The sequence below is a fragment of the Lithobates pipiens genome, unplaced genomic scaffold, assembly GCF_037356315.1.
Source record: "Lithobates pipiens isolate NorthernLeopardFrog02 unplaced genomic scaffold, aLitPip1_a1.2 Scaffold_16, whole genome shotgun sequence".
Lineage (NCBI taxonomy): Eukaryota > Metazoa > Chordata > Amphibia > Anura > Ranidae > Lithobates > Lithobates pipiens.
Genome location: NW_027507748.1, coordinates 280,025,913 through 280,170,091, shown reverse-complemented (window position 1 = coordinate 280,170,091; position 144,179 = coordinate 280,025,913). Strand labels below are relative to the sequence as shown.

At 44.6% G+C, this 144,179-nt stretch overlaps 1 protein-coding gene across 2 annotated transcripts; it reads left to right on the top strand.

Annotated features, from left to right (window-relative positions):
• The first annotated feature begins 38,208 nt into the window (after nt 1–38,208).
• PARL (presenilin associated rhomboid like) lies at nt 38,209–109,820 on the top strand. 2 transcript variants are annotated; one of them, XM_077481501.1, is made up of 11 exons: nt 38,209–38,344; nt 46,428–46,555; nt 63,866–64,058; nt 69,550–69,690; nt 71,274–71,322; nt 71,737–71,832; nt 82,333–82,482; nt 90,794–90,864; nt 97,816–97,917; nt 98,526–98,623; nt 109,443–109,820. In XM_077481501.1, the coding sequence occupies exons 2-11, from the start codon at nt 46,494–46,496 to the stop codon at nt 109,546–109,548; spliced, it is 1,068 nt and encodes a 355-aa protein (XP_077337627.1). In that variant the 5' UTR covers nt 38,209–38,344; nt 46,428–46,493; the 3' UTR covers nt 109,549–109,820. The 2 variants fall into 2 exon arrangements, with proteins under 2 accessions (XP_077337627.1, XP_077337628.1); XM_077481502.1 differs by lacking the exon at nt 82,333–82,482.
• Nucleotides 109,821–144,179: the final 34,359 nt, after the last annotated feature.

Genomic DNA, 144,179 nt, shown 5'->3' with positions numbered 1-144,179 from the left:
GACCACATAATTGTCAGGCAATAATAATAATTGAATTATTCAATATTATTAAAGCTATTATTTAAAAAAATATATTTGGCACCAGATATAAATATTATACTCAAGGGGTGGAACAAGAAGGAGAAAAAAAAGGAAGGAGTTACTTACTTACAAATGCCTGCCACCCCAAAGGAAAACCTGGGTGGAGTGCAGATATAAATGGTTAGATATATTAAACCTAAAAATAGGATTTTTATAACAGCTTACCTGTAAAATCCTTTTCTTTTGAGGTACATCACGGGACACAAAGACTCAGTAGTTACTGATGGGTTATAGGGTATCACTAGGTGATTGGACACTGGCACACCCTAGACAGGAAGTTCAATCTGCCATATAACCCCTCCCCTTACTGGAGGTACCTAAGTTTTGTAGCAAAGCAATATAAGTGTATTAGAAGAGGGGAGGGACCGCTGTGTCTTGTGATGTACCTCAAAAGAAAAGGATTTTACAGGTAAGCTGTTATAAAAATCCTATTTTCTTTCTCGTACATCACGGGACACAGAGACTCAGTAATTACTGATGGGATGTCCCAGAGCAATGCTATCTGAGGGGAGGGGAACCACACAACATAGGGTGTAATCAGACCTGAGGACCCTGTACCACTGGCTGCAGTACACTACGCCCAAAGGCGATATCCTCATGCCTTCTCACATCCACCTGATAAAATTTGGTGAATGTATGAACTGATGACCAGGTTGCGGCCTTGCCGATTTGAGCCATGGAGGCCTGGTGATGCACTGCCCACGAAGCACTAATAGCCCTAGTGGAGTGCGCCTTGATCTAAAAAGGCAGAATCTTTTGCTTCAAACCATAAGCTTGAACAATTACTTGTCGAATCCAATTAGCAATGGTAGATTTTGACGCTGCCTGTACTCTATTAGGACCCTCTGGCATTACGAACAAAACATCCATTTTGCGAACCTGAGTAGTCGCTTCCAGATAGGCTTTGACTGCTTTCAGTACATCCAAAGAATTTAGTGACTTCTCTTCCGTAAAGCAGGGATTTGGAAAAAAGGAAGGCAGAACAATGTCTTGGTTTAGATGAAAAGCTGAGACCACCTTCAGTAGAAAACTAGGATGAAGGCATAACACCACTCTATCCTTGTGCATTATCAGATACGGCTCTTTACAAGAGAGGGTCGCTAATTCTTTTTTTTTTTTTTTTTTTTTTTTTTTTTTCTCTCACTCGGTCCCTACCCCGGGCCTTTTCCATTTTTTCCCTCTCTTCTTTGTTTTTTCCCTCTTTCTGCTTTTTCCCTTCTTCTTTACTAACAGTCAAGCAGCTTTAAATAACCTTCAGTTTTTCCAAATTGTATCCACAGTCGCCATTTATATTGATATCTCCCTTCTAAGTTATCCAGTTTATAGATTGTCTCTTCAATATTTCGTGTCCTTTCTAACCTTTCTACCCACTCCTTCATCGAGGGAGGTTCGGGTTTCCTCCATCTACGCGGGATCAGTGCCTTAGCGGAGTTCAGTAGACCAGGAACCAGGGAGTGCCCATACTCTCTCTCTCCTTTTTCCGAGTCGTGGAATAAGCAAACCCATGGGTCTCTTCTAATCCCTTCCCCTGTTATTTCAAAGATAGCTTTTATAATTTTCTCCCAAAATATCTGTATCTTAGGGCACTCCCACCATATATGGGCGAAGGTCCCCACCGCTGAGCAACCTCTCCAGCATGTTGAGGGGGTCTCGCTGCTGATTTTATTTCCTTGCTGTGGAGTTATATACCACCTTGTTAAAAGTTTATATGACATCTCTCTAGTTTGAAGGTCTTTGGCCACCGAGTACGTTCGTCTAATAATCCTGTTTCTATGGAGGTCATTATTCAGCGGTCCCAGTTCATTTTCCCACTTCTCCATATAGGGGGGGTATTTTTGCTCTTCTACCTCTATTAAAATGTCATATATTTTTGAGATCCTTTTTACCAAGCATTGGGGGTTCCCTATCAGCTTCTCCAGAGGTCTAAGTTGCTCCTGTCCTCGTAGTGGTTGTGTTAAAGACTGAATAAAATAATATAATTGTGAATATCTCCACTTATCTAAAGGCTTGTGCCCCCACTTTTCTATTATTTCCTCATATGTGCATACCCTATTCCCTTCCATAACCTCTTGTAATTTAATTTTATCTTTCTTAGCCCATCTGCTATAATATACATATTCCTCTTGCCCTGGTAAAAAAAATTTAGTGTCTAATAATGGCATAAATGGTGAGTTGTGCTCCCACTTGTGTCTCTCATTTATTGTGTCCCATATTCGCAGTGACCCTTTTGTCAATAAATTTGTGCTAATCCCTAATTCTCTATATTTTGCGGGTATCCATATTATCTCCCCTAATTCCCTTCTGCTTAGCTTCATTTCTAATTCCACCCAGTCCTTCCCCTTTTTGTTGTGTGTCCAGTCTGTGATTCGTGAGATTGCTATGGCCTCGTAGTACTTTTTGAAATCGGGCATTGCTAATCCTCCTCTGTCTTTACTTCTTATCAAAGTATTAAGAGCCACCCTCGCCGCTTTTTTTTTCCATATGAATCTTTTAATCATCGTTTTTAATTTATTTAGATATCTCTGTGGTAATAATATGGGGACCATTTGACATGTGTAAGTAAACATTGGTAAAATGAACATTTTAACTGTATTTATTCTCCCTATCCAAGATAAAGCTTTGTATTGGATCCTATCTAAATGCTGTTTAATTTTGTTTAGTAGGGGGATATAATAAGCCTCAAACAAGTCCCCCATCCCTGCCGTAAGCTTTATTCCTAAGTAGGCCAGTTCCCTCCCACTCCATCTAAAAGGGTATTTAGTTTGTAGGATTCTCTGCTCTTCTACTGGTATATTTAAGTTTAGAATTTCGGATTTAGTTGCGTTAACCTTAAAATTGGAGACTTTCCCATATTTTTTTAGTTCTTCCATAGTCGCCGGTATAGAGGTCTCCGGGCTAGAGATATAGAGTAGAAGATCATATGCAAAAGCAGCAACCCGATACTCCCTCTCATCTACCCGTATTCCCTGGATGTTTTGATTCTTCCTAATAGCCGTCAGGAGGGGTTCTAGTGCCAGAATGAATAATATTGGGGAGAGCGGGCAGCCCTGTCTTGTCCCGTTGCACAGTTCAAGGGGGCAGGACAGGGCCCCGTTTATTCTTATTTTAGCTTTAGGCTTAGTGTACAAAGCTTCAATCCACCCTCTCATCCTCTGCCCCAATCCATATCGCTCCAACACTTCGAATAAGAACCCCCAACTAACCCTGTCAAATGCCTTTTCAGCATCTATAGACATGAGTATCGAGGGGGTCTTCTGTCTTATGGTTTCCTGGCTTAGCATAATGGTCTTTAGTACGTTATCCCGACCTTCTCTCCCCTGAATAAAACCAACCTGATCCTGCTGTATCCACTCTGGGACATGGGGTCTTAATCGTTCAGAGATAATTTTTGCAAAGAGTTTGATATCTGAATTTAGCAAGGAAATTGGCCTGTAGCTTTCCACTGCCAGCGGATCCTTTGCCTCTTTCAAGATCAGGACCACATGCGCCAGTAATGTCTCTTCTCGAAATTTTCCATCCCTCCCCACTGCATTAAAATACGCGCATAGTTTTGGGGCCAGCTGTTTTTGAAATTCCTTGTAGTATGAAATCGGGAAACCATCTGGCCCGGGGCAACCTCCCTTAGCTGTATTTTTGATCGCCCATTCGACTTCCACCTTTGATATTGAGGCTTCTAATGCTTCCATTTCCATTTGTTTAGCCCTGGGAATATCTATCCCTTTCAGATAGTCCTTTATTGCATCCCGGCCTCCATTCTCTAAGCTTTCCTGTTGAATATTATATAGGGCTTTGTAATATGTATAGAACGTGTTCACTATATCTTCCGGCATATTTTGTATGCCCCCCGCCTCATTTCTTACTTTTGGGATAAAGGTTCTGCTTTTCTTATCCTTCACCCTCTTAGCCAGCCATTTACCGGCTTTGTTTCCCCATTGATACATCTCTGTTCCCAGAATGTGATAGGCGGCCATCCTGTCCTGTTCTAGGTAGTCTTCTAGTTCTCTCTTTTTTTTAACTAGATCCTGGGTATCGTGTAGTCCCCTTGGTCTGCTACCCAGCTCCAGTGTCTGGATTTCTTCATACAGTAGGGTTTTCCTCCTCTCTCTCTCTCTCTTTTTTCCTGCTCCAATCCCTATTAATACCCCTCTTATTACCACTTTATGCGTTTCCCATAGTATAGGGCTTGAGATTCCCGGTGTATCATTTAATCTGAAAAACTGTTCTATCTCCCTCTCAACCTTACTTACAGAATCCTTATCCTGTAGCAGAGATTCGTTCAATCTCCAGTTCAACCTCGGTCCATGATCCTCTCCTATCTCCAACTTAATCATAACTGGTGCATGATCTGACACAGTTCTAACTTTTATTTCCGCCTTCTTAAGTGCTTTCAGAAATGAGTGTTCCAGGAAGATATAGTCTATTCGAGAGAAGGAACCATGGACCGAGGAGAAGCATGTATAATCCCTATCCTTTGGATGAAGTACTCTCCAGGTATCCTGTAGCTGGAGTGCAGCCAGCGCCCTTAAAAACATTCTCTGCTTATGAACCGATGTCCTTGGGCCTCCCGCTGAAGTGTCAATTTTAGGGTTCACACTCCAGTTAAGATCTCCAGCAAGAATTAATTTCCCCTCTTTAAAATCCTCTATTTTATTCAATAATTTCCTTAGGAATATGTCCGCATTCTCGTTTGGGGCATAAATATTTACAATTGTGCATTTAAGGTTAAACAACATTCCTTTTAAACACAAGTATCGTCCCTCCGGGTCCACCAGTCGCTCCTCTAAATTAAACCTCGTTGTTTTACTGAAACCTATTGCAACCCCTCTGGAGTACGAGGATGGGGAATCCCCATAAATCCATACCGGGAAATCAGTCGAATTCAGTCTGACCCCAGAAGAGCATGTTAGGTGCGTCTCCTGGAGACATGCTATATTTGCATCCATATGCTGCAACTCATCGTTTATTCTATGTCTTTTCATTTTTGTGTTTAAGCCCCTTACATTATAAGTAATAACGTTAACTATCCCCATACCTCTCTTCCAAGGGGGATTCTCCTTCTCTTTTTGGAGCGTCTAGTGAACCCGTTGGTGACCATACCTGCTACCCATATAGAAGGACCGAGTGAGAGCCCATAAAAAACCCCCAAAAAACCAAAACCACCCTCCCTCCCCCCTCCCTCCCCTTGTCCTATAACAAAACGTCTCATGAGACTGGGTAGGACTCCCCTTTTCATGTTAAACCTATGGGACTGGTAGGCCAGTATCAGTGGTCTCCTCTCCCCCATAGTATCCCTGGGGTTCGCCCCCATGTCCGTCCGAAACTCCCCAAGCCTCCCCCCTCTCCTCCCCTCCTCCCTCCTCCTCTTAGTCCCCTGTTCAGATTTATCTCAGCTTCAGGTAATTGGATTCTTTCGTCTCCAATCGCTCGGCCTATCCTGTCTAATAGTCCTTTGGGTCATACTCCTCTCACCCCCTAGAACCTCTTCAGTGTCCCATTCTATCTGTGGAGCAGGATATATCCCTAACTGTTCACAAAATTCTTGTAGATCCTCCGGGAAACGTAGAACCGCAGATCGTCCGTCTTTCTTCCCTATGAGGCACGCCGGAAATCCCCACTGATATGGGATGTCGGCTGTTCTCAATAGTTCCGTTAGCGGTTTCAAACGTCTCCTTCTTCCAAGCGTCTCCCCCGCTAAGTCGGAGTAAATCTGCAATTCCACGTCTCCGTAGATCACCCCTGGCTGTGTTCTAACTTTTCTCATTACCTGCATTTTTTCTGCTACATGGTGAAATCTCGCTATGACATCTCGTGGGGTTTCTGATCTAACTCCAAAAGGTCGTGTCATCCTGTGTATTCTATCTAGCTTCAGTGGGGTTGTAGCTTCTCTATCTAATAAGGGATTGAAAATCTGTTGGGCTATCTCTCCAAGGGCAGATGCGCTAACTGTCTCAGGGAGACCTTTTATTCGTATGTTCTTCCTTCTGCTTCTATTCTCCTGGTCTTCTAATTTATATCTAATTGTTCTATTTCCCCTACGGAGGGTTGTTACCTGCTCTAAGATTCCATCTATTCTGTGCTCCTGGGCCTCTACTTTGTTTTCCACCTCCTCTACTCTCCCCAAGACCAAACCTATGTCCTCCCTTATAGTTGCGATATCTGCCCTTAGAGAGATCTCCATTCTCATGAACATCTCTGAGAGCATCTCCCTAATCTGTGGGGACTGGGCGGATTCCCTTTGTCCATCCAGACTCCTTTCTCCTGCCTCTAGATGTTCTAACCCCTCCCTTCCTTGAACTTCATTCTGGCTGCTATCCCCACTGTGTAAGTTCGCGCTATTTTTTTTTTTAAGTTCAGTTGCCTTAACGACCGGGTTTTTGGTCCCTCTGCTGTCTTCTCCCCTCTGTCTGCTTGGGCCCGGGCGGAGCGGTTTTTCCATCCTGGGGCTAACAGCCTCTTCTTCTGCTCTTATACTAGTGTTCGCGGCCATATATTTTTGAATTCCGACCGGGCTTGCGGCGGGGGTTACTTGTTTATTTGTCTTGCCTGCTTTCCCTCTCATCCTGGCAGACCTATCAAAATTTGATTCCCTTCCTCCTATCAAAAATATCGGCCTAAATCTTTACAGCCCCTTTAGATAGCTCCCCCTCAAAAAACCCACCTACCCCAAAAACAGCAATCACAGTGTTATTATATTATTACTTTTGGTGGTGGTCAGTACCAATTGAATTTTGTCAGCCCAAATGTCCAAAATGACCAAAAAAGAAAAAAAAACAAACAAAAAAAAACCAGAGGGGAGGGGGGGGGGGGTTATTATACAATTATACAATAACCGATGAGTCCTCTATCATGATGTCTCAGGTGTTGTTCAATTTCAGATACCCTGAAAAAGAAAAAAATATTTTTTTTTTTAAAAAGGCCCTTCGATGAAAAAAAAAAATAAAAATAAAAAAGAGAGGAAAGTTTTTTCTTTTCTCTTCTTCCTTCTCCTTTCTGATCCGCTACTTCCTCCTCTCTATATTGGGCTACTAGTATTAATTAGCAGTCTATAGAATATACCCATATTATACACTCTTTAAACCATACAATATGTTTCCCATATCCTCTCCAAAAAAAAAAAAAAACTCAGGAGAGTATAAATCAGCTTGTCAGCAGCAGGGGCTCTTACAGCAACATTTAAACTCCTCCAGCGACTATTGTTGGTAACATAACAGATTTCCTCTTGCAGTTTTTGTATGGGTGATTGTATACAAAAGAAGCTGTCCCCTATAGCCAGGGGGGGAGGATTTCTGGGATTTCTGGGAAAACTCCCTTTAGTTAACAATATTTTTCCCTTTCTCTCCCCTGGTAGTAGATAATTCCTATAATTGAGTTATTTCAACAGTAAGAATGTAGAGCCAGCTCAAGCAGTCATTCCATATATTACTCTGTCAAATCAAGTTATTCCTTAGAGGCAAAAGGAGGTAGGGTAGGATAGGCTCCAATTTACCTAGGGGTATCTCCCCTTATCTAGCATAGCGTCCGTGTCCATGCCTCACACCTCTCACCAATCCAGCAGAAACTCAGCAGAGACTCCCCTTGCTTCCCCCTCCTGCTGCTTGTCTTACCGCTCTGTCGTACGTATAGCACCTTCTGTCAGCCTCTTCTTGTGCTCCGGTGGATTCCAGCAGGGATCCTCGCCTCCGTTTCAGGGGTATGCAGTCCAGATCCCGTCCCGCCGTAGCAGCAACTTAAAGAACTCCACCGCTGTGTTCTTGGGCAGCCCCTCCGCTGGCATGGGCTGCTGCTAAATTTGGCAGGGCCGGTTCCTGGTCCTCGGAGCCGAAAAGTCAGGCCGATTCGGAGCGGCGTCTCGGGAGCGCACGGCCTCAGGCTATGGAGTCATGGGGAGGTGCATGGCGGAGGGAGGTAGAGCAGGGGCCTCGGGAGGCTCGGACGGGCGCTCGGACGGACGGACGCCTGTCTCCTACGTCATAGCTCCGCCCCCTCAGAGGGTCGCTAATTCTGATACTTTTCTGGCAGAAGAAATGGCCACCAGAAAAATGTAGTTCCTTGTCAACAGAGCTAAGGAAATTTGATGTATCGGTTCAAAAGGCTGCTTCTGTAAAGCTGACAGAACCAAATTCAGATCCCAGGGGTTTAGAGGTGCCTTAACTGGAGGATTAAGGCTTGTTACCCATTGTATAAAGCTTCAGACCAAAGAATGCGAAGAAAGTGGACGTTGAAACAAAACTGATAAGGCCGAGCCTTGACCCTTGATGGTACTCAAGGAAAGTTTCATCTCTAACCCCTTTTGCAGAGATTTTAGGATTCTGCTTATGACATATTTTCTGGGGTGCCAACCACTGGATTCACACCAGGAGACATATGCTTTCCAGACTCTGTGATAAATCATTCTGGAAGCTGGCTTTCTTGCATTAATCAAGCTAGAGATCACAGGTCCCAAAAGCCCACGATTCTTCAGAATGTGGGTTTCAATAGCCAAACCGTTAAATTAACGTTTGTAAGGTAGGATGGAATACTGGTCCCTAGGATAGCATGTCTGGATGGGACGGTAGGGTCCAAGGAGAGCCTACCGCCATCTTCACCATTTCTGCAAGCACTTCTGGGCCACGCTGGGGCCACCAGAAGCACCAAATTCTTTTCCTGCCTGATCCTGCAAAGAAGTCGTGGCAGTAGCAGAATAGGAGTGAATGCATAAATCAGAGAGAACTGATGCCACGGAGTTACCAACGCATCTGTCGCTCATGCAAGAGGATCCCTTGTTCTTGACACAAAGTTGTTGATCTTGTTGTTTAACCTGGATGCAAAGAGATCTACATCCGGAACCCCCCATCTCTGCCATATGGCCAAGAAGACGTCGGGGTGAAGAGACCCTGGGACTAACTGCTGGCGACTCAAGTAGTCCGCCTGCCAGTTCTTTACTCCCGGAATGAAAATCTGGTTTACTTCTCCCTGAGCTGCACGACTCTTGGGTGCCTCCTTGGTGATTGATATAAGCCACTGCTGTGGCATTGTAGGACTGAATCCTGACAGGGCAACCCTGCAACGTTAGTGTCCAGGCTTTTAGGGCTAGATACGCTGCACGGATCTCCAGAATGTCGATGGGTAAGGTCCTCTCGGTCTTGGACCATCTCCCTTGGACAGTCGACTGTTCCAGAACTGCCCCCCAACCCGAAAGACTGGCATCTGTTGTTACCACTGTCCAGGTAACTGGTAAAAAGGATTTTTCTTTCTGCGGATTTTTAGGTATCAACCACCAGCTGAGGCTCTGACGCATTGTAGGAGACAGATGCATTGGACAATCTAACGAGTGAACCTTGTTGTTGCAGGCCGACAGGATAGCAGCAGCAGATTGCAGCAGCCTCAAATGAAACTGAGCGTACGAAACTGCTTCGAATGAAGCCACCATCTTCCCCAATAACCTTATACAAAGACGAATAAAAGGACCCTTCTTTACCCTGACTACCTGAATCAGTTCTGTTATAGCACTGATCTTTGCTTGGGGTAGGAATACCCTCTGCTGGGCTGTATCTATGACCAGACCCAAATACTCTAGTCTTCTTACTGGTTTTAAAGAAGACTTCTCTAAGTTGAGGACCCAACCTAGGTAATCCAGGTAGTTGATTGTGGTGACCAAATTTTGGTCCAAGCGGGCTACCGACCGGTCTATCAAGAGCAAGTTGTCTAGGTATGCTATTATTATTATACCTTGGGCCCTTAATCTGGCCAGAAGAGGGCCAAGATCTTTGTAAACACCCGAGGTGCAGTAGGTAGCCCGAAAGGCAGAGCTACAAACTGAAAGTGGCATTTTTATACTTCGAAACGCAGGTATTTTTGATGAGCAGGGAAAATAGGTACATGCAGGTACGCATACTTGATGTCTATTGACGCTAGAAGTTCTCCTCCTTGCAGGATGGAGACTACCGATCGGATCAATTCCAAGGACCATATCTTTAGAAATCGGTTTAGATCTTTGAGATGTAGAATGGGTAGGACATCTCCGTTTGGCTTTGGTACTGTGAAAAGGTTTGAATAAAACCCCATTCCCTGCTCTTGCGTGGGAACTACCATGATAAGTTTTTGTGACAATAGTTGCTCCAACGTTAGAAAGAGAGACTTCTCTTTCTCTGGGTCTCTGGGTACATTTGATCTAGGAGGAAACGAGGAGAAGGGAATTCTTGGAATTCTAGTTTGTAACCTAGAGTTATTGTGGAAATCACCCATTTGTCCTGCCAGGGCCCTGAGAACTTTAGTAGTCTTCCCCCCTGTCACGTCCGGGTAGGGAGGCCGAGATGCTGAGAGGGCTCCCCTTGCGGCCGAGTGCAGTACAACCCTGAAGGTGACACAGGGATGCAGTGCCCACAGTAGCACAGGTTGCCAGGTAGCAGTAGCCGATGATCAGTCTTGGGGCAACTGTGCAAGGAAGTCCAATGGCAGGGTCAAGGCCAGGCCGAGGGTCAACACGGAAGATCAGTCCAGAGGTCAGAACAACAGGTACCAAGCAGAGAGCCGGAGAGCGGAGGTCAAGCCAAGCCGAGGTCGGATACTGGGAGCAGACAGGGAGCGTCAGATGTAAGCCAGAGGTCGGAGCCAGGAGAATCAACAGAAGCAGGTCAAACAAGCCGGGTCGGTGAACGGGAGATCAGACAGCAGGAATCACGGGCACAGGTACTCAGGAGAAGCTGACGATAATCCAGCGATGAGGCTCTGTCAGGTGAACGTTTAAATAGGCAAGGTGGCTGGGTTACGTCGTGTGCGCGCCGTAGCGTTCGTACGCCTATGACGTGTAACGGAATGCGTTCGTCCTACACCGCGTACTCGCACTCGATCAGACGCAGCTTGGGACGTTCGTCTCGGAACCATATAGCGCCTTCTTGTTTGCTGACGCGCGTTAACGCGATCGTACCGCGCGAGGTTACGCCTATTTCCCTGACAGTGCCCCCCCCAAGGGGCAGCCTCCGGATGCCTAAACGAGCCCATTTTTCAGGGTGAAGGTTGCGAAACCTGTGTATGAGCCTAGGGGCGTGTACAAAACTTGCAGGTTCCCAAGAGTTTTCTTCGACAGAATACCCCTTCCACTTAATTAAGAATTGGATTGTCCTACCTCTCCGACGACAGTCCAGGATAGACTCAACTTCGAATTCCGTATCATCACCAACCTGAATCGGAGGCGGGGGCGCTTCTTCTCTTCCTGAAAAAGGACTGACAGTTACATGTTTGAGAAGAGAGACATGAAACACAGGATGGATTCTGAAAGATTTAGGCAAGGTAAGTTCAAATGCCACAGGGTTAATTTCACGTTTGATCTCAAAAGGACCCAGGAACTTGGGTCCCAACTTCCGAGATGGACATGACAATTTCAGATTTGCTGCTGAGAGCCATACTTTATCCCCTATCCTAAAGGTGGGGTTACTCCTCTTCTTCTTGTCATAGTGCCTCTTATATTCCTCCTGGGCTTTCTTCATAGTATCCTGGAGCATTTGATAATTTGCTTGAATGAAGCTTACCCTATCTTGAACAGCTGGGACGGTAGATTCAGGAATGGTATTTGGTAAAAATGAAGGATGGAACCCGTAATTTGCCCAAAAGGGTGATTGGTTGGTAGAGGCGTGCATTGAATTGTTGTATGCGAATTCCGCACAGGGCAGCAAAGAGACCCAATCATCCTGGGAGAAAGAACAGAAGCATCGGAGGTATTGCTCAAGCGTCTGATTGGTTCTTTCCGTTTGGCCATTGCTCTGTGGGTGATAGGCCGAGGACAGACATATCTTAATTGACAGCAGCTTACAGAGTTCCTTCCAAAACCTGGAGGTGAATTGTACCCCTCTATCTGACACAATGCTGTCAGGTACACCATGTAGTCGGACGATCTCTTTTACAAAGATTTTAGCAGTATCCAAGGCAGAGGGGGTCCCTTTCATTGGCAGAAAATGCGCCATCTTGGATAAACGGTCCACCACCACTAAGATGGTAGTATATTCTTCAGAGGGAGGTAATTCTACAATGAAATCCATGGAGATTTCCTTCCAAGGTTTTTCTGGGACTGGTAGCGGCCTTAGCAGGCCCCAGGGTCTGGCGTTCGACCCTTTGTTACGCTGGCAGATTGAACAGGAGTCAACATACTTCTTACAGTCAGATCTTAGGGTAGGCCACCATAAGGACCGCTGCACTAGGTCAATAGTCTTTCGGACCCCAAAGTGGCCGGCTAGTTGATGATCGTGAAAGGTCCTTAACACGAGTAACCTGACTTGCTGCGGAACAAAAATTTTATTCTGATGCCATAGAAGCCCCTCTTGGCTTCTCAGGGAAGAAGCTTCTGTTTCCGTACATTGGCTGGCGGCCTGCACTAATGAAGCTCTTAGATCCGGTTGGATGAGCAGGAAGTTTTGAGGAGACAGGATTGTACTGGGTGGGATTCTCTCTGGGGAATCTGGGAACATTCGGGACAGAGCATCGGCCTTACCATTCTTTGATCCTGGGCGATAAGTTACGTGAAAGTTGAACCTCGAGAAGAATAGAGCCCATCGGGCCTGTCGGGGTCTTAGGCGTTTGGCCGTGCGGAGGTATTCTAGGTTTTTATGATCGGTAAAAACCAGAATGGGGTGAGCGGCACCTTCCAGGAGATATCTCCACTCTTCGAGGGCGGTCTTGATCGCCAGAAGTTCCCGGTCCCCCACATCGTAATTTTTCTCCGGAGCGCTCATCCTTCGTGAGAAAAAAGCTACAGGATGTAGTAGTGCCTTGGGGCCTTGGCGTTGGGATAGAATCGCTCCTGTGGCTACCTCTGAGGCATCAACCTCCAGCACATAGGGTAAGGCGGGATCTGGGTGTTGCAGAATTGGTGCGGTGGTGAAGAGGGTCTTGAGCTGGTCAAAGGCGGACTGAGCTGCTGGGGACCAAAGGAACTTGGTATGCTGGCGAGTGGTCTGAGTAATGGGTGCTACAATAGTGGAAAAGTTTCTTATAAATCTTCGGTAGAAGTTTGCGAAGCCGATGAATCTCTGGACACCCTTCTTATCAGAAGGGGCGGGCCAGTCTAGGATAGACTTCACTTTCTGGGGGTCCATGGCAATTCCGCCTGTGGTGATGATGAGCCCCAAGAACTGGATAGATTCTTTTTCGAAGTCACACTTCTCGGCTTTAACGAATAAGCCATGAGTCCTGAGAATGCATAATACTTTCCTAACGTGTATTCTGTGGAGTTCCAGAGTGGTTGAGAAGATGAGAATGTCGTCAAGATAGGCGACAACGAAGTGGTCTAAATACTCCCGGAAAATGTCGTTAATAAAATGCTGGAAAGTTGCTGGGGCATTGCACAATCCGAAGGGCATGACTAAATATTCGAAATGTCCAAACCTCGTCCTAAATGCCGTTTTCCACTCGTCCCCCTCCCGGATGCGGACAAGGTTATAGGCTCCACGTAGGTCGAGCTTGGTAAAAATACGTGAAGTATGGAACCTCTGAAGAAGTTCGGGGATGAGCGGGAGTGGATAACGGTTCTTCAGGGTGACATTGTTTAATTCCCTATAGTCTACACATGGTCTTAAAGTTTTGTCCTTCTTTTCTACGAAGAAGATGCCTGCACCGGCAGGGGACGAAGAAGGACGAATGAATCCCTTGGCCAGGTTCTCGTCTATATACTGTCTTAGGGCCCCAAGCTCGGTTTCGGAAAGAGGAAATATAGGGCCAAAGGGAATGGGAGCCCCTGGTAATAACTCGATGGGGCAGTCATAAGGGCGATGTGGTGGTAGGACATCTGCTTTCTTCTTGTCGAATACATCTCTGAATTCCTGGTAGGCAGCTGGTATGTTGGGGGCTGGACTGGGTATGGGTTGAACGGTCAGGCAACTGGACAAGTCCTTAGATTCGGGATCCAGACAATATTGTTGGCAGTAGGCGGAAGTAAAGGATATCTCCTTCTTAGGCCAATCAATCCGAGGGTTGTGTGCCTGCAGCCATGGGATTCCTAGGATAACGGGAAACATAGGAGAGCATAGGACATCAAACTTAAGGAACTCCCGATGACCCGAGTCTGTGGTCGTTAGAATGGGTCTTGTTTCCCTAGTGACATGGCCAGAGCTAGGTAGGGAGCCATCGGCCAGACGGACAGTCAGTCTTTGTTTCTTGAGGAGAAGTGGGAGAGCGAGATTCTTGGCTAAGGTTAAGTCCAGAAAACAGCTACAGGCCCCAGAATCGAGTATTGCCTGTAAGTGAACTTCCCGACCTGCCACCATCAATGTGACAGGAAGGGTGATATGGGCCGAGGCGGGCTTCGTTACTTGGAGGTGAAGTGGAGGATAGAGGATTGGTTTGCTTGGTCTTGTGGGACAATTGTTTATCAGATGTCCTGGCTCTCCACAGTAGAAGCAAAGGTGTGCCTGTCGGCGGTAAAGTCTTTCCTCAGAGGTTAAGGGGGAACGAAGCAGGCCTTTCGGAGCGGGGGTTGCCGAGGGGCAGACCAAAGGTGGCGCCAGGATAGGAGAAAGGGTCCGAGCGCGTTCAGACTGGCGTTCCCGTAGACGCCTATCCAGCCGAATGGTAAGTCGGGTAAGATCCTCAAGTGTGGGGGGAACCTCTACTCTGGCTAGTTCATCCTTGAGGACTTCAGACAACCCCATCCGGTATTGATATTTCAGAGCTGCCTCATTCCAGCCAGAATCTGCAGACCATGTCTGGAACTCCACTGTGTAGTCCTCCGCAGGCCGCTCACCTTGACGCAGGGAATACAAGGTTGCTTCGGCTGTTGCTGTCCGAAAGGGGTCGTCGTATAGGTGAGCCATGGCTTGAAAAAACTGGTCCAACGTACTGACGAAGGAGCTGCGTTGTTCTAGTAGGCCGTGGGCCCACGTCTGGGGATCGTCCCTTAGCAGGGAGATGGTGAACCCCACTTTGGTTACTTCGGAAGCAAAAGTCTGGGGTTGTAAGGAAAAGTATAAATAACATGAGTGCCGGAAAGATCTAAATTTCCTTCGGTCCCCCTGAAAATACTCTGGTGCAGGGACTCGTGGCTCCGGCGGGGTTGTAGTTATGGTGATAGCACCTTGGCAGGAGGAGTGCTGCAGATGTTCTTCCAGCCGGAGGTACTTTTCTTGGAGTCCCTTAATTGCTGGAGTAAGAGCCATAACTTCCTGTAGGATGGCCTCCATCGGGGAGTCGCCTCTGTCGGCCTCGGACATGGCTGGATTATACTGTCACGTCCGGGTAGGGAGGCCGAGATGCTGAGAGGGCTCCCCTTGCGGCCGAGTGCAGTACAACCCTGAAGGTGACACAGGGATGCAGTGCCCACAGTAGCACAGGTTGCCAGGTAGCAGTAGCCGATGATCAGTCTTGGGGCAACTGTGCAAGGAAGTCCAATGGCAGGGTCAAGGCCAGGCCGAGGGTCAACACGGAAGATCAGTCCAGAGGTCAGAACAACAGGTACCAAGCAGAGAGCCGGAGAGCGGAGGTCAAGCCAAGCCGAGGTCGGATACTGGGAGCAGACAGGGAGCGTCAGATGTAAGCCAGAGGTCGGAGCCAGGAGAATCAACAGAAGCAGGTCAAACAAGCCGGGTCGGTGAACGGGAGATCAGACAGCAGGAATCACGGGCACAGGTACTCAGGAGAAGCTGACGATAATCCAGCGATGAGGCTCTGTCAGGTGAACGTTTAAATAGGCAAGGTGGCTGGGTTACGTCGTGTGCGCGCCGTAGCGTTCGTACGCCTATGACGTGTAACGGAATGCGTTCGTCCTACACCGCGTACTCGCACTCGATCAGACGCAGCTTGGGACGTTCGTCTCGGAACCATATAGCGCCTTCTTGTTTGCTGACGCGCGTTAACGCGATCGTACCGCGCGAGGTTACGCCTATTTCCCTGACACCCCCACTCGAGCGAGCGGGGGCGTCCGTTCATAAGAAGGCCTTAGCGTTTTGTTTTGAAGACCTTCTCCCCCAGGACTTCTTTTGTCCAAGGGGTTGACTCTGAGTTTTAACCTTTGAGCCTGACGAAGGAGGCCGTCGTGACTGCCTGGAGGGTGATGACCCTGGCACTGGAGAAAGAGCCGTTTAAAGGAGGCACCTTTACTCATTTTCTTAACTGGTAAAAGGGTGCTTTTCCCACTAGAGATCCTTTGGATATAATTGTCCAAATCCTCTACAAACAGTCTTGCACCATGAAAGGGAAATCCCACCAGGAGTTTCTTACATGGTGATTCAGCTGACCAATTTTTCAACCATAAGATTCTACGCATATGTACCAACCCAAGCGTAAGGTGAGAGGTCTGAAGGATAGAATCTCTGAGAGCATCAACAGCAAAACACAAAGCCGCTGGTAGGTTGGCCAACCCCCGAGCTTGCTGTTCAGATAAAGCTTTAAGCACCTGTTTAACCCCCTAGCGGTAATCCCGAGTCTGGCTCGGGTTAAGAATTTACTGATAGAAGCGGTAACCCCGAGCCAGACTCTGGGTCGCATCACTAGATGCAGTGGAGGACACAGGGAGAGTTACTTACCTTGTCCCCTGGATCCAGCGATGTCCCCCGCGCTGTGTGATCGAGCTGTCCTCCGCTCGATTCACAGCGCCGAATGCCGCCAAGCTCCGTTCCCTGCGACGTTACGGCGCACGGGAGCGGAGAGCGGCAGCAAATTCAAAAAAGTAAAAAGACACAAAACACACACAGCACTGTAATCTTACAGATTACAGTACTGTATTAAAAATCACACCCCCCCCTTTGTCCCTAGTGGTCTGTGAAGTCCCCTGCATGCACTTTTATATTATAAATACTGTTTTTTCTGCCTGAAATTTGGAGATTGTGCATAGCAACCAAAACATGTCCCTTTTTCAGTGTTTTTGTATTTGATTACATTATTGAATAATTTTTATTATTCTTTATTATATTATAAACTTTATCATACCCGGGATGTCTGCTAGACTCTGGTTTGAACAGATTTAAGAGCGTTATTCCTAAGAATTATAGGACTACAAAATAAAACGCCAAATTTCCATGCAAAATAATTGTACCGCTTTCAGCACCTAAAACCGGACTGAATCATACCGCCAGGGAGGTTAACATGGTCTCTCAAATATTGACTCCAATTGCTGCCACTGCAGGTTGAGCTACTGAACCTCCCAAGGAGAAAACATTTTTTTAATAGGAATTCCAATTTTTTATCAGTTGGATCCCTAAGCATCTGAGCGTTGTCAACAGGACAAGTCAGGCTTTTATTTATGGAGGGAGGATATGGTGGCGTCAACCACCGGTATACCCCACATCTTAGTAAATGTTTCCTCCATAGGATAAAGTGTAGAAAACTTTTTAGGAGGAAAAAAATGTTTATCTGGATGATCCCACTCAGAATAGATAAGCTTTTCCAATAAACCATGAACAGGAATGACATGTGCAGTTTGAGGAGGCTTCAGTGAACCCAAAGAAGAAGTGGGTTCTGTAACTGACTCGGGTACGGTTAACTTTAAATGTGGAGCGGACCAATCCAGCAAGAATTTGCACCAACATCTTCTCATCCTGAGAAGCTGAAGAGGGCCCTTCTCCACTAGATTCCTCAGAAGTGGAATCATCAGTCTCCTCCTGATCCTCTCCTTTATCCAAGAGTTCCTCACTCTAAGGGTCCTGTGTGACAGAGGGGGTCCTAGTGCGGTTTCTTCCACTGAGTGATATATATATATATATATATATATATATATAGTCTCAATCACACATATGAGCATATTTATATATGCTCATATGCATTCATCTAGGCGTGAAATCAGATGATACCTATATTAAAAGACGATGGCAATCTCAATCCATTCATTGATACTTCCTGGCGAGAGACCATCCAGGCTGTAGATCCAGTATGTTTCTCTTGCACACAGTTTTGTAAAACGTTCAGCTGCAGGGATCAGGGAATCTGCTCAATGACCCATACTCGAAGTCCCTTGGTGGATTCATGGTGAGCCTCTACAAAATGTTGGGGGACGCTGTGTGGGTCCTCACTTCCCTCAATGAAACGTCTATGCTCGTCAAACCTCTGCCTCAAAGGTCGAATGGTTTGGCCCACATAGATCAGGCCACAGGGGCAAGTGAGACCATAAACCCAAAAATTGGATGAGCAGTTGTAGAATTATTTTAGATAGTATGTTTTACCTTTTGTGCAAAAAGACTTTTGACCATGTACAAATTTACAAGTTTACAAATTTACAAGTTTACAAATTTACAAGTTTTGCACAGTGCTTTACGACATTGGTACATGCCCACCAATGGTATAAGTACCAGCGTGGGTGGTGAGGTAATGGTAGATTGAAATTTGCTGGGAGCAATTTTATTTTTCAGATTAGGGACTTTGCGATATGTAACCCTGGGTCATACAGGGAGGATGGTTTTAAGGTGCGGATCTTGTAGCAGGATATTTCAATGGTTGGATCATATATTCTCCATCTTTTTATATTGGGAATGAAATGTAGTAATAAATCTGGTGGAATGATCCCCAGGTTTGGGGGCAGGTTTGGGAGGTTTGCCTTTCAAATAAGTTCCACAGGCTTGGTCCACTAGAGCCCGAGGATACTCTTTATTAAGAAATTTTTTTTTAAGGTTCACACTGAGTTCTACAGAATTGGTAGAGTTGCCACCTGTCCGCGATTCACCTGGACAGTCCAGGTTTTGAATCATGTGTCTGGGTTTCAATCCGCCTAAAACCCGGACACATTCAGACAAGAATGTGGCTCGGAACAGGGCCTGACAGAAGAGTGAGAGGGCGCTATTTCTACATTACTATTCTTTTTGGAGTGCCCAATGGTGCCCCAGGTCTGTTACAATCCTACAGTGTATACTAAAAAAAATTTTTTCCCATGTGCTGCTAAAGTGTTCGGGTTTGGCTTGAAGAAAAAGCGGTAACCCTAGTAATCGGTCTCTTTTGTGCAGTTCTGTCTTAATTGACAAAATCCAAAATCCATTTTGGGCAACTCTTATAATGTAAATAGGAGTTGCCAGCAGTTTGACATTGGTTTTCAGCACAGATGGTATCACCATTATGGCCTAACTCTAGGTCCAGGAAGGCCAGATAGGTAGGATCTGACACAAATGTAAAAGATAAGCCAATAGTGTTGCTGTTGCAATACTCAACAAATTGGCTGATAAGGTTGGCAGTACCATCCCAAATAACAATTATATCGTCTATGTATCTCCCAAAAAAGACGATATGGGCTAAAAAAGGATTGTTTTGAAGGATATGGTTGGATTCTCAAAAACCCATGGCCAGTTTCACGTATGAGGGGGCAAAGTTTGCCCCCATTGCAATGCCCTGTTGCTGCAGATAGTAATCTCCACTGAAGCTGAAATAATTATATGTCAAGCAAAAATTAGTTGCTTAAAAAATAAATGCTGCCTGTCGTGGGTTAATTGATGCATCCTGGGCCAGAAAGTGTTCCAGGGCTATTAAACCAAAGCTGTGAGGGATGGAGGTGTAGAGAGAATTAACATCCAGTGAGAGCCACATATAGGGAGACAAAATTTCTAACAGATGTGTACCATCCCTAATATATGATTGTATTTGGTGTACTATTGGCTGAAGGTATTGATCTATGTATAGACTAAAACCTGTAGTCACACTGTCTATCGCAGCAACAATGGGTCTACCTGGAGGATTATCTAAATCCTTGTGGATCTTAGGAAGATGGCAGAAATATGGTATCTGATAGAAGGCCCTATGCAGGAAGGAACTTTTAGTTTTGGGGGTTAATACCATCTTTGAATGCAGTGGAAATTAATAGATCAGCTTCCTTGTCAAAGTCAGCTGTGGGATCCCTATTTAACTTGACATAGGTAGTGTTATCTCAGAGTAGTCGATTTGCTTCTTCCACATAATCAGACTTAAGGATTAAGGATTACAATCCCTCCACCCTTATCTGTGGATTTTATGACAATGTCCTGCTCCTGCATGAATAGATCAAGAGCTTTTATTTATGATGGAGAGAGATTGTTAGATTTTTTGGTGGTGGACTAGCAGAGCTTGAAAAGATCCAAATAAACTACACCTATAAAAGCTTTCTAGATAAGGGCCCTTGGCATGTGCTGGATAACAGATGGATTTGGGTCTGAGAGATGAGTGAACAATAGGGGGTGAAGTGGCCAAGTGTTGTGTGAAAAGTCTCAAAGACTCATCCTCAATGGATAAGATATCCAGGGTGTCGATGAGATCGATATTGAAATTAAACTGGTCTATTGAGGGGTGGGGAAGCGCATATGGGCTTATCTGGAGGATTATTTTTATCCTTTTCTAGTTTTAGATGGTAGTATCTTTTTAGGGTGAGATTACTTACAGTATCTCACAAAAGTGAGTACACCCCTCACATTTTTGTAAATATTTCAGTATATCTTTTCATGTGACATTGAAGAAATTACACTTTGCTACAATGTAAAGTAGTGTACAGCTTGTATAACAATGTAAATTTGCTGTCCCCTCAAAACAACTCAACACATAACCATTAATGTCTAAACCACTGGCAACAAAAGTGAGTAACCTAAGTGAAAATTTCCAAATTGGGTCCAAAGTGTCAATATTTTGTGTGGCCACCATTATTTTCCAGCACTGCCTTAACCCTCTTGGGCATGGAGTTCACCAGAGCTTCACAGGTTGCAACTGGAGTCCTCTTTCACTCTTCCATGACGACATCATGGAGCTGATGGATGTTAGAGACCTTGCGCTCCTCCACCTTCCATTTGAGGCTGCCCCACAGATGCTCAATAGGGTTTAGGTCTGGAGACATGCTTGGCCAGTTCATTACCTTTACCCTCAGCTTATTTAGCAAGGCAGTGGTTGTCTTGGAGGTGTGTTTGAGGTCTTATGTTGGAATACTGCCCTGTGGCCCAGTCTCAGAAGAGAGGGGATCATGCTCTGCTTCAGTATGTCACAGTACATGTTGGCATTCATGGTTCCCTCAATGAACACACTTGTTTTTGTACTCCTCACCTGGCCACCGCCACACATGCGTGACACCATCTGAACCAAATAGGTTTATCCTGGGCTCATCAGACCACAGGACATAGTTCCAGTAATCCATGTCTTTAGTCTGCTTGTCTTCAGTGAACTGTTTGCTGGCTTTCTTGTGTATTATCTTTATAAGAGGCTTCTTTCTGGGACGACAGACATGCAGACCAATTTGATGCAGTGTGCTGTGTATGGTCTTAGCATTGACAGGCTGATCCCCCCCCCCCCCCCCACCCTTCAACCTCTGAAGCAATGCTGGCAGTGCTCATACATCTTTTTCACAAAGACAACCCCTGGATGTGATGCTGAACATGTGCACTCAACTTCTTTGGTCGATCATGGCAAGGCCTGTTCTGAGTAGAACCTGTCCTGCTAAACAGCTGAATGGTCTTGGCCACCGTGCTGCAGCTCAGTTTCAGGGTCTTGGCAAACTTCTTATAGCCTAGGAAATCTTTAGGTAGAGCAACAACTCTTTTTTTCAGATCCTCAGAGAGTTCTTTGCCATGAGGTGCCCTGTTGAACCTCCAGTGACCTGTATGAGAGAGTGAGAACAATAACACCAAATTTAAAGAACCTGCTTCCCATTCACGGCTGAGACCTTGTAACACTAATGAGTCACATGACATTGGGGAGGGAAAATTTTCTCTTAGGGGTGTACTCACTTTTGTTACCAGCGGTTTAGACATTAATCACTGTGTGTTGAGTTATTTTGAGGGTACAGCAAATTTACACTGTTATATAAGCTGTACACTCACTACTTTACATTGTAGCAAAGTGTAACTTCTTCAGTGTTATCACATGAAAAGATATCATAAAATATTTACAAAAATGTGAGGGGTGTACTCACTTTTGTGAGATACCGTATATATTGGTTCAGATCTTTAAAAAGAAGAAAAGGATTAGGTTTGTTGATTGGGGCAAAATGTAAACCACGACTCAGAAAACAGGTGTCCGCAGAGGAAAGTATGTGTGATGAGAGGTTAAATATTTTAATTGTTTTCTGTATTTCTGGGTATTGGGATTGTTTTCTAGTTCGTCCTCCTCTACAGCCTCTCCTGTGAGTTTTCTTTTTCCGGAGGAGGGTGCTGGAGGAGGACTGTGCACTAAAAAAAGAGGGATCTATATTAGGAGTAAAGATGGAACCTATAGTTGGGGCAGAATTAACTATGGAGTTTGGTACCATTGAATTATGATCCATATACTCCTCTGGCTCAACTGGTGTGATGTCTGCTGAATCAGTTGGTATGGAGGAAGAAGAAGGAAAGGTGGATGAGCAGCTGTGTTGAGTCTAATGGACGGGCTCTCACAGGAGCAGCTGACTTATCAGAACAACCAGAATTAGAAGTGGTATTAGTACTGGGTAGACCAGACTGGGATAGGAAAGAAGATACAAGCTGAATAGAGCTGAGTCTGAAAGTATGATTCTGTTTAGTCCCAGTGTTGTCAGCCAGGTTAGGCCTATTGTAAAACATATTCAGAGCGGAGAATAAATCACCGTTCTTGTTAGTCTTGTAATTATTTTTATTTTTTGCATGGTTGGTGTTTTTATTTTTATTTTGGGTGTTGGTATTGTTATTTTTTTGATTGCAGGGGACTGAATTTAGTCTATCTTGTCTCTGATGTCTGTCAGAGGTGGTTAGACTAAAGGGATGCAAACCCATTAGTGGGGGAGGGTGGCATAGGAAGGCAAAATGATTTTTGGGTAAGGGGCTGTAGGGTGTGATCAGGAACTGGGGGTATCCAAGATGTTGGACTCTTGCTTTGATACAAAGCGAGTTTCCCCATAGAAATCAATGGAAACAAATATAATTTGTTCGGCATTGACTTCTATTGCATGCAATACCGCATCTGGCCAGAGGTGGGGTGGCGCGGGAGAGGCTCGGAAATACTCGGAGATCGTTTGGCTGCACTCAGGCTCGGAAACACTTGGGAACGGAGTATTTATGAGTGTTTCCGAGTATTTATGAGTGTTTCAGAGTATTTCCGAGCAGCTTCAAGTGTCACCAGCCCCCCCGCACCTCTGGTTAAATGTGGTACTGCACACCGCAGAGGTTTGAATCCTGCTAGTTTTGAAAGACAACACTCGCAAATCGAGTCAGGATTTAAAAAAAATAATGCTTGTATTGCGAAATGCTCATTAACCGTGTTACCCGCAATCCGAGGTTCCACTGTACACAGTTGTTCTCATAAGTTCACATAACCTGGAAGAATTTATGATTTCTTGGATATTTTTCAGAGAATATGAATGATAAAAAAAAACTTTTTTTCACTCATGGTTAGTGTTTGGCTGAAGCAATTTAGGGCCGGTTCACACAGCGAGGCGATGCGAGGCGACACGGCTCGCCTCGCCTCGCTCCCGCAAGTCGCCCCCGTTCTGTACAATGGAACCGTTCTGAGAGGAGCGACTCGAGTCGCTCTGACTCAGAAAAAAGGTTCCTGTACTACTTCTGGGCGACTTCGGGGGCGACTTGCATTGACTTCTATACAGAAGTCCTCTGCAAGTCGCCGCTGAGGTCCCCGCAGGTCGCGGCGAGGCAAGTCGGAGACGCCTCGCCGCGCCTCGCTGTGTGAACCGGCCCTTATTGTCAATCAACTATGTTTACTATTTTTAAATCATAATGATAACTGAAACTACCCAATTGACTCTGATCAAAAGTTTACATACCCTGATGATTTTGGCCTGATAACATGCACACAAGTTGACATAAAGGGGTTTGAATGGCTATTAAAGGTAACCATCCTCACCTGTGATCTGCTTTCTTCTAGTGTGTGTGTATAAAAGGTCAGTGAGTTTCTGGTCTCCTGACAGATCCTTGCATCTTTCATCCAGTGCTGCACTGACGTTTCTGGATTCTGAGTCATAGGCAAAGCAAAAGAATTGTCAAAGGATCTGTGGGAAAAGGTAGTTGAACTATTTAACCGCTTCCCGACCATCTTACACAGATATATTGCGGCAGAAGGGCAAGTGCAGGCAGAATCACGTACCTGTACATTGCCCTTTAAGAGGCAGGTTGCATGCACGCCAGGGGCTTCGTGAGCTCGATTGCGGGTCCTGCAGACTCGATGTCAGTGGGGATACCCGCGATCGTCTCACGGAGAGGAAGAACGGGGAAATGCTAATGTAAACAAGTATTTCCCCATTTTGCCTAGTGACACTGTCACTGATCACTGCTCCCTGTAATTGGGAGCGGTGATCACTGTTGTGTCAAACACAGCCCCTCCCCCCAGTTAGAATCACTCCTTAGGACACACTTAACCCCTAAAATGCCAACTAGTGGTTAACCCCTTCACTGCCAGTCACATCTACACAGTAATCAATGAATTTTTAATTGCACTGATCGCTGTATAAATGTGAATGGTCCCAAAATCGCGCCAGAAGTGTCCGATATGTCTGCCATAATGTCTCAGTCACGATACAAATCGATGATCACCGCCATTACTATTAAAAAAAATTATTAATAAAAATGCCATAAAACTATCCCCTATTTTGTAAACGCTATAAATTTTGCGCAAACCAATCAATAAACGCTTATTGCAATTTTTCTTTTACCAAAAATATGTAGAAGAATACGTATCGGCCTAAACTGAGGAAAAAACATTTTTTTATATATTTTTGGGGGATATTTTTTACAGCAAAAAGTTAAAAATAATGATTTGTTTTCAAAATTTTCGCTATTTTTCTGTTTATATTGCATAAATAAAAACCGCAAAGGTGATCAAATACCACCAAAAGAAAGTTCTATTTGTGGGAAAAAAAGGACGTCAATTTTGTTTGGGAGCCACACTGCATGACGGCGCAATTGTCAGTTAAAGCGACGTAGTGCCGAATTCGCAAAAAACACCCTGGTCTTTGACCAGCCAAATGGTCCGGGGCTTAAGTGGTTAAAACAGGAAAAAGATATAAAAAACTAGCCAAGGAATTGAGAATGCCACTCAGCAGTGTTGAAACACTAATCAAGAAGTGGAAAATTAGTGGTTCTGTTGAAACCAAACCACAAACAGGTAGACCAACTAAAATTTCAGCCACAACTGCCAGGAAAATTGTTTGGGATGCAATGAAAAATCCACAAATAACTTCAGGTGAAATACAGGACTCTCTGAAACATGTGGTGTGGCTGTTTCAAGATGCACAATAAGCCCTTGTACACACGGTCGGAGAATCCATTGGAATGTGTCCTATCGGACAGTGTTGTCGGATAATCCGACTGTGTGTGGTATGCATTGGACTGATTCCGTCAGAATATCCGTCGGACCCAATTTTCCAACATGTTGGAAATATTTCCCGACCAACTGGTTCGATCGGACATACTCCGATCATGTGTAGAGAATTTTGATCGAACCAAGTGCCACGCATGCTCAGATCAAATTCCTACATCAAAGCTATTGGCTACTAGCCTGAACATCTGAAAGATTGGATTTTTCGACAACTTAGTCTGACCGTGTGTATGCAACAGTTTCAGACAAGATCCGACGGACAAAATCCGACGGATTTGGTTGTGGAAATCTCCGTCCGTGTGTACAGGGGCTAAGGAGGCACTTGAAGAAAGATGGGCTGCATGGTTGAGTCGCCATAAGAAAGGCATTACTGTGCAAATGCCACAAAGTATCCCGCTTACAATACGTAATCAAAATTGCACCCCATCGTAGCGAATGGTCATGATTGGAAATAATTCTTTTTTTAGATGATATGCAAATCTATGCGTTTTTGGGTTGCCTGCACCTGTTAAAAATGGACACGTGACTCAAAAATGCACCAAAAACACAATTTTACCGCAATTTTGGAGTAATTTCCATTTATTTCAATAGGAAATTCATGTTTTTTAAAACCACAAAAGAGACTGTGGTATTGATTAGCTTCTGCACATTCACAGTTCAGATGAAATTTACAGCAACCGGCCTGGGCAATGGTAATGCGACTCCTGTCCAAATGCGCAGATGGCCTGGACATTCAAACAGCCAAAGAGACAGAACTTGGAAGGAAGACCAGGTGAAGACGGATGAGCCAGGACCAGTGGGAACAGTAAAACTGCAGCGCTGGATGGCTCTGTTTCACAGGTAAGGGCCCATTCACACCAGATACTGTGCGTTTACTGCGTGTTTTTGCATGTGCAGTGACGTGCATTTGACATGCAGTTTTTACTTGTATTTGATGTGCATTTTTCCTAAGCTTGCATTTCCTTTGAGGTCACTTATGTCCTCTTTCTTCTTTGGGTTTTTATGTGCACTGCATTGCAGTGCATTTTGTGCATTTACCTGCATTTGCAGTGCAGGAAAATGTCCATAAGATAACCTAGATTTTGGACTGTCTACATATTTGGAGTGCAGTCAAAAATGGATCTCTCTGCATCTGGTGTGAATGGGCCCGAAGGCTGTCATAATTGTCTAGTTAGTAGTGCATACTAGCACATTATGGCATAAACCAGCATAAATAAACATTTTTGTTGCAGTCATGCATCATGGTACCTATGCTTTAATGCTTTGGTGTACTGTTTCCCTAGTGAGTGGCTGCAGGACTTTATACGGTTGTAATAAATGTCTTGCATTGGCCAAATACAATGCCGAGCCCCCCCTCCCCCCTTTGTTATTTTCATGTCAATAATTACTGGTAGCTGAGGCTCTTGGGGTGTTCCCATTTAGATCTTTCCTGCCAAACACTGCTTCATCATTGGTCTTTACTTGAGTATAGGACCCATTGTTGGTACGTTATTAGTGTACTTACCTTGCGATATCTATCTTTTATCACCATCTACTATGGCTTATGATTCACATGGATCCTTTGTCTGGCTTGGGGATGCTCCTATCAACTTATTCCTCACCTTAATATATTTCATCTATGGGCACTCTATCGATAACTGACAGACTACCAATTGTAAATTCATATGAGAATTATTGTATCCTGTCCTTAGTTGGCCTCTGCTCCACCGCGCTCTGCTCCCCGTATCCACCCCCAGGGGGTCACCCCAATAGAGAGTGTCTCAGTTTTTGCCGTCTTTGCTGTCAAGGGTTGATTTCGGGTGAGTCAATGAGATTTTTTGTAATACTCCAGATGTTAATATTTGTAAAAACAATAAATGTTTTGTTATTGTGATGTAAATTGAATATGTAACATATTTGATGTATTGTTTAAAGAAATTTTTTACAAATTATCTAATAAATGTTAATTTAAATTCTACTATTTATGATTATTCCACTTGGGTACTGTAATAGTCCCTCTCATTTTGCTCACAGGTAATTTTTGGAGTAAAACCCTTCATGAGCTTCCTGTCCTGTCTATGGTGCCTATATGAACTTTTTATCATTTTTTTTTCACACAAATAAAACTTTCTTTTGGTGGTACTTAAACACCACTGGGTCTTTATTTTTTTGCTAAACAAATGAAAAACACGTTTTCTTAGTTTCTGTTATAAAATTTTGCAAGTAAGTAATTTTTCTTCTTCACTGATGTGTGCTTATGAGGCGGTACTGATGAGGTGTCACTGATAAGCTGCACTGATAATCAGTGCAAACAATGCACTGACAAGCCTTGCCAGTTATCAGCAATTCTTTCCTCACACAGACACAACGTATAAGGAAAGGACTGCTCATAACCAGCAAGTCTATTTACATGTGACCATCTGTGATTGGACACAGCTGATCACATGGTAAAGGGCCGCTGTGATTGGCCTTTTACTGCAATATGTGATCAGCTGTGTCCAACAGACACAGCTTTCACAGAGTGCACCCAATGTACGCCCCCAGGGGAAAGCAGAAGGCCCGCCCATTCAGGGGGAACACCAATGGATGCTATCCTAGAACTGAACAACTGCACTGTAGCTGTCTTTCAGATACAACGTGGGCGGGAAGTAATTAATTCAGCGCTAATTCGCATCAGTGCGTTGATCTGCATTTTAGCAAAGCTGTAAAATGCATGTCAACACAAGGACACCTAAAAACAATTTTTTATGTGTCCTGTTCACAAAACAAATGCTGCATTGACATTAAAATGCAGCATGTATGCATTTTATTGCAATGTACGTCAGCACAATGCAACTTAAGTATAGGTAAAAAGAGTTTGCGTTGTGATTTATTGTGTCCCTTAACCGCTAGCCGACAAACCGCTGCAGTTGTACTGCAGCAGCATGGTTCGGCTGCGCGAATCGCCGTTATGCTACGTTGTGCCTCCCCGCTCACTCCTCGAGCTGATGCGAGTGCCCGGCGGTCACTCGGGGCACACAGAGAACCGGCAGCTGTGTGTGTAAACACAAAGTTTCCGGTTCTCTGAGCAGTGAACTGACAGATCGCCTGTTCATACAGAGTATGAATAGTGATCTGTTAGTTTCCCTGTACAGTCCCATCCCCTCTTCAGTTAGAACACTCCCTAGGATACATATTACCCCTTCACTGTCCCCTAGTGTTAACCCCTTCACTGCCAGTGACATTTTTACAGTAATCAATGCAATTTTAATCGCACTGATCGCTGTATTAATGCCAATGGTCCCAAAAATGTGTCAAAATTGTCTGACGTATCTGCCATAATGTCGCAGCCACGATAAAAATTGATGATCGCCGACATTACTAGTAAAAAAAAAAAAAAATTCATAAAAATGCCATAAAACTATCCCCTATTTTGTAGATGCTATAACTTTTGTGCAAACCAATCAATAAACGCTTGTTGTGATTTTTTTTTTTTTTTTACCAAAAATATGTAGAAGAATACGTATCGGTCTAAACTGAGGAAAAAAAATGATTTTTTTTATATATTTTTGGGGGATATTTATTATAGCAAAAAGTTAAAAGTAATGTGTTTTTTTCAAAATTTATGCTCTTTTTTTGTTTATAGCCCAAAAAATAAAAACCGCAGGGGTTATAAAATACCACCAAAAGAAAGCTCTATTTGTGGGAAAAAAAAGGACGTCAACTTTGTTTGGGAGCCACGTTGCACGACTACACAATTGTCAGTTAAAGCGATGCAGTACCGAATCGCAAAAAGTGGTCTGGTCTTTGGCTAGCCAAATGGTCTTAAGCAGTCTAAGCAGTGGTTCCCAACCTCATTCCGCAAGTACCCTCAATGAACCATGTTTTGGGAACTTCACTGAGATAAAATAGCTCTTATCAATACCATGTCATTGATATTTATTTATAGCAGGAGTGTAATGTAAAGAAAAACCTGAAAACATGGATCATTGGGGGTACTTGAGGACTGAGGTTGAGAACCACTGCCTTAAAGCACCCATATCAGTGGCCATCTTGGAGAGTGGAGAGTGAGGAGGAATGTCTGTAGAGCGGGTGCTTTCTAGTCAGCATGTATTGATGGTGATGAATTTGTTGCCCATGTTTGGGCACATAAAATAAAATCTGGAACCATCTACAAATAAGTGTGTGTCACAATCTGATAAAGGCTCATCTTTTTCTGATGTGACAAAGGCCCTTTCTACCTCCATCAGAGCCATACAATCATAAGAAAAACTCTCTGATTATACATCAGTACCATTTGTTGCATCTTCCTCATCAATTATAGGAAGAAGAGTAGCCGGATTTAAAGTAACACACCGTTTGATTGTTAAAGAGGAGGGCCGGTTTAAAAAAAAAAAATTTAAAGTCAGCAGCTGCAAACACTGTAGCTGCTGACTTTTAATAAGCACATTTACCTGACCAGGGCGCCCGCGATTTCGGCCGCCCGAGGCTGACCTGTCCCTCGGTCTCGGGTCCCGGCATCGCCATTTTGACTAAGGGAAACAGGCAGTGGAGCCTTGTGGCTTCACTGCCCGTTTCCTACTGCGCATGCGTGAGTCGCATAGCGCTTTGTGAATTGGGCGCGCTGTGTTCTGGGACACACAGTTCCTAGAACACAGCGTGACCCATTACCCAGAAGACGCCACACGGAGGAGAGAAGAAAGAAGATCTCTGCGGAGGAGGAAGAGGCAGATTAGGATGATGTGCCTAGCAACAGGCATTTCTGGTAAGTAAAAAAAAAATTCTTTTTTTCATTTTTTTTTTCCAGATTTTTTTTAAATTTTTAATGGAATTTTTTAATTCAGGGTGGCCCTCCACTTTAAATTCGATGGAGCAAAAAGAGCAGACTGGTACTTGTCAAATCTACTGACAGACACATGTCTGGTATTTACTTGATTCATGATTTCCTGTACTGCATGTGGCACATACAGGATCAGAGCAGAATCTACTACAAGCTCAGTTACTTTGTCTAGCAGCAAAATGCAGGCTGCTATGGCTCGCATACAACTGGGGGAGCCTTTAATGACAGGGTCTAATGAGGCTGATACATACATCACAGGCCTCTGTTTGTCTCCATGTAGCTGGGTGAGTACACCTGCAGCAAATCCATTGACTTCATGACAGAACAACGAGAAAGTCTTAGTATAGTCAGGAAGTCCAATGGCGGGATCTTCATACAAAATTTTAATAAGCTCCTTCATCATAAGCCTTCTCAATCTGCAATTCATTGTCCCATGTGAGGTTGAAAGGGTTTCTAGTGGTAGCCTCATATAGAGGAGCCATAAGTTCTGATGCATTTGGAATCCAGTCCCTACAATATCCCACTAACCCCAGGAAGGCACGCAGTTGCCGTACATTTCTTGGCTTTTCAAATTTTTGTAGAGTTTTAACTCTATCTGGGGTTAGGTGATGGATTCCATGTGAAATGCAGTGACCCAGGAAGATCACTTTCTCTTAGCAGTATTGTAGCTTATCTTTGCTAACTTTGTTGTTACTGTTATAGAGAAACGTGAGAAGGCTTACTGTTTGTCTGCTACAAATGTCGTTTGTATCAGAACAAATAAGCAAATCACCTATGTACTGAAGCAAGACTGTGTTTGGGTGTGAGGGGGACCATTGGTCCAATACTTGCTTTAACGCAGTATTATATTCAGAGGGGCTACTCACACAGCCCTGGGGCAGTCTTGTCCATGCTAATTTTTGGGCATCATTGGTAAAAGAAAAAAGGTGCCAGCAATCTGGGTGCAGGGGCACCAAAAAGAAAGCATTTGCAAGATCAATCACTGTAAAGCAGGTGCTGGAGGCAGATATTCCACTTAGTAAAGTGTGGGGATTGGGCACGATCGGGGTATCTGCCTCAATTATATTGTTAATGGCTCGCAAATCATGCACCATGCGGTATGTCACCTGCCCGCCCTTCTTGTCTGGCTTCTTTGCAATTGGGAACAGGGGTGTATTGACTTGGGACTTAATTGGTACAACAACCCCTGCGGCTTTCAGTTGAGTGATTTGATCCTTTATCCCCTCAATCTGAGCAATACTCAGTGGGTACTGTTTATTCTGTGGGAGATGGGCTCCTGGTTTAATTTTTATCATGACTGGGGTGCAATCCAGCAGACCTACACCATATTTGCTGGTGGCCCATAATTCAGCAGGAATCCCTTTCAATTCTGGTGGAAATGGCAGAGTGGAGTCTTGAATTAAAAATACTCCACACGCAGTATTTAAAACTTCTCCTGACAGACTACTGACCACTTGGACTCCTGTAGGAGTGTAGTCTATGTTTGCTAAAATTTGATTCAAAATGTCAGCTCCCAAAAGATTGGTAGGAACTGTGTCTGAAACTAACACTTTAGTGACAATTTCTGTTTGCTGTCCCAGCCTGAGTTTAAGTGGCTTGGGCTCAACCAAATCAGCAGATGTCCCGGTTAGGCCAACACCAGAGATAACATTTGTAGATAATAATCCTGGAGGTAAGGCCTCTATATTTAAAACACTTCGGCTTGCACCAGTATCTATTAAACAGGTTAATTCTGTTTCTCCTCCAGGATAGGGGAGTTCTTGTAAAAATACTTTTACTCTGGCCTCGGGACCATTGTCTCCCCTATTTAACATGATTGATACTGGCATGCCATTTTCCTATGCCTGATCCACTGCTTTTGGCAGAGAAATGGGATCAGCATGAGGTGCCTCTAAGCTCTTTTCCAGTCTACGGTCAGGAAGATGGCAGAATTTGGCTATGTGTCCTTCCCCATCACAATTGTAGCATATGATTGGTCCCCGATTGCCACAATTTCTGAAATTGCCTTTGCCTCTTCCTCTACCTCTCTGCTTCCCCACATACATAACCTTGGGTTTGCTGTCTTTTTGGTTAATCCTGTTTTCTATGGATAACAGGATAGGCAGGACGTCTCGAATAGACATATTGCCTGCCTCAGGCCTTGCTGTGAACAACTTTTCTTTCAACTGGGGTATTAAACCATCAAGAAACCTTTGTTTCACCAGTTGTGTAGATGAACTTGCAGTTTCTCCCACCTTCTCTTCCTCTATTTTAATGCCTGCTTCCTTAGCCATATCACTTAACCTCCTCCAATAAGCCTGTGATGCCTCCTCTTTCCCTTGCTTAGCATTCATAAATTCAGCATGTCTGGTTTGTCCATATATTTGGGGCAATTTTTCCTTCAATTTCTCACAAACCTCCCGTCCACTAACCATCTTACCTAGATTTTTGACATCTACACCACATTCTTTATGTATATAGTCAGACATGTTGCTTCCCACTGCTTTAATAAGAAGCTGATGAATGTCAGTAGCAGAAGCCTCATATGCTTCCTGTGCAGCGCTAAGTTTGTTTGCTCATTGTAAAACCCTGATATCGGAGGATTTGCTGGGGAGCTATAAACAAACTCCAGACGCACAGGGAGATCGGATTACCACTACATACGGTGTTCGAGAAGGGAAGGAGGACGTACGGAATTGTCGTAACCTATGTCGATCGCTTCCGAAGGATCTACATTTATCTATACGTTTAGTATCATAACGGAACGGATTACACGCAAAAGAACCCCGCAGAGGGCTGTCTGCTCGCGCTAACGACTCCATTGACTGGGAGTCCACCCATTGTGGTAAGGGTCAAACTTTTTTCAACTTTGGATTTGTAAGAAGATTACACTGAATTCGTAAAAAGGATTGGTTTCTCTATTTATTGGCTTTTCGTGGAAACAAAGAGTCCTTTATTATTATAAAAAGATTCCTTTCTTCTTCATTGAACTTTACACAGGATTTTTTGATTTTTATCTCAATAATTTGTATTGGACTTTTTATTTTCATTTTTTCATGTGACTTTAGCGCAACTTTATATATAATTTGTTTGAGTTTCTTCATATCTGGATATTAGATGGTTGTAGTTGCAGCTTTTAGGTTTACCCCAGGCACGATATTCTTCTTTTGTTTTATATTGTTTGCAAACCTAATTGGATTCTTTCTAGGATCTCCCAATCCCTCTAATATGGATCTCATATCTTGGGGACTAAAAGGTACATGCCATTTAATTTGAGACTTACTGTCAACAGCATTACCTTCAAAAACGAATTGGGTTCTGTCAGGTCACCTAGAGCCCAGGTGACAGATGCACACCGTAGGGCTTAGGAGTGCACCGCAAGGTTGTGGACCCTATGGCTGACTGCTGCGGACAGGGATCAAGGTGATAGGAAGGCAGGGCCGCCAGAACACCAAGATGGATCCCACCGGGGTTAGAGCGTAAGATTCCCTGGGGCGCGAAGTCTAAGAGCCAGCAGGTGTTCACCAGAGCCTCGAGTGGTAAGGATGGACTTGGCTGCAACTGGCTCCAGGTCGCGACCCCCAGGGTCCCCCAGCTCACACCCACAGTAGGCAACAGGAGGATAGGGATGGTGAGAAACAAAGCCAAGGTCGGGGCCACAAGCAGACAAGAATAGTCGGAGACACGCCAAAAGGTCAGGATCACAGGCAAACAGGGATAGTCAGGACACGCCAAAGTCGGTAACGGAAAACAGTAGAAGAGCACACGGCAGGTAACAGGAAGCTAACACAAAAAGGTTGATCAGCAGGATTGGCTAGCAGTGCACAGGTTAATATAGAGTAGTCTGATAGGAGCTAGGGTGGAGCCATGCCAGAGGATGGATTATAAAAGCAGTCAGGTGAGGCTCGGCTGGTCTCTAGAAATGAACACATGGAGACAGGTAAGCAGATGAACTCTATTGCATAACCATGACAGGTTCTGACAGGATAAACTGCAACAGATTGCTCTGTGACCGGGGCAGAAGGGGTGGCATCTCCCTTCTTTCTCTCTTCATCTTGCTGCCACAATTTGGAAATTATGGTTTGCTCCGGAAGTTCAGACTCTATCGCTCTTTCTCTGGGAAAAAGCTTAAGTTCAGAGAGATCTAGTTTTGCATATGTGCCTTTGGATTTATGCCAATCATCTGTTTCTAGGATACAAGCCAAATCCCTCTTTGTAGGTTGATATGGGGCTGTTAAACCTCTGCTCTCTACTATATTGCCCAGCTCATCTTTTGTGTGTTCCATGTAATCTAATTCTTTTGCGCGTGGACCCCTTAAAGCCAAACTGGCAGCCACATAAGGTGGGGGGTCCTCCTCTATAGAGTCTTCTGGCCAAAACGTAGTAAATTTGTGCAGTACTTTTATTAAACATCTCCATCAAGCCAGTTTGATTTGCTACTTTAGCTTCTGTCTCCCATATGCAAGCTCTTCTCCACGTTCCTTCACTGTACAGTAGTGGGCCATAATCGTGCAGAAAAGTTTGCCATACTTGTAAATCAAAAGTCCCTTCAGATTTTAAAGGTTTAGCTGTTCCCTTTGTCCATTGTACCCATTTATCTAGGGGCTCAGTATAGGCGAAACCGTGCCTTCGGTTCATATATTCTCTAGCGCTCATCTTGCTCTGGGCATTTTCTGAAGGCCTCTCTCCCTTCATTCCCTTACTTAAAGGGGTTGTAAAGGTTTGTTTTTTATTTTCTAAATAGGTTCCTTTAAGCTAGTGCATTGTTGGTTCACTTACCTTTTCCTTCGATTTCCCTTATAAATGTTTTTTTTCTTTGTTTTCTTTGTCTGAATTTCTCACTTCCTGTTCCTCCTCAGTAAGCTGTTCAGTAAGCTGTTCTAGCTGACTAACCACCAGCTCGGATGATGGTGAAAAGTTTACTGAGGAGAAACAGGAAGTGAGATATTCAGATAAAGAAAAAAAACATTTAGAAGGGAAATCGAAGAAAAAGGTAAGTGAACCAACAATGCACTAGCTTAGAGGAACCTATGTAGAAAATAAAAAAGGAACCTTTACAACCCCTTTAATTTAATGCCCATAATGACTGGCCAGTCTTCTCTATCTGTGCCTATACACTCTTGCCTCTAAAACAAATAGTACAGCAAATCTGCAGATTTACAAGAAAAGTCTCCACTTATCTACGTGGATAGAAGAGGTTTATGACAATAGACAAAACACTCATTAAGAGACCCTCCTCGTCTCTTCTCTTCTCTGTGAGTTTTATCTGACCCTACCATGCGCCTCTGACCCAGGTCGCCCACAAGGAGTCAACACAGGGAACTGCAGAGGATTCTCCCTATCCACACACAGTCCAAACCCGTGAAGGGGGACACAAACACATCCACACACACACGTTACCCAACCAGAAAGGTCCGAGAGTGGTCTGGTTTCCTTGAGAACCAACAGATAGGATACATAGTAAAGGCAGAAATATAGCAAGCTTAAAGACAGCTTACCTAGCCGGCATTTAGATGTCTGCGTTCCCGATGATCCCGATCAAAGCGCGGTTCCTTCTGGAAACTCTGCCAAACTCCTGGCTGGCTCGCCAAATTGTTATGACTGATTTCTGATTGGGACCCTAATGCTGCGTACACACGATCAAACAATCGGGTGGAAAAGTCCGGCAAACTCAAGTCCGCCGGACAATCCCCCCGTGTGTAGCCTCCGGCAGACTTTTTTTACCCGAAAGTATGGCGAACTTACAAAGTAGTTTTGCACTCCAATCTTCCCGCTGGACTTGCGTTTGCCAGTCTGCTGTACTTTTGAAATGAACGGACTTTTCCCGCCCGGAAATTTCGAGCGCGTCTCCAGGTAGATGGGGCCCGCGAAGGAGACATTGCTGGCCCCGCCACCTGGTATGGACTTAAAGGGGAATCCCAACACCGAAAAAAATCGGCGTGGGGGTCCCCCCCAGGTCCACATCAGACCCTTGTCCGAGCAGGCTACCTGGGCGGCCAGGAAAGGGGGGGACGAGCGAGCCGTACTAGGCCGCTTGCCCTCAACATGGGGGGCGCCTTGGGGAAGGGGGGGCCACGCGGCCCCCCCACTCCAAAGCACCTTGTCCATATTGATGAGGACAAGGGCCTCTTCTTGACGACCCCGGCCGTTGGTTGTCGGGGTCTGCGGGCGGGGGGCTTATCAGAATCCGGGAGCCCCCTTTAATAAGGGGGCCCCCAGATACTGGCCCCCCACCCTATGTGAATGAGTATGGGGTACAATGTACCCCTACCCATTCACCTGTGAAAAAAAGTACAAAAAAAAACAACACAGGGTTAAAATAGTTTATTGCACAGCTCCGGGGGTCTTCCGTCTTCGGGAGTATTCTCGCCGGACTCCTCCGCTATCTTCTGCTAGCTCTTTTACTAGCGGAGGAGCCCGGCTTTCTTCCTCGCCGCCGGCCTCTTCTTCCGACTTCGGGGGTCTTGTCCCCCTCTTTGGTTCTTCTGCCGGGCCACCGCGCCTTCTTATAGCTCTTTTACAGGCGGTGGCCCGGTCTTCTGTTGCCGCCGTCGCCACCATCTTCTGTTCTTCTCTTCAGATGTTGCCTCGTCGCTCCCTCCGCTCACAATGACAGGGACTGGGCGCGTGGCGACTTATATAGGGACATCACCGGATGATGTCCCCGCCCAGTATGATGTCACAGTCCCAGCATCTTCTGGGACTGTGACATCATAATAGGCTGGGACATCATCCGGTGATGTCCCTATATAAGTCGCTGCGCGCCCGACTTTCCTCCGCGTGTGTGGACGAGTCCATTCATTTTAAAAGTACGGCGGATAGTACGGCGGACTTAGTACGCCGTATTAGTCCGCTGAAAAAGTGCCATGTGTGGGCAAGTAGCCCGTTCGGAAAGTCTGATGGACAGTCCGGCGGGAAGTCCGCCGGATAGTCGGCTACGTGTGTACGCGGCATAAAACAAAGTTAATACTGCAGCCGCAGGAACAGATTCACAGGACAAAATCACTGTGTTTAAAATGTCCGTTCAGTGTCAAAATTTATTATTACATGTTATTTTATATATAAGAAAGGGGTGGTGTGAGATGTTATTAAAAGCTAACAAATAGAAATATATTATTAAAAGCTAGCGAATAGAACAATTGCAAAAGTAAAACATTGAGAAGGGAGGGGGGAGTAGAGAGTGTTTAGTAGGAGATGTTTCTGTGTATTAGGTGAAGGTTACAGAACACATTTAAGCAGCGAGGACAAAATGGAGTCTCTTGTGCTTAAATGAACAGTACAGTGAATGTCCATGTCAGTACCCCATGGCCATCCACGTGTGCAAATGATGCCCAATCTGTGCCAGTCAGTGCCCACAAATGGGCACTGACTGGCACATCATGTAGCAAAATAAAACAGTGATGCCCAGCAATGCCACCCACCAGTGTCAGGGGTGCCACACATCAGTGTCCAGCAGAACCACCTATCAGTGCCCATCTGTGCCACCTATCAGTGCCACTCATAAGTACCCATTTATGCCACCCATAAGTACCCATCAGTGCTGCCTATGAGGGCCCATCAGTGCCACCTATGAGTGCCCATCAGTGCTACATACCAGTGCCACCTATCAGTGCCCGTCAGTGCCACCTCATCGGTGCCCATCAGTGCCGCCTTATCTGTGCCTCTCATTGAAGAAGAAAACGTACTTATTTACTAAAAATTTTAACAGAAAAATTTTTTCTGGCTTTTTTTATTTGTTGCGCAAAAAAAAAAATCGCAGAGGTGATCAAATACCACCAAAAGAAAACTCTATTTTGTGGTAATAAAATGATAAAAAAAAAATTGTTTGGGTAGTGTAGCATGACCGCGCAATTAAATATGGTGATTGTGGCTCCTGCGCTAATAGGAGTATTAAATAAAATGATTAAGTAAAGCAAATGCTGCACACACCGTATGAGCCAAACCAAATCTCATATAAAGTGCATAAATGATAAATATAAATGGCGCTGCGCTTCTGCTGTGAGAGTGAAAGTTTAGAGGGATCTAAAAAATCACCTCTAATATAAATTTGAATATGGTACCAAAATTACATAATACCTATAATAACACACGGTGGCCATTTTGGAGAAGACCAAAAACAATGCTTGGCTATGGAATGTCTTCAACCCCGGAGGCGGCCATTTTCCGTGTGCCGATATTTATGCCGGAGAGCTTGTGATTGGCAGAGAGAGGCGGAAAGGGAAAAGGGGAAAGGGGAAGAGGAAACTCAAGTGAAAGAGAGGAGACTGACTGCTGGAGCCAAGGTGGAAATTTGTATTCCCTTCTTGCAGAGAGGTAAAAGAGGGCTTGGCTGGAGTACTTCCAGTCCTGATGGTGACAGTTGATTTCTAGGGGAGGAGAGGAACTACAAGCCCCAGCCTGTCCATAGCTGACTGGTGCCTCATTGCATTTCCTAGAAGAGATACTCTGCAGGGTCCCTAGAGTGGGTGACTATCTGTGAATAGTCTGCTGCTTCACCTTGAGGGGCTGATCCAGAGCAATGTAGTGTGAGTGCTGATAGAAAGGAACTCTATATAGACTTTACTAGACACAGAGGCCATGGGGTGTCTATTATGACTGCCTGCCAAGTGTGCCCAAGGAGGGGCCCATTTCTTATGTTGATTACAATTCCACCCCAAAAGGACAGCTTATCTAAGCTGGCATGCTGTTCATATTAGTATTTGAAATTATTCTACCATACATTCCAAGTTTATTATTTAATGATTTTTTTTTGTCTCAAAGTTGCAGCTTATTAAATCTTTATTGAAAAAAAAAGTCTTTTTTTTTTTTTTCAATTCTACATCTATTAATTCTTCTGCACTTGTTGTTTTTAACTTTGGATAGTAAAACTTTTTTCTGCCAGTATATACCTTATACAGCCCACTTCCTGTTTTTTGTCTGGTCATTAGCCTAGGCTTATGACATCATGCACAGCTCTTTCCCTATCTCATGATAGTTTGCCAGGGAGGGGGGTAAGTCCATAAGAGGACCAATGAGAGCTGCAGAGCTGGAGGTGTGAGAACAGGAAGTGAACAGGCAGCAGCTTCAGCTGCCCACAGTTAAATCGAGCGCAGCCAGACTCAGGGGAAGGAGATTTCTGCAGCATATTTGGCAAGTACAGAATCGCAGTGTATATATAAAGTAATATGCAAAGTGGTTGGAGGGAAGCGTCAGAATGGCAAAGATGTTTTTATTACAGATTATGTAAGCAGACTGCAGTCCCTATTTAAGGTGTGTTTGGAAAGTGTCAACAGTTAAGGTGGGTGACCCTCTGGAGAACTGTGTGTGTGTGTTATATATATATATATATATATATAGGGTGCACCGAATGTTTTTATTTTTTTATTTTTTCTTTATTTATTTTTTTGGTGCCGATACCGAAAATGAAAAATACACTAGGTCGAAAACCAATACCAAAAGTGACTGTTTTAAAAAATATATTTTTATACAGGAGATGGTCAGAGACTGGGGACATGGTACAGGAGATCAATGCAGCCTCACCAGTGTCCATCAAATGCAGCCTACTAGTCAGTTGTAGCAGCCTGCCTATGCCCTTCATGCAGCCTCACCAGTGTCTGTGCCCATCAGATGCAGCAGCCTGTCTGTTCCCATCATGCAGCCTCTCCTGTGTCTATATGTAACAGCCTGCCAGTGCCCATGCCATGAAGCCTCACCAATGCCTGTGCCCATCAGATGTAGCAGCCCACCAGTGCCCATGTTGTGCAGCCCGCCTGTTACGTACAGCTTGAACCTACCAGTGCCTGGTAATGCATGTCGCGCTGTGTGGATCTGAATCGCCGTGCAGCCAGTTTCATCCCGGCACGCCCCTCAGAGTCTCCCCTTCCTCCTCTTCTCACTCCTGTCCTACACAGCCTCCCCAGTGCCTGGTAATGCATGTTGCACTGTGTGGATCTGAATCGCCGTGCAACCGATGTAACAATGTCCCGCCTCTTGTGATAGACAGCACTCTGATCCAATGCTAGGAATCGTTGTGCCGTGTGTCATAGGAGGCAGGACATTGTTACATTGGCTGCACAGCGATTCAGATCCACACAGCGTGACGTGCATTACCAGGCACTGGTAGGCTGTGTTTGACAGGAGTGGGAGGGGAGACTCTGAGGGGTGTGCCGGGATGAAACATGTGCGGCACCCGGTGGGATGGTGCCTCCCCTTTTTTCAGCGGCATTATCGGCAACATTTCTCTTTATATATACACACAGACATGTTTTAGAACACCCCTATTTTTCTAGATCTGATTAAAATTTACACTGTTTAAAGAGGAAGTAAACCCTGATGGGTTTTACTTCCTCTTTTGCTTGCCGCAAAGCCTGCAAATGAAAAGCATAATGGGCCACTTACCTGCAAAAGAATCCACTGCTGTCCCCAGTGTAGGCAGCATCCATCTTCTGGCCCTTCTTCCTTCCAGGCCGCGGACTCCGGCATGGTCATTCGCTGTAGCCGTGTGATGTCACTCCATTGCATTCGCGATTAACTGCGCAGGCTAGGGAAGCAACGGCACTTAGTTTAGTTTCTTCCCCACGCATGCGCACGCTTAGGCGATATTTCCACTACCTATAGGTAAGCCTAGAATAAGGCTTACCTATAGGTAGAAGTCCAAAAAGTGGGTTTACAACCACTTTAACCAGTTCCAGTCCAAACCAATTCTAACATTTCTCATATATATATTATATTTTTTTTTTTTTTCTGCATTTCTTTGCTAGAAAACTACTTGGAACCCCAAACATTTTTATATTAAACAGAGGCCCTAATAAATAAATTATTAGGTGTTCGTATAATTTTTGCATAGCATAGCATTTTTGCATAGCATTTTTCAAATGCAAATACACTTTAAAGTGGATGTTAACCCTCTCCTATACCCAGTGAAGTGAACAGCCTCAGATGAAACAAATCTTCCTACATACAGTATCTCACATAAGTGAGTACACCCCTCACATTTTGGTAAATATTTTATTCTATCTTCATGTGACAATGCTGATAAAATTACACTTTTCTATAATGTAAAGTAGTGAGTGTACAGCTTGTATAACAGTGTAAATTTGCTGTCCCCTCAAAATAACTCAACACACAGCCATTACTATCTAAACCGCTGGCAACAAAAGTGAGTACACCCCTAAGTGTCCAAGTTGGGCCCAATTTGCCATTTTCCCTCTCCGGTGTCATGTGACCCCCTTAGTGTTACAAGGTCTCAGGTGTGAATGGAGAGCAGGTGTGTTAAATTTGGCGTTATCGCTCTCACTCTCTCATACTGGTCACTGGAAGTTCATGGCAAATTATTCTCTGAGGATCTGAAAAAAGAATTGTTGCTCTACATAAAGATGGCCTGGGCTATAAGAAGATTGCCAAGACCCTGAAACTGAGCTGCAGCATGGTGGCCAAGACCATACAGCAGTTTAACAGGACAGGTTCCACTCAGAACAGGCCTTGTTATGGTCGACCAAAGAAGTGAAATGCACATGCTCAGCATCATAGCCAGAGGTTTTCTTTGGAAAATAGACATATGAGTGCTGCCAGCATTGCTGCAGAGTTTGAAGGGGTGGGAGGTCAGCTTGTCAGTGCTCAGACTATACGCCGCACGCTGCATCAAATTTGTCTGCATGGCTCTCGTCCCAGAAGGAAGCCTCTTCTAAAGATGATGCACAAGAAAGCATGCAAACAGTTTGCTGAAGAAAAGCAAACTAAGGATATGGATTACTGGAACCATGTCCTGTGGTCTGATGAGACATGATAAACTTATTTGGTTCAGCTGATGTCAAGCGTGTGTGGCGGCAACCAGGGGAGGAGCACAAAGACAAGTGTGTCTTGTCTACAGTCAAGCATAGTGATCGAATTGTCATGGTCTGGGGCTGCATTAGTGCTGTCGGCACTGGGGAGCTACAGTTCATTGAGGGGACCCTGTATGCCACATGTACTGTGACATACTGAAGTAGAGCATGATCCCCTACCTTTGGAAACTGGGTCGCAGGGCAGTATTCCAAAATAATGACCCCAAACACACCAACAAGACCACTGCCTTGCTAAAGAAGCTGAGGATAAAGCTGATGGACTGGCCAAGCATGTCTCCAGACATAAACCCTATTGAGCATCTGTGGGGCATCCTCAAATGGAAGGTGGAGGAGCGCAAGGTCTCTAACATCCACCAGATCCGTGATGTCATCATGGAGGAGTGGAAGAGGACTCCAGTGGCAACCTGTGAAGCTCTAGTGAACTCCCATGCCCAAGAGGGTTAAGGCAGTGCTAGAAAATAATGGTGGTCACACAATATCACAACCTTGGGCCCAATTTGGACATTTTCACTTAGGGGTGTACTCACTTTTGTTGCAAGCGCTTTAGACATTAATGGCTGTGTGAGTTATTTTGAGGGGGCAGAAAATATACAAACTGTATACTCACATAGTTACATAGTTACATAGTAAGGTTGAATAAAGACACCAGTCCATCCAGTTCAACCTGAGTGAGTGTCTACAATTGTCCCTATCTAGGGATGCACGGAAATTTCGGCCGCCGAAACATATCGGCCGAAAATGCCCTTTTCCGCAATTTGCCGAAAGGAAAAAACGGCCGATAATTGAGCCGAAAATGGGGCGGGGCCTGGGGGCGGAACTGGGGGGGTGTATAGCGCAGGAGAGCCGCCGCCGTCTGGTTGAATAGAGCGCCGGGAACATCACAGCTTTAATTTCAATAGCTGTGTGTTCCCCGTCGCGCGCCGTCACACACAGCCCCTCCCCCTTGTCCGGGGAACTTTGATAGACAGATCAAGTGCCTGGACAAGGGGGAGGGGCTGTGTGTGACGGCGCGCGACGGGGAACACACAGCTATTGAAATTAAAGCTGTGATGTTCCCGGCGCTCTATTCAACCAGACGGCTCTCTTCACTGCACAGGGGCATCGCTGGCTGCATCACTGGCTGCATCACTGGGGGGGGGGCCATAGCTGGCTGCATCGCTGGGGGGGCATCGCTGGCTGTATCGCTGGGGGGGGCATCGCTGGCTGTATCGCTGGGGGGGGCATCGCTGGCTGTATCGCTGGGGGGGGGCATCGCTGGCTGTATCGCGGGGGGGGCATCGCTGGCTGTATCGCCGGGGGGGGCATCGCTGGCTGTATCGCTGGGGGGGGGCATCGCTGGCTGTATCGCTGGGGGGGGGCATCGCTGGCTGTATCGCTGGGGGGGGGGGGCATCGCTGGCTGTATCGCTGGGGGGGGGGGCATCGCTGGCTGTATCGCGGGGGGGGGGGCATCGCTGGCTGTATCGCGGGGGGGGGGCATCGCTGGCTGTATCGCTGGGGGGGGGGCGCATCGCTGGCTGTATCGCTGGGGGGGGGGCGCATCGCTGGCTGTATCGCTGGGGGGGGGCGCATCGCTGGCTGTATCGCTGGGGGGGGCGCATCGCTGGCTGTATCGCTGGGGGGGGGCGCATCGCTGGCTGTATCGCTGGGGGGGGGCGCATCGCTGGCTGTATCGCTGGGGGGGGGGCGCATCGCTGGCTGTATCGCTGGGGGGGGGGGCGCATCGCTGGCTGTATCGCTGGGGGGGGGGGGCGCATCGCTGGCTGTATCGCTGGGGGGGGGGGGCGCATCGCTGGCTGTATCGCTGGGGGGGGGGGCGCATCGCTGGCTGTATCGCTGGGGGGGGGGGCGCATCGCTGGCTGTATCGCTGGGGGGGGGGCGCATCGCTGGCTGTATCGCTGGGGGGGGGGCGCATCGCTGGCTGTATCGCTGGGGGGGGGGCGCATCGCTGGCTGTATCGCTGGGGGGGGGGGCGCATCGCTGGCTGTATCGCTGGGGGGGGGGGGCGCATCGCTGGCTGTATCGCTGGGGGGGGCATCGCTGGAGGGGCATCGCTGGCTGCATCGCTGGGGAGGCATCGCTGGCTGCATCGCTGGGGAGGCATCGCTGGCTGCATCGCTGGGGGGGCATCGCTGGCTGCATCATTGGGGGCAACACTGGCTGCACTTATCTCTTTTATCATGTCGCCAGTCTCTGACCACCTCCTGTACCATGTCGCCAGTCTCTGACCACCTCCTGTACCATGACCCCAGTCTCTGACCACCTTCTGTATAAAAATTTTTTTTTTAAACGGTCATTTTCGGTATCGGTGCTGTTACGGTTTTGGTTTTCGGCCTAGTGTATTTTTCATTTTCGGTATCGGTTTCGGCACCAAAAAACCCGTTCGGTACCCTGTACATTGCACACTCACATTGGTCCCTACCCTCAAGGAGCCCACAATCCAAGGTGCCCATTCATATACTAGGGCCAATTTTGGACAGAAGCCAATTAACCTACCTGCATGTCTTTGGTTTGTGGGAGGAAACCAGAGTACCCGGAGGAAACCCACGCAGGCACAGGGAGAACATGCAAACTCCAGGCAGGTAGTGTCATGGTTGGCATTTGAACCATTGATCCTTTTTACTGCTAGGTGAGAGTGCTACCCACTACACCACTGTGCCGCCTTAGCCACTCACTACTTTACATTGTAGCAAAGTGTAATTTCTTGTGTTGACACATGAAAAGATATAATAAAATATTTACTAAAATGTGAGGGGTGTACTCACTTTTGTGAGATACTATAAGTTTTTTACACTTTAATGCACAAAAACACAATATAATGGCCAATTGTTTGGTAAAAAAAAATAAAAGATGATATGCAGAGTAAATGGATACAAGAACATGTCATGCTTAAAAATTGTGCATACGTACGTGTACCTAAAAAATCACAAAAGGTGACACTTTAAAAGACTTTACAGGTTACCAGTTTACACGGTTTTCAGAATTACACAGGAGGTCAGGTGCTATAATTATTGTTCTGACTGTGATGTCTGCAACAATACCTCACGTGTGTGCTGCGATCGCCGTTTACATGTGTGCGGAACCTACATACTCGTGAGCACGGGGAGATTTCATTTTTTAAAAAAAAAATTTTTTTTTTTTAAGTTAACTTTATTGCTAAAACCTAAAAAATGCATAGGTGTGACTCTAGGGTAAAGGAGTAATGTATGCACAAATATTGATTTCATTGTATTTTAAGGGACAGCACAACACATTTTATGCCAGGGCTCGACAAAACCCGGGCTCCAGGTCGCATTGGCGACTAGAAATAGCGACCTCGCGCCTGGGGCAGCACAGCTGGGGGTATCCTGTCTCTGTGGACCCCCCCAGCGTGATCGCGTCGGGCCCTTCCGCCGACGGCCGAAAATTTAGGCCACGGCTTTGAGGCCTTCTGCGGTCCTATGATTCCTTATGGAATCTGGCGCCCTCTTGTGGTCGCCGTTGGTATGACAAACCAGCAATGTTAATGAAGCTTCCTCTGCCTGTTTTATATTACCTGCCTCTTCTTCCCTTTATTTAGAACCCCCTAAACATTATATATATTTTTTATTCTAACACCCTAGAGAATAAAATGGTGGTTGTTGCAATACTGTCTGTCACACCGTATTTGTGCAGCGGACTTACAAGCGCACTTTTGTTGGGAAAAATAATTTAGTTAATAAAAAATAAGACAACAGTAAAGTTAGCCCAATTATTTTTTATATTGTGAAAGATAATGTTACGCCGAGTAAATTGATACCCAACATGTCACGCTTCAAAATTGCACCCGCTCATGGAATGGCGACAAACTTTTACCCTTTAAAATCTCCATAGGCGACGTTTAAAAAAATTCTACAGGTTGCACGTTTTGAGTTAGAGGAGGTTTGGGGCTAGAATTATTGCTCTCGCTCTACCGATCACGGCGCTACCTCCTATGTGTGGTTCGAACACCGATTTTATATGCGGGCAGGACAGGGCGCGTTTAAAAATTATAATTTTTTCTGCTTATTTTAACTTTTTTTTTTTTTCCACTGTTCTTTTAAAAAAAATGTTGTGTCACTTTTATTCTTATTACAAGGAATGTAAAAATCCCTTGTAATAGAAAAAGCATGACAGGTCCTCTTAAATATGAGATCTGGGGTCAGAGAGACCTCACATCTCATATTTACACTAAAATGCAATTGAAAAAAAAATTGTCATTTGAAAAAAATAAATTAAAATGTCCCTCTAAGAGCTATGGGCAATGACTTGGAGACGGGGGGGGGGGGGGGGGAGGGGGGGCGGCGACGGCGCTGCTATCTTCCCCTCACTCGTCTCCATGTCAGGCCAGGGACAGGTCCGAATCGCCGTCACGGACCTGGCTCCTAACTTTTTAAGATGGCTCCTAGATTCCAAGCAAATTTGTCAACCCCTGTTTTATGCATGCATGTCTCTGTCTTCTCTATCTCTCGCACATGCGTTTAATAATTAGTTGTCCTTAATATGGGTGGGTTTGGCTGCTTGTATATTTTTATTTATATGAAAGAATCTAATTGTCCGCGTTATTTTTTTTATAGGTGCACAAGATGTATACCAGAAACATTATCTGAATTTATGCTTCAGTTTTCACACAGAAGACCACAATGACTTCCGCTTGTTGGATCCTGAAAGCCTGTACAAGGAGAAATTGGTGTCATGGACGAAGGTCTGCATTTATGTTTTATGTGCTTTTGTAGGTCATCAACAATGCATTACTTGAAATTCATCTTTAACCCAAACCCTTTTTTTTTTTTTTTTTTTTAAGTTATGGATAGTGTGGATGGTTAGGACCGCTCCAGGCTTTTACTGGTGTGGTTTCCCCTCTTTGGGAAATTAAATTCACTCTTTTTTGACCATTTTTCTCAGTGACTGTGTTCAAAATCAAAACGTTACATTGGATACTCGAACAGGAGGGGAAGAGCAATCTTCTAGAGGGGTTACCTATTTTGGTGAGAACTAATTGGGGATTTACACTCACTTCAGATGCTTTTCCTCTAACTTTCTGGTCCATGTCTAATATATAAATAAATATTGGCCAGCTGATCTTCTGGGACCTGAGTCCCAGAATATTACTGCCCCAGGGAAGAGTCCCCTAGGTGGCCGAAGATAGGAAGTAGGACAAGAAGTCCCACAAAAAAAAGGCTACACACTGCCCCACCCCCCCCCCCCCCACCAAAAAAAACTGATGTGCTAAATGTGGCATGTCAGGGGGCGAGGAGTGCTTAAAGCGGAAGTTCCACTTTTAGGTGGAACTCTGTTTTAAGTGTGTGTGTGTCTTATCTGGCGTCATAACGAGACCACCTGATTGGACCAGGCCATCGACTTGGAGAGGTATTTAACCAGTTGCCGACCGCCGCACGACGATGTACAGAATGGCACGGGCAGGCATATTGGCTTACTTGTCTGCCCACGGTAGGGGGCCCCAATCAGGCCCCCCCACAGTGCCTGCGGCGGTCAGAATCTGCTCAGGAACGATCAGAGATCCCTTCCCTCCCTTCCCGATATGAAACCCACCTGGTCAGAATGAACCAGTGCATTCATCAGGACCTTCATTCTACTTGCCAGGACCTTGGCAAAAAGTTTTGTATCAGCATTGAGTAGAGATATGGGCCTATAGTTAGTGTTGAAATTTTTTTTTTTAAAGCATGTCAAGTAAAAACAATAAACAGTAACCATCATGAGGCAAATGCAGACAGGAACAGTAACAGAGGTACAATTACGGGAGACCGGCTAATGACAATCGGCCACAGCCGGTCCCTGACGGGAAGCTTGGAGAGTAGAGAAGACGGCCTGTGTTCCGATCCCTGAGGTCACAGTAGTGAGAAACACCCATGGGTTACTACATGAGGCAGTTTTTAGACAATAACATAAAAAAGAAAAGATAGAAAGGAAGAGAGAAGAGAAAGGAGCAAAGTAAAGAGGAGCAAGGCAGTATAGGGGAAAGCTAAATAGCAAGAGGAGAGGAGGAAAAAGGGGGAGGAAGGGGGGGAGGGGGAAGGAATATGGGTGGGAGGGGGGGTAGGGTAAGGGAGAGCCCACAGCGTCCTCATGTGTTTAAGATTTGGTTCATTAAAGCGTCAGAAGAAGAGAAGCGGAGCCAGATCGACCATTGAGAAATAAATTTGGCGTAAGTGTCATTGTCCAGTGCCAACATCTCCTCCATTCTCATGGTGTCATTCATAATCGATACCCACCGTGACAATGGGGGAGTGGTCGTCGTCTTCCAATAAGCAGGTATCAGTTGCCTAGCGGAGGACATAAAGAAACGGAGCAATCTTTGTCTCTGCGATTTAATAGACCCTGGCAGAATAGAGAGTAATGCAATTTTTGGAGAGATAGGAACCGGGGTATCAGCCAAGAGATTATAACATTCAAAAACCTGTGTCCAGAAGGGGCGGATCCTCTCACAGTCCCACCAGACATGCATGTAAGTTCCGACTGAAGCTTCACAGCGCCAGCAGGTGGCCGGGGTAGACGGGAAAATCCTGTGTAAAGTAGCAGGGTCCCTGTACCACCTGGATAATAGTTTGTAGTTCTTTTCTTGGGAGTAGCAGGAGATTGTTGACTTATGTGTGAAATGAAAAGAGGTATGCCATTCCGGCACAGAGATGTCCTCACCCAAATCCGCAGACCACAGCCTGGTGTAATGTGGGAGTTGATCATGTGCTAAAGTCTGTAGCAGGTTTTATAAGGAGGACAGTAAGTGTTTGGAAGTTTCTGTAAGCGAACACAGTTCCTCGAAATTGGTAAGCTGGCGATGTATCTGGGAGGAGGAGTGTAGTCGTTTGGCAAATGCGGACACATGTAGGGCCGTGAGCCAATCTTCGGAGTCTGTCACGGAGACCGGGGTCCCCTGAGAGGGGGGCACAAAGGTACGGGCCTGCGGCTATTGTGTGCGCTTAAAAGGTCCTAGGGAGGCTGCCCCTGCACTCTGTGGCAAAGCAGGATGGTCAAAGAGGGATGTCAAGGGGCCCGGGTCCGAGGAGAGAGTGGAGTTTAGTCCCGTCCTGTACCACATCGTCAGGGAGGCCAAAGTCAGAGGGGACAAGGAGGTCATACGAGAGTAGTCCAGGTTATAACCCCATGGAAGGGCTCGGAGATCTACAGGAGAAAGGTCCTGTTCAACAGACACCGAGGCCTTGCAGGAAGGGCGAGAGAACCACTCAATGATGCGAGTCATATGAGCGGCCTTATGGTAAGTCTCAAAGTCAGGGAGGCCTGTTCCTCCTAAAGTCTTCGGGATCGTTAGTAGTTTAAATTTAACCCTGGGGAGGCCCCTGTTCCATAAGAATCTGATTGCCAGCGAGCGTAGGGAGATAAAAAATGATTTGGGGACGTGGATGGGTATTGTTTGAGATAAATACAGGAACTTGGGTAGAGTGTCCATCTTCAGGATATTAATCCGTCCGAACCAGGGCAAGGGAGATCCCCCCCACTCCTCGAGGTCCTTCCGTATACGGTTAAGCAAAGGGATATAATTCAGAGAAAACAAATCAGCTAGGTTGGAGGGTATAACAACCCCTAGGTACAAGATCCCCCTAGCCTGCCATTTAAATGAGAAGTTGGATTGCAGAAGGGACAGCGTGGAGGGGGTAAGGGATATGTTGAGGGCTTCCGTCTTAGAGATGTTGAGCTTAAAGTTACTATAGACACCAAAGCGTTGAAATTCACTAAGTAGGGATGGTATGGAGATGTGTGGATTCTGAATATACACTAGAAGGATATCAGCATACAGGGAAAGCTTGTGATGGGCAGACGGAGTTTGAATACCAAGAATGGAGGGGTTTTGTCGTATGGCACAAGCTAAATGCTCAATGATGATGACAAAGAGGAGGGGGGACAGGGGGCAGCCCTGCCGAGTACCGTTGGCAATGTCAAAGGGAGCCGATGTTGTACCGTTGACCAGGACCGTAGCTGAGGGTCGGGAGTATAGGGACATTACTTTTGATATGAAGGGAGCTCCGAGGCCAAGTTGTTCTAGGGACAGCTGTAGAAACCTCCAACTGACCCTATCGAAGGCCTTTTCGGCGTCGAAGGATAAGAGGCAAGCTCTCAGACCTTTACGTTGGATCAGGGATATGAGATGTATCGTCTTGGTGGTGTTGTCCCTTGCCTCCCTGCCAGGGACAAACCCCACCTGATCATTATGAATAATCTTAGGCAATAGGGGGGACAGACGGGTGGCTAGGACTTTTGCGAATAGCTTGATATCTATGTTGAGCAGGGAGATGGGCCGATAGCTGCTGCATTGGGACGGGTCTTTGCCCGGTTTAGGGATAATAGAAATGTTAGCAGACAAAGATTCCTTTGACGGGAGGTTAGAACTGTCCACCGAGTTAAAGGCTTTCGTCAGAAGGGGAGCAAGCTGGGGGGGCAAAAGTTTTGTAGAACCGGGGTGTAAAGCCGTCAGCGCCCGGGCATTTCCCCACTTTAAGGACTTTAATAGCCTGTAAAAAGTCAAAGGTAGTCAGGGGCTCGTCTAAGGTCGCTGCGTCCACAGCGTCAACAGTGGGTAGAGCGGTCTCTAGGATATAAGCCTGCGTGGGGTCAGAAGATGGAGGGGACCTAACTGGGGGGGTTGCATGCGGGAGGTTATAGAGCTGGGAGTAGTATTGCCTGAAGGATGCAGATATCCCAGAGGTGTTAAACGTTTTCGTTTGGTCTGGTCGAACAAGGAAGGGGATAGAATGTCGCGGGGGTCTAGGACGGATGACCCTAGCCAGGTGCTTACCACATTTGTTTGCCAGAGAGTAGAAGTGGTTCCGCGCTTTATCCCTGGCGATCAGGGAGTGCGCATCTAGGAGTTGGAGTAGGTCTCTGCGGGCATTGGAAAGCTGAACAAAAACAGCAGGGTCCAAGTCCTTTTTGTGGAGGGGTTCGAGGTCCGCAATGATAGTAAGGAGTCTGCGTATGTCATGGGCTCGGGCCTTTTTAAGGCGAGAACCATGTTGTATAAGGGTACCCCGGAGCACACATTTGAGAGTGTCCCACTGGTTCATAGGGGAGGTAGTGTCAGCGGAATGGTCACCTACAAAGTCCTGAATGGCCTTAGAGACATCCGCCATACACACGGTGTCCCGCAGCAGATTGTCGTTAAGTCTCCAGCTCGCTCCCCGACGGATAGCAGGGGGGCGAACCAGAGTCAGGTAGACGGGGGCATGGTCGGACCATAGAAGATTACCGATCGAAGTGTGGAGAGGAGTGTCAAGTAGGGATTGTGATATGAGAAAGTGGTCCAATCTACTATAGGAGTCGTGTGCAACGGAAAAGTAGCTGTAATCCCTTTCCGTTGGATGCTGGATTCTCCAGGCATCCACCAGATGGGATGAATGTAGAAGTGATTTAATGCGTGCCAAAGTGGAACGAGGAACAGAAGATTTACCCGAGGATGTGTCTGCGGACGGGGAGAGGGCAACGTTTAGATCACCTCCAATAATGAAAGTTGTCCCTCCAAAGGAGGACAGTCTGGTGAGGACCGAGGAGAGGAACCGAGCCTGGCCCACGTTCGGCACATAGATGTTAGCCACTGTGAAAAGAAAATCATTTAGCTTCAGTTTCAGGAAAATATAGCGACCTGAGTTATCTATTAGAGAGTCTAGGACCTCCGGGTTGAAAGATTTATGAAAGGCAACAGACACCCCCTTAGACTTGGCCTGAGGATTAACACTATGAAACCATTGTGAGTAATATCTATTGCGTAGGGCTGGGATAGCTCCCGCGCGAAAGTGCGTTTCTTGAAGCAGCAGGATTTGCGCACGCTTCTTGTGAAAATGGTAGAGTGTCTGGCTCCGCTTCTCAGGCGTGTTGAAACCCCTACAATTAAAGGAAGCAAAGGTTATGGAACCGTCACTAGCCATGGGGGGGTCGTAGGGAGGAGCTGAGAATCAATATGAAAGGCGGTACCATGAGCAAACCTTGGGGGGTGTGGGAGAGGGAAAAGAGGTCGGGCCAGGGGGGCAAGGGGAGGGGCAGAGGGTGGGAGGGTACAAGCAGAGGGAAGATAGAGGGAGGAAAAAAGGCAGGAAAAGAGAGAAAAAACAGCAGAACAACCTCGTATAGGGAGCAGTGAGAAATAAAGGCAGGGTTACCCGTTCCCAATAAAATAAACAGGGGTATACATAAGACAACACCTGTAAACATCAGTCGTGGGAAACAGGCCCATGAGGTCTGGGAGAAAACAACATTTAGTAGAACAAAAACAAAAAAGGCCACTGGGTGGCTCCAAAAGGGAAGCAGCATACAGGAAAAAAGCCTGTCAGATAGGCACAAGTCGGTGCACCCCACAGCGATCATAGGAACACCGTGGGGCGCACAGCACAAAAAAAAAAGAAAAAACAAAAAGGGGGAGGGCGAGGAGCTGAATCACCAAGCCGGGCAGCTCCCCGCACCCCGGCCCCACGGGTAAACCGGAGTCAGTTGCGACCTGTAAAGTGAACCAAATAACATATTAACATAAAGTATTCTAGCGGTCATCCATAAATGCATTTGTAAACCGGCATGAAATAGAAACAACTAGAGGAGACATATTAACAACTGGAAAGCATGGTAAGGGCAACCCAGGGGGGTACAAAAAACCTGTAAACAAAAGGGTTAATCAACAGTAAAGCTATTCGACCCGCTAGGGTCCAGGCACATCATAGGGGAGGGCCCCAGAAGCGAAAAAAGATAACTGGTCCAGATGGGCCCGCAGGCACGAATCAGCCGTTAGGATCCTGAGGCAACGGAGAACGAGGGGTGCGCCTGCGACCTTGTTTCTGCCACTGCGGAGTGTAGGGAAGACCAGGTGTGGTCGGAGCAAACGGCCAATCGGGCAGCGCAACTTGAGGCAGTTCAAGTGTACTGAGGAATGTAGGCAGGTCCCCTAATGTACGGAATATGGCGGTTTTACCCGCGTGATGCACTCGAAGGTGGAACGGAAAGCGCCACTGGTATTTAATTTGTCTTGCCTGAAGGAGCTGCGTGAGAGGCCTCAGGGATTTCCGCATCGCCAAGGTTTGGCGGGAGAGATCAGGAAGGAGCATGATAGGCGTGTCGTTGAATAGGATCGACTGTTGTGTGCTGGCGGCCCTCATAATGTCCTCCTTTACTTTGTAAAAATGGATACGACAAAGAGTGTCACGGACAAAGGAGGGGTCAGGGGTGCGAGGACCCGATGTACGGTGCACCCGGTCCAATTCGATCGGGTCATCTTTGGGTCGTTGGAGTATCTGGTTGAAGATGGCCGTAACCGCAGCGGGTAGATTCTTGGGTTCAACTGATTCAGGTATCCCCCGTATGCGTATGTTGTTGCGGCGACTGCGGTTTTCGAGGTCATCCTGCTGATATGAGAGTTGTTGAAGCAGGACAGTGTGGGCATTTAGGATCTGGTCGTGTGACTGTATAACGTCTCGCAGGCCCTCAACCGTGTTGTCCACATCATCAAAGCGTACCCCCACATCTTTTCTCAGGTCCGAAATCTCCTTCCGATACGTTTCCTCAATCCGATGCACACAGCGTTCAAAGTCATCTTTAGTGGGAAGGGACCTCAAGTAGCTGTGCAGGGATCTGATTTGCGATTCCATGTCCCACCCATCCCCCGATCCCAATGAGGCATTCGAGCGGCTTCTGGTAAGCCTGGGGGAGAGGGCAATGTCCTCGGGGTGTGAGAGTGAACTGTGGGAACGTACTTGAGGCTGCAGGGTTGGTTCAGAGCGTGCTGGTGACGGAGGAGCCGGCGGCTCTTTAGGTGCTGGGCGGTGCTGTGAAGACAACCATCCATGGCCGAAGTAGTCATCCAAATCCCCTCCTGGGTGACGGCTACTGCCGCCCCTGTGCGCCTTGGGCTTGCCTTTCCCCATGGAGCTGGGTATGGTCCGGTTTACAATCAAAAAATGAATCCCGTGGGGCCGGGGGAGCTAGGAGCCGAGTGCGGCCCGACTCACCGATCCATACGTCTGGCCAGGCCCTTACAGAAGAAAGAACAGGTCAGTTAGTTAGGAGGGACTTGCATACGATGAGACGTGATTATATAGGCATGCGACAATGCGAGGTAGCATCCACAGCAGTAATTCTGAGAGGTATACTGGCTTGCGATCTGAGCGGGTGGAAAGTTCATCTAAGTAGGAGCAAAAGAAATTCGTCAATCCCCTGTTGCAGTAGAATAAACAAATATGCGGTGAAAGCCAGAACAGGTCCGCAAGCAGGGGGAACAGGAGACCGCAGGGGGTACTTGAGGCAGGATGCTTGTTACAGCGAGCCAGTGAAGCAAGTTAAAGGGAGCAGTTCAATATGGATGCAGAGCCACAGGGAAATGGCATGCGAAGCAAGTCTCCAGGAGGGGGGGGGATGTGGGGGGGCAGCCAGGCCAGCGCAGGGAGGCAGATTGCAGCCGCTGTCGTAGACCGGAGCGGCCTCGGAACGAATCCCCGGGCCGCAGCTGCAGGAAACTCCGGGGATTCTCAGGCCTTAGTAGGCCGCACTAGGCCGGAGCTGGCCACGGGCTCCCTGGGGTCCGCAGGAGCCCGAAAACGCCTCAGATGGGTCCTGGGCGAAGGGGGAGATGACGATGGGGGTCTGATGGTAGCCCCTTACCTCTCCCTCCGGTACAGCGGCGTTGTTCTTCGGCGGTCCGGCAGGCCCAAGATGGCGGCGGCCGGCGGGGACTCAAGAGGCGGGTCCGGGCGGCCAGGAGCCTCAGCGCCGATGGATACAGGGCCCGGAGCGCGTGGAAGCACAGCCCGGTCTCGGCCGGGCGATCCAGGAGGCACAATCTGCCAGGGAGGCAGAGGATGGCGGCGGATAGCTCCGTGGACGATCGGAGCTCCTCAATCATGCGTCCGCTGCCATTCGCGTCAGGCCACGCCCCCCATGGGCCTATAGTTAGAACACATCGTCTCGTCCTTCCCCTCCTTCCGGATAACCGTTATAGATGCAGACACTGCCTCCTTGCTCATTTCGTACTCTACCCCAAGTCCATTCATATAACTACATAAATGCGGGATTAATATTTTCTTAAATTTCTTAAAATAGTATATAGTAAACCCGTCTGGGCCTGGACTTTTTCCTGAGGCTGAATCCATGAGTGCCTTATTTAATTCCTCCTCTGAAATAGGTCTATCTAACAGTTCCATTTCCAGCTCAGTAATTTTTGTTAGCTGAGCCTTTTCCAGGTACTCCTCCATTTTTAATTCCTTTTCCTCTGCTTTTAGTCCTACGGGCTAATCTACTGCATACACTTTCTCGTAATAATTTTTAAATATTTCAGCTATCTCTTTTGTTCTATAGGCCATATCCCCTTTACCTGTCTGGATTCTTTCTATATAATTTCTAGATTTTTTCTTTTGTAATCTTCTTGCTAGATATTTAGTGGGTTTGTTCTCTCCATAATACCTATCCTTGGCTATTTGATTGAACGTTTTTTGAGTTTCCTGTTCCATCAGGGTTTTTAATTCATCCCGTTTAGTTATTAATTTTTGAAGGATTGTTTTATCTTGATTCAGGTATTTTTTATGTTGCTGTTCTACTCTATATATTTCCTCCAATAGGGTTTTAATTTTTTCCGATCTCTCTCTTTTTTTTTTCCTAACTCCCAATGATATCAGGATCCCCCTAATGTAGGCTTTATGGGCCTCCCATATATTTTGCCTTGATATATTCTCAGTATCGTTTATCGCAAAATATTTTTCTAATTCTTTACCAACCCTTTCTTCCCCTTCTACATCCTGAATTAATCCTTCGTTTAAACGCCAAGTAAAAGGTTTCCATTCCTCTCTCCTTAATAACAACTTCATCTTAACCGGGGAATGATCAGAAAGTGTAGCTACCTCTATCCTGGTCTCTTCTACTATTTCCAAAATTCTATGATCTACAAAAATGTAATCGATCCGGGAGTACGTCCCGTGTACAGGGGAATAAAACGTGAAATCTTTCTCATTTGGATGCTGGGCTCTCCATGCATCTACTAATTGGCATGCATGCAATTTTTGTTTAATCCTTTTTAATTGCACCTTACTAGTCCCCTGTACACCGGACGTACTATCCAATCCCGGATCGATACAAAAATTCAGGTCCCCCATCAAGATCACTGGTCCTCTCCCAAAGTCTGTCAACTTCCCCAAAAGATCCACCAAATACTTTGTAGAGTCGCGGTTGGGGGCATATATATTGACCAGGGTACATTCCACTTCTCCCAACTTGCCTTTTAGGGCAAGATACCTTCCCTCCGGGTCTACTAACCTATCTTCTAAATTAAACTGTATCTTCTTAGCAAACCCTATTGCTACTCCCCTTCCTCTGCTTGTTATCACGTCTCCATAGTACCATACTGGAAAATCCTTTGAATATAACTTAATATTTGCCTCATGGGAGAAATGGGTTTCCTGTAGAAAGATCAGGCCTTTTTACGTTTATATCTCAAAAAATAAAAATCGCAGAGAGCTCTATTTGTGGGGAAAAAAAAGGATGCAAATTTTAGTTTGGGTACAACATTGCATAACCGCGCAATTACCAGTTAAAGTGGTTGTAAACCCTTACAAACCCTTACAAACCACTTTGACCTACAGGTAAGCCTAGATTAAGGCTTACCTGTAGGTCCAAGCAATATCTCCTAAACCTATTCTCAGTGACGGAGCTGTCACGCGTGTCGGCTCCTGTGCGCATGCGCGGCAGTGACGTCATCGCAGCTTCGCTGAAAGACAGCGGTGGAGCTGCGAGACCCCACCAACAAGATGGATGCGGCGGACTACAGGGGACAGCGGCGACTTCGCTGTCTCCTGTGTCAGGTAAGTGACACATAATGGGCTACTATGCGATGCATAGTAGTCCATTATGCTTTGCCTTTGCAGGGAATGAAGGAGGAAGTAAACTCATCAGGGTTTACTTCCTCTTTAAAGCAGCGCAGTTGCAAATTGTAAAAAGTCCTCTGGTCATTGACCAACCAAATGATCTGGGGCTGAAGTAGTTAAGACTGTGTAAATAGGCAGGATCCTGTGCAGCCAAGCTAGGCAATTTGTTGCGACCTGTAAAGTGAACCAAATAACATATTAACATAAAGTATTCTAGCGGTCATCCATAAATGCAACTGGTCCGTTAAAAAAACAAAAACAAAAAAAAAAACGCACCTCCCTGTGAAACACAGCAAGAACACATCAATAACGCATGTGTTACATTTGAGTCACATGACCTATTGCAGAATAAATTGCAGAAAAATCTGGTGCGTTTTCGGTGCCATTGTCTGCACCTTTTTTCTTTATCTGCAAAATGCCAAAAACACAATTTTTGAATCTCAATTTTAAATTTGTCCTTCAGATATGAGGGGATCTGGTGATATGAAAATATTTCTGAAGGTAGTTTTAGCATAGATTAATAGTATTCTGAAGTGTTACTCTAGTTTATCACCAGATAAGAAATCACCAATGCGTAACAATCCCTTATTCTCCCACAATCGGAAAAACTGTGGAGAGATTCTTGGTAGAAACTGAGTTGTTAAACAGGGGAGACAATGGTGTGTGTGGCAAGCAGAGTTTCTTCCTCATCCGATGCCTGTCCCAAATGGCTAATGAAAATGAGAGCTTAGGACGTAGTACGGTGGGACGCAGCCTACTAGGGATCCATATGAAGGCAAAAATCGAGCACCCAGAGAATGAAAGTGCCTCCATATCAACCTAGTGTGGAGTCAGACCTTCAACCCTGGTAGTGCTAATTGAGCTATTTATGCCGCATAGTGGCAGGGGGTAAAATTGGGAACTCCTTGGCCTTGGTAGGTTTTAGGGCTGTAAATTGTTAGCTTATTGATTCTAGGAGGTTTATTCCCCCCCAGATACAAAATAAAAATACTTTTTGTGCAGAAATCTCAGTAAATATTGCTTAGGTATAGTAATAGGAAGCTTTCTAAAAAGATATAATTCTTCTCGAACCAGGAGAGGTTTGTTCGTTTCTAGTCCATCTACTGTGCCTTGCGAAAGTATTCGGCCCCCTTGAACTTTTCAACCTTTTGCCACATTTCAGGCTTCAAACATAAAGATATAAAATTTTAATTTTTTTTGAAGAATCACCAACAAGTGGGACACAATTGTGAAGTGGAACGAAATCTATTGGATAATTTAAACTTTTTTAGCAAATAAACTAAAAAGTGGTGCATGCAAAATTATTCGGCCCCTTTACTTTCAGTGCAGCAAACTCACTCCAGAGGTTCAGCGAGGATCTCTGAATGATCCAATGTTGTCCTAAATGACTGATGGTGATAAATAGAATCCACCTGTGTGTAATCAAGTCTCTGTATAAATGCACCTGCTCTGTGATAGTCTCAGGGTTCTGTTGAAAGCGCAGAGAGCATCATGAAGACCAAGGAACACACCAGGCAGGTCCTTAATACTGTTGTGGAGAAGTTTAAAGCCGGATTGGGATACAAAAAGATTTCCCAAGCTTTAAACATCCCAAGGAGCACTGTGCAAGCGATCATTTTGAAATGGAAGGAGTATCAGACCACTGCAAATCTACCAAATCTACCAAGACCTGGCCGTCCCTCTAAACTTTCAGCTCAGACAAGGAGAAGACTGATCAGAGATGCAGCCAAGAGGCCCATGATCACTCTGGAGGAACTGCAGAGAACTACAGCTGAGGTGGGAGAGTCTGTCCATAGGACAACAATCAGTCGTACACTGCACAAATCTGGCCTTTATGGAAGAGTGGCAAGAAGAAAGCCATTTCTCAAAGATATCCATAAAAAGTCTTGTCTAAAGTTTGCCACAAGCCACCTGGGAGACACACCAAACATGTGGAAGAAGGTGCTCTGGTCAGATGAAACCAAAATCAAACTTTTTGCCCACAATGCAAAACGATATGTTTGGCGTAAAAGCAACACAGCTCATCACCCTCAACACACCATCCCCACTGTCAAACATGGTGATGGCAGCATAATGGTTTGGGCCTGCTTTTCTTCAGCAGGGACAGAGAAGATGGTTAAAATTGAGGGGAAGATGGATGCAGCCAAATACAGGACCATTCTGGATGAAAACCTGTTGGGGTCTGCAAAAGACCTGAAACTGGGACGGAGATTTATCTTCCAACAAGACAATGATCCCAAACATACAGCAAAATCTACAAAGGAATGGTTCACAAATAAACGTATCCAGGTGTTAGAATGGCCAAGTCAAAGTCCAGACCTGAATCCAATCGAGAATCTGTGGAAAGAGCTGAAAACTGCTGTTCACAAACGCTCTCCATCCAACCTCACTGAGCTCGAGCTGTTTTGCAAGGAAGAATGGGCAAGAATTTCAGTCTCTCGATGTGCAAAACTGATAGAGACATACCCCAAGCGACTTGCAGCTGTAATCGCAGCAAAAGGTGGCTCTACAAAGTATTAACGCAAGGGGGCCGAATAATTTTGCACGCCCCACTTTTCATTTTTTTATTAGTTAAAAAAGTTTCAAAAATCCAATAGATTTCGTTCCACTTCACAATTGTGTCCCACTTGTTGGTGATTCTTCACAAAAAAAAGCCTGAAATGTGGCAAAAGGTTGAAAAGTTCAAGGGGGCGAATACTTTCGCAAGGCACTGTATCTATAGCCTTTGACAGTTTTCTAAACATTGGTGGACAATTTGAAGAGTAAAGTGTATGCAATGAAGAGGTTAATTGAATCCCCAAATAATAGATAGTGACAGGTCCATTGAAATTCAAAGTTGTAGTGAAGTAAAGCAACTGAGTATTCGGGTAGATTTCGATTAAGGGCAATGTATTTGTTCATGTTTACTTTTAGTCCCAATAACAGCAAAAAATAACAGCAAAAAAGTGGTAGAGTAAAGTTAGGTAGTGTTGCATGGATAAAGTTATATACATTAAGACATCATTTGTAAACGGTGCACATTTATGTTCATGATGTCCACAGTATATGCAACTCATCTAGGGGGGAGCACAGATGGTGATGGCTAAAGGTCCCATTGTGCTTTGTTGTATGTTTATGGGCTCAGACTTCAAGCCACTAAGGGAGATTTTGCTGTGGGAGAGTTAAATAACGCATGCAGCATGCATAGTAAGCGTCAAAACCCATAGTTTCTAAAACCAAGAACATGTAATCCTAGGACAGGCTATCAAAAGCGTTATGGAGATCCAAAGATGACAACATCACTTGTCTGGTCAAGGGGGAGTCCAAAATGCGTGGACTGCCCAAATAAGATTCAGTGATCTGCGTATTTGGGCCAACGTTTGTCGATACCCGAGAAATCCAGATTAATCTTTGTGGATATAATGTTCCAGGAAAGAGTTTGTCATCATGCCAATGAGAATTTTGAAGGTCACATATATTCAAAGAAATTGGTTGGTAATTTGATTCTTCAGAGGGGTCTTTTTGTGGTTTTGAAATTACACTAATGTATGCCCAGTTTTCTTCTTGCTGGGAAAGTGCACCATCCTGCAGATGGTTAAAATATAGGGCTAGATGGGGCATCAGAAGGTCTGCAAATTTCTTGTAATATCCATTAGGGAGCTTGTCAGGACCTGGGGATTTGTTGGGTTTGTGTCTTTTGTAACTCTGGAGATTTCACCGCTCGTGAGGGGCTTGTCCATTAAGTTCAGCATGTTGTGTGGAGAGAGTCTGGAGTTGAGACTTGTGTTTGTGTTTGTTTTTTTTTTTTTTTATTAAAAAATATAAATACATTTTGAAGCTACGCTGAAAAGTCAGCCAATTTAAAGAATGTAGTATGAATTTTATGATAGTGTCTCGTTGCTCAGTTTAAAGCAGGGGTCTTCAAACTACAGCCCTCCAGTTGTTGAGGAACTACAATTCCCGTCATGTCTGTGAATGTCAGAGTTTTACAATGCCTCATGGGATGTGTAGTTCTGCAACAACTGGAGGGCCGTAGTTTGAGGATCCCTGGTTTAAAGCATGAGTTTGTGATCGAGGATTAAAGGAGTTGTAAGCCCTTGTGTTCATTGGCTCCCACTGCTGTCAATCAAATCCAATGATGTGGGGGGCGGGGCCGAGTCCAGCATTCGTGTCATTGGAAGTTTTGAATTGTGTGTGTGTTTTATGCCGAGCAACTAAAGCCCCATACACATGGGTCGAATGTCGGGCTGCAGCGGCCAGTTCAATAGAACCAGCTGACATTTGGCCCATGTGTACTGCAGCCGGTCCATTGCTCATGCTCCTGGGTTTGATGACCGGCTCCCCATCAGTGCTCTCAGTCAATGGCTGAGAGCGCTGAGTAGAGTTTTCTGGCGAGATTGCAGTCCCCCGTCAGAACAGATCCCCCCCTCAAATCTACAACGACGGCATTTCCGCATGCACTTACAGTGCACAGTGGATTTGCCTTTAGTAAATAAACCCCAACAGCTTTTATGGAGTTGACTTTAGAAACTTTGTCAAAAAAATGCCAAGCTCTTGTTTAGGAGCTGCCAGTGTACCTGAAGCTTAACCCCTTCCCGCCGAGCGTACGCAGATGTGCGTACTCGGCTTCCGGGGGGTATACAGAGATGATGCCCGCACCTGCAGGCATCATCTCGGTACCGTTTTTTACAGCGGGCGATTGGCTATCCAGCCATAACAACCGAAGCGGCTAAAAGCCGCTCGGCTGTTATGCCGGAGGAGCGGGAGGGGATGTCCCCCCCCCTCCCGCCGATGTTACTGGTGCTCCCGTTCAATTGGGAGCACCGATTCAAGATCCGATGCCTTCTGCTGCTGGGGAGGAACTGGAACGAAGCCGTACTCTGCTTCGTTCCAGTCTCCTAATAGTAAACACGGAAGCGACGTCATGACGTCACTTCCCATTTCCTCGGCTGGCAATGGCGCGGGTTTTAAAAAAATATACAGTATTCAGAATCGCCGTTTTCGGCGATCTGAATCCTTTGAAGTGTAAAGGAGGGATTGGGGGTCTTTTAGACCCCCGATCCCTCCATAAAGAGTACCTGTCACCACCTATTACTGTCACAAGGGATGTTTCCTTGTGACAGCAATAAAAGTGATCAAATTTAAAAAAATAAAATAAAAACAATTTATTCATTTTAAAATAAATAAAAAAAATGTAACGCGCCCCGCGAGCTCGCGAAGCAAAGAAAACGCATACGGAAGTCGCGCCCGCATATGTAAACGGTGTTCAAATCACACATGTGAGGTATCGCCACGATCGTCAGAGCGAGAGCAATAATTCTAGCACTAGATTTTTAGGTACTGTACTTTGTCGGCATTCCACAAGTGCGTGCAATTATAAAGTGTGACATGTTTGGTATCTATTTTACTCGGCGTAATATTATCTTTCACATTATGCAAAAAAATTGGGCTAATTTTACTGTTTCATTTTTTTTTTTATTCATGAAAGTGTCCCTTTTCCCAAAAAGTTGCATTTAAAACGCCACTGCGCAAATACCGTGTGACATAAAATATTGCAACAATCGCCGTTTTATTCTCTAGAGTCTCTGCTAAAAAATATATATATATATATATATATATATATATATATATATATATATATATATATATATATATATATATGTATATGTTTGGGGGTTCCAAGTAATTTTCTAGCAAAAAATATGGATTTTAACTTGTAAACACCAAATGCCAAAAATAGGCTTAGTTATGAAAGGGTTAAAAGCGAAGGGATAACCCCTGTGCTACCACTTAGTAAATAAAGAAAATAAATCCTAAAGTTCAAAGAACAAAGCAATGGTTGCTTCAACACCTAAAGTGTTTCCACAGTGATCAGTGTATAATGCTCCTAAATCTTTGTCATATTTATTTTGCTCCAAGATGTACCAAATATGGCAGGCACCCAGAGGCTTTCTTGCATACATTACAATCTATAACTTGACTAAAGTTTTAAATGGAGGGAAAATGGTTTATATGTAAAAATATTAGGTTAGATTGGTTAGAGTAGGGCCCCTTTCACATGGAGTAGACTCCGTAAAGCGCATCTGCTTGCTCAGCAGATGATCTCCCTGCTGATCCCCACTGAGCAGGCAAGTGACAGTTCCGTGTCCACTCCACTATTCAGAGCGGACACCCCCCCGCTGTTTTCTTTGGGGCGGTTGGATGGATACAGACCCACTGTCCATTTCCATCTGGCTGTCATCCGATCAGATCAGATTGATCAGATGCCAGCGGGTGTCCGCTCCATAGAGAACAATGGATGGGTACAATCTGGTTTGCCTGAAAAACAGATGGGCAGACGTGAGTTTTGGCTTGACAGTCGTTTTAATAATGTAATAAAACTGAACTTACAGTATGTCTTTTATTGAAACCTTGCTGACAGGAAGGCTCTTATTGCAGAGGAGGCTGTGTATGTCTTTGTAATAAAAGCTGTTGTATGTATTGCTATAATGTTAACGCTTTTTTTTTTTTTCTTTAACCTTTCTTTAACTTTATTGCTATCACAAGGGGGCTAACAAGCCTCTTTGTGATAACATGAGCAGTTGACATGTCTCCTTTATGGTGACATCAGGAGTCTGTTGGACCCTTATTGTCTCCCCTGCCCTCTACAACAGCTAATCTGAGACAGATTGTGCTTGATTGGCTGATTCCCTTGCTACAGTCCCCGGGTATGATAGCTCTGAATCTGGAAGTGACGTAATACGTGTCACTTTTGGGTTCGTTATTCGCGAGGGGTATCACAGAATATATGTTGCCCAATCTTCTGCTGTCAATGTTGCAGCACTTTACCATGGCCTAACACTTCCCAGAGGGGGTGGGAGAGCCTCAAAACCACCAGGTGTTGCTATTAGGGATGTGGGTCATTTTCACCCTCATAAAACTGATTGGTCAGCTGTAGTGCTGCCTAGCTCACTTTTTAACCTGGAAGCTCGTCACCAAAAATGTATATCAATTGATTAAAATTACCAAGCTTTCTTTACTCCTTTTTGAATAACAGGATTTTTTTTAAACGTACCTTGGTAGATAAGGGGTGAATGAAAACAGAGCTGCGTTGCTATATGTTTTTCATATTTACTGGTTCAGCTTTAAAAATAGTTGAGTGCTGTGCCATCTTAACTGTTAACTTCTTTCTACAGTTTTCTAATTGAACAAAGAAATGGATTCAGACGTGCACCACCAAAGAAACCAGAACAGATTGAAACAGAGCTAAAGAAGAGCCATGATACTCCAAGTCAAAGTAGTTTTACTCCTCCGATTGCAGAACCAATTCACCCAGCTCGTATCCATATAGCGAAGCAACTTTACAAACCTTTTCTATTTACTGTTGGGGTACGTATTTTAATTGATGTTTTACTTTATATTGCTATAGAACTAGATGTACCATTAAAAGCAATATTTTGTAGGGGAATTTGGTCACGGTTGTCCCCTCTTTTATGAAGCACCGCCGGCATGCGGGGTTGTATTGGAGTACTTCTCTCAGCTCTCGTGGATGGGAAGAGAGGAGAGCAGGCGGTCGAATCATCAGAGTGTGAGGAACATCACTAGCGACTTTCATTTCAATAGAGTGTTCCCCACACTCCCTGTCACACACAGCTCTACCCCCCCCCCCTCCCGGGACTTTGATAGACAGTATACCTGTTCAATACAGGGACGAGTGACATGTATCACAGCTCCCTGGCCAGGGGATAGGGCTGTATGTGACCCCGAGCGGCGGGAACACACTACTAATTGAAATGAAAGCTGTTCCTGCAGTGTTCCTTGGCACTCGATTCATCCTACCGGCAATCCTCTTCCTCTCCTATGTTCCATGCATTGGTGGACACGGGTGGGTTGCATTGGTGGACACGGACGAGGCTGCATTGATGAGCATGGATAAAGTTGTTAATATTTATTTTTATGACTTAATTCTGCATAAAACATCTAAGTGTCATTTCATGAGAATTTATGGGGAGTGTGTTTAGGGGCAGGGTAGGAGTTGGGTGGGTCAACTAGTGGGGAGAGTAACCCTTGAGGCCTGGCTAGTAGCTCAGGACTTGAAATTTTGAGCCCTCTTTTAGTGTGTTATAGAAGAATGGTTTTAAAGTAGAATTCTGGTGAAATACCCAGCTAATCTTAAAAATGCTCCCTACTCCCTCCTAAGACATATACTGACTAACCATGTTAGGCAAGTATACCGATCTTTCTATTTTCAGGCCACTCCAGTCATGTGATCCAGCTTCCCTGTGTCGGCCAGTGGCAGGAGAAAGGAGAGAGCGCGGACAACAGATAGTAAGGCTAGTAGTAAGTCTCTGGCAACCATTGTCAAGTGCTCTCTTCTCACCCCTGTAGACAGTGCTGACTGATACGGGAGATCATGTGACCGGATCGCTCTGAGATAGATATGTATACTGATCTTTCACACATCTTTTACAGAGGTTAGTCGGAGTAGGTGTTACGAGGGGGAGGAAACCATTTTAAGATTAGTTAGGTATTTTCCAGGACTCCACTTTAAACTAGCCAAACTAGCTGGGATAATACAGAAAACCTGTGGACTTAGTGATCCTATAAAGTCCCAGGGTAATCAAAACTGTCATGACCAGACCAAATTGTTAAGCACTAGTTTACTCAACAAAAACTTTGTAACTCGCTGCTGAAAGTGTGTCTGTTTCTGAACTTTGCATTGGATGAGTCATAGTTCTGTGTACAGTAAGTAAATTGAAAAATAACAGACATTGCAGAAAAAGGCACAGACTGAGATTTGCATGCATGCCACCAAGACATAAGAAATCGAAAGGGTTTTTTTGTTTTGTTTTTTTAATAGATGCAAAAAAATAAATCAGAATATATTCAAGAAAATTTGAACATTTTATTAAGTGTTTGGTGACAGGTTTATTTTTTATTTTTGCGTGTGTTAATGCATTCTGAGCCCAAGCTCAATACGTACGGTAAAGAAAAACCAAGTGATCTACCCTGTAATAAAACTTGCCAGCAAAAATCTATGCAAAGGCTCTCGAGTATAAGGCCCCTTTCACACATGCGGACTGTATGTCCATATTTCATCCAGCCGTTTGCAGATGAAATACGGAGATACATGCATTCCTATGTGATAGCGGGTGTCTGCGGATGAACATCCGCAGACACACGATATCGTCCGTCTCCGCAATGGTCCGATTCTGCAGACTGAGGAAAATCCTATTTTTCTATCCGTCTGCAGAGCGGATCAGATGAACACGGACAGACGGTCCGTATTCATCCGATCCCTCATAGAGGAGAGCGGAGAGCTGACAGGGCGGTCCCTGTCATCTGTCGGCTCAGTGGGGATAAACAGTTCGATCCCCCGCTGAGCAAGCGGATCATCACGGGGTGGATCATTACGGATCTGTCCCATGTGAAAGGGACCTAACAGTGCCCAGTGGTAGAACCCCCAGGAAAGAAGTACCAGACAAGCTACTGGGAAAGAACCTGCAAAAGGTAGTCTGTGTTAATGATTCACCTGGGGCAAATCCTACAGGAATACCAGCTGCTGATGTAGCAAACGATAAAAGCAATGGTCTGTGCTGTACAGAGACACATCATAGCTATGTGAAATGTCAAAGGAATGATCCAGGAAACCTAAGGAACTGTGGCAAAAAATTCAATCAACTACCATTCAAATAGCACTCGAGCACATACTATACGAAATTCAAAGAAAAGATGCAAGTGGCTGTCGGATGATGATGTCAGAATAGCCAAGCAAAAAAGGCAGGATGCAATGAGACAATTAAGTTTACGGCCTCCAGAAATGCAGAGAGCTGAAGGAGAACAAAGGCATTGCATCATCAAACGCTAGCCATGGAAAGAACTGTCTAGCCATCAAATGTATAAAGGACACATAGTGATGATAAACAGAAGCGCTATAGGCCATTCTTAGAAAAGTCACATGCAAAAAGCCAACTGCAAAAAAAGATGGCCCCAGGGATGGACGCCACCCCTATGGATTTGCTGGGGCCTGTCCCTCCCAAAACCTTCACAGCCTTTTATCAGTAAATCCAGGAAACCGCGTGGCCATGGAATCGTAAACTATCTGTGCTCATCCCACTCCCAAAAAAAGGGCAGCTCCAAAGACTAATAGTAACCCTAATTCTAGAAATAATCATACAACAATGTCTGGCACTGACCATTCAAAGGTAATTACGGCATGTTCAAGCCATGTTGCATCAAGGCAGTGGCACCCGGGAACATATTGCAAATCTGTTCTGGATCATGGGGAAAAATATCAGGAATGTTCATAAAAAAAAGTGCAGCTCCAATTCCAAAAATGTTGAGACAAAAAAAAATCCAATTCCCAAAGTGTGTGTGTGTGTGTATGTATGTATATATATCCAGAACTGATGTGCAGCAGTCTTTCAACTTTTTTTTATTTTTTAGTCAAGGCAACCTTTTAAAATCCTGCACAATCTCAAGCCACCCCATTCTAAAATGTCAAACATTAAACCAATATTTTTTTTTTTTTTCATAGCACAGCAACATCCTTTGCTACAATGTATAGTAGTGAGTGTACAGCTTGGATAAGGCCCCTTTCACACAAACTGATGCTCCATGCAGGTCTATGGAGCAAGAGATGTCGGTGGTTATCATGTCCATTGACATCTGATTGGATAAAATCAGACGTATGGTGATACGTTCGCATCTGTCCTATCGGACCGTATGAGATCTGATGAAAACAGACATTCTGTCAGTTTTCGTCTGATCCCTTCATTGGATTCAGTGGCGCTCTGACAGGCCCCTCTCCGCTCAGTGAGCAGAGACAGACCTGTCATCCGCTGGCTCAGCGGAGATCAGTGGAGAGATCTCCTGCTAAGCTGGCAGACTCTGCTGGATCTGCCTCGTGGGAATGAGGCCTAACAGTGTAATTTGCTGTCCCCTCAAAATAACAACACACAGCCACTAATGTCCAAACCACTGGCAAAAAAAGTGAGTATACCCCCAAGTGAAAATGTCCAAATTGGGCCTAATTAGCCATTTTCCCTCCCCGGTGTCATGAGACTCGTTAGTGTTGCAAGGTCTCAGGTGTGTTAAATTTGGTGTTATTACTCTCACTCGCTCATACTGTTCACTGGAAGTTCAACATGGCAAAACCATGTGAGATACTGTGTGTGTGTGTGTGTGTGTATATTTATAATATTTTGTGACAGTACAGTTCCCTGTCCTTTTAATTGTTGCCCATGGCTCTCAAATAGGCAGGTTGAGGGGCTCCATGGGTATTTAAGGTGGAGGAATCTGTTTGTTTTATCCGTTTCCTTAAAAGTTTGTAAAATCCCGTTGGGGACCTGGAGTCTGTAGATTCCATAGAGTTATGGGTGGGACGGAATCTCCAATCCTGGGACCGGGTTTTGGGAACAGCCAGGAGTCCGGCTGGTTGAGCAGGTGGGTCCTGGGCTCATAGCAGAGTCAGGATTAGGGTTTTGGGCTCCACACTCCCAAGGAGTCCAGAGAGTGCAGGTGGGCACTAGTAGAAGCCAGAGACCCAAGTCTGAGGATCAGTGAGGTGCTGCTTTCTAGATAGACGCTGTGTGCGTCCAAGGAGACAGATGAGAGCCTGAAGTGGAAGGCCTGAGTGAGCCTTAAGAGCCGGATGGATTGGCATTTTTAATTTGTTATTGTTTTTGGGAGAAGAACCCCTGTGTGGGCATCCAATTGCATAATGTATGAACTTTCCTTTATTTTGTTCCTTTTAATAAAAGTGGGCTATCATGCCCTTAAACTAAAGGTCCTGTTTGCTGGGAACTCGCTGAAAAGGCATCTACCACTGAGCTAGACATCCCCCCAATATAAATATAAATATATATATCAGTTCATCCTGAAAGCATTAGAGTAAGCAAGTGTTTTGTCTCCCAGCACTGGGAGAAATATGATTTTTCAGGGTGAGTCCTCTCTATTCTTTCGACAAATGGTAGAATGATAGCTAATACAGTTATATGCAAACATGACAGCTGAGCACAACACAGCTAGACAACCAGTCAACTAGCTATAATCGTCTATTACTACACTGTACCAATGACACACTGAAGGAACAGGTCACATAACACAATTCCTGCAGCAACAAAGCTATCTTGTTTGACAATTGTGCATAGACCTTTGCTAATGATCACTGCTTATCTTGCTGTTTTTGAAGGATTCCCCCAAAATCTTGCATTACTTCTGTATACATGTGCACCATTCAGTTATAGATCCACACTGTTTAATTGGATTTGAGTTTGGTTGTTTTAAATACATTTCAAATATAAGAACACTTTCATGGTTTAAAAAAAGTTTCCTTAATAGTGTTTGTTTTTTAGTTTATTTTCTTAAAAAAAAAAAAAAAAGGTTTTTATACGTGCCTCCTCTGTGCCCCCTGTAATAAGCAGCAGCTTATTACAGGGGGCACCCAAGCCGTGTCAGAGCTCAGTGTATCCAGTCAGACACAGAGCCCCGACCTGGCCCGCCCCCTCTCTCCCTTGATTGGCTGACTGACTTTGACAGTCGTAGGAGACAGTGGCACCACTGCTCTGTCTCAGCCAATCAGGAGGAGTGTCCTGGATGGCTGAGGGGATCTTGGACATAGAATGCATTAAGATAAACCTTCTGCCTTTACAACTCCTTTTAATGCACCTTGTACAAACAGTGTGCTGTGAGAGAAGTACAAGCAAAGACTGAAGTATAGCTTATGTCTGTAAAAGTAAATGTAAATTTCTTAAAAATAAATAATAATTGAAAAAAAATATTATAAGGAGAGGACTGCAATTGTTTGGGTGTTTGATTTAAGTTTCTGTTGTAATTTATGTATATAATTTTACACATTATGCTGAATACAACTGATCAGTTTTCAGGTTGCTCTTTTGGAATTGCAGCCATTTGGCAGTATGAATCCTTGAAAAGCCGTATGAGCAATTACTTTGAAGATATTCGAGCAGATTGGCTAGAAAAGATGAGGCCTCCAAAACATGGGAACTTTAGGAAACAGGTAAAGTGGATCCCTCTCTAAAGAGCAACTAGGCCTTCTCTTTAAATAATACTTTTATGCATTTCTGTGGTTAGTGTTTTGCCCCATGAGTCTATCAAGTGAAGACAAGAAGTTTAGTTTTATATCTTTCGACTGTTGGGCGGTGTGCGCTTATTCCCCTTTTTACTGTTTAGAGACAGAGCTGTTTGAACTGTATGTGTTGGCCACAGTGAAGGCCATATTTTATTGGTTGACTTGACAGGAGATCTATGGTTATTTTAAGATGAGGCTGAATAATCCAATTTTGGTGAAGAGTTTAAAGGTGGTCATGTGTGAATCCTAACTGTTGAATTGGGGAGGAATATCGGTAAAATTTAGGTGTTGGGTGAGAATCGATGGATCTGCTCAAACCAAGGCTGTATATGTTCTTGCATTAGATGGACCCCTATTTTATGTTTTGCTATTGCTTTATTAAAGCATTTAATAGTTGGGTAAACGGAGTATAATAAATGACCCTGCCAAATTAAGTCTGGTTAAATAAAGGTTTGACCCTCACATAAGGGTGGGTTAAGGGTTTATATGATTTTGATAGCTTCTGAGCATAGGAATTTGCAATAGTAGCTAGTTGCTAGTGATAAGGATTGTTTTGAGACTTGTTGAGAAATGGTGGGAGTGTATCCATTTTCAGCATAATCTTTCGGAACTAGAGTGGAAGTCTATGCTAGTTGAAATAGGTTTGCAAAGATGCATTGAGTTGAATCTCTAAACTTTTTAGTGCAAGTAGCTTCCACAAGTATTCTTGGATTTAGGTTCCTAGGTAAGATTTCTGCCCTGGACTTCCATTTAAAAATGAGGATCTTTTAACCTGAGTGGGGGGGCGAGCAGTAAGACATTTGGGTCATTTAGATTCTATTTGTAGCAGGCGGGTTATTGGTGTAGAGAGACTTACTAATAGAGTTTCTAGATTAAGAGGTTATTTTAGAAAGCAATGGCCAGATGCACCATTGTTAAAATGTGTATGGGGTGGGGTGCATCCCTGCCAAGTCTAATTTTTATGGAAGGATAGGTGGCTGCTGATGCCTGTTGTAAATGCTCACGTTGTTGTAAAATGATTTGTCCCAACTCTGCAGCTGCCAATTTTGTTGGACAGCTTTATCTGTTACAGGAGGTGAGAAAAATAATGTCTAATGACAGGGTCAAACGGTAGGAAAACTGTTACAGGTGGTCTCAGAAAAAAAAAACTGCTGGTAATGCTGTCATATATGCTTTTTTCTAATTTACCCATTGTTACACTGTAATTCAAATTACAGTATATGTATTGGTGTAAAATAAAATGCTTGTTTACTTGTGCGATGTTTAAATTTCAGTGAATAAATCAAAAGAGCTTGCAAAAGACCTAGTATTTCAGATGTTTTGTTTAATGTGCTTTCATAAATAAGCTGGAACTGTAATTAAACTGACTTTTATATGTAAGCCAACCTTATATTACCTACTATACATTGAATTTTATAGATATACATTTATATACTTTAATTGTTTTGCATTGTTTATATATCATTGTTTGATAAATGGTGCTTCAGTGGATTGTGCACATGTTTCCTTAGGTGAATGAATGGTGGAACAGTCTTAGCGAGGGACAGAGGACTGTATCAGGTAAGCACCAACCTTTGTGGAACAAGTAGGTTGTGAATGATTAGCAGACTGTACCTCAGTCCCTATACTGATCTTTTAAGTGGTAGTTTTTTTTTTCTTTTTTTTTTGTTTATAGCGCAAAAAATAAACACAGTGGGGATCTAATACCACAATAAGAAAGCTTTATTTGTGGGGAGACATAAATTTCATTTATGCACAATGTTGCATGACCATGCAATTGTCAGTTAAAGTAACGCAATACTGTATCACAAAAAATGGCCTGGTCACGAAGGGGGACATGGACCTCCATCTTCCAGAGGTCAAGTGGTTAATACCCAGCTCTGCCAAAACAAAGTAGTGTGTAAATTTAAAAATCATAACTTTCAAACTTTTTTCCACTGGCAGGCCTTTCATTTTCTTTGCAACTCTCTTTAGGTATTATTGCTGCTAATGTATTGGTATTTTGCCTTTGGAGAGTTCCTTCCATGCAGCGAACAATGATCCGATACTTCACATCCAACCCTGCATCTAGTAAGTGTTTTTTCTTGTTTAGTAGAAAATGTATACAGTCATTAACAAGTATCTTCACACATAGAAATTAGTGAATTTTTCACCTTTGGACAGGCAAACAATAAAGATTCATTCAAACAGTGCCTACAAATAAAGGTATGTACTGTTAAATTTGTTGAAAAAGTCAGCAATTTCCAGGTCGATTTTATCCAACTTGCCTCCCAAATTTGAAAACCATGCTCATACAACTATATATGAATCACTAAACCCAATGTGTGTGTGTGTGTGTGTGTGTGTGTGTGTATATATATATATATATATATATATATATATATATATATATATATATATATATACACACACATATACACCCCTCACATTTTTGAAAATATTTTTATTATATCTTTTCATGTGACAACACTGAAGAAATTACACTTTGCTATAATGTAAAGTAGTGAGTGTACAGCTTGTATAACAGTGTAAATTTGCTGTCCCCTCAAAATAACTCAACACACAGCCATTAATGTCGAAACCACTGGCAACAAAAGTGAGTACACCCCTAAGTGAAAATGCCCAAATTGGGCCCAAAGTGTCAATATTTTGTGTGGCCACCATTATTTTCCAGTGCTGCCTTAACCCTCTTGGGCATGGAGTTCACCAGAGCTTCACATGTTGCCACTGGAGTCCTCTTCCACTCCTCCATGATGACATCAGAGCTGGTGGATGTTGGAGACCTTGTGATCCTCCACCTTTGGATGCCCCACAAATGCTCAATAGGGTTTAGGTCTGGAGAAGTGCCTGGCCAGTCCATCACCTTTACCCTCAGCTTCTTTAGCAAGGCAGTGGTCATCTTGGAGGTGTGCTTGGGGTTGTTATGTTGGAATACTGCCCTGCGGCCCAGTCTCCGAAGGGAGGGGATCATGCTTTGCTTCAGTATGTCACAGTACATATTGGCATTCATAGTTCCCTCAATGAACTGTAGCTCCCCAATGCCGGCAGCACTTATGCAGCCCCAGACCATGACACTCCCACCACCATGCTTGACTGTAGGCAAGACACACTTGTCTTGGAACTCCTTATCTGCTTGCCACCACACACGCTTGACTCCATCTGAACCAAATAAGTTTATCTTGGTCTCATCAGACCACAGGACATGGTTCCAATAATCCAAGTCCTTAGTATGTTTGTCTTCAGCAAATTGTTTACGGGACAATTCATTTTTTTTTTTTTAAATCCTCAGTTATATACCGTGAGATGCCATGTTGAACTTTCAGTGACCATTATGAGAGAGTGAGAGCAATAACATCAAATTTAACAGACCTGCTCCCTATTCACACCAGAGACCTTGTAACACTAACGAGTCAGTATGACACTGGGTAGGAAAAATGGCGAATTGGGCCCAATTTGGACATTCTCACTTAGGGGTGTACTCACTTTTGTTGCCACCGGTTTAGACATTAATGGCTGTGTGTTGAGTTATTTTGAAGGGACAGCAAATTTACGCTGTTACACAAGCTGTACACTCACTACTTTATATTGCAGCAAAGTATAATTTCTTCAGTGTTGTCACATGAAAATATATAAAATATCTCCAAAAATGTGAGGGGTGTCCTCACTTTTGTGAAATTATGTATGTGTATTCTAGCAGAAAGTAAAGATTTTATTTTTTTCAAAATTGACGCTTTTTTTTTTTTTTTTTTTTTGTTAATAGCGCAAAAAATACAAACCACATTCAAATAGCACCAAAAAAAGCGCTATTTGTGTGTATGTGGGGGGGGGGGGGGGGGAGTACATTCATTTTGTTTGGGTACAATGTCGCATGGCCACGCAATTGTCAGTTAAAGTGACAAAGTGCTATATCGCAAAAAATGGCCTGTTCGTTAAGGGGTTAAATCCTTCTGGCGTGAAGTGGTTAAAGTACAGTGGATATAAAAGTTTAAGTCCTTTCAGAACTTCTTCTTTCTTCTTTCTCCTTCTTTCTTCCTTCTTCCTTCTTCCTTCTTCTTCCTCTCCCCTTCCTTTTCATGTGACCTATAAACTGTACAACTCAGTTGAACAACAAACTGAATTCTTTTAGGTGGAGGGAAGTAAAAATAAACTACGGTTGCATAAGTGTGCACACCCTAAACTAAAACTCTGTTGAAGCACATTTTGATTTTATTACAGCTAGGGCTGAAACAACTAATCGATTATAGAATTAATCGATTACTATTTTCATAATTGATTAATCGGCCAGTAACATAATGGGGTTTAAAATAACTAAAATGAGCCCTTTATAGTACAAAAATATAATCACTACTGTAAATATTACTTTCACTGTTCGACAGTAAAAAAATGAACCCCTTCCAGTAGTGATTATCTGCTTTTTTGACTATAAAGGGCTAATTTTACTCTTTTTAACCCATTTATGTTACTAAACATCTTAGGCCTGGTTCACGTCTATGTTTGTTGGTGCTTTTTGTAGAAATGCACTACAGTTCATTTACATGGTTTCCTATGAGACACGTTCATATATGTGCTTTTTTCAGCTGCTGCATATTTGGAAAGGGTCAGGGACTTTTAACGCAAAACTATGCTTTTTTGGTTCAATATACTTCAATGTAGAAGCTGCAGAATTGTAATGCGTTTTTGCAGCAATTTGTGTTTTTTAATCTGCACAAAAAAAATGCAAAGAACGCAAATTGCAGTAAAATCACATGTTCAAAAAGCACTGCAGAAACAGATCAAAAGCAAAAACGGCATAGGCGTGTGTACCGAGCCTTATGCTGGCCTCACGGATCAATTTTCAGATGAGAATATTCAGATGAAATATCTTCGTACATTCGCTGAAGGAAAGAATTCTATTTCCAAATTTTCCCGTCATTGTGTTTGAAAATGACCGTCAATTTGGCCCACTTTTTTCCTTTTTTTTTTTTTACGGTTATTAACCAATTAATCGAAACAATAATCGGCCAACTAATCGATTATGAAAATAATCGATAGTTGCAGCCCTAATTACAGCACTCAGTCTTTTTGGATATGAGTCTATCAGCATGGCACATCTAGACTTGGCAATATTTGCCCACTCTCTTTGCCAAAACACTACAAATCTGTCAGATTGCGAGGGCATCTCTTGTGAACAGCCCTCTTCAGATCACCCCACAGATTTTCATTCGGATTCAGGTCTGGGCTCTGGCTGGGCCATTACAAAACTTGAATATTCTTCTGGTGAAGCCATTCCTTTTGTTGGTTTGGATGTATGTTTTGGGTCGTTGTCATGCTGAAAGATGAAGTTCCTCTTCATGTTCAGCTTTCTAGTAGAATCCTGAAGGTTTTGTGCCAATATTGACTGGTATTTGGAACTGTTCATAATTTTTTTCTACTTAACTAAAGCCCCTGTGCCAGCTGAAGAAATACATCTCCAATGCATGATGCTGCCACCACCATGCTTCACTGAGGGGATGGCGTTCTGGTGATGTGCAGTGTTTTTGCGCCAAACATATCTTTTGAAATTATGGCCAAAAAGTTCAACTTTGGTTTCATCAGAGCGTAACACATTTTCCCACATATTTTGGGAGACTTCAGATGTGTTTTTGCAAAATTTAGCTGGGCTAAGATGGTTTTTTCTTCATAAGAAAAGGGTTCCGTCCATCAGGGTTTTGCCACTCTACCCCATAGCCGAGACATATGAGAAATATGGGAGATTGTCGCATGTACCACACAGCCAGTACTTGCCAGATATTCCTGCAGCTCCTTTAATAGTTTTCGTCATATCCATTTTGGAGGGGTGTCCAGTTCTTGGTAATGCCTGCCTGATTCCTTCATTCTCCCCCCCCCCCCTTTTTTTTAAGGGGGGAGGTACCTGTTTTTGACAGATACCCTGTCCCCACTTCCGTCGGACCACGGCGAGGTATTCAGAAGTACGCCCCCCCCTTCCAACATCGCTGGATTCCAGGACAGGTAAGTGTCCTAATATATAAAAAAAAATCAGCAGCTTCAGTATGTGTAGCTGCTGACTTTTCATTTTTGGAGGGGGAGGCCAGAACACGGCTTTAACAATGAGATCCCTCTGATCCTTTGGACTCGCTGCGGACCATGACTTTTGCTGTAGGATACGACTAAGAAAATATCAGGAAAGACCTACTAGAACAGCTGAACTTTATTTGGGGTTAATCAGAGGCACTTTCAATGATGGTAGGTGTGTACTGACTCCTATTTAAGGAGTTTGAATGTGATTGCTTAATTCTGAACACCGCTACATCCCCAGTTATAAGAGGGTGTGCACACTTGTGCAGCCACTTTTAGTTTATTATTTTTGCCCCCCTCCCCCTAAGACCCCTTTTCATGCTGGACATCGTTAGCGCTAGCCGCTAGTTTTTGTGGCACATTACCGTCATCCTAGCAGTGCTGGGGTTAAAAGTGCCCCACTAGCGGCCGAAGAAAGGGTTAAATGTGCCGCTGCCGAATCGCTTTGCAGGTACTTCAACAGCGGTGCCCCATTCATTTTTAGGGGCAGGGGCGGTGAAGGAGCAGTGTATACACCGCTCCAAAGATGCTGCTTGCAGGACTTTTTTTTTTTTTTTTATATATAAACGTCCTGCCAATGTGAAAGCACTTTCACATTGGGGTGGCAGGGGAGGCATTTTTCAGGCACCGTGTGAAAGGGGTCTAAAGAATTTGTTTTTTTTTGTTTTTTTTCCCCCAATTGAGTTGTACATTTTATAGGTCACATTAAAGGTGGAAAAAGTTCTGAAGTGATTTGTCGTATTTTTTTAAATATTGGAAACCTGCCATTTTAACATGGGTGTGTAGACTTTTTATATCCACTGTAGATGCCAAGATACTGGCTAAGATTCTAGCATTGTACCTGAAACCTGTCCTAAGAAAAAAAATGTACACTGCATCTTCCAACTTAATCATCCTTTCTAAAATTACAAAATGCTTGGTTTTTCTACTAGCCCTAGACTTAAAAAAGACCATTGACTCTTATGAACCCTACCTCACATTCCCCCTAAAATGCGCTGGGTGTTAGGTACTTCCTTTTTGGAAGCGGATATGTGCCTTATGATGGTACCAGGGTGTGTTTTCAATATTTTGGCTTTTGCTCTCCCTCTTTCAGTATTGGCAAAGGCACTGGACAAGGCAGTCCACTGTTTACACTGCATTTTGGCTTGACTTGGTTACAGACCTAAGCTATGGTTATTACACTCAATTTAAAACCTATTTACATCTTTTTTTGTAATAAACAATACACGAACAATAAAGGAGCCATAACGGGGGGCCTACCTTTCTGATGCACATAATGGGAAACTTCAATTAAAGATGAGCAAAATGTTATCTTATTCAAACAGCAGATTAGTGCCGTCCTCTGTGCAGAGCAGCTGGCAAATGCATGTGCATCCACCTCAGAGCTGAGGGGAAAAAGCACAGAGACGCCACTATAAGTGCAGTATAGCAATGCGTTTTTAATTAACAAATTGTGCATATATAATGTATATATCTCACACTCACAAAAGTAGAATTAAAATAGGCATGTCAAGCGTGGGTGAGCAGAACGTCCGGGAGGGAGTCCATCCGTGGCTGTAAGCTGGTGAAGCGGAGCGGGTTACACCTGTGGTTACCGACGTTTCCTGGACCTCGAGCACACAGGAAGCCAGGGGTTGACGACACTTCCAGTTAGACGGTGGACCAATAGGCCAATTGGTCCACAGTCTAACTGGAAGTGTCGTAATCCCCAGGCTTCCTGTGTGCTCGAGGTCCAGGAAACGTCAGTAAACACTGGTGCATCCCGCTCCGCTTCACCAGCTTACAGCCACGGATGGACTCCCTCCCGGACGTTCTGCTCACCCACGCTTGACATGCCTATTTTAATTCTACTCTTGTGAGTGTGTGTGTGTATATATATATATATATATATATATATATATATATATATATATATATATATATATATATATATATATATATATATTTATATTATTATTGCACCGTATTTATTGGCGTATAACACACTCCCCCCCCCCCTAATACGGTGTGTGTGTGTGTGTGTGTGTATATGTATATATGTATGTATGTATATATATATCAATTTGTTCATTAAAAACTCATTGCTATAATGCACTTAGAGTGGCGCCTCTGTGCTTTTTCCCTCAGCCTTCCCAAGAGTTGCTTCTCATCTTCACTGGGCTGCCTTCAAGGTGCTACATTATGGACTTATTACAGTCATTTATTTTCAATTATTTTTCTTAAAGTTCTGATTACTTTTAGGTGTTTATCAGTTTGGTGGATCGACTCTGAGGCTGGTGCAAGTGCCAACTTTTCTCCATCTCAGAGCTGCGTGGAGGCAGCCTATAGAAGTGGATGCACTGGCACAGTGACACAATTGCATGTCAAATACTGATGCGGGCAGGAACGGCTGCATGGATCCATCCATACATCGGCTCTGCATTGGGATTCATGCACACGCCACATTTTGACATGTGATTGCATGCAGCTCCCAGGTGGATGCACGTACACACATGCCAGCAGCTCTGCATAATCTGCTGTCTGAATGAGCCCTTAGGAGAACATCCGTATCCTGCAGTGTATCAACTTGGAATGCCACACTTTGGACATATCTCTTATCCCATAAGGTCCTTTCCCAACAGCAGGCCTCCTGCCTCTCCCATTGAGAACCCACCAATATACTACAGTGCCTTGAAAAAGTATTCATACCCCTTGAAATTTTCAACATTTTGTCCTGTTGCAACCATAAACGTAAATGTATTTTTAGGGATTTTATGTGATCGACCAACAAAAAGTGGCACATTATGAAGTGGAAGGAAAATAATAAATGTATTTTTTTATTTTATTTTATTTTTTTTCATATAAATAATGTGAAAAGTGTGGTGTACATTTCTATTCAGCCCCCTTTTTACCCTGATACCCATAACTAAAATCTAGTTGAACCAGTTGCTTTCAGTCACCTAATTAGTAAATGGAGTCCACGTGTGTGTAATTTAATCTCAGTATCAATATAGCTGTTCAGTGAAGGCCTCAGAGGTTTGTTGGAGAACCTTAGTGAACAATCCACATCATGAAGGCCAAGGAACACACCAGACATGTCAGGGATAAAGTTGTGGCGAATTTTAAATCGAGGTTAGGTATACAAAAAATATTCCAAGCTTTGAACATCTCACTGAGCACTGTTAGATCCATCATCTGAAAATGGTAGGTTAGCAGTTGTGCCATACTCTTTCCAAGACATGGCTGATCACCTAAATTTGACAGTCAGAGCAAGAAGAGCATTAATCAGAGAAGCAGCCGAGAGGCCAAGGTAACTCTGGAGGAGCTGCACAGCTCAGGTGGGAGAATCTGTCCACAGGACAACAATTAGTCATGCACTCCACAAATCTGGCCTTTATGGAAGAGTGGCAAGAAGAAATCCATTATTCAAATAAAGCCAAAAGAGGTCCCATTTGCAATTTGAGAGAAGCCATGGGGGGGGGGGGGGGGGCGACGACACAGTAAACATGTGGAAGAAGGGACTTTGGTCATACAAGACCAAAATTAAACTTTTTAGCCCAAAAGCAAAACGCTATGAGTGGCAAAAAACTAACACTGCACATCACCCTGAACACACCATGCCCACCATGAAACATGGCGACGGCAGCATCATGTCGCGGGGATGCTTTTCTTCAGCAGGTACAGTGAAGGGTCAGAGTTGATGGGAAGATGACTGGAGCCAAATACAGGGCAATCTTAAAAAAAACTAAAAAAAAAAAAAACTGTTAGTCTGCAAAAGACTTGAGATTGGGGCTGAGGTTCACCTTCCAGCTGGACAATGACCCTAAACATGCAACCAGAGCTACAAATGGTATGGTTTAGCTCAAAAGCATATTCATGTGTTTAGAATGGCCCAGTCAAAGTACATACCTAAATCCAATTGAGAATCTGTGGCAAGACTTAAAAATTGCTGTTCACAGATGCTCTCCATCCAATCTGACAGAGCTTGAGCTATTAGAATGGGCAAAAATGTTACTCTCTAGATGTGTAAATTTGGTAGAGACATTCCCAAAAAGACTTGCCGCTGTAATACAGTATTGACTCTGGGTCTGAATACAAATGCATGCCACGCTTTTCAGATATTATCCTTTTTTTTTTTTTTGGAAAACCATTTATCTTTTCTCTTCTACTTCACAATTATGTGCCACTTTGTGTTGGTCTATCACATAAAATCACAATAAAATACATTTACGTTTATGGTTGTAACATGACAAAATGTGGAAAAGTTCAAGGAGTGTATATATACTTTTTCAAGGCACTGTATATCTATCTGGGGTTTTACATCACCTGTCCATATATCATACATCAGCCAACTACCTTGCTCTCCTACAACAACTCTACCTACTTACCGAATTGTGGAAAAATATGACATTTCCTAACACCAAAACACATATAACCCAGTTTTCGTCTAGATGCTGTGGTAGCCTCTTGACTTCACATGAACTGTTACACAGCTGCACAGATTGCACCACTTTTGGCTTACCATACTGCAACCAGCTTTCCCCTCTGGTCCCTTTAGAAGACTTTGAGACTGATAACTTTGCCAATCCTGTAATATGCCATTTTTTACAAGTGTGGGGTAACATGAAATATTTGGGTAAGCTGATGTCCCCCACACCTTATTGCCACCCTGTTTTGCAGTCCCATGTTTCCCCTGGGCTTTACAGATGTGTCTTTCTACTGCTGAGTGTCAAGGGGTCTTTTAAAAATATCTACAATCTAGTGACACTTGAAGGAGCCCTAATGCCGCGTACACACGATCAAATTGCCTGGCGTACTTAGTCCGCCGAAACGCATTTCACCGGACAATTCGAACGTGTGTGGGCTTCAGCTGACTTTCTCAGCGTAAAGTCCGGCGGACTTAGAAAGTATTTTTGCAGTCCGCCGGACTTGGGTTTCAGCGGACAATACGTTCGTCATCAGTATGCTAGTCCTAGGCGGACTAAGAATGACGCATGCGCAGAAGCAAGTACGAAAAGGAAACTATTGGCTACTGGCTATTGAACTTCCTTTTTCTAGGCCCGTCGTACGTGCTGTACGTCATCGCGCTAGCAAATGCCGGACTTTCTGTGTGGCCAAGTCCGTTCGTTAGAAAGTCCACTGGACTATCCGCCGGATTGTTTGCTGGACTAAGTACGTCGGACAATTTGATCATGTGTACACGGCATTAGCTTCTCTTCCCTGTAAGGCTGCAATGATGCCCCAGTGTTGGGGGATACCTACAATTCAAAAATGTTGTTTCTGTTAATATCTCCTTTTCTGCAAACCCTGTCCATGTTGAAGACTCCTTTTTCCAGAAGCATCATCTCCACCATCTATCATTTGCTACTAGACGGAAAGGCCCATTATCCCCTCCCATATGTTGGGTGTTAATAGTAAAACTGACCTTGGAAACTGTTGGAGCAGGAAGACTGGAGACAGTCTAGTAGACTACAGCTCATTTTTATATCAACGCTTTACCAGTAGAATCCATATTTATATTATGCGCTGGTATATGGTCCCAGTTTGGTTGGCAAAGTTTGATCCTACTGCTTTCAGCCCATGTCAAACCCCAGACAATCTTTCAGATATAGTGGGAATACCCCAAAATCAGGAAATATTGGACCAATGTATACCACTTGGGCACAGCCACAACCCTCCGCCCCCCCCCAAAAAAAAACAGGAGGTCTTATCCTGAAACCCACACTGTATAAATTCACAATTTTGCCTTGTAACCTTTCCTTTCATGAGAGCCGAACAGGTCCTCCACCACCAGGATTGTGCAGGCGAAACAAAAGATTACCTATTTTTTTTTTTCCACTGAATTAAAAAAAATGGCTATTATCCTAAATGATTCGATGCATAAATTTGAATGCGTTTGAACTCCCTGGGATGGAACACTAGCTTTCTGAGTTTGACCACTCATTGCTGAACCTATGATAAATTTGTTCTCTTCTGGAACTTTCAGGAAGGGCTCAATCCTTTTTGTGAGTGTAGGAAGGGGAAAATTGGGGGTAATGAGTAATTTGGTGTATAAAAATACCTAGTGAAGGGCTGTCTTGCCTGCAAGATTGTGCCATTTTGTATTCACGAAAGAATAAATAAAATCATTTTGTAATGGCAGTTTTGTATTCCCAGAAGTTTTAGGATTGAAATATACAGTTGTTTAAAAGGAAGAACACCCCATAGAAACAGACATTTTCACCATATTTATTTAAATAATTAACTGTAGAATAACCGGTAGAAAAAAACATGCAGCAAAAGTTAGGCTGTCTTGTTGGTCGTTACTTGGTAACACATTAGGAATAAATCATAGCCTCCAGATTTTTCTTCTAGCCAAAAAGTGTCTTGTCCATGTCCCATGACAGATACTATACCTTTTTATTGCCCTGTTCCTGCAGTTGAGCTCTTCCTTTTTGTTTTGTTTTTTTTGTTTTTTCTTTGCCTTTTTAGAGGTTTGATTTCTATATTGAACTGTTTGTGCTGTCCATGTTGTTGATTTCAGTCTATTTTCTACAGAGTCCATGTGCTTGCCAATGACTTTATCAACATTTAGCCACTTCTCATTTTTCCATTTGGCTGCAAATATGTATGTCCTGTGGACATTTTCCTCCAGTATTGTCTCCATTCTGGGTCAAGAACAATTTTTGGCTGTCTATGTGTCAGCAGGTAAGAGTCCATGTGTGTGTCCCTTCAACGTGCATGTGTGTGTGTGTGTGCGGTTTGTTAATGTGAACTGAAATTGGAGCTGCGCAATTCTGGCCAATCTCGGCTCTTGATCTCATGATTTTTTTTCTTAGAATAAAAAGATCACGATTCTCTTGGCGTAAAATCTTTCACATTTTACAAAAAAAATATTTTAACTTGAAACCAACTAATGTCAGAAAAAGGTTTAGTGTTTAAGTGGCTAAACTTCCCTCATTTACACACCAAAGTGTATTCCTTTGAATTGTTACAATGTTTATGCTTAAGTTCCACTGCTAAAGAATGCTGTGATTCTTGGCGGATGGGCCATGTGTTTTTTTTTTTTTTTCTCTACATTCTCTGCATAGAAAGAATCGGGAAATACTTTGTCAAGATCACAACAGAGAAAAAATTGTGATAACGATTCTTAATGATCGTGCAGCTCTAACTGAAATGGTAAAAGTTTTTTGTGGTCCTCAAAATTCTAAATGCTGTAGGGGTGGGGTGCAAGCTGATGTACTTCTCATCTAGGCAACTGAAAAAGTGAAAGGAGGTACCTATCGAAAAAGGCAACCGGATATGTTGGGGAAGGTCTTCTTAAGTCTTGACAAGTTTTTGTTTGAAGAAGCCTGTTTTGGCTCGGATTTGAAAAGCTGACTGAACAAATGCTTTTAATTCCTTCATGCTGGAAAACTGATTCTTAATGAAAACACATTCATGAATGCACCAATAATCGTTTAGAAAGAGCACATAAATACCACCAGGAGCATCTTTATTTGTAGGCAGGCATCCTGTCAACTGGTAAATATTCATGTGCCTGACTGGAACTATGCGGGCCCATTTACCCTATGGCATTACGGTAACGCGTACTTTACCACAGCATCATATAATATATACCCAATTTCAGAGCGGCACTCACGTGACTGGCCACCTCTCCCCTCTTGATCTGACAGCACGGGAGGGACCGAGATTCCCTGCCCGACGTTAGTCGGGGAGAGAAGAGAGAAGCAGCCGGTCACGCGAGCGACTCTGTGAAATCGGGTATAGCCGGAACTGAAAAAAAAAAAAAAATGAAACACAGAGACTGGGGCACATGGCATTAGCAAACATATATGACACCGTAAATGTTCTTGCAGGAGGGAAGGGGGTGGGCACTGTCATGAGAAAACAGGCAGGGAGGGGAGGGGGGAGAGAGCACAGACAGGAGGAGGACAGAGCTGCGGATGACGGAGGCATGTAAGAGGCAGAGAGAGGGAAATACCAGGCAGGAGAAACCAGGTATTTCAGGTGTTACAGGGGGGGCAAATTACACAGCACAAGCACTGTGCTGTACAGTATAACATGCTTTCAAGGAACAGCATTAATTATTTATTTCTCTTACATTCACTGACTGACACAGTTCCTTTATTCATGACCATTGGGTTGTTACGCCACCTTCAGGAAAGGACTAGAATTTTCTAGTTCTGCCCAAGGGCCGATCCCTTCAGTAACAACCCTCCAGCCTGCTTCCTGCAGCCTCAGTTTTTTTTCTGCCTAGTGAAGGAGAAAGGACCTAGGAACCCTGCGGGCCCATCGGTTTGTGGATTTTTTCTGCAGAAGTTTGCTTTTTGCGCAAGATTAAAGATCCTGTGATCTGCTATCAACAGCCGGCTGGGTGACAGGCTGAATAATCTAATCCTTGTAGTCTACCCAGACTGATTTCCTTGGCTACAAGATAGAGTTCCTCTCTTGGCTAACATAAAGATGTTTCCTTCCAGCATCCCGGCTCACATGGGGGCAGTATGGGACCTGCTTAAAGCTCAGAGTGATAGTTTCTGTTCCGGTGTTGGAAAGGTTCCAGGGGTTCTACTCCAATCTGTTTGTAGTCCCCGAAGAAGGAAAGGGTACGTCCAATCTTGGACCTAAAAGTCTCAATTGCTTTGTACAGAGGCTCAGTGTGGAATCGGTTCACTCACCCAGGATGCGTACCTGCACATACCCATATGCTTCAGGCATCAGAGTGAGTACTGTTGTTCAGGGGGTCCGACTTGTAGTTTCTCTGGTGTGTCCACCGTTACCCCGTGGGATCCAAACCTGGTGTTATCGGCGCTTCAGAAACCGCCGTTTGAAGAATATCAGAGGAATTCCCTTGTTGACTCTTTCTCAGAAAAGGGGTCTTTCTAGTGGCCTTACATTGGCCAGGAGGGTTTTGGGACTGGCGGCCTTGTCTTGCAGGTCACCCTATATGGTTAACCATAAGGATAAGGTGGTGTTGTGTTCGCAACCTTCCTTTCTGCCGAAGGTGGTTTCAGCGTTCCACATCAGTGATGATATTATATTACCATCTCGGTGTCCTAAACCGACACATCCTAAGAGGTGGCCCTTTATTCTCTGCACGTGATCAGGGCTTTAAGGATATATTTGTCTGCTACGGCTCCCCTTCGGGAGTTAGATCTCTGTTCGTTTTGGTAGCTTGCCCGAAAAAGAGGTATGGAGGTCTAGTCGGTCCCCATTTCCGGATGGGTTAGACAGATGTGGTACAGACCTACACCTTGAAGGGGCAGGTGCCACCCTTTCCTACCATGGCCCATTCCACCAGGACAAAGGGGCCTCTCGGGCTTCCGACATCGATTGTCAGTCGCTCTGGTGTGTAAGGCGGCGATTTAGTCGTCCGTTTACACTTTTACCAAATTCTACAGAGTGGATATAAGCGCCTCGTCTGATGCCTGCTTGGTCGCAAGTTTGCGGGCGGCCATGTAATGTTGTAATTCTGCACTGCTATTTCTGTTTTAAAGAAAATACAGTTACTTTTGAGTATAAAGCACTGTTGCATTGTTACCACAAGTTCTGATTCGGTCAGATAAGGTGGCGACTCCCTTGTTAGGGAGCATTTCTGTTTGTGGGTGAAGTTCTTTTATGCTGTTTCCCACCCCTCGTTATGATACTGCTTGGGGACGTCCCAATGGTCAAGAATAAAGGAGCTGTGTCAGTGAACGTAAGAGAAAATAGGATTTTTGTACTCACCGTAAAATCCTTTTCTCTGTAGTTCACTGACTGACACAGCACCCTCCCCTCCTATTGTTTTACGTTATACTGCTTGTTGACGTACTGAGGCTGCAGGAAGCAGGCTGGAGGGTTGTTACTGAAGGGGGACCGCCCCTTGGGGGAACTAGAAAGTTCTGTTTTTTTGTACATGTTAACATGTTCTGCCTAGTCCTCTCCTGAAGGGGGCGTAACAACCCAATGGTCAAGAATAAAGGAGCTGTGCCAGTCAGTGAAAGGATTTTACGGTGAGTACAAAAATTCTATTTTTTTGGTGGGTAAGAAACACTTTAACTAGCAACGTGACAGCGTCCTAGTCAAAGCGCCAAATCTGACAACTTTGTAACAGCCACAAAGCACACTTCTTTTTACTGGAAATTTGTATCTATTTTAAATTGTTGCTGTAAATGATTGCAGTGGTTTTTGAGGAAAGCACTAATGTACCATGTGCTCATTAACCGCTGCATTAGATAGTATTATGAACTACTGAGGCTGGTCATTGAGTTGCTATCTCCAAATGCCGCAAATAAGTCAATCGCGTGACTAAACTACAAATAACAGGGAGTAGTCAGTAGCTGCTGCAAATAGTTTGTGTTAAGACTGAATATATAATAATAGTCTTCTAGAAATCCTTTTTATATTCTTACTAGGTGGAATTAATAATTGGGTAAAGGGGAACTGCACTAAAAAGGTGTGTGTTTCAGTGCCTTGAAAAAGTATTCATACCCCTTGAAATTTTGTCATGTTACAAACAGAAATGTAAGTGTATTTTATGTGATTGACCAACACAAAGTGGCACATAATTGCCAAGTAGAAGAAAAATGATAAATGTTTTTCAAAATTATTTTTATTTTTTTTACAAATACGTGTGGCATATCAATACTTTGTAGAACCACCTTTCGCTGCAATTACAGCTGCAAGTCTTGTTGTGTGTGTGTGTGTGTGTGTGTGTGTGTTTTTTTTTTTTTATTTTTTTTTTTGGGGGTGGGGGAGGGGGTCTCTACCAGCTTTGCACATCTAGACATCTAGAGTGACGTTTTTGCCCATTCTTTGCAAAATAGCTTATGCTCTGTCAGATTGGATGGAGAGCTTCTGTGAAAAGCAATTTTCAAGTTTTGCGACCGATTCACAATTGGATTTAGGTCTGGACTTTGATTGGGCCATTCTAACACACAAATAGGCTTTGATCAAAACCATTCCATTGTAGCTCTGGCTGTGTGTTTCGGGTCGTTGTCCTGCTGGAAGTTGAACTTCCGCCCCAGTCAAGTCTTTTGCAGACTTTTCTTCAAAGATAGCCCTTTATTTAGCTCCATCCATCTTCTCATTAACTCTGTCCCTGCTGAACAAAAGTATCCCCACATGATGATGCCATGATGATGATCATGTTTTAACATGACAAAATGTGGAATATTTCTAGGGTTATGAATACTGTATATTACAGCTATGCTGGCCGTAGATGGATTTAAATTTGCTGCTGAGCCATGTGTGATTGCTTCTGCTCTACAGAAGTCGAGCTAACACTTGACTTCTGTCAAATGGGCTTTTTTGGAAGAAATTTTCTCAATCAGCAGTTGCATCCAATAGGCTGCATATGTTCTGACAGAGGAGAATGCCTGCTGTCAGACTACAATGTCTCAGCAGGGAGAATTGTTTGATCCATCTATGGCCAGCCATATCAATTTGTTTTCTTGGTTGCTTGCTGCCAGAATAAAATTGCATTTTATAACGTGCCTGTTAACCATCACCCATATGTAAACGTAGGCCCAGGGAACTTTGCAGCACATAGCTTAAAAAAAAAAAGTAAGTTAAGACCAGGTGTTGAAAGACGGTTTATTAGTATATTGTATAATTTGTGTAGCACTAACCCCCGAAGGAGCTGCTGGTTAGATTTGGGCTTACCGTTGCCTTCTGTTCTCCTCGTTTCACGTCTAGGGGTGTCCCGTGGTAGATGGCCAGTAACTCGAGAGACTGACAACAGATCCACTTGAATGGATTTTATTTGCAAAACGTAGACAATGAACAGTCTCTTAAATTGGCATCAGAGGGTTGGAAAGGAAATTCAGGTACTCTTAGTGTCAGTCAAAATGCTGAAGAACTTGCTTACTTTGACTGCATCCAGAGAATAGCCATTCGCAACTGGATGTTCACTCAAGTTGGACAGTCCTTCTCTCACAAGGCCTAGCAGCCAACAAGGTGATTACTCAGGGACAAGTCTCTGCCACAGACGTTGTAGAACATAAAAGATAATGTCTCTGCCACAGACGTTGTTGTAGAACACGTAGGGAAACTAAACTTGAAGAACACTTGTAGGATACCTGGATCTTTCAGCCAGCTTGGCGATATCCACGAGACCGGATTCTCTTGGGTACTTCAGCCCTTCCAGGCTCTTACTAAGAAACCAACCCGTACGTGGTCTTGTTCTGAAGAGTCCTCCCCTGGAATGCTTGAAGTCACTGGGTCTTTCCCAAACCAGAGACGGTACCCAACCACCTCAGAATCCTCCTTTTAGTTTCCTTGCCTTGGGCTAGCCAGCCCCGAGACATCAAAATTGGGTGGATCCGTACCCCAAGCCATAGCCTTCCTGGGGGCTGGTCAGGAGGACCAGGACCATGAAGTCAGTACATCATTCTGGACCGGAACCCCGAACCACGTGACGTCCGCATCTTAAATACCCTCTCCCAGAAAGCACAGCAAGAGTGCCACTCCCACTGGGCGAGCTCCGAGAGAGAGTAACTTAAGCACCTAACCAGACCATAGTTCCATGCCTGCCAGAAGAGACAGTGCTCCATGTTGCCAGGCTGAACATCTCACAGTCCAGTCACACTGATGCCGAAGTCTAATTTAGACAATTGTACCCAAACCAAACTGCAGTTCAGGCATAACTTTAACTTTGAAAACCGCATAGTGCATGCTCTTCAGGAGCCGCCGCTACATGTGCCTATAAAAAGTGTCAACCCCCTTTGTCGTGGAACATTAAACTTACTGTACGTTTTAAGGTATTGTTTTTTGCACTAATCAACAGGAACATACTCTTAAATGTTTGTTGAACCAGATCTCTGCATAATGATGTAAAGCAAAATTTTGGACAGATATTGTACATTCATTTATTGATGTATTCATTAATACATCAATACATATGTTTAACTGTAACCACTGTAAAGTACCTGAATTTGACTTGGCATCCGCTTCTTGCATTCCACTGTACAAGACTTGCAAAGGGAGAAGCCAATCATCTTTGCTGCGTTGTTCATGCTCTAACAAGGAACATGCTGATGGCATACTGTAGGTGTTAAAGAGGAAGAAACCCTGATGGGTTTTACGTCCCCCCCCCCTTGCAAAATAAGAGAACAATAGGCTAGTATGCATCACATACTAGCCCATTATGTGGCACTTGCCTGCAAACTAAGCCCGAGCCGTCCCTGCTGGTGGCCGCATCCGTCTTCGCCCCTCTTCCTTCCGAGAATGTCCGTCGTCAGATGGCGTCAGTCATAGCACTTGCTAGTGAAGAAATGTCACGGCATATTTACAGTACCTAAAGGTAACCCTATAAGGCTTACCTATAGGTACAAGTTGCACAGAGGGGGTTTACAACCACTTTAACTGCAAGAAAAAAAAACACATACAAACCAGGTAGAGCTGTAAAAAGAAAAGGAAACCTTTGGCAGGTAAAGTAGCTTCCATTTATGTATTTTATCTGTGTAGCTAGCAGTTTGCCTGGAATTCAGCTTTATATTGGTTACAGTGAAAAGACACAAAGTAACAGCATAGGTTTACATCCTCCTTTTTATGTTTTAGATAAAAAATTACAGCTTTGAGTCCAAGTGGATGGGTATCGGTTAGCTTTGCCCTTCCAGATGCCGCAATATTTCTGTATTCATTATTAAAATGCTTAAAATGCAGCTGTGGAGTTTACATGGCGATTGTGAGCGAACAACCTTTTGTAAGTCCAGCCATAAATTCTCTATTGGATTGAGATCCAGATGACTGACATAATCATTCCAGAACATTTAACACTGGTTTAAGCCCAACCATGGGCAAAAAAAATACCTTTGCAGTGGAGCCTTTCCAGGCTGCTTGTTAAGTCTAGGAGGTACAGGAAGAGGCTGCATAACTTAACTGACTCCCCTGCTCTGGCTCTTTTACTCTTCACCCCAAAGTTTAGTCTGTGGGCATTGTCTCGGCATCATCATATAACTAATATACCTAAATTTTTAGTTTTGTCATACTATGAATCCTATGGAGACTGTTTAAAAAAAATAAAACTGGGCGTCGTTTATACCACTAAAGCTTGCCATACGTGGATTGAAATTCTGCTGGCTGAATTTCGATACATGTATCGGCAGGCTGGTCGTACAGAAGTCAAACTACCAATCCAGTTCAGGCCAGCCTGAGGATGCTCTCAGTTTCATTAGCACCACTGGCTTTAGCCGGCAGCCCCAGTCAGTGTATTCTAACGGCAGGGAAGTCTACACGTTGTCAGAATACAATAGCTCAGTGGGCAGGATTCCCCCATCCAGCTAGAGGAAGTAAACCCTGATGGGTTTTACTTCCTCTTTATCCCCCTGCATAGTAAAAGCACAATGGGCTAGTATGCATCGCATGCTAGCCCATTATGTGGCACTTGCCTGCAAACGAAGCCTGCGATGTCCCCACTGGAGGCCACATCAATCTTCACCCCTCTTCCTTCTGGGGCCGCTGACTCCGGCTCTGTGACTGGCTGGAGCCCGCATGTGCGTGAGCCACCAATCACAGCACACGCTGGGGAAGAAACGCGGAGTGCAGTTTCTTCACTGCGCATGCGCCGATGACATCAGCACACTACAAGGCAAATAGCTCCTAAACGGCACATGTTTAGGAGATATTTTCAGTACATGTAGGTAAGCCTTATTATAGGCTTACCTATATGTAAAAATTGGTCAGGGGATTTACAACCACTTTAAGTCTATAAAAATTCTCTGTTTTGTCAGCTGATAACAGGAGTTAGTGAAGTGGATTTCTAGCAGATGAACTGGTATTTTTCTCTATTTGCAGGATTTTGTAAAGGGATAACACATGGGGAAATGTGCCTGTATTGCAGAGATGTACTGCTTTTTCTGGCTTTTTCTGTTTTTTTTATTTATTTTTTATTTTTTTCTACCCTGACGTAAACTTTATTGTTCTTTTTTTAAAAAAAAGTCTTCTCCTGTTTACTTAACAAAAATAGGATTACAGATTTCTGACATGGTAGCAGTACATATCATTACATGGCTTCACTGATTTTCCTTTGACCTTGCAGGTGTTATAGCTTCATTTGCAAGCTATGTCTCTAAAGTAGCAACAGGACGCTTTGGCCCATCCCTTGGAGCTGTATGTATTTTATTTTTATTTATTGTAATATTATGCATTTTCCTTAATCATGTTTTTAGAAACCTAAATAGGCGTATGTATTAAAAGCCTGCTTCCCTTTTAATTTAATTAACCATTTGGACTGCAGAAACAACAGTTGAAAGTTTTTGTAGGCGATTAGCAACTGTCCTAATTTTGTTGGTACAATTTACATGTGAAAAGCTCTTTAGTAAAAAAAAAAAAAAATGCTGTCTTATCATCAATATGAGATTTGTTTAGATGAAGTAAGATATTCTTGTGAATTCAAGTTCGATGTGTAAGGGCTCAGGCAAAATATAATTTTCCTAAGTGTACAGTACAAGACACAGCATAGTTTTAAGCTGGGTTATAATATGCAGCTACCTCCAGGTGATTGGACATTGGCAAAACATAATATTCTGTTCAGCCTTGAAGGAAGCAAGTCTAAATATCTCCTTGATGGAAAAACATGGCCAAGCAATCTCTGCTGTTCACATCCCAGGAGAGGTCAATTGGAAGATGGATTTCTTCAGTTATCACCAGGACAAAGGGCAATGGTCCATCCATCCCAACATAGTCCATCTCTTATATTAAAAATGAAACACCCAGACATGCTGGTCTCCATGTTAAACAAGAAGTTAACCCTATTTGTGGCCATGACCAAGGATCCTCTAGCGCTAGCATTGGATGACCTGCTAATCTCCTAGTTAAGACTAATATGCATTTCCTCCAGTGTGGTTTAAGGATACAAACCCTGGCTTTTCCCAAACAAGTCAGACCTGCTGTCCCAAGGCCTCCTAAATCATCCTGCATCTCACTCATTGGCTTTAATGGCAAGGCTGTACTTGGACAGGGGTATATCTGGCTCTCATTCCCGCATTACTCAAGGCCAGGAAAGCTACATTGAGAAAGCTTTACTACCGTACCTGAAAATTCCTTTTTTTGTCTGGTGTGAATGCAGGCATTTTAACCCCAGACACTATTGAATACCTTGCATTTTTGCGTTTCTGCTGTCAGAACTTGACAAAAACGTATCTCTATCTCTTAGTACTCCTAAAGGACAATACAATCATATAAACATCAAAATTAATTAACCTAAAAATGAATCAACCAAAGTCCACTCTTAGCCCCTGTACACACGGTCGGAGATTTCGACAACCAAATCCGTTGGATTTTGTCCGTCGGATCTTGTTAGAAACTGTTGCATACACACGGTCGGACTAAGTTGTCGAAAAATCCGATCATTCAGAACGTGATGACGTACTTTCGTTACGATGGGACTACGTTCAGGCTAGTAGCCAATAGCTTTAATGTAGGAATTTGATCTGAGCATGTGTGGCACTTGGTCCGATCAAAATTCTCTACACATGATCAGAGTATGTCCGATCGAACCAGTTGGTCGGAAAATATTTCCAACAAGTTGGAAAATTGGGTCCGACGGATATTTCGACGGAATCAGTCCGATGCATACCACACACAGTTGGATTATCCGACAACACAGTCCGATAGGACACATTCCGACGGATTCTCCGACCGTGTGTACAAGGGCTTAGTGTGTCTCTGGAGGAAATCTTCTACTCTGACAATTTTTCCTTCACCACATGCAAATCTAGTGAAACATGCTCTTCACACTCAATAGTACTCCACCGATTATATGTGGGGACACTCAACAGAAATCTTTTGGGGTAGCAGGACCCTCTCCACTTAGTAGGGATGAGCTTCGAGTTCGAGTCGAACTCATGTTCTACTCGAACATTGCCTGTTCGCCTGTTCAGCGAACAGTGAACAATTTGGGCTGTTCGCAGCAAATTCGAAAAGCAGGAACACCCTATACAAGTCTATGGGAGAAATCTAAAGTGCTCATTTTAAAGGGTAATATGCAGGTTACTGTCCTAAAAAGTGTTTGGGGACCTGGGTCCTGCCCCAGGGGACATGGATCAATGCAAAAAAAGTTTTAAAAACGGCAGTTTTTTCAGGAGCAGTGATTTTAATAATGATTAAAGTGAAACAATAAAAGTGTAATATTCCTTTAAATTTCGTAGCTGGGGGGTATCTATAGTATGCCTGTGAAGGGGCGCATGTTTCTGGTGCTTAGAACTGTCCCTGCACAAAGTGTCATTTGTGCAGGAAAAAAAGTCTTTTAAAATCACTTGCGGCTAAATTGTCGGGTCTCCGTAATACAGAGAACACTCAATGAGTGTTCTCTGTATTAGCCGACAATTCATTCATTCATTGATTAAAAAAAAAAAAAAAGCGTGGGTGTTCCCCTAAATTCAATTACCAGGCCCTTCAGGTCTGACATGGATATTAAGGGGAACCCCGTGTCAAATTTAAAAAAAAAATTGACGTGGGGGTCCCCCCAAATATCCATACCAGACCCTTCAGGTCTGATATGGATATTAAGGGGAACCCCGCATCAAATTTTTTTAAAAAATTGACGTGGGGGTCCCCCTAAAAATCCATATCAGACCCTTTATCCGAGCACCCAACCTGGCAGGCCGCAGGAAAAGAGGGGGGGACGAGAGAGCGGCCCCCCCTCAATCCTGAACCGTACCAGGCCACATACCCTCAACATTGGGAGGATGCTTTGGGGGTCTGTGACCCCTCAAAGCACCTTGTCCCCATGTTAAGGACAAGGGCCTCATCCTCACAACCCTGGCCGTTGGTTGTGAGGGTCTGCGGGCGGGGGGCTTATCAGAATCTGAAAGAAAGAAAGAAAGAAACAAAGAAAGTGTCAAAATGGTTAAATAAGACAAACACACTTTTGAAAAATTCCTTTATTAAAAATGAAAAAAATAAAAAAAAGATTCCAGCGGTGCTAATCCACTCTTGCTATCCAGCGACGGATCTCTCTTATTTTTTTTATTTTTAATAAAGGAATTTTTCAAAAGTGTGTTTGTCTTATTTAACCATTTTGACACTTTCTTTGTGAAATGGTAGGGGTACTTTTGTACCCCCTTACCATTTCAAACGGGGGGCGGGATCTGGGGGTCCCCTTGTTAAAGGGGGCTTCCAGATTCTGATAAGCCCCCCGCCCGCAGACCCTCGCAACCAACAGCCAGGGTTGTGAGGATGAGGCCCTTGTCCTTATCAACATGGGGACAAGGTGCTTTGAGGGGTCACAGACCCCCAAAGCATCCTCCCAATGTTGAGGGTATGTGGCCTGGTACGGTTCAGGAGGGAGGGGGGCCGCTCTCTCGTCCCCCCCTCTTTTCCTGCGGCCTGCCAGGTTGCGTGCTCGGATAAAGGGTCTGATATGGATTTTTAGGGGGACCCCCACGTCAATTTTTTTTTTAAATTTGATGTGGGGTTCCCCTTAATATCCATATCAGACCTGAAGGGTTAATTTGACACGGGGTTCCCCTTAATATCCATGTCAGACCTGAAGGGCCTGGTAATTGAATTTAGGGGAACCCCCACGCTTTTTTTTTTTTTTTTTAATCAATGAATGAATGAATTGTCGGCTAATACAGAGAACACTCATTGAGTGTTCTCTGTATTACGGAGACCCGACAATTAACCGCAAGTGATTTTAAAAGACTTTTTTTCCTGCACAAATGACACTTTGTGCAGGGACAGTTCTAAGCACCAGAAACATGCGCCCCTTCACAGGCATACTATAGATACCCCCCAGGTACGATATTTAAAGGAATATTACACTTTTATTGTTTCACTTCAATCATTATTAAAATCACTGCTCCTGAAAAAACGGCCGTTTTTAAAACTTTTTTTGCATTGATCCATGTCCCCTGGGGCAGGACCCAGGTCCCCAAACACTTTTTAGGACAGTAACCTGCATATTACCCTTTAAAATGAGCACTTTAGATTGTGAACGTTCGAGTCCCATAGACTTTAATAGGGTTCTAAAGTTCACACGAAGTTTAGGTCTGTTCACAGGTTCTGGTGCGAACCGAACAGGGGGGTGTTCGACTCATCCCTACTTACAAGGTAATCTCATAATGTGCTATGTTAAACTTGCCTTAAAAAAAAAAAAAAAACCCTCTTCCAGTGCTGAGATGTCAGCTGCAAATGCTCCCATCTTCACTCGTCTTGCTTCGGGGTTCACGGACTCCGGCTCTTTGACTGGCCGGAGCTGCGATGACTTCACTGTTTACGGCACAGAGCTCTGAAAGAATAGTGGCCGTTCCTTCAGAGTGCATGCGCCGGTGATGTCACTGGCTGCATGTACAGTAAATATCTCCTAAACTGTGCCTGTTTAGGAGATATTTACACTACCTATACGTAAGCCATATTAAAAGCTTGCCTATAGGTAAAAGTTAGTGATGGAAGTTTACTTCCACTTTTTAAGCTATCACCTTATCACCAAGTTTATTTACAGTTTAGGGGGTTTGCACCAAAAAAAAATGGCGGTAGCTTATCAATAGCACTATTAATAAATTTAAATATAGGGGGTGTAATTTTTAACTATTAACTAAAGGACAGGTTTCATTTTTGTCCATCCTATTCCAAAAGCCTTTGGCTTTACTCTCCCCTATAAAAACTTTTATTCAAGGTGTTTTGCATCACAGATTTCCATTACAGCACCTTGTGCTTCCTTAGGATCTCAGTCTGGTCCTGCAAATATCACCCCTTGACCCTCTCCTGTAAGGTGCCCTTCCTAATCCTGCACAAAGATCCTGTGGTCTTGCATCCGAAATATATCAGCTTAGGGGAAAAAAGGCGTAAGCCTTCCACCTTAATAAAGACAGGGAGGTTGATTTACTAAAGGCATATATACTGTGCACTTCAAGTGCATTTGCCCTAGATCTGAGAGGAAGCACTGAAATGAGGGAAAGCTCTGCTGATTTCTATCATCCAATCGTGTACAAGCAATGATGCTGTTTTTTCCTTGCATGTGATTGAGTCTTATTTGCAAAATGAAGCTTTACCTCATTTACTAAGCTCTGGAGCACGCGTGCTTGCAGTGCACAGTATACCTTGCCTTTAGTAAATCAAACCCATTGCATTACCTTCCTTGTGCCCTGCTCCCAAGCATCCCAATGAGATTGTTCTCCTTTCTTTGGACATTGTCAAGGTTATCATTGTCTATCTGAAAGAAGCCACCTGTGGGTGCAGTTTTTGACCACAAGAATTTCATAGTGGCACTCTGAGTTGGGACTTTGACCCCCTTTTCTGTTTTGTTTGGCCTGTTGGCACAGTTGTTTTTTTTGTCTTGTTGCCCGCATCTGTGGGGCAATGAATATCTAGTCTGTGTCCTGTACTGCACAATTATGATAAAAGGATATCCGACTTGCATTTAAATTCTCTTTATGTTGCAGTACAGGCCACAAGCCACCCCCTCCCCTCTGTTCCTGTGTTGCATTGCTTGCTGAAAAAAACTGATTTTTCACCTGAAGGCAGAAGCCTGTAACCTGGGCTTTATAAATATTCAGTCTGTGTCCTGTAGGATCCAGAATTTAAAGGCAAGCCAAAATTTCTTTAACCACTTTGCTATGCAGGACAAAATATATCTCTCTATCTATAGCTATATATAGATAGTATAAGCATCTCACATGCCACTGCCTAGTTCTCTGGTATAGGTGCACGGATTCCATTTCCTTTTATCTACATTGTTCTTCTGTTATGGCATGATTATTGTGTTCTTTGACATGCTAAATGTTTTTTGTCATTCGCTATAATTTCTCTACTTTGATGGAAAATTGCTACTGACTTGTAAGGCCCCTTTCAGACGCACAATCCGTTCAGGTCCACCTGTCAGTTTTTTTTTTGTTTTTTTTTTTTTTTTTTTTTAGGCAGACCTCAACGAACACTCCATATAGGTCTATGGAGGGACAGATGTCAGCGGTGACATGTCCGCTGACATCCGACTCGCTCCGATCTGAAAAAGTGTGAAGGAGGAAAAACCTATTTTTCCATCCGTCATCGGATCGGGTGACAACGGACTCTATGGTCCGTCGCCATCCGATCCACCATAGGGGAGAGCGGCGCTCTGACAGGTCCGTCCCTGCAGAGACAGACCTGTCATCTTCCTGCTCAGTGGGGATCGACGGAACGATCCCACACTGAGCAGAGCGGGCTCTGTGCACGGACACATCCGTGTAAAGGAGCCCTATAAGTCAATTATTAAAAGCGGAGATAAACTAAAACAAAAAATCTGATGCAAATAGATAAGGCTGGAGCATGCTACGGCTTATAGTATATGAAAAGCGCTCAGACATTAGTGAAACATGCCGTCAAAACCCCCCCCCCAAAAAACAGCTTTACATTTCTTGTTTAGTTTAACCCTCTTTAAAAAAAAAAACAAAAAAAACATAGCAAAGATGTTTGTTCTTAAAGAGTCTCTTATGCATTTAATTAAGGTCATGCAGATTACACTTCATTGTAGATATTAGGAAGTACACCTCTCTTGGTGCTCCTGTTACACGTTTCCGTGAAGCTCATTGCCGATCAGTAGAAAATATACTGAAAGGTAAACTGCTCTCCACTTAGCTGATGTGTTTGCTAGCACCTGTGTCTTTATCTACATTTGCACAATAAAAAGGAAGGGTAGGGTAGGAAAAATGAGAAACAGATGGCTGGGTTCAGCAGCTGTCCCTATACGGTCTGTGTTAGATATCTCCAGCTGCACATAGAGGGGTGTCAGAACCCCTGGGGATTTGGGGCTACAGATGCAGCTGGTGCCTTTCATCTCCTTCAGGGTTGTCCCTTCCAGTAAATACATAATTATGTCTGTCTATTAATGAAGGAACAAAATAAGGGGTAGAAAAGGAATATATGTATCATTTATACTTCTAATTTATAAATCTGTTAAAGATTTTCAAATCTTTAATGACCATTGATTTCATGCCTGCAATGGATTGCTTAGATATTTTTATTTCATGACAAAAAAGTTAGTAAAAAATGTAGGTGCTTTTTGCATCTTTTTATTACACATTTTAGTAAGTTAAATGACATATTTGTATGAAAATGTTTATTCTTATTGCCCCCCTCCAGTCTGGTGCAATCATGACAGTTCTAGCTGCGGTGTGTACAAAGATGCCTGAAGCCAGACTAGCCATTATCTTCCTTCCAATGTTCACATTTACTGCTGGAAACGTATGTACCATTTTTTATTTTTTATCTTTATTTTTTTCGCTTTTTAAGTTTTAATCATTTTGAACTGGCTTTATTTTATACTTTCAACCAGAAGAGAAAAGGGGCTATTCTGAGTTTATACAGTGCATCTATTATAACTGTGGGTGATATCTTAAAGTGAAAGGTGCATGCTTACTCATGCTGACAGTACATGGAGGGACTGAATAGTATTAAATAGTAAGTGCTGTTGAGTTCTATTTTCTATTGTGAATAAAATATGGGGTTGAGATTTGAAAATCATCGCATTTTGTTTTTTAGTAGCTTTTACACCTTATCCCAACTTTTTTCATAATATATATTTTACAAAACTGAATCTGATATGCCACCTGCTCATTGCTGCACAACTTTTGCCTGAAATCTTCCAAACTATAGCAGATGTCATAAGTGATCCATTTTCTCAAATACGGAAGAAATGTACTACTGTACTAGATTGCTTTTCTAAATGCATGTTTTTTTTGTTTTGTTTTTTTGTGGGGGGGTAAAGCTGTACATGGGACATACTGTATCTGTTACAAGCGGGAATCTTTTTTTATTCAAATGTTTTTGGCTGTTTTCTTTTTTTTTTTCAGGCTCTCAAGGCTATCCTTGCCTTAGATGCAGTTGGTCTTTGTTTGGGCTGGAAGTATTTTGACCATGCAGCACATCTTGGTGGAGCTCTGTTTGGAATGTGAGTAGTTAACCCCCCCCCCCCCCCCCCCCCCCCCCCCGTACCTTGACATTTGTTTTGGTTCTTGAATCCTACAATGTTTACTTGTAACTAGTAAATTAAAAACTACTGCCCAGTGTGTTTTAGGTTTATGCCAAACCTGTTTAAGATTCAGCTGCTCGCTGTTCCTCTGGGCTAAAGTGACTTGAGGACTGATTTCAGTATTTCATACTGCTCATCTGACCATTGTTGCTTTGTAGATAGTAGGATATAGATGTGAGCTTCCATGCTTTTGGTTCTTTTTTTTTCTGCATTTGCTAAACACTTTTATGTCAAGTTTTTAAAAGCAAACTTCATAAACATTTAACAAGAACTATTTAACCACTTTCAGACCGGACCATTTTGCTGGTAAATGACCAGAGGTCTTTTTACACTTTGGCACTGCGCTGCTTTAACTGGTAATTGCGCGGTCATGCAATGTTGTACCCAAACAAAATTTGCGTCCTTTTCTTCCCACAAATAGAGCTTTCTTTTGATGGTATTTGATTGCCTCTGCGATTTTTATTTTTTGCGATATAAACGTAAAAAGACCGCAAATTTTGAAAAAAAATGATATTTTCTACTTTTTGTTATTAGAAAAATCCAATAAACTCAATTTTAGTCATACATTTAGGACAAAATGTATTCAGCCACATGTCTTTGGTAAAAAAAAAGTCAATAATTGTATATTTATTGGTTTGCGCAAAAGTTGTCACATCTACAAACTAAGGTACGTTTTCTGGAATTTACGCAGCTTTTAGTTTACGACTGCCTATCTCATTTCTTGAGGTGCTAAAATGACAGGGCAGTACAAAACCCCCCCAAATGACCCCATTTTGGAAAGTAGACCCCCTAAGGAAATTGATAAGAGGCATGTTGAGCCCATTGAATATTTTATTTTTTTGCCTCAAGCGATTGAATAATGACAAAAAAAAAATTTTTTTTTTTTTTTTACACAAAGTTGTCACTAAATGATATATTGCTCACACATGCTATGGGCGTATGTGAAATGACACCCCAAAATAAATTCTGCTGCTTCTCCTGAGTACGGGGATACCACATATGTGGGACTTTTTGGGAGCCTAGCCGCGTACAGGGCCCCGAAAACCAAGCACCGCCTTCAGGCTTTCTAAGGGCGTAAATTTTTGATTTCACGCCTCACTACCTATTACAGTTTTGAAGGCCATAAAATGCCAAGATGGCACAAAACCCCCACAAATGACCCCATTTTAGAAAGTAGACACCCCAAGCTATTTGCTGAGAGGCATGTTGAGTCCATGGAATATTTTATATTTTGCCACAAGTTGCGGGAAAATTACAAACTTTTTTTTTTTTTTTTTTTTTTTCACAAAGTTGTCACTAAATGATATATTGCTCATGCATGCCATGGGCATATGTGAAATGACACCCCAAAATAAATTCTGCTGCTTCTCCTGAGTACGGGGATACCACATATGTGGGACTTTTTGGGAGCCTAGCCGCGTACGGGGCCCCGAAAACCAAGCACCGCCTTCAGGCTTTCTAAGGGCGTAATTTTTTGAGTTCACTTCTCACTACCTATTACAGTTTTGAAGGCCATAAAATGCCAAGATGGCACAAAACCCCCACAAATGACCCCATTTTAGAAAGTAGACACCCCAAGCTATTTGCTGAGAGGCATGTTGAGTCCATGGAATATTTTATATTTTGCCACAAGTTGCGGGAAAATTACAAACTTTTTTTTTTTTTCACAAAGTTGTCACTAAATGATATATTGCTCACGCATGCCATGGGCATATGTGAAATGACACCCCAAAATAAATTCTGCTGCTTCTCCTGAGTACGGGGATACCACATATGTGGGACTTTTTGGGAGCCTAGCCGCGTACGGGGCCCCAAAAACCAAGCACCGCCTTCAGGCTTTCTAAGGGCGTTACAGTTTTGAAGGCCATAAAATGCCAAGATGGCACAAACCCCCCCCCCAAATGACCCCATTTTAGAAAGTAGACACCCCTAAATTTAGGGGTACACTAGTGAGACTAGGTAATAAATGGCGGGTGCCCTGAAACTATAAAAAAATAACTAACCAACCAGCGTCACCTGTAACAGTTATATGGTGATCACTGGTGAAAGGGTTAACTAGGGGGCAATCAGGGGGCTTTATGCGGTAGTATATGGGGGTCCCTGGCGCTATAAAAAGCTGCGGCGAACCTAAATACCTACCTGCCTAACTAGCGTCACCTGTGACACTAATACAGCGATCAGAAAAACGATCGCTTATTAGGCTGGGTTCACACTGGAGCGATGCGGGAACGCCACGAATGCGCGGCGGGTTCCCGCATCGCATGCCTCCCGGCGGCAGTTCACACTGCCCTATGCGAACTGCTGGGAGTGTCAGTGAAATGTTAATGACACCCCCAGATCAGTTCGCATATCGCAGTGCGATCTGCAAACTTGGATCGCATGGTGTGAACACCCATGCGATCCGATTCTGCTGCGGACCAAAAAAAGGGTCCCGTGCGAGTTTGCGGCGGGTGCGGCGGGTGCGGAGCGAATTCAGCCATACTATCTGTATAGCTGAACTCGAATCGCACAGAGATCGGATGTGATTTGCACTGCAGTGCGGTGCGAATCACATCCGTTCTCATAAACCGCTGCAATGTGAACCCAGCCTTAGTGACACTGGCGACGGGGGGTGATCACGGGGTTAAACCTTTATTGGGGGGGTTAGGGGGGTACCTTAGAACTAAAGGGGGCTAACCCTAACTGCCCTAACAGTTATTAGTCACAAATGACACCTGCCGGGTGATCAGGGGGTTAAACCTTTATTAGGTAATAAATGGCGGGTGCCCTGAAACTATAAAAAAATAACTAACCAACCAGCGTCACCTGTAACAGTTATATGGTGATCACTGGTGAAAGGGTTAACTAGGGGGCAATCAGGGGGCTTTATGCGGTAGTATATGGGGGTCCCTAGCGCTATAAAAAGCTGCGGCGAACCTAAATACCTACCTGCCTAACTAGCGTCACCTGTGACACTAATACGGCGATCAGAAAAATGATCGCTTATTAGGCTGGGTTCACACTGGAGCGATGCGGAAACGCCGCGAATCCGCGGCGGGTTCCCGCATCGCATGCCTCCCGGCGGCAGTTCACACTGCCCTATGCGAACTGCTGGGAGTGTCAGTGAAATGTTACTGACACCCCCAGATCAGTTCGCATATCGCAGTGCGATCTGCAAACTCGGATCGCATGGTGTGAACACCCATGCGATCCGATTCTGCTGCGGGCCAAAAAAAGGGTCCCGTGCGAATTTGCGGCGGGTGCGGCGGGTGTGGCGGGTGCGGCGGGTGCGGCGAATGGCTGAACTCGAATCGCACAGAGATCGGATGTGATTTGCACTGCAGTGCGGTGCGAATCACATTCGTTCTCATAAACCGCTGCAATGTGAACCCAGCCTTAGTGACACTGGCGACGGGGGGTGATCACGGGGTTAAACCTTTATTGGGGGGGTTAGGGGGGTACATTAGAACTAAAGGGGGCTAACCCTAACTGCCCTAACAGTTATTACAGTCACAAATGACACCAATGCAAAAAAAAAAAAAAAAAAAAAAAAAATGACATTGGTGTCACTGTGACTGGGGGGCAGGGGTAATTGGGGGGGTGATCGGGGGGTAAAGGGGGGGTGTGAGTGTGCCTGGCATGTTCTACTGTGTGTGGGATGTGTTGGTGCAACTCACTGATCCGCTCTCCTCCGTGTCGGAACGAAAAATACCGACACGGAGGAGAGAATACATCACTTCCTCTCCTGTGTTTACATTACAGGAGAGGAAGTGATGTCACCGGGGATTTCCATTCGTCGGGAGCGATCGCGAGGGGGTGGCCATGAATGAATGGCCGTCCCCTCGTCCGGGATCGCTCCCGAACGAAAACCGACCGCCGCAGGCACCGGGCGGGGGCCCGATCGGGCCCCCGACCCGCGGGAGGCAAATCACGTACATCTACGTGCTTATGCCTGCCCGTGCCATTCTGCCGACGTACATCGGCGTGAGGCGGTCGGCAAGTGGTTAATTAAGTTATTAAAGCAGGTATCTTAAGATTATTAGATACTGACAAATGAGCTGCAGGGGCATCCCCTTTTTATAACCCCTATTGCTCCTAGCTAGTCTATAGTTTTTTGATAGTGTCCTTAGGTGCTGCTTCGAGAAACCTACCGGTGGCACTGGCAGGCATTGGCAGGTGGCACTGGTTATCACATGGCACTGATTTCCAGTGGCAGGTGGCACTGATAGTTGGCAGTTGCACTGGTTGGCATTGGCAGGTGGCACTATTGGCACTGATTGGCGGTGGCATTGATTGGCAGTGGCACTATTGGCACTGGCAGGTGGCACTATTGGCACTGGCAGGTGTCACTGATATGTACAGTAAAATGATAGTTGAAGAGAATAAGGAGTTAATTAGGGATGATTGGGGTAAACTAAGTTAATAAGGGGTTAAACAGAGGAACAGTTTAAAAAAAAATGTATTTTGTCAGGTTGCTTTAACGGACCTCATTTGCAGATTTGCAGTTTTTATCTTTTGATCTGCAGATGATTGAACAGAATGATACAAAAAGTAACAATATGCTACTTTGTATCTTTGCATAGATCTTATCTGAGCATACAGTAATGCCTAGCTTTGAATAATCAAAGCTAACAATTGTATACTGGGAAGGAGGGTCCGAAAAGCAGGGCAGTGAGACTCGACGTGCTACACACCTCCTGTATATTATGGTGAAGTATTTTTGGACCTGTGTAGCACACCCATAGTCTGCAACTAGTTAAAACAAGTTTGTAAAGGTCTAGTTAATTTGTATCGCATCACTTGTGTTCAGCGGTGGCCTTACTCCAGCAGGGGGACTTACTTGGGTCAATAGACATCAGGGACACATATCTTCATGTGACGTGTGTTTTTTTTTTTTTCTGTGCATCAAATATTCTTAGTTTTTTGTGGTGGAGGACCTGCCTTTTCAGTTAGCCACAGCTCCTCAGGTATTCCTGAAAGTGTGTTCTCCAGTGCTGGGCATGGTAAAGGTTCAAGGAGTGTGCATACTGGGTTATCTGGAAGACCCGTTGCTCTGAATATTTGCTGCATCGGGTAAGGCAGAACTCATGATTTGTAAGCTGGAAAATCTTAGATGGATTCTCTATATGGAGAAATCGGGCCCTGTGCTGGCTCCAGAGTTTGGAGTACCTGGGTCTAACCCTGGATATGGTTTAGTTGAAGGGGCTTTATTTTGCCTCCGTAAAGGGGCTTTTCGCTAAGAAATCAGGTCACCTTCAGTCAAGGACGTTTTCATGCGTACAGTTTGATTTCAGGCCATTACAGAGGCATATCTAGTCAGAAATAAACAGATACTCGAAGGTTAGGTACATGAAACAAAGTGCTTGTCTCCCAAGTGAAAACCGATAGTAAGTTAATGGGAAAGAATATCGGATCATACGTGTATATAAATAAAAGTTCATATAAAAGCATATATCAAAGTGTCCATAAATGCTTCCTTTGACAAGAATATATATAGTGCAATATATAGTGGTTCTGTACACACAGAAAATAAAGTGCTGGTGCTGGTTAACTAAATTCTGTACTGCTAATGCTGTACTAAAGTGCTGCTAGTGGTGGATGACCCGTGCGATCCTTCATGCTGATTAGATATATGGGTGTCCCCTTACCTTACTGCTGTAAGGTAACAGCATAAAAATGTGTCTTTTGGGTCCTTGGTGACCGTCCCAGCGTAGTAGCCCAGGTTCCTGTTGGTATAGGTGTCCTGCCTACAGTCAGCGTTGGCGTCCCCTTTAAGAATGACCTTAAGGTATCTGGGATGAATGTGTCTCGCCTGTGTACCATAGGTGGAGATTAAGAACAGGAGGGATGCCCCATAGTGTAGTATATTACAGCATATTTATTGATTAAAATAAAGAGAGACAGGTACTCGCATCAACCTAAAAACAATCAGGCAATGTAAAAACGAGCAGCTAGCTTTATCGGTATCACAGTCCCTAGCTGGTCATCTACCACTAGCAGCACTTTACAGAATTTGGTTAACCAGAACTAGCACTTTATTTTCTTGTCAAAGGAAGCATTTATGGACACTTTGATATATGCTTTTATATTAACTTTTTATTTATATACATGTATGATCTGATATTCTTTCTTATTAACTTATTATCGGTTTTCACCTGGGAGATAAGCACTTTGTTTCTCGTACCTAAGACTGGTAATTGTTAGCACCTGTTTTGCACATCTAGCTTGAGTTTATCATTTGTTTACTATTAGCCCACATTTGGCCTTTTTTGGCATTTTTTTGCCTTCTGACCTCAACGCTTTTTTGTACTGATTAATTTGGGCTTTCATCCATTCATTAAAGTGGAAATAAACCAAAAACAAAAATGTATTGTATTACAGCTTACTAATCATTAGATGTGTCTGCATCACCCCCCCCCCCCCCTCCCCCCAGTGATCTGGCCAGTAATGCCCCACCTGTATTAGTGCAATGTAACTCTGGAGACATGAGCACATAAGGCACAGCAGCATTGTCAGTCTGGGGGGAGGGTAGTATTAAATGTATTAGCAGATTTAGAACCTCTTGCAAATTGAAGCCAAACTCCAGTTCATACTTTATAAACAGTTACAGTAGAGTTGTTTTCCTTTTGGGATAAAGATTTTGCAGGAAGAAATAAAAGCTGATCATTTTATTAACCATTGCCTGTGTTAGGTGATTTGTTTCATCCATGTAAACTGATACATTCTGCTGGAGAGTTTGTGCTATGAAAAACAGCAGACTTACTGGCTGAATTACCAGATGACAATAGAAAGCCTAAAAAGCAAACCAATACAGCCATCGCATCTAAGAATTGGTAAGCTGCAATATAAGAAATTTTTGCTTTTAGGTTTAATACCACTTTAACCAGTTGCCGACCGCCGCACGCCGATGTACGTCGGTACAATGGCACGGGCAGGCATAAGGACATACATGTACGTCCCTTGCCTCCCGCGGGTCGGGGGCCCGATCGGGCCCCCGCCCGGTGCCTGCGGCGGTCGGTATTCGTTCAGGAGCGATCCCGGACGAGGGGACGGCCATTCATTCATGGCCACCCCCTCGCGATCGCTCCCGACGAATAGAAATCCCCGGTGACATCACTTCCTCTCCTGTAATGTAAACACAGGAGAGGAAGTGATGTATTCTCTCCTCCGTGTCGGTATTTTTCGTTCCGACACGGAGGAGAGCGGATCAGTAAGTTGCACCAACACTCTACACACACAGTAGAACATGCCAGGCACACTCACACCCCCTCTTTACCCCCCGATCACCCCCCCAATTACCCCTGCCCCCCAGTCACAGTGACACCAATGTCATTTTTTTTTTTTTTTTTTTTTTTTTTTTTGCATTGGTGTCATTTGTGACTGTAATAACTGTTAGGGCAGTTAGAGTTAGCCCCCTTTAGTTCTAATGTACCCCCCTAACCCCCCCAATAAAGGTTTAACCCCGTGATCACCCCCCGTCGCCAGTGTCACTAAGGCTGGGTTCACATTGCAGCGGTTTATGAGAACGAATGTGATTCGCACCGCACTGCAGTGCAAATCACATCCGATCTCTGTGCGATTCGAGTTCAGCCATTCGCCGCACCCGCCACACCCGCCGCACCCGCCGCAAATTCGCACGGGACCCTTTTTTTGGCCCGCAGCAGAATCGGATCGCATGGGTGTTCACACCATGCGATCCGAGTTTGCAGATCGCACTGCGATATGCGAACTGATCTGGGGGTGTCAGTAACATTTCACTGACACTCCCAGCAGTTCGCATAGGGCAGTGTGAACTGCCACCGGGAGGCATGCGATGCGGGAACCCGCCGCGGATTCGCGGCGTTTCCGCATTGCTCCAGTGTGAACCCAGCCTAATAAGCGATCATTTTTCTGATCGCCGTATTAGTGTCACAGGTGACGCTAGTTAGGCAGGTAGGTATTTAGGTTCGCCGCAGCTTTTTATAGCGCCAGGGACCCCCATATACTACCGCATAAAGCCCCCTGATTGCCCCCTAGTTAACCCTTTCACCTGTGATCACCATATAACTGTTACAGGTGACGCTGGTTGGTTAGTTATTTTTTTATAGTTTCAGGGCACCCGCCATTTATTACCTAATAAAGGTTTAACCCCCTGATCACCCGGCGGGTGTCATTTGTGACTAATAACTGTTAGGGCAGTTAGGGTTAGCCCCCTTTAGTTCTAAGGTACCCCCCTAACCCCCCCCAATAAAGGTTTAACCCCGTGATCACCCCCCGTCGCCAGTGTCACTAAGGCTGGGTTCACATTGCAGCGGTTTATGAGAACGGATGTGATTCGCACCGCACTGCAGTGCAAATCACATCCGATCTCTGTGCGATTCGAGTTCAGCCATTCGCCGCACCCGCCGCACCCGCCGCAAATTCGCACGGGACCCTTTTTTTGGCCCGCAGCAGAATCGGATCGCATGGGTGTTCACACCATGCGATCCGAGTTTGCAGATCGCACTGCGATATGCGAACTGATCTGGGGGTGTCAGTAACATTTCACTGACACTCCCAGCAGTTCGCATAGGGCAGTGTGAACTGCCGCCGGGAGGCATGCGATGCGGGAACCCGCCGCGCATTCGTGGCGTTCCCGCATCGCTCCAGTGTGAACCCAGCCTAATAAGCGATCGTTTTTCTGATCGCTGTATTAGTGTCACAGGTGACGCTAGTTAGGCAGGTAGGTATTTAGGTTCGCTGCAGCTTTTTATAGCGCCAGGGACCCCCATATACTACCGCATAAAGCCCCCTAATTGCCCCCTAGTTAACCCTTTCACCATTGATCACCATATAACTGTTACAGGTGACGCTGGTTGGTTAGTTATTTTTTTATAGTTTCAGGGCACCCGCCATTTATTACCTAGTCTCACTAGTGTACCCCTAAATTTAGGGGTGTCTACTTTCCAAAATGGGGTCATTTGGGGGGGGTTTGTGCCATCTTGGCATTTTATGGCCTTCAAAACTGTAACGCCCTTAGAAAGCCTGAAGGCGGTGCTTGGTTTTCGGGGCCCCGTACGCGGCTAGGCTCCCAAAAAGTCCCACATATGTGGTATCCCCATACTCAGGAGAAGCAGCAGAATTTATTTTGGGGTGTCATTTCACATATGCCCATGGCATGCGTGAGCAATATATCATTTAGTGACAACTTTGTGAAAAAAAAAAAAAAAGAAAAAGTTTGTAATTTTCCCGCAACTTGTGGCAAAATATAAAATATTCCATGGACTCAACATGCCTCTCAGCAAATAGCTTGGGGTGTCTACTTTCTAAAATGGGGTCATTTGTGGGGGTTTTGTGCCATCTTGGCATTTTATGGCCTTCAAAACTGTAATAGGTAGTGAGAAGTGAACTCAAAAATTTACGCCCTTAGAAAGCCTGAAGGCGGTGCTTGGTTTTCGGGGCCCCGTACGCGGCTAGGCTCCCAAAAAGTCCCACATATGTGGTATCCCCGTACTCAGGAGAAGCAGCAGAATTTATTTTGGGGTGTCATTTCACATATGCCCATGGCATGCATGAGCAATATATCATTTAGTGACAACTTTGTTAAAAAAAAAAAAAAAAAAAAAAAGTTTGTAATTTTCCCGCAACTTGTGGCAAAATATAAAATATTCCATGAACTCAACATGCCTCTCAGCAAATAGCTTGGGGTGTCTACTTTCTAAAATGGGGTCATTTGTGGGGGTTTTGTGCCATCTTGGCATTTTATGGCCTTCAAAACTGTAATAGGTAGTGAGAAGTGAACTCAAAAATTTACGCCCTTAGAAAGCCTGAAGGCGGTGCTTGGTTTTCGGGGCCCCGTACGCGGCTAGGCTCCCAAAAAGTCCCACATATGTGGTATCCCCATACTCAGGAGAAGCAGCAGAATTTATTTTGGGGTGTCATTTCACATACGCCCATAGCATGTGTGAGCAATATATCATTTAGTGACAACTTTGTGTAAAAAAAAAAAAAAATTTTTTTTTTTGTCATTATTCAATCGCTTGAGGCAAAAAAATAAAATATTCAATGAGCTCAACATGCCTCTTATCAATTTCCTTAGGGGGTCTACTTTCCAAAATGGGGTCATTTGGGGGGGTTTTGTACTGCCCTGCCATTTTAGCACCTCAAGAAATGAGATAGGCAGTCGTAAACTAAAAGCTGCGTAAATTCCAGAAAACGTACCTTAGTTTGTAGATGTGACAACTTTTGCGCAAACCAATAAATATACAATTATTGACTTTTTTTTTACCAAAGACATGTGGCTGAATACATTTTGGCCTAAATGTATGACTAAAATTGAGTTTATTGGATTTTTCTAATAACAAAAAGTAGAAAATATCATTTTTTTTTCAAAATTTGCGGTCTTTTTACGTTTATATCGCAAAAAATAAAAATCGCAGAGGCAATCAAATACCATCAAAAGAAAGCTCTATTTGTGGGAAGAAAAGGACGCAAATTTTGTTTGGGTACAACATTGCATGACCGCGCAATTACCAGTTAAAGCAGCGCAGTGCCAAAGTGTAAAAAGACCTCTGGTCATTTACCAGCAAAATGGTCCGGTCTGAAAGTGGTTAAGCAGTAATGGCTGTGAATTCCCTATTTTAAAAAAGTCTCGCCTTTCCTTGGTATATACAGGATCATGTTCTAAGTTTTACTTTCAATTATTGTACTTTCAATAATTACTTTAAACAGGAAAGTAAAAAGCCTTTCCTGTTGAATATAGCATCTGAATTTATTAACCTATTCTTAAATACATTTGCAGCTGGTATGCCTTATATGGACATGAGCTTATCTGGAAAAAGAGGGAGCCTTTTGTAAAAATATGGCACGAGTTCCGAAACAAGCCCCCAAGAAATGGAGGAACTTGACTTTAATCAAGAACAAACATATAATCGGTGAAGACAACAGGCTGATGGCAGCTTTAGCATTTTGACTTTTATTAAGACAATTTGATAGAACTTGGTGTTTAAAATTAAGTAAATATGTCATTTATAATAAATGTCCAGTGAACATCTGTATTACAAAAAAGAAGTGAGTATTTTTGACTGAATTATTTATTTTTTACTTATTGGAAAATGTATTATACATAAAACTGCAGGGAGCCATTTGTATTCAAGACTAAAACTTCATATGTGCCCTTGTCCTAAGCTATTTTAATTTGTCTCGTCTTTCTGTTATAAAAAAAAAGTTGTCTTTTGAAGAGGGAAATATGAGTGCTGCCATTTCTGCTGCTCTCCTTTTTTAAATGTATGAGTTTCCTGACTGTTTTTCAAACCCACCAACATTTAGTACATTAAGTTACTTAACTGGAACAAGCTACACACTTAAAAGGTAAGATAATCGTTCATAAGAAAGATGACTCTTAAAAACTCTTCCCACCCTTTTCCCTCGTCCACAGTCCCCACTGAATCTAGCTGGTTCATTGCCCATCACTAGCTGCTATAACGAGCCATGCAGTCAAAATCTTAACTACATTGCCCCAGTGGGTTGTGTAGCGTCGTAATGCACATAATGGTGAGCAGTGATTGGTAAATTGGACCTCATTGACCATAAGAATCTGTTGAGCGTGCTTTCCTCAGAGACCTGGTGCCTGAGGAAGGGGAGACACCCATTGGGGAGGCTAGTCACGTAGACATGTTGAGCAGTTACAGCTCACTATTGCTTGCATTATGATTCTATACAGGTCCCTGGGCTGTGTAGGGCCAATTTTGAGTGTGCAACCCTTCAAAGTGACTGGCGGGGGAGGTGATGGAGTGGCATATGTTTAGTAAAGGGCAGCAGGGTCTGGGGTGGGAAGGGTTTTCAGAGTTAGTTTCCCATTTCATAGTTGGTGAACTTGCCCTTCAAGTAAAAAGGGCAAAATTAAAGCAAGAGGGTCAGCATGACAGCCAGGCAGCTAACATTTTCAGAAGTATAGCTCAGTAATTGCAGCCTCCATGTGTCTCTTGACAATTCTCCTTTAACAGTCAGAAACCCCAAATTAAAGACACAAGAAGACATACAGGGATTGATTTACCAAAACTGGAGAGTGCAAAATCTGGTGCAGCTCTGTATGGTAACCAGTCAGATTCTAACTTCAGCCTGTTCAACTAAGCTTTGATGAAGTAACCTAGAAGCTAATTGGTTTCTATGCTGCACCAGATTTTTACACTATCCAGTTTTCGTAAATAAACCCCACAGTTTTACTTTCTTTTGCTTTCTTTTTTTTTTTGGCAGTCAATATTTTTACTTTTTTGTCTTCCTTTTTTTCCCCCCTATGAGCCTTAATTGTAATAAATTAAAATTTATGTACAATACATTTTGTATTTCCTTTTTCTTTTTTTTTCTTTTTTTTTTTTATCTGATTTTATTCTGAATTTACATCCAGTCAAACTCAAAAATGTCAAATGAGTGCTTTTTATTTTTCCTATTGTCATTACATTACTTGGGTATGTTAGGCAACCCCACAATGTACAATAATCTTGTGAAAGGTAACATGGCTTGAACACATAATCAAACCTGTCAGCAAACAAAAAGATATTGGATATCTCTTCTACTGCAGGTACTCACTGCAACAGATACTGTGTTTGTCTGGCTAAAGTTTTGTAGGAACTGGCATTTAGGAGAGTGTCTGTCTATCTCCTGGTCATCCCACAGCACTTGGTGGTTTCTCTGAAGATCTCCATTTCACTACTTTGTTGAGTAGTGAGTTGGAGGTCATCAGAAGGACCCCTGCGCACTGGGGGGGGGGGGGTCTAGGAGATACATACGTAACAACAGCTTTCATTTCAATAGCTGTGTGTTCCCCTCCACGTGCAATCATATACAGCCCCTCCCCCCTTGTGCAGGAAACTTGATAGACAGATCACTGTCCCAGTATTGGATGGGTGATCTGTCTATCAAAGTGCCTAGACAACACCAATACAGTCACTGCATCCAGGAAGGGTCTGATCCGGAACATAGCTGGATGAATCCTCCACTTTAGGCTTGTACACAGCTTGGTAAATGATGGAAAAAACGTAGCTTAAGGCAACTCCTGTCCTCGGGGAGGAGCCCACTGTAATATCGCAGGTGTTCACTGTGTATCTCGGCATGTTTGATACCTATAACCTATACCTGGGGTCCATCTTGTTCGGTAAGAGGCCATCTGGTTTTATTCTCCGTTGGGATGTAAAAGCACCCACTCGCAAATATTGCAGACATACAGGCGCTGCATTGGAATCTTTTATATGAACACTCACCATTATTCCATTTATGTTTTTGGGACTTTAACACACTTTTACTTTTTTTGATTCATTTTATTAATTGCTCCTAACTCGTTATTTGATTAACATCACTTTTTGGGTTTTTACTCGTTTTGCCACAGAGCCTTGTCACGGCACCCTGGTATCTGTGGTCCTAACACTAAAAAAATAAGTGTCCCCACAGTGGAGGCACATGCATTCTTATGGCTAAATGAGGACAGATGGATAAATGTGTGTGTGTGTATATATATATACAGTGCCTTGCGAAAGTATTCGGCCCCCTTGAACTTTTCAACCTTTTGCCACATTTCAGGCTTCAAACATAAAGATATAACATTTGTATTTTTTGTGAAGAATCACCAACAAGTGGGACGCCATTGTGAAGTGGAACGAAATCTATTGGATTTTTGAAACTTTTTTTTAACGAAAAAAAAAACTGAAAAGTGGGGCGTACAAAATTATTCGGCCCCCTTGCGTTAATACTTTGTAGAGCCACCTTTTGCTGCGATTACAGCTGCAAGTCGCTTGGGGTATGTCTCTATCAGTTTTGCACATCGAGAGACTGAAATTTTTGCCCATTCTTCCTTGCAAAACAGCTCGAGCTCAGTGAGGTTGGATGGAGAGCGTTTGTGAACAGCAGTTTTCAACTCTTTCCACAGATTGTCGATTGGATTCAGGTCTGGACTTTGACTTGGCCATTCTAACACCTGGATACGTTTATTTGTGAACCATTGCTTTGTAGATTTTGCTGTATGTTTGGGATCATTGTCTTGTTGGAAGATAAATCTCCGTCCCAGTTTCAGGTCTTTTGCAGACTCCAACAGGTTTTCATCCAGAATGGTCCTGTATTTGGCTGCATCCATCTTCCCCTCAATTTTAACCATCTTCCCTGTCCCTGCTGAAGAAAAGCAGGCCCAAACCATGATGCTGCCACCACCATGTTTGACAGTGGGGATGGTGTGTTGAGGGTGATGAGCTGTGTTGCTTTTACGCCAAACATATCGTTTTGCATTGTGGGCAAAAAGTTCGATTTTGGTTTCATCTGACCAGAGCACCTTCTTCCACATGTTTGGTGTGTCTCCCAGGTGGCTTGTGGCAAACTTTAGACGAGACTTTTTATGGATATCTTTGAGAAATGGCTTTCTTCTTGCCACTCTTCCATAAAGGCCAGATTTGTGCAGTGTACGACTGATTGTTGTCCTATGGACAGACTCTCCCACCTCAGCTGTAGTTCTCTGCAGTTCATCCAGAGTGATCATGGGCCTCTTGGCTGCATCTCTGATCAGTCTTCTCCTTGTCTGAGCTGAAAGTTTAGAGGGACGGCCAGGTCTTGGTAGATTTGCAGTGGTCTGATACTCCTTCCATTTCAAAATGATCACTTGCACAGTGCTCCTTGGGATGTTTAAAGCTTGGGAAATCTTTTTGTATCCAAATCAGGCTTTAAACTTCTCCACAACAGTATTACGGACCTGCCTGGTGTGTTCCTTGGTCTCCATGATGCTCTCTGCGCTTTCAACAGAACCCTGAGACTACCACAGAGCAGGTGCATTTATACAGAGACTTGATTACACACAGGTGGATTCTATTTATCACCATCAGTCATTTAGGACAACATTGGATCATTCAGAGATCCTCGCTGAACTTCTGGAGTGAGTTTGCTGCACTGAAAGTAAAGGGGCTGAATAATTTTGCACGCACCACTTTTCAGTTTTTTATTTGCTAAAAAAGTTTAAATTATCCAATAGATTTTGTCCTGAAATGTGGCAAAAGGTTGAAAAGTTCAAGGGGGCCGAATACTTTCGCAAGGCACTGTATATATAATGTAGCACTGACCCCCGAAGGAGCTGCTGGTTTTATTTGGGCTTAACGTTACCTCGCTTGCTTCTCCGTCTTGGGGTTCCCATGGTAGATGGCCCAAAGAATGTGGAAACTGCCACTGAATCCTCTTTTGGGTTATTTATTTAGAACAAAAGAAAGTCTTTCACTAAAGGGTAGAGGGTTAGAAGTGAGTTCAGGCACTTAGATTGCAAGATTGCAAGATGGAAATCTTGAGAGAAAATCCAGAAAATTAAAAACTGTTTAACAACCCCCGGATAGACCTCTCTCATTAGGCCTAGCAGCCGGTGGGGTGCTCGACAAAGTCGCTGCCACAGACTTGTGAGATACACTTCAGCATTACTGAGGGATGTGGATAAATTTAAAAAACTGACATACGGTACCAGTTTCTCTTAGCCGATCCAGCGATACCATATGAGTGTTGATCCAGGTTGCGTCCTTCAACTAAGCCTCCAGGCTCCTTCAGAGAAACCAGCCTTGCGCACGGTCTACTCCTGAAAGAGTCCTCCCCTGGGGTTCTTCAGTTGCTGGGCCTCTCCCTTCAGATGAGACGGCACCGGACCACCCTTGGATCAGTAGGCCCGAAAATTCGCTCAGGCCTGTCCCTGCAGTTGCATCGCCTCGGGCCAGCTGACCCCGAGACTCAGGATGCATAGTTCCGCACCCCAGGCCAGGAGGGCCGTGGGGCTGGGTCAGGAGGACCACCAGAACCAAAAGGACAGAAAAATAATCCCCCCGCCATGTGGCTTCAGTACCTTAAATACCACCCCCCAGAATGCACAACAGGAAAACACTCCCACTGGGCTGGTTCCGAGAGATAAGTGGCATTCAATGCACCCAGCTAGACTGCGTTTCTACTCTTGCTGGCGGTGATAGCAACACCTGCAGTCAAGGAGAACCCAGTGCAACCCAGCTGGACTGGTACTGAAACCAGAAATTTTGAGAAATAGTCCTGAAGCCCAACTGTGGCTTCAGGCAACTTAACTTTTCAAAAACAATAGCGCCTGCTCGTCAGGAGCCAGTGTTACATATATATTATAATGACGCAGCACACCAGTGTGCATCGTAGTAATGGGCTTATTGCTGTAACCGTAATGTTAACCTGGCCTTAAGGTTGAAGACCCAAGAACCTCACGAGAGCATGGTGAAAATTTTCGGTTTTGGCAGATGCAAACGTTGTGCCAAAGTCTTCCCAATTCATCTTCTGTTTGTCACATTTTCAAATCTGTAATAAGTATTGACAGCAGCCCTCAAAAATTGTGTGGGCTGCCTGGGAGCGGACGGAGGCAGCCGGCAGCCTGGGTTGTATGGGAGTCTTTCTCCCAATGATTGTAGGGGAAGAGAGAGGAGAGCCACTACCTGGTTTATCAGAGTGCTGGGGAAACGCAACAGCTTTTATTTCAATAGCTGTGTGTTCCCCTGTTTCGTCAGGTTAGGTGACCTGTCAGAATGTGTAACGGAAGTGACGTTCGTTGCCACCATCTGGCTACACCACACACTCCTCCACAGTAAGGATACACTGAGAAGGGGGCAAGCAGACATCTTGTTACACCCACCGTTGTTTTGCATTTTACACTTATTTTTAACAGTAAACTGACTTTATGTAGTGAAATACAGTACTTAGAACTCCATCTGAATGTTTAGTTGTTTAATTTTAAAAGCAGCAGAAAGCATGCTGATCTCACAGGTTTGCTAATCGGACAGAAGTTCGCTGCTTTTAAAATCCAACATCTAAACAGTCAAACGGAGTTCTGAGTACTGTATTGCACTGTATAAACTCAGCTTATAGTTAAAAAAATAAGTGTAAAGTGCAAAACTACCATGGGTGTAACAAGATGTCCGCTTGCCTCTTCTCACTGTATCCTTACTGTGGAGGCGTGCGGGGTGTAGCAAGATGGCGGCGACGACGAAACGTCACTTCCGTTACACATTCTGACGAGTCGCCTAATTTGACTAAACACCCGGCTGCGCGCTGTCATATACAGCCCCTCCTCTTCGTCCGGGCAGTTTGATAGACAGATCACCCGTCCAATCCTGGGATTCTAGACTTACTTAGGAGAAGCAGCAGAATGTATTTTGGGGTGTAATTCCACATATAACCATGCCATGTTTGAACAATCTATCATTTAGTGACAACTTTGTGCAAAAAAAAAAAAAAGTGTTATTTTCCCAAAACATGACAGAATATAAAATATTCCATGCACTTAACATGCCTATCAGCAAATAGCTTGGGGTGTCTACTTTCCAAGAAAAAGGTTATGTCACACATCACTCACTCCTCTAACCACTTGAAGACAAAGCCCTTTCTGACACTTTTTGTTTACATGAAAAATATTTTTTTTTGCAATAAAATATTTGAACCCCCAAACATTATATATTTTTTTTTTTTAAAGCAAAGGCCCTACGGATTAAAATGGTGGGTGTTGCAATTTTTTTTTCACACAGTATTTGCGCAGCAATTACTGTTTATATAAGACACAAGGCCGCCGCTTTTATTTGCCTTTGTGTGTGAGCACGGGGGGAAGCTTTTTTTTTTTTTGCTTTTGTTATTATACTTTTTAAACTGTTCTTTTCATTTTTTTTTTTTTTCGTTTTTTTATTATTGTTATCTCATCTCCTATGATAGCAAAAAGTAGTGACAGGTCCTTCTCGGGTTCCCTGTTGGGACAGGAGAGCCTGAGAAAACCATGGAAGACGGTATAACTGCTGCAGCTGGTCTGGAAAAAATATAACGACACAAGTTGTATCGTAATTTTTAATAAAAATGATTTTTGGGTTTTACTTTATCCTTTATTTCCCTGCAAAGTTAAAGCATAATAGGCTACTATGCATCGCATAGTAGCCCATTATGTGTCACTTACCTGAAACCGAAGCCTGCGATGTCACAGCTGTCTCCATTAGCAGCGAGCATCCATCTTCAGCCCTCTTCCTTCTGGGGCCACGAACTCCAGGTCTGTGACTGTCAGGAGTCGCGTGACATCATTCCTGCACAAGCGCGCGGGAGCCGCAGTCACGGCACAATCTGCGCCTTCTAAAATGCGTTTGCGCAGTAGACATTGGCGCATGGCTTTAATGTAAATATCTCCTAAACCGTGGAGGTTAAAGTGATAGTAAACGGCCACATAAATAAATAAAAAAATGCAGTCTTAAACACTTAAAGACCAGGCCTCTTTCTCTTTCGTTCATTGACGGACACAGCTCCAGTAATCTTGATGGTAGGGTTATTACGCCACCTTCAGGAGAGGACTAGGCAGAACATTCTGCCCAGGGGGTGGTTCCTCTGGCAATAACCCCTCAGCATGCTTCCTGCAGCAGTTTTTTTGCCTAGTGAAGGAGAAGGACCTAGGCTCCCTGCCGGGACAATCGGTCCTGGGGATTTTTTTCTGTTTTTTGCCTTTTGCGCAAGATTTTAACGTCCTATGATCTGCTATCAACAGCCGGCTGGGTGACAGGCTAGATAATATATATCCTTGTAGTCTCCCCAGCCTGGTAATTGAGCGTGTGCAGGCCCTAGCTAAGTGCTGGGTCAGCCACGACATGTGGCCGGTAAGCACAATTCTCCAGGGCACACATATGACCGGACTACAGATGTCTTTGTCACAATTCTCCAGGGCACACATGATCGGACTACAGATGTCTTTGTCACAATGTGCCGTGGCCAGCAGCCAACCCATAATGCTTGGGTGTGGATCTGTGATGGGATGTCCCCAGCTCGGATGGTAAGAACAGCTCTTCCTGCCTCGGGGGGACAGAGCAGCTGAGCATTCCCTGGGAGGTCGAATTGGGGGTCCCTCTCCTCTCTTTCTTCTCTACCTGTTCCTATTTTACCTCCCCCTCCGTGGGGGATGTTGCATGACTGAGCTGCTGAGCGGTGTGTGTACCTGAGCCTGGGGTCCTCTGGGGGGGCTCTGATCCTTGATTGGGGGCTGCGCTAGTTGTCTGTTAACTCTCTGCTGGTCTGTGGGCTCTGTATGTGCTTCCACCATATCGCTGTCTGCCGCATTATCTGTGTTCATTCACTGTGTACAATTACTTGTCAGCCATTTTCTGTGAGTCTCTGTGGGAAGCATGGTCGGCGGCCCCTTTCCCTGTGATTTTCCTATATACAGAGCACCCGGCAGCCATTTTTTTGTAACCTCAGCACGGTTTTTCTCCTCAGTGCTGGTTCCTGTACCTCAGAACAGCATGTTTTTTTGCTCTGGGCACCTGGGAGCTGACACTGGACACAGGCACCTGTAACAGCACGGCGCAGTGCTTGGTCAGGGTGGTGAGTCCTGCGCTGGGGGCCCCTCAGTCTGCAGCAGCTAGGAGGGTGGGATTGAGCACCCCACCCTATGTCCCCGAGGGTGGCAGACAGGGTGTGTCAGCATGGCATCAGAAACTGGTGTTTCTTCCCCAGACCTACCTGCAATTGCAACCGGCTCATCTGCAAACAGTGCAGTACCTTTGGACATTTTGGTGGTGATCCTTGAAATGTTAGTTGCCAAGGTGGAGGAGGTGTGCGGGCGCAAAGGTGGTGAAAAACGCCCCCTGCCCCCCGTCCTTTGGGGAAAGTTCTGACTCAGACACGGGCCCTGCTGTGACTGACGGCCCCTGCTCTGTGTCAGAGGGCGCTGACCAGGACCAATCGGACAGTGAGGATGATTCCGCGTCTGGATCCACGCAAGACAAATTGCTAGTTGGAGCACTTATCACAGCTATGCGTGATAACCTGAAAATTCAGTATACAGCAGGATCCTTTGCTGAAGTTGCGGTCCCTTTTGGGTCCCGTAAGCCAGCCCGTACACCTAAGGTGTTTCCGTATCTGACTTATATCAATAAGATCATATACAAGGAATGGGGAAGCCTGCAACGGACCTTTTCGGTCCCAAAAACAATGGGGTGCTTTGAGGAGAGCCTTCTTAAGAAATGGTCGGCTCCCCCGGTCGTGGACCCCCCAGTATCCAGGTTAAATAAAGTAACCATGATCCCGGTAGAGGGGACTGCATTTAAGGACCCTACCGACAGGAAGGCCGAGGCAGTGGCCCGCTCCCTGTTTACGGTAGTGGGGTCAGCGATACGACCAGTACTGGCCCCAGCACTTGTGTCGCAGACACTTACTGAGTGGGCAAAATTATTGCACCATGAATTGGAGAAGCAGCAGGCCTCTCCTGTCTGTGGAACTAGCAGACCAGTTAGTGCATGGCCTTAAGTACGTTTGTGACGCAGCCTGGGATGCGCTTCCCTTGCTCTCCAGAGCATCAGTTTCAGCAATGGTGCTGCGGCGCTTATTTGGCTGAAATGCTGGTCTGCGCACCTGGCATCTAAAAAAGTCTTGACTGATCTACCCTTCCTTGAATGTCACAGGTGGGAAGAGCACCTTGCTCCCACAGTCCAGGAAGAGTAAGGGGCCACGCCGCAGGCAAGGGCCCTCATTTTCCACTCAAAAGAGGCTTTTTTGTCGGCCTGGTAGTTCAGCAAAATGCTCCTAGTCCGACAGGGCGACTACTGAGGGACAGAAGCGTCCCTGGACTCGCAAGCCTAACAAGCCAGCGAGCAAAAGGGCTACCGCATGAAGGTTTGCCCTCGCCCGTCACTCGGGTGGGGGGTCACCTTTGGGAGTTTGCAGCCCGTTGGGCCGCTTGGCTGTCCGACCAATGGGTCTGCAAACTGATTTCATCGGGCTACAAGATAGTTTCTTTCTTGGCCACCAAACTGATTTTTCCCCTCCAGCATACCTTTTACTCCCGGCTCGCCGGGAGGCCCTGCTTGGGGCAGTAAGGAACCTGCTAAACCGTGAGGTGATAGTGCCTGTTCCAGAAATGGAAAGGTTTCAGGGGTTCTATTCCATTCTGTTTGTAGTCCCCAAAAAGGAAGGGGTATGTCCAATCTTGGACCTGAAAGCCTTCAACTGCTTTGTGAAAGAACAGAGGTTCAGAATAGAATCAGTTCGCTACGTAGTCCCTGCACTCCATCAGGGGGACTCCCTGGTGTCTTTGGACATCCAAGACACATACTTGCATATACCCATATGCCTCAGGCATCAGACTTTTCTGTGATTTGCAGTAGGGGAAGACCACTACCAGTTTGTGGCTCTCCCCTTTGGTTTGGCTTCAGCACCCCAAGTTTTTACCAAGGCTCCAATTTTGGCGTTGTTGCGACAACGTGGGATCACAATTGTGGGTTACCTAGACTATCTCCTTCTGAAAGCAGCTTCCTCAGAATTAAGGGAGGATGTGGCTGATCACCATGCAAACCCTGCAGGAATATGGGTGGGTGTTGAACCTCAAAAAGTCGGTTCTTGTGCCGACTCAATGCCTGGAGTACCTAGGCTTAATGCTTGTCTCCCATGGAAGCAAGAGTGTTTCTCCCTTCAGACAAACTGCAGACTCTCAGAGCCGCGGTGAAGCTGTTGATGAACCGCAGGTGGCCGCCACTGCGCTTCTGCATGCAAGTCCTGGGCCTCATGGTAGCCTCCTTCGGGGCGGTACCGTACACCCAATTTCACACCAGAGTCTTGCAGAAGGAGATATTGAAAAATGGGACAAATCTCCATTATCCCTGGATTGACAGATTCAGGTGAGCCAGTTAGTCAGGGACTCTCTTCTCTGGTGGCTGAGATCTCTGGCCCTTCGGTCTGGGAAGTCGTTCCTACCTCTTCATTGGACAGTGATCACAACAGACGCCAGCCTAACCAGCTGGAGTGGAGTACTGGGAGTACCATTTGACCCAGGCCTCTGGTTGAGGCAGGAATCCCAGTTGCCGATCAATGTGCTCGAACTTCGAGCGATCAGGCTATGCCTCTCCACATGGTCGAGGAGAGTACGAGGGCGTCCGATCAGGATCCAGCTAGACAACGCCACGGCGGTGGCATATGTCAACCATCAAGGAGGAACAAGAAGCACGCACTGCAGCACAGGAGGTCGCTCACATCCTTTGGTGGGCAGAGCGGCACGTACCGGCCGTGTCGGCCATATACATCACATGAGTAGAAAACTGGCAAGCGGGCTATCTAAGTCGCCAGATGCTGGACCAGGAAAGTGGTCATTGCATCCGGAGGTGTTCAGGCTTCTTTGCCTGCAGTGGAGCACACCAGATGTGGATCACCTCTCGGCTCAATCGAAAGGTGTGGAGTTTCGTGTCCAGGACAAGAGATCCTTGGGTGGATGCGTCAGACGCTCCTTTGAAGCAGTACCGGCTGATTTACACCTTTCCTCCGCTCAAACTGTTACCACTTCTGCTCCGCAGAGTGGAGGCCGAGGTGATTCCAGTGATACTGATTGCCCCAGATTGGCCTCTGCGTCTTTGGTACACCGACCTTGTACGCCTGGTGGTGGACGATCCTTGGCCGTTACTGATGCAAAAAGATCTCCTGTCACAAGGTGCGATTCTCCATCCTGTTTACCATTGCTGGTTTTAATGGCATGGCTGTTGAAGGCCAGGTGCTAAGGAACCAAGGTCTGTCTGGCTCTGTGATTTCCACTATGTTGAGGGCATGAAAATCTTCTTCTCAGAAGATATACCATCGTTCGTGGAAGGCTTATATCTCCATGTGTGAGGAGATGGGGTGGCGTCAGTGCATCAATTCCGTTTCCAGGGTCATGCTGTTCCTACAGCGAGGAGTGGACCAGAAACTGGCCTTAAGCACCATCAAGGGACAGATATCAGCCTTGGCTGTCTTTTTTCAACGACCTCTGGTGTCTCACTCTCTAGTGAGCACCTTTGTGCAAGGGGTCCCCCGGTGTGTACAGAAACCACCGTTTGAGAACATCAGGGAAATCTCTTTGTTAACACTCTCTCAGAAAGTGGTCTTCCTAGTGGCCATTACATCGGCCAGGAGGGTTTCGGAACTGGCGGTCTTGTCTTGCAAGTCTCCCTATCTGTTGCATCCACAACCTTCTTTTCTACTGAAGGTGGTTTCGGCTTTTCACCTCAATGAAGACATTGTGTTACCATCTCTGTGTCCTAAACTGACACACCCTATAAGGAGGTGGCACTCCATTACCTGGACGTTGTCCGGGCTGTAAGGGTATTTCTGTCTGCCATGGCTCCCTTCCGGAAGTCAGACTCTCTGTTCGTTTTGGTAGCTGGCCCGAAAAAAGGATTGGTGGTCTCGTCGTCCACCATTTCCAGGTGGATCAGACAGATCATGGTCCAGGCTTATGCCTTGAAGGTACAGGTGCCCCCCCTTTCCTGTCACGGCCCATTCCACCAGGGAAATTGGGACCTCTCGGGCTTTCTGACATTAAGCGTCAGTCGTTCAAGTGTGTATGTAAGGCGGCGACTTGCCAGAGCCGCTATGACGTCACTCCTGCGCGTGCGCACGGGAGCCGACACGAGCGGCATAACGCTGCGATCTGCAGCCTGCCCAGTGCGCCTGTGCGCCGCTGTCTACGGCGCATGCGCCGTAGACAGCGGTGGCTGTCTTTTTGTACATTTTTGTAAATTCGAGTAAATATCTCCTAAACTGTATAGGTTTATGAGATATTTCTTGGACCTACAGGTAAGCCTTAATCTAGGCTTACCTGTAGGTCAAAGTGGTTTGTAAGGGTTTACAACCACTTTAAGAGAAAGTTACCTTTTGGAATCTTAATGCACTCTGATGCATATATTGACCGCAAGTTCTGATGCTGTTGGTTCAGATGGTGACACCCCCGTTAGGGAGCACCCTGGTTTTGGGTGAAGTTATGTTGCTGTTCCCACCCCTCGTTATGACACTGCTTGGGGACGTACCTACGGTCAAGATTACTGGAGCTGTTTCTGTCAATGAACGAAAGAGAAAATAGATTTTTGTACTCACCGTAAAATCCTTTTCTCTGAAGTTCATTGACAGACAAAGCACCCTCCCCTCCTATTGGTTTATGTTATACTGCTTGTTATTGAGCTGCAGGAAGCAGGCTGAGGGGTTATTACCAGAGGGACCACCCCCTCTGCGGAACTGTACAGTTCTGTGTGTTTCACATGTATTACATGTTCTGCCTAGTCCTCTTCTGAAGGTGGCGTAATAACCAATCGGTCACGATTACTGGAGCTGTGTCCCTCAATGAACATCAGAGAAAAGGATTTTACGGTGAGTACAAAAATCATATTTTTTCAAACTCAGTGTTTACAAGTTAAAAACACGTTTTTTTGCTAGAAAATTACGTAGAACCCCCAAAATATTATTAAAAAATTTCTAACACCCTAGAGAATAAAATGGTGGTCATTGCAATACTTTTTATGACACCATATTTGCACAGCTGTCTTACAATTAAATAACCATGTGTGGTTTGACCACCATTTTCATATGAGGCCGCTACTCGCGTATGCACGCTAGCTCGGGGCGGGGCGCTTTTAAAACATTTTTTTTTCTTATTTATTTGAGTTTATTTTATTTATTTTTACATACTTACAATAATTGTGTCACTTTTATTCCTATTACAAGGAATGTAAATATCCCTTGTAATAGAAAAAAGCATAACAGGTCCTCTTAACCACTTTCAGACTGGACCATTTTGCTGGTCAATGACCAGAGGTCTTTTTACAATTTGGCACTGCGCTGCTTTAACTGGTAATTGGTAAACATTTAGGCCAAAATGTATTCAGCCACATGTCTTTGATAAAAAAAAAAAGTCAATAACTGTATATTTATTGGTTTGCGCAAAAGTTGTCACATCTACAAACTAAGGAACATTTTCTGGAATTTACACAGCTTTTAGTTTATGACTGCCTATCTCATTTCTTGAGGTGCTAAAATGGCAGGGCAGTACAAAACCCCCCCAAATGACCCCATTTTGGAAAGTAGACACCCTAAGGAAATTGATAAGAGGCATGTTGAGCCCATTGAATATTTTATTTTTTTGCCTCAAGCGATTGAATAATGACAAAAAAAAATGTTTTTATTTTTTTTTTTTACACAAAGTTGTCACTAAATGATATATTTCTCACACATGCCATGGTTATATGTGGAATTGTACCCCAAAATACATTCTGCTGCTTCTCCTGAGTACAGGGATACCACATGTGTGGGATTTTTTGGGAGCCTAGCTGCGTACGGGGCCCCGAAAGCCAAGAACCGCCTTCAGGCTTTCTAAGGGCGTAAATTTTTGATTTCATTCCTCACTACCTGTTACAGTTTTGAAGGCCATAAAATGCCAAGATGGCACAAAACCCCCACAAATGACCCCATTTTAAAAAGTAGACACCCCAAGCTATTTGCTGAGAGGCATGTTGAGTCCATGGAATATTTTATATTTTGCCACAAGTTGCGGGAAAATTACAAACTTTTATACATTTTTTTTTTTTTTCACAAAGTTGTCACTAAATGATATATTGCTCACACATGCCAGGGGCATATGTCAAATGACACCCCAAAATAAATTCTGCTGCTTCTCCTGAGTACGGGGATATCACATGTGTGGGACTTTTCGGGAGCCTAGTCGCGTACGGGGCCCCGAAAACCAAGCACCGCCTTCAGGATTTCTAAGGGTGTAAATTTTTGATTTCACTCCTCACTACCTATCACAGTTTCGAAGGCCATAAAATGCCAAAATAGCACAAAACCCCCCAAAATGACCCCATTTTGGAAAGTAGACACCCCAAGCTATTTGCCGAGAGGCATGGTGAGTATTTTGCAGCTCTCATTTGTTTTTGAAAATGAAGAAAAAAAAAAATAATGTATATTTTTTTTCTTTTTTTCCATTTTCAAAACTTTGTGACAAAAATGAAGGTCTGCAAAATACTCACCATACCTCTCGGCAAATAGCTTGGGGTGTCTCCTTTCCAAAATGGGGTCACTTGGGGGGATTTTGTGCTATCTGGGCATTCCATGGCCTCCGAAACTGTGATAGGCAGTGAGGAATGAAATCAAAAGTTTACACCCTTAGAAAGCCTGAAGGTGGTGCTTGGATTTTGGGGTACCGTACGCGGTTAGGCTCCCAAAAGGTCTCACACTTGTGGTATCCCCGTACTCAGGAGAAGCAACAGAATGTATTTTGGGGTGTAATTTCACATATAACCATGGCATGTTTGAGCAATATATCATTTAATGACAACTTTGTGCAAAAAAAAAATAAAATAATAATGTCTTTTTTCCACAACTTTTGTCAAAATATAAAATATTCCATGGACTCGACATGCCTCTTAGCAAATAGCTTGGGGTGTCTACTTTCTAAAATGGGGTCATTTGGGGAGGTTTTGAACTGTCCTGGCATTTTATGCACAACATTTAGAAGCTTATGTCACACATCACCCACTCTTCTAACCACTTGAAGAAAAAGCCCTTTCTGACACTTTTTGTTTACATGAAAAAAAATTTTTTTTTGCAAGAAAATTACTTTGAACCCCCAAACATGAAGTGTTTTTTTAAAGCAAAAGCCCTACCGATTAAAATGGTGGGTGTTTCATTTTTTTTTTTCACACGGTATTTGCGCAGCGATTTTTCAAACTAATTTTTTGGGGAAAAAACACACTTTTTTTATTTTAATGCACTAAAAATCACTATATTGCCCAAATGTTTGATGAAATAAAAAATATGATCTTAGGCCGAGTACATGGATACCAAACACGACATGCTTTAAAATTGCGCAGAAACGTGCAGCGGCGACAAACTACGTACATTTTTAAAAGCCTTTAAATGCCTTTACAGGTGACCACTTTAGATTTTACGGAGGAGGTCTACTGCTAAAATTAGTACCCTCGATCTGACCTTCGTGGTGATACCTCACATGCATGGTGCAATTGCTGTTTAAATATGACACCAGACCAATGCTTGCGTTCGACGTTGCGCCTTAGCAGGGGGGGACAGGGGTGTTTTTTTTTTTTTTATTATTTATTTTGCTTTTTTATTTTATTTTTAAACTGTTCCTTTCATTTATATATATTTTTTTATGATTTTTATTGTTATCTCAGGGAATGTAAATATCCCCTATGATTGCAATAGGTAGTGACAGGTACTCTTTTTTTGAAAAAATTAGAGTCTATCAGACCCTAGATCTCTCCTCTGTCCTCAAAGCATCTGACCACACCAAGATCGGTGTGATAAAATGCTTTCCCAATTTCCCAATGGCGCGGTTTACATCCCGCAAAATCTAAGTCATGAAATGCTCGTAGCTTCCGGTGTCTTAGGCCATAGAGATGATTGGAGCCATTCTGGTCTCTGATCAGCTCTATGGTCAGCTGGCGGAACCACCGGCTGCATTCTCAGGTTCCCTGTTGGGACAGGAGAGCCTGAGAAAACCATGGAAGATGGTGCGGGGGGGGGGGTCATTCCCTCCCACTGCTTGTAAAAGTAGTCTAGAGGCTAATTAGCCGCTAGGATTGCTTTTACATAAAAGCCGACCGCTGGCTGAAAAGAATGATACCAAGATGATACCTAAACCTGCAGGCATCATTCTGGTATAAGCACTCAAAGTCCAGCAACATACCAGTATGTTGCTGGAACTGGTTGGGCATATATTGTAATTTTTTTTTCATGCAGCCTGTGGGCTGAACGAAAAAAAAATATTGATCGGTGGGTATGCCCACCATTAGAATACCTCCCTTCATCCACCCACTTCTAATGGTGGGCATACATGCACCATTTATATATGCCGAAGCATGGGGGCATCCTCCCGCAAAAGGTAGGAGCAGATCGCTCCTCCACCCCTTATGCCCCCATGCTTCGGCATATATGCTCTTTTTTTAACTGTGGTGGTGAAATCACCTCCCACAGTGCTGGAGTCACAACTTTATGTATCGTGGGAGCAAAACGCTGTTGCTGTCAAGATAAATGAATCCGCTCTGCAGCAGAATGGCGTACCTGCTAAGCAAATGATGGTTAACAATAAAACAAAGTAACATTACAGTATAACAGTAGGACTTACCATACCTGCAAAGCAAATACAAAAAAAAAAATAGCAAAAATTACACATTTAACACAATCTGTGCCTAAAATATATATATATGCCGAAGCATGGGGGCATCCTCCCGCAAAAGGTAGGAGCAGATCGCTCCTCCACCCCTTATGCCCCCATGCTTCGGCATATATGCTCTTTTTTAACTGTGGTGGTGAAATCACCTCCGACAGTGCTGGAGTCGTGGCTTTACGTATCGTGGGAGCAAACGCTGTTGCTGTCAAGATAAATAAATCCACGCTACAGCTGAATGGCGTACCTGAAAACAAAAAATGGTTAACAATAAAACATTGCAGAATAGAATACAGTACAAAGGAGCAGAACAATAGAGAGAGAATAGAGAGAGAGAGAACAATAAAACGACAACTATTTTTGGTTTTTTTATTTTATATTTTTTTTGTTTTTTTGTTTTTTTTTACTTTTTTTTTTTAAACACTTTTTTATGTAACTTTAACAGTTCTGTTGTAACGGTTCCAGCGGTTTGGGTCTCTCAAAATGCGATGGCATCTTGGGAGACCCTGTGAACGTGTGCCTAGCCTGTGCAATGCTGTACCCTACGCTAATACTCAACTAGTGAATGGTTGCGTTCAAAACATTCACCAATGCAAAGACCAGGATTGTCAGGACAGCGGGGACAACAATAACGGGTGTCACGCCTATATCCGCGCTTTCTGCAGACACGACATTTTCTTTGGGGGGCTCGTTGGGTAGGGGTACTCGGGAGGACATAAGGATAATGCCTCTCATGCAGCCGGCTTACTGCATCTGGTTGGGGAACATGAGGTGGAGCACCGCCTGGATACAGAAGGGCTCTGACGATATCCTCCTGGAATTTAACCACTTGCTTACTGGGCACTTAAACCCCCCTCAGTCCCAGACCAATTTTCAGCTTTCAGCACTGATGCACTTTGAATGACAATTGCACGGGCATACAACACTGTACCCAAATTAAATTTTTATCATTTTTTTCCCACAAATAGAGCTTTCTTTTGGTGGCATTTAATTACAGCTCGGAGTTTTATTTTTTGCTAAACAAACAAAAAAAGATGCAAAAAAAAAAAAAAATCATGTTTAATAGTTTGTTATAAAATTTTGCAAACGGGTCATTTTTCTCCTTCATTGAAGTGCGCTGATTAGGCGGCACTGATAGGCTGCACTGGTGGGCACTGATGGGCTGCATTGGTGGGCACTGATAGGCTGCATTGGTGGGCACTGATAGGCTGCACTGGTGGGCACTGATAGGCATAGTTAAGGCGGCACTAATAGGCACAGATAAGGCGGCACCGATGGGCACAGATAAGGCTGCACTGATGGGCAAATATGGGCACAGATAAGATGGCACGGATGGGTGGCACTGATAGGTATCACTGATAGATGGGACTGATGGGCACTGATAGGTGGTACTGATAGGTGGCTCTGATAGGTGGCACTGCTGGGCACTGATGGGCGGCACTGCTGGGCACTGGTAGATGACACTGATGGGCACGGATAAGTGGCACTGGGGTGCAGCACCTTTGAGGCAGATTGTGGGCACTGCTGGGTGGCACTGTGGATGGCACTGCTGGGTGGCACTGTGGGCACTGCTGGGTGGCACTATGGGCACTGCTGGGTGGCACTGACAGGGGGCACTTACTTTTTAGACATGTGGCACTGCAGGGGGCAGGTGGGCACTGGCAGGGGGCAGGTGGGCACTAGCAGGGCTGGCCGTGATCGGGACTGATGTCCCGATCACGGCCGCCGGTGATCGGCTTTTTTTTTTCTCCTTGCGAGGAGGAATAATAGCCGATTACCGGCTCCGTTATATCACATGATCAGCTGTCATTGACAGCTGATCACGTGATAAGGGTCGGATTCGACCCCTTGCACGGATCGGTGATCAGGCGAGTCTCATGGACTCGCCGATCACAGAGCGCGCCGTAGTAGACGTAGTCCCGGAAAAGGAGATCCGCGCTGTAGCTGTCATTTGGCTATAGCGCGGATCTCAAGTGGTTAAGGAAGGATCCAGTCCATCCTGAAGCTTTGTGTAGCACATAAGCATTCAGCATAGCCAATTGGAATAAATAAACAGACACTTTTTTGTACCAGCGTCTGGCCTTACGGGCAACTAGATACGGCGCCAACAACTGGTCATTGAGGTCCACCCCTCCCATGTTAAGGTTATATTTGTGGACACAGAGGGGTTTCTCCACAATACCAGTCGCCGTAGGAATTTGAACCGTCGTGTCTGCATGAAGGGAGGTAAGAACGAAAACATTCTTATTATCCCTCCACTTCATAGCGAGCAAATTATTACTCCGCAAGCAGGCTCTCTCCCCCAGCCTAAGACGGGACTCTACAAGCCGCTGGGGAAAGCCCCGGCGATTAGGTCGCACGGTGCCACATGCTCCAATCTGCTGATCAAACAAGTGACTAAACAGTGGCACGCTTGTGTAATAATTGTCCACGTACAAGTGGTACCCCTTTCCGAATAAGGGTGACACCATGTCCCACACTATCTTGCCAGCGCTTCCTATGTAGTCAGGGCAGTTCTCCGGCTCTACGTGACTATCTTTACCCTCATAAACCATAAAACTACGTGTATAGCCTGTGGCCCTGTCATAGAGCTTATACATCTTGACCCCGTATCTGGAACGCTTGTTGGGAACGTATTGTTTGAATGACAAGCGACCAGAAAACTTAATCAGGGACTCATCAACGCAGACAACTTGATGGGGAGTAAACAAGTCTGCAAAACGTTGGTTGAAGTGGTTTATGAGGGGCCGAATTTTGTAGAGCCGATCGTATTCAGGGTCTCCACGAGGACGACAGAGTTCATTGTCGCTGAAGTGCATGAACCGCAAAATCTGCTCGTATCGTGCCCTGGACATGGAAGCAGAGAACACGCGCATATGGTGAATTGGGTCAGTGGACCAATATGACCGCAACTCACTCTTTTTGGTTATGCCCATGTTGAGGGAGAGGCCCAGAAAGATTTTAAATTCGGAAACCGTAACTGGTTTCCATTGTCTGGCAAGGACGGACTGGGGAACAGTGGCGATGTGTTGACCAGCGTACAAATTGGTTTGGTCCACAATAGATCTATAGAGATCTTCGGTGAAAAACAGTGAGTAAAAGTCAAGTGTCGTAAAATCAACTGTTTCCACGTTAATGCCAGGTTGGCCAGTGAATGGGGGAAGTACGGGTTCTGCAGAAGTGGTGGGCACCCAATTAGGATTGGCGAATTCTGCAGGAAGGGCACTATGGGTACGACGGGCCTGTCTTTGTCTTTGTCTTGGTGGCAGAGGGACACTACTTGTGCTTGCCACCTTACCAGCTTGAACTGCACTTATGGGACTCGCCACGTCACCACGTGCTACTGCAGTGCTGGATGTACGTCCAGGGTGTACTAGGCCGCTGGTGCTTGCCAGTTCACCAGAAGGATGAGCGGCTCTAGTACGTCTCTGCTCCATACGAGTGACCTGCAGTTCCTCCACCTGAACAATAGAAAACATTCGGGATCGGGTACACCTGCCCTTAACAGGGACCTCATCTCCGTCGCCAGAGCTATCTGTCATGGAGCCGCTGTCCTCTACAGGATCGTATTCTGAGCCTGAATCTGACAGATGAGTGATGTCCTCTTCACTATCTGTCATGCTCAGAAACGTGTAGGCCTCTTCACTAGTGTACCTTCGCTTTGCCATTTTGGGCTCTAAATTTAGGGGTACACTAGTGAGACTCACAGGTAAAAAAGCACCTAGGCTGTCAGCGACTGTATCAAAACGCTACAAAAAAAACTGTTAGCGATCGCAGGGATCAAGCCTGACTCTGCGAACGCTGCAGTTATGTGTGTTGTGTTTTGTAAGTGACAGTGATCGATCGATACTGCACTTGGGTGGGCTGGGCTGGGCTTGGCGGAGGGGCTAAACGCAGGTGCTAGCAGGTATCTGGGCTGATCCCGCTAACAATGCATTTTGGGAAACCTAAAATGCTGGCAACGCTAATATAGATCTGATCAGATACTATATTACTAAGGGAGGTGTATGCTTTGCGCGTGGGTGTTAGCGGTACTGGCACTAACCTGACGCTGCCTGGGGCGACGCAGACTTTATCTGACCCTCAAACTTATATCACCTGCCGGGTGATCAGGGGGTTAAACCTTTATTAGGTAATAAATGGCGGGTGCTCTGAAACTATAAAAAAATAACTAACCAACCAGCGTCACCTGTAACAGTTATATGGTGATCACTGGTGAAAGGGTTAACTAGGGGGCAATCAGGGGGCTTTATGCGGTAGTATATGGGGGTCCCTGACGCTATAAAAAGCTGCGGCGAACCTAAATACTTACCTGCCTAACTAGCATCACCTGTGACACTAATACAGCGATCAGAAAAACGATCGCTTATTAGTGACACTGGCGACGGGGGGTGATCACGGGGTTAAACCTTTATTGGGGGGGTTAAGGGGGTAGCCTAGAGCTAAAGGGGGCTAACCCTAACTGCCCTAACAGTTATTACAGTCACAAATGACACCAATGCAAAAAAAAAAAAATGCAATTGGTGTCACTGTGACTGGGGGTGCAGGGGTGATTGGGGGGGGTGATCGGGGGGTGAATGTGTGCCTGGCGTGTTCTACTGTTAGTGTAGTGTTAGGTGCAACTCACCGATCCTCTCTCCTCGGTGCCGAAACGAAAAAGACCGACACGAGGAGAGATTACATCACTCCCTCTGCCTGTGTTTACATTACAGGAGAGGAAGTGATGTCACGCTGCACTTCCATTCGTCAGGAGCGATCGCGAGGGGGTGGCCATGAATGAATGGCCGCCCCCTCATCCCGGATCGCTCCTGAACAGATTCCGACCGCCGCTGGCACCGGGGGGGCCCGATCAGGCCCCCCACCCGCGGGAAGGCAGGGACGTACAGGTACGCCCATATGCCTGCCCGTGCCATTCTGTCGACGTACATCGTCGTGCGGCGGTCGGCAACTGGTTAAATATGAGATCTGAAATCTCAAAAAGTCCTCAGATCTCAAATCTGGACTTAAATGTCATAAAAGAAAAATTTTGTCATTTGAAAAAAATGTACAACAAAAAAAATGTGCTCTGGTAAGCGGCAGAGGGCGCGGGAGAGTGGCGGGAAGGGAGGCCCCTTCTCCCACCGCCGATAACCTCACAGCGAATCCACTGCAGAGACCACCATTATCGTAAACAGGACCGCCGGCTCAAAAGATGGATACCTCGGTTGTGCAGCAGCTTCTGCCGTTACCAAGATATCCATCTTTACACTGCCGACGTATACATACATGAGCCGGTCAGTAGGTGGTCATAATGTACCACTGTGCACCGCATACTAGCACATTATGACAGACTTACCTGCACACGGAGCCCTCCAATGCAGTGCTGTCACAGCTCCCCGGTGCTTCCATCTTTACCAGTTATCCTTCTGGGTTCACAGGCTTCGGCTGTATAAATGCATAGTTGCCAACTGTCCCGAATTTCCCGGGATTAGGACATTTGTCCCGAATTAATTTTGTCCCGGGAAATTCGGTTTGTATTTGAATTTCCCGTTTTTTTGCAGCAGGCCGCCATTTTTAAGAAGACCAGAAGTTGGTCTTCAATAGAGAACCTGTGGCGCCGCCCACCCCCGCTGCCAGTGTGTGTGTGTGTGTGTGTAAAGTGCAGTGGGCGGCGCCACAGTTCAATGTCTCCGCACGGCAACGGCGGCATGTTGGGGGCCAGTCTGTCACTGCGGATGTCAGGGGCGCGGCGGGGGCCAGACGGATGTCGGGGCCAGTCGTATGATATTGTTGGGGCCAGTCTGTCACTGTGTGGATGTCAGGGTGGGGGCCAGTGGTATGATAATGTCGGGGGCCAGTCTGTCACTGTGTGGATGTCGGGGCGGGGGCCAGTGGTATGATAATGTCCGGGCCAGTCTGTGGATGTCGGGGGCCAGTGGTATGTCGGAGGCCAGTCTGTGGATGTCGGGGGCCAGTCTGTGCAGTATGTGGGGGCCAGTCTGTGGATGTTGGGGGCCAGTGGTATGTCGGGGGCCAGTCTGTGGATGTCGGGGACCAGTCTGGAGATGTGGGGGCCAGTCTGGAGATGTGGGGGCTGGTCTGTGCAGTATGTGGGGGCCGGTCTGTGGAGTATGTGGGGGGCGGTCTGTGGATGTCAGAGGGGCACCAGATGTAAGGAAGGGCTCTGCTGATGGACACAGATGTGAGGAAGATACCTCTGATGGGGCACCTGATGTAAGGACAGACTCCGCTTGGGACACCTGATGGAATCTGGTGGCAGGTTACGTGGCTAGTGACGTGCTCAGGGCTCCCACTGATTCTGCATTATGGTGAGTTGAATGATTTCATTTCATATTACAATGTAATAATAGAAATAATGCGCTTCAATCATCCTGACACCATAACAATCATGGCGCTGGGATGATTGAAGCGCTGTATTTGGAGTATCTTTATCTGCTGATTGTCAAACTCTGGAAAACACATTGCTATTGTGGTGTAGGATCGGGGGGGCTGCTGTCCCTCCTTTCCCTCTCTCCCCCTCTCCTTTCCCTCTTTCCCCCCCTCCTTTCCCTCTCCCCCCCCTCCTTTCCCTCTCCATCCCGCATTCATCTCAGACTCTAACCACACCCCTTTGAGCCACGCCCCATGTAAGCCACGCCCACTATTTACCGTAAACCACGCCCATATGCCATCCCTTCAGAGCACATGCATCGGTGATGCCAACGATTGTATCCTGTGTGACTATCTCCTACTGTAAACAGTGCAAGTTTAGGAGATATTCATTGTACCTACAGGTAAGACTTATCATAGTACTCTTTAGCATTTACTCCACCTTAGGAGGGCTTTTTTCCTCCTTTCTTACCTCTATTACTCCTGCTCAAATTCATACCTGTATGCCCAGCGAATATAGCGCTGTCTGGTGAAACCTGATGCTCTGCACACTGGCTCCCATGCCACCATCTTCTATACTGATGTCATCTGCGGTCGGTTGTCCCTTCTGGGTTCTTGTACCCAACCCCCATCCTACTGCTGCACAAGCACAGTGTGTACAAGATTGTTTGGCAAAAGAGCAGTGTGCTTGGGATTGCCTCAAAGACTCCTGAGGTGCATTACATGAGTATCCCAGGAGGCTTTGAGAAGGAAAGGGGGTTGTCTGTCTCACCTAGGTGAAAGAAGGCTGAAGTACAGGACAGGGTCTCACTAAAAAGATATCTTGTGTGAAAAAAAAATGTTTTCAATATCTGATTGTTTTACAGAAGAGGAGAGGAGGAAAATGAATAAAAGTACTTTGAGGCTGGGTTCACACTGCTATACAGATCACATGCGATGTCTGTGCGATGCGAATTCAGCCATACAGATTGTATGGCTGAATTTGCATCACATTCTCACTGAAATGGTGCAGGACCCTTTTCTTGGTCCACACTGGAATTGCATTGCATGGGTATGAACATCCATGCAATACGATTCCTGCACCATTTGACAGCTCGCACTGCAATATGCAAATCAATCTGGGGCATTAACTTCCTATTGACACCCGCAGCGATAGTGTGAACTGCCTGCGCGTCCTATGCGATGCGGTAACAAGCACTGGAATTGCGCTGGTTCCCGCATCGCTCTAGTGTGACTCTGAGAGTGAAGGTCTGCTTTAATGTGTTGGCCCAGTAGGCTTCTTGGTGGGATACCTTCTGAAACCTTTCAGTTGTGGTAAGTAAAGAAGAGATGGTTTCCATAGCAAAAACCTTAGTTATTAGGAAGACAGCGGCTTTCTAGTGACCAGTAATGCATCCCTGCCCAGCTCATTCAGCTGTCTGCTGGGGATTCCTGGCTGATAGTTAAATGCACACACAAAGGGGTGGGGACGGAAGCAGACATCACTAACTAAATATGACCATGGTTGTATTTGCTCAATAACACTGACCAAATATGGGCATGGCCATATTTGTCAAAGACAACAGTCACCATCCTTGCCCTTTTGTTTGTTTGCATGCCGTCCTCTGTCTGGAAATCTGTAATATAGTGAAGAATATCGATGGGAGCAGATAATCTCAGCAGACTACTTTTTTTTTGGGCTCAGAATGCGTTGTTCAACAATATTTAAGAAAATGTGCATCGCTGGGCAGCACTTTTTCTTTAAACTACTTCCCACCCATAGAAGTTGTACTGCGGGTGGGCGGCAGCTCTAGGCCGGGCAACGTACCCGTACGTACAGGCCCGGATTTACTCTTTTTGCCGCCCCAAGGCCGGGTCCTTCAATGCCCCCCCCCGATCAATGTGCTCGAACTTCGAGCAATCAGGCTATGCCTCTCCACGTGGTCGAGGAGACTACGAGGGCGTCCGATCAGGATCCAGTCAGACAACGCCACGGCTGTGGCATATGTCAACCATCAAGGAGGAACAGGAAGCTCGGCTGCAGCATGGGAGGTCGTTCACATCCTTTGGTGGGCAGAGCAGCACGTACCGGCCCTGTCGGCCATATACATCCCGCTGTATTACAGGTCAGAGACTGCAGATATAATACGGGAGATGGCCAGAGATTGCAGACATACTACAGGAGACAGTCAGTAACTGCAGACATATGACAGGAGATGGTCAGAGACTGCAGTTCCTATGGACGTTAGGAAATAATGTCCGATCTGCCTCTCACCTGACCCACCAATACAGCAACGGTTCCTCTGATCAGGCGTCATTGCCTGTGGCGACTCCGCTGAGTACCACCCAGATCTGTATTCCTGCAATTACTCCATTCCTTTCACCACCAGGGATGGCGCTAGGCTGTGTGGCTTTCCCTCTGGTGGCGCAGGGCGGTGGAGTTCTCTCTCTCCCTCCATTAGTACAGACCCACCCAGGAAAATCCCCTCTCCATTAGTACAGACCCCCCTCCATTAGTACAGACCCCCCAGGACAGACCCTCCCCCTCCATTAGCATAGACCCCCCCACTCCATTAGTAAAGACCCTCCCCCTCCAGTAGTACAGACCCCCCCATCCATTAGTACAGACCCCCCCCTCCATTAGTACAGACCCCCCAGGAAGACCCTCCCCCTCCATTAGTACAGACCCCCCCAGGACAGACCCTCCCCCTCTATTAGTACAGACCCCCTACTTCATTAGTACAGACTCCCCAGGATAGACCCCCCATTAGCATAGACCCCCACTCCATTAGTACAGACCCTCCCCCTCCATTATTACAGACCCCCCCATGATGGACCCTCCCCCTCCATTTGTACAGACCCCCCCAGGACAGACCCTCCCCCTCCATTAGTACAGACCCCCCACTTCATTAGTACAGACCCAACAGGACAGACCCCCCCTCCATTAGCATAGACCCCCTCCACTCCATTAGTACAGACCCTCCCCCTCCATTAGTACAGACCCCCACTCCATTAGTACAGACCCCCCAGGACAGACTCTCCCCCTCCATTAGCATAGACCCCCCCCCCCCCCCACTCCATTAGTACAGACCCCCCAATCCATTAGTACAGACTCTGCCCCTCCATTAGTACAGACCCCCCACTCCATTAGGACAACCCCCCCCCCCCCATTAGGGTATATAAAAACACCCAGGCAGCAGATGTAGAGGAGAGGACGGTGTGCAGCAGCGACGCCCGGCTGGAGAGTAGTTGTTCACAGCAGGCAAGAATGAGACACAGAGAGGAGGAGGAGAACATGTCAGGCACGGACCGCCCCGCCCCCCCCCCCCCCCCCCCCCCCCGCAACGTCGCTGTGCTGCTGCCGCTCGTCTCCCTCCACACAGAGACCAGCCGCTCTGCCTCCGATCTCATCCCCAGCTGCTCTTCTTCTCTGACAGGAGGTGGGGGCAAGGAGGGGAGTAGATACACATCCCAACAGACTAAAGGCTGTAATTAAAGCAAAAGGTGGTCCAACAAAATACTAACATAAGGGGGTGATCCTTTTTCCAACACAACGATTCTGTTTTTGATATTTTATTTTTATCATTTCTGACATATTGCTGTTACTGTATCATTTTCACATGGATGTTATTAGTTGCACTAGTAAATACTGGTGCTGGATAAAACAAAAACTGTGTCTGTCTTTATTTCAGGCTGCAAAGCAGCAAAATTTGATTATTTTAAAGGGGCTGATTCTTTTCTATGCCCACTGTAAAAAAACAACTCTGTGTACAGGGAACAGCAATCTGGCTGTTTCTTGGAGTAAAAACAGACACACAGTAAACGCAGCATACATTACACATTGTTAGGCACACAGTTAACCCCTTGATTTCTCCTTGATGTTAACCCCTTCCCAGCCAGTGTCTTTAACCACTTACCGACCAGCGCACGACGATGTACGACCTATTTTTCAAGAGGGATATCTCAGTAACGGCAGCAGCTGCTGCCACAACCGAGATATCTATCTCTTCAGGCGCCGGTCGGCTGTACGATAACGGTGGTCTCCGCAGCGGATTCGCCGCGAGATCACCGCTATCGGCGGCGGGAGAGGTGCCACCCCCCCTCCCGCCACCCTCCCGCACCTTCCGCCGCTTACCGGAGTCGTCGGTAGCGGCGGAGGCGATCGGGTCCTTTCGCTAGCTGGGTATGGAGACGAGTGAGGCTAAGATGGCCCCCACTCGTCTCTATACCATAGGAGGGCGGAAGCAACGTCAAAACGTGACTTCCGCCCATACCTCTTAAAGGTATATATTTTTAAATGTAATTTTTTTTTTTTTTTTTTTTTTTTTTTTGCATTTTAGTCCAAATATGAGATCTGAGGACTTTTTGACTCATATTTAAGAGGACCTGTCATGCTTTTTTCTATTACAAGGGATGTTTACATTCCTTGTAATAGGAATAAAAGTGATCCTTTAAAAAAAATAAAAAAAAATAACCACAGTGTAAAAATAAATAAAATCAATTAAAATAAATAAGAAAAAAAAAGGTTTTTAAAAACACCCCGTCACGACGAGCTTGCGCACAGAAGCGAGCGCATACGTGAGTAGCGCCCGCATATGAAAACGGTGGTCAAACCACACATGTGAGGTATCGCCGCGATCGGTAGAGCGAGAGCAATAATTCTAGCCCTAGACCTCCTCTGTAACACAAAAAATGCAACCTCTAGAATTTTTTAAATGTCGCTTATGGAGATTTTTGAGGCTATAAGTTTGACGCCATTCCACGAGCGGGCGCAATTTTGAAGCGTGACATGTTGGGTATCAATTTACTCGGCGTACCATTATCTTTCACAATATAAAAAAAAATTGGGCTAATTTTACTGTTGTCTTTTTTTTGTTCAAAAAAGTGATTTTTTTCCCAAAAAAGTGCGCTTGTAAGACCGCTGCGCAAATACGGTGTGAAAAAAAGTATTTCAATGACCGCCATTTTATTCTCTAGGGTGTTAGGAAAAAAAAACAATATAACATGTTTGGGGGTTCTAAGTAATTTTTTAGCAAAAAAAACTGTTTTAAACATGTAAACACCAAATCTGAAAAAGAGGCCTGGTCCTTAAGTGGTTAATACAGTGTTAGTGTAAAGTATTATCAATGATCACTGCATTGGTGTCATTAGCAATGTCAGTGTTAGTGAGCCTCCCAGATAGGGTTGAGAGCAATCTCATGCTAAGAAACACTATCACAGTCACACTATAAGTCGCTGATCACCGCCAATACAGTATAGCATCTATAGCTGTGTAAAATTCCAGTATAGTGTATATACCATAGTTTGTAGACGCTTTAACTTTTCCCAAGCCAGTTAACCACCTCAATACAGGGCACTTACACCCCCTTCCTGCCCAGTCCATTTTGCAGCTTTCAGCGCTATCACACTTTGAATGACAATTGCGCAGTAATGCTACACTGTAACCATGTGAAATCTTTATCATTTTCTTCACACAATTAGAGCTTTCTGTTGGTGGTATTTAATCACTCCTGGGGTTTCTATTTTTTTCTAAAATTAAATAAATATGTTTTCCTTAGTTTCTGTCAGTAAGGGGCGGCACTAATTAGGTGGCACGCATATGGCGGCGCCCTAATGGACGGGCTGCCACTGCATGACACACTTTGTCAAGTCCTTATTTAACCAATTGATCTTCTGGAAGTTTTTACTCCCTTCATGACCCGGGCATTTTTCGCTATTCAGCACTGTGCTACTTTAACTGGCAATTGCCTGATGGTCAGCACTGATGGTCAGCACTGACTGGCATCACTAATGGCCACTGATTGCTGGCACTTGTGGGCAAAGATTGGTGCCAATTGTGGGCACTGGTTGCTGGCAGTGGTGGGCACTTAATTGTAATCAGGGACTGATGACCAGTTCCCTGCTTACATACCTAGCTGTCCCCTGTGAGGAGATGCCGCTGACCGGCTTTCCTTTCCTCACACTCTGTCAGTGTGAGGAGAGGAGTGCTGATTACCGGCATCTCTGTGTTTACATGTGACCAGCTGTGATTGGATGATCACATGGTTAAAGAGCCCTGGCCGCAGCTCTTTACACAGATTGTGGTCAGGCCGTGTCCTACCAACATGGCATGGCTGCGGTCGTTCTGGGAGGCAGTCATATGACAGACACCCAGAACGAGAGCCACACCGCCCAGCCGTCATTTGATGGTGGGCGGGCGATAAGTAATTAATATACACTTATTGGGATTTTTTTTCACCAAAGATACATAGCAGAATACATTTTGGCCTAAATTTATGAAGAAATTTGATATTATTGGATATGTTTTAGTTTTAACAGTTGAAAATATAGCCCCCCCCCCCCTCCCCAAATGTTCAGTTCTTTTGTTTATATCACAAAAAATAAAAAACCTAGTGGTTATCAAAAACCACCAAAAAAACTCTATACATTTCAATTGGGTACATGATCATGCAATTGCCAGGTAAAGTAGCACAGTGCCAAATAGCGAAAAATGCCCGGGTCATGAAGGGAGTAAAAACTTCCAGAATATCAATTGGTTAAATAAGGACTTGACACATAGGATACAATTAAATAGTTAAATAAAAAAGTGCAGCGTTGTGATGTCTCTGGATAGCATGGAATAACAGTGTAAAGTAGGAAAGATTGAGGGAAGATCTGTTTATGAATGCACTTTTGACCACTCTACCTTTGAGGTCACATTACATCTGCACCGCAGAGGGGAACCCTGATCTTTTAAAGGGACCTATACCCCAGGATGGCAAAGTATGTGATGACGATAGTTTAGAAGAACATACAGTGAAAGCAGCCCACCACACCACGAGCCATGGAATGATAAGAGCGGGAGAAGGAGTGAGAGATGAATTCCCTGAAAAGGAAAGCGCTATTTGACCCAATGTCTATTGGGTCACGTTTTGAGTCCTGGCCCTGATTAAGCTGATAAGGAAAGCGGCCCTTGAGAGTTGCCAAGTCCTATGGCGGTCTGTGGTAATGGAAACAACAAGTGTTTTTAGACTCTTCATATGAGGGTAACAATTTCTCTGGTAAGCATCAGAGTGGATGGAGGAGCACTGTGCATTCACAGCCCAGAGCACTGTGATGACATTCAACACAGAGCTCTGTACACAGGGAATGATCTGTTTCTAATCCCAGCAGAACATGGATGAGAAACTTAGAGATCATCTAGTAAAAGCAGCGCACTTTACACATAGTTAGGCACATATTTAACCCCTTGATTGCCCTAGATGTTAACCCCTTATGAGCCACTGTCATTAGTACAGTGACAGTGTACATGTTTCTATTTCAATATTTTTATTGAAGCTTAACATACAAATAGGTAACAATACAACCATGAGCCCTTGATGTAACGCAAATGGAGCTCGCCACGCAGGCGAGAGACAGTGTAAATTTTTATCACTGGTATTAGCATCACTGCTGATGTCAGTGGCAGTTAATCAGTCCCAACCCAGCATCAGTCATGGTCAGATTGCCCACTGCACTATCGCAGTCCCATTATAAGTCGTTGATCGCTGCCATTGGTAGTAAAAAAAAAAAATTATATGGTTTGTAGGTGCCATAACTTTCAATCAAACCAATCAATATACACTTATTTGGATTTTTTTTCTATCGTTTTTATGTTATTCATGAAAAGGAAAATGCAACAAGACTTCTCTGATAGCAAAGTGTACAGGTGTACAATGAAACAATAACATTTTTTTTGTGTATAACAATCAAAGAAGTGCATACAGGCAAAATATCCTCCAATACCCAGCTAAATCAAGGATAATGCTCTTGAGAGTCAGATATAGTGTGAGATGTCAATCCCAGCGGTGACCCCATTCAGGGTCAAAGAAGCCAGGGAGGGCTTACAGCAGAATCTCAGGAAAGTTTAACTCTGTAATCAAGTTCTAATATGGCCCCCAATCCCCCCTCCACTTAGGAAAGGGGTAATAAGGACTCAAAATAAGGAACTTGGATACCATAGAGAGATAAATCCATGGCCTTTCTGGAATAACAATACTTGACCGTATGAGTGCAACTGAGTACAAAGGATACAAAGAAGGGGGATGAAAAGAGTACAGAAGGAAATAAGAAGAGGAAAGAGGGTGGTAAGGGAAAGAATGCCCACCCAGGAGCCAATCACCGCCCCGACTGCCGATGTCCAGGTGGTAGTTGATTATTGGGATTTTTTATCAAAAACATGTAGAATACATTTTGACTTGAAGAAATTAAATTTGTTTTAATCAGACATGTTTTATAGCAGAAAGTAAAAAAATTGGGGTTTTTTTTTCAAAAAATGTTGGTCTTTTTTTCTTTTACGTCACAAAAAATAATCAAATACCACCAAAAGCAAGCTCTATTTGTGTGAAACAAATGTTATAAATGTAATTTGGGTACAACGTTGCATAACCACGCAATCCAGAGTTAAAGTAGCGGAGTGCTGAATAGCAAGAATTAGCCCTTGTACACACGGTCGGAGAATCCGTCGGAATGTGTCCTATTGGACCGTGTCGTCGGATAATCCGACTGTGTGTGGTATGCATCGGACTGATTTCGTCCGAGTATCCATCGGACCCAATTTTCCAACATGTTGGAAATATTTCCCGACCAACTGGTTCGATCGGACATACTCCGATCATGTGTAGAGAATTTTGATCGGACAAAGTGCCACGCATGCTCAGATCAAATTCCTAGATCAAAGCTATTGGCTACTAGCCTGAATGTAGTCCCATGGTAACGAAATTACGTCATCACGTTCTGAAAGATCGGATTTTTTGACAACTTAGTCCGACCGTGTGTATGCAACAGTTTCGGACACAATCCGTCGGACTGAATCCGACGGACAAAATCCGACGGATTTGGTTGGCAGAATCTCCGACCGTGTGTACAGGGGCTTAGCCTGGTCATGAAGAGGGTAAAATCTTCCAGAGCTGAAGTGGTTATACTTTTTGAACACGAAGAGGAAGATTACAAATTTCTGCTCGGTATGAACTCAATGGTGGAAGTTACTCACTGATGACATTGTGGGCTTTTTTTGTTATTATTTCAATGCTTTTTTTTTTTTTTTTTTTAGTTCAATTATTTTAAGCACTGCACTCTTTTGTTTTATTATGTACCACTTACTCATTTAAGCGCAGGGAGCAGTATCTGGAGGACCCTTATCTTTAAAAGATGCTTCCAGATTTCGGGAAGCCTCCTGCCCACAGACTCCCCCAATCACTGAGCCAGGGTGAGATGGGTAAAAAACAGGCTGAATTTTAGAGGTGACTGCTGTGTGCCTGGAAAGCCAGACCGGGTTTATAAATGGAGATGGCAGGCAATGCTTTAATTAATAAAATGTAGCCCTGTCATTTAGACTTTTAGCCCTTGTACACACGGTCGGAAATTCCGACCGAAACGGTTTGATCGGATTATATTGTCGGAAAATCCGATCGTGTGTGGGCTCTATCAGACTTTTTCCGGCGGAAATTCCGACAGAAAAAATTTGAGAGCAGGATCTCAAGTTTTCCGACAACAAAATCCGATCGGTCTTTTTCCGATCGTTTGTAGAGAATTCTGATTGGACAAAGTACCACGCATGCTCAGATCAAAGTACGAGACCAAAGCTATTGGCTACTAGGCTGAACGTAGTCCCGTCGAAAGGAACGAACGTCATCACGTTACGAACGATTTTCCGACAACTTTGTCCAACCGTGTGTATGCAACACCAGTTTCGGACAAAATCCGTCGGGAAAAAATCTGACGGATTTTCCGACCGTGTGTACAAGGGCTTAGATATTTCTCTCTTTAGGCTATTAAAGCACAATGTGTGTAGAAAAACAGAAGGATGAGCCTCCTCAAATAGTATCTCTGGAAGTCCGTGCAATCAGATGGGTCTGATGTAGTGTAAGTGGGATCCCCAATTGGAGTATATCTTGGCCCCCAGGCATAGTAGTTGCTCAAGTTTATTGTGGCTTAATAAGGTTTATTATAAACAGTAGGGACAGGGGTTGGTGGAATAACCAAATGATAGCATCTTTTTTTCCAGCTGACAGTCCCCGGATGGGCCTTAAGCCCCAGTTTTTCCTTCAGATTTACCAAAACCATATAATATGAGGTCAAACCTTAGGAGTTTCAATGTGTATGCAATCAGGCAGGCCCTTGCACTACATGGTTTTGGTAAACCTGAAGGAAAAACTCAGCAGAAAACCCAATAGTGTGTATGGGGCTTAAGACTATCCACAGTAGACAGAGGAAGCAATCATCAATTGGACAATTCCTGTATTTTTTCTGTTTCAGGTGGCGACTGCAGCAAAGATCAGCGGAGGTTGTAGTGTGTTTCCATGGTCCTCAGCTGAAGGATCAGAGCAGGTTAGGTTCTCCAAGATTCTTCCCCAATGGTGATGATCATGAGTGAATAGTGGCACCAAAAAGAAAGGAAAGATTTATAGTGAAGTACAATAAAAAAAAAAAAACACTTTATTGCACAAGGTGGATAGGTACTTACAGACAGAAGGAATTCATATCGCATAAGGTATTACAGTGATAACAAATGGGAAACACCACATCCAGTGTGTGTTCCACAGAAACCGGAAGTGACGTTGTTTGGACTCAAACACCGGAAATTATGTCAACGCGTTTCGCCCTCCCATAAGGCGTCAAGGATCTCTTCTTGATGACAATGTACTGTGCAATGTAAGAGGGTGTGGCATGTTTGTTTGGGGGGGGGGGCGTCACATCGCTTCCTCACTGCCTGTCAGTAGCCTCCAAAGCTTGAACTGATCGCAGGTTAGGCTTCAGAGGAGAGAGATTTAGACGCTCGTGTAAATTTTACCCTAAGGGTACATTTAGACAAGCGACTAAATCTCCCGTTTCTCTGAGGCCTGATCTGCATTTGGATAGCACTTCAGAGGTTAATGACAGGCAGTGAAGAAGGAATGCGACACCTCCTCACCACCTGTTTAAACCCTGACTTTTCCAATCCATGCGATTGCAGAGCACTTGCAGCACTTCTCCATTTGCGTGTAGCTGCATGTTGGGTAAATTATGCAGCGGGTGCGGCAGCAGCATGTAAATACCCCTATTCAAAACCTATTGCAGCTTACAGGGGGTGGTGGAAAAAAATGTGGTTCAACTATAGTCGTGCGCAGAGGGTGTGTCAGATGCACACCCTAATGACCCCGTGCGGTGCAGATTCCCCCTGCTCTACTGACACTGTTATGGTTGCTACTTTTTCTTCAAGCCAAATCCAAA

Bases quoted from the DNA above. Each gene is read 5' to 3' on its own strand.
- PARL (XM_077481501.1), top strand. From the start codon at position 46,494: ATGACTTCCGCTTGTTGGATCCTGAAAGCCTGTACAAGGAGAAATTGG. The intron at 97,918-98,525 runs GTATGTACCATT...TTTTTTTTTCAG, and splicing joins TCACATTTACTGCTGGAAAC to GCTCTCAAGGCTATCCTTGC. The intron at 98,624-109,442 runs GTGAGTAGTTAA...ATACATTTGCAG, and splicing joins GGTGGAGCTCTGTTTGGAAT to CTGGTATGCCTTATATGGAC.